Source organism: Callorhinchus milii, unplaced genomic scaffold, assembly GCF_018977255.1.
Source record: "Callorhinchus milii isolate IMCB2004 unplaced genomic scaffold, IMCB_Cmil_1.0 Scaffold21, whole genome shotgun sequence".
Classification (NCBI taxonomy): Eukaryota; Metazoa; Chordata; class Chondrichthyes; order Chimaeriformes; family Callorhinchidae; genus Callorhinchus; species Callorhinchus milii.
The window spans coordinates 3,847,645-3,964,037 of record NW_024704762.1 but is presented as its reverse complement, the minus strand read 5'-3'; the positions used below and the strand labels follow the sequence as shown (position 1 = coordinate 3,964,037).

Here is a 116,393-nt window from a genome sequence, read left to right as displayed (position 1 = left end):
TGGGAGGTGTTTAATCCAAGGACCCGGCTGCCTGGTAAACATCTCACGACACTATTCGAAGAGTAGTTTCTCCTGGTGCCTTAGTCAACACTATGGATAGAATGGCTTTGTGGCCGAACACCTTGCTTGCTGGATGCAAATGGTTGCCGTGTTTCCGTCACTGGATAATAAACTTAAAATGCAATAAAATACACAGTCGATTCGCTTTACAGTGTATTCCGTGCATCGCTTTGAGACGTCTCGAAGACGTGATATATCAAATGCAAGGATTATTATTATTATTATGATGATGATGAATTAACAAATAATCACAAAGCAGGAAGTTACAAATTGGGAGATCTGTCAATACACTGCTGTATTGTACTGTACAAAGCAGTTGCAAAAAGCGGAATTCAAGTCGAAAGAGGAAGTAATGTGTTTTTCATATCTAAGCAAAAAAATCTGAACAGGTCACATGAAGTAATGTCACTGGGTGGAGCCTGATTAAATAAGATCCGTACCATTTCCCGATAGCTTCAGACTAGGGGTTTTTTTTGGTGGCTCTTGTTCATCCAGGAGAGAAGAAGCTGAGAAAGGTAAGGAATAACATGTGAAAAAAAAACCCTCCTATTTGATTCTCAGGGCTCAGAGATGAAAGAATTTGGCGTAAGTTAAAAAGAAAGAATTAACGGTGTAAATCATTAGGTGAGGCAAACATGTCCCCATGTTCCTTCCTGCTCTCACGCCGAGGTACAGAGCAAAAAAAAGTTTTCAAAATTTTGCTAAACTTTTGCTCAAAGTTAAAGGCGAAACGGAGAATGGGAGAGACTTTTACCCCAGAGGGTTTGGAGATCGCTTGTCTCTCCCCGGCACTGACTAAATCCCACGCCTCAGCTGCACGTTGAGAAACTATCACATTGAATACTTTATATACAGTACTTCCTGATCGATACAGAAATGCTAAGGGTAGTTCATTGGGGGGAGGTCAATTACTGTAAATAAAGGTCGAATTTCAAGTGAAACAGAAACATTCTTAGGCTGGTGATTTCCAGAAGTTTCAGTGTCTTGAAGAATGTTTGGTTTCACTTCGAAATTGACACCATCTTTGCAAACTCTTTTATCTGCAGAAATACTGTAATTCGTCCTCTTCAAACACACACACACACACACAACGTCCTCACACGCTGCCTGTTGGATGTCTATCTTGCTTCTTATTTTCTTTGCAGAATTAAGATTGTTCTCCTTCAAGGGAGATTTAATCGAGTTGTTAAAAATTCTGAGGATTTTTGGTCGACTAAATAAGGAGAAACTTTCCTCCAGGTGGGCACAGATTCCAGATAATTGGCAAACAAAAGAACCAGAGGCGAGACGAGGAGATTTCTTTTTACGCAGCGACTTGTTACGATCTAGAATGCACTGCCTGAAAGGGTGGAGGAAGTAGATAATAATAGATAAATAATAAGATAAATAGATAAATAATAACTTTCTAAAGGGCATTGGATAGGTTCTTGTAAATGAAAAAAAATTGCAAGGCTTTGGGGAAGGAACGGGAGAGTGAGACTTGTTTTGAAAGGCGCGATACAAATGTGGTTGTTGTTGTTGTAGTTGGATTTAAAGAGCAGGTACGATGGGCCGAATGGCCTCATTCTGTGCTGAAGGATTCTATTATCTGTAAATGTAAATTACCTTACATTTTCTGGTCACATGATGAACTGTGTGGGCAGGTGCTTGATATAATAATAATCCTTGCATTTGATAATAGTGCCTTATCACATCATTGAGACGACTCAAAGTGCTTCACAGAATATACTGTAAAGTGAATTGACTGGATATTTTATGGGTGAAACGCAACAGTCAGTTGCGCAAGACAGCGTCCTGTGCCAGGCCTCGGAAGATAAGGAGGGGGGACTTCCTAATTAAGAAGGATAAACTGCTCAAAGGAGGTCCCAAGGCCAGTCCCGAATAACATCAATATCAACAAGACAATGGAGACTCACCTTATCAACACCGGTCAGGGCAATGATTGATTAGGATGAGTATGTGCAGGACGAGTTGTGAGAGGGAAGAAGGTATCTGGCAAGAGTCCAGAAAAGGGTATAATTAGCGAAGGGTAAGAAAGAAGTCAGTTAGTCCCAGCTGGCAGGAGGGCGAGCAAGGGAACTGGGCAGCGAAACCAGGGCAAGCACGTGACGACAGCAAAGGAATCTTCTTCCACTTTTGTTACTTACTCTTCTTTACACACTGTTAAGCTCACTGTCTTTTAATAAAATAATTATTGCACCACCTCGGATGGTCGGGTCATATTTCAAACTCTCGGGATCGGAAATCCCAACAGTCCCACAAACAGTCGTGAATTGAGTGACCACATTATTTATTTTTGGAGGGATTTTTACCCCCGGAAAGTGATCCGCCCATCAACTAACAACTGGGTTCCTATTTACTGCTGGATAAACAGAAGCATGTGGCGTATGGAACTTGAATCCACAATTAAGTTCCATAAAATCATCTGAAACAGGCGAAAGCACTATCAGCCTTAGCTTAAGCCAGGCTGATTAAGTTGTGATGCAGAAGGAAGCCTTTGGGTAATAAAGTGGTACGCAGTTGAGAATTGTTACCACAGTAGCGCTGATACAAACTAGAGGAATGGGATAATTGCACAGTACCTTTACCATACCCAGATCACTAAATAAGAGTGTTTTGGTTTTGCTAAGTCTTTGATAAGAGCAAAAAAGACCACTGTGATCCAGCCAGTCCCAAATTTTAAAGAATCTGCACAATTCTACCCCTGTGTCTAAATTTCTCGTCGCTTCCCTTTACAGTCAATCCTGTGAAGCGCTTTGAGACGTCCTCCTGACGTGAAAGGCGTTGTATCAAATTGCGAGGATCATTATTATTCAGTTCCAACTTGAAATTGCTGACCCATCAGTCTTCGTTATCGGGTTTCTTTGTCAGAAAGACGCAGCAAGAGAGTTGCTAAGTTGTTGCTGTCAGTACTGGTGTGCGGGAGATCTTAGAGTCACATCTGTCTGGTGAGAAAAGCAGATCAATTTGGTGAAAGTTCAGGTCAAAGATAGTCCAATACAAATCACTGCTTGTCACGCAGGTGAGAGGAATAATACACAGGTGAGACAGTATCACACAAGTACATGGGTGAGTGCAGTGTCACACAAATACACAGGTGAATGAGCAACACACATGTACACAGGTGAGTGAAGGGAATAGTTCTTGTTCACTGATCCCTTTAAATTTTGATTGATTGACTTTGACGGCATTGTTTTTATTCCGTTAGGTAATTTGCGATGGAGACTTCTCTGGTCAGGGGTTACGTCTTGCTGTCTTTTCTCGCTCTGGCTTTTGCACAGATGTTTGACCCATTGCTCAGCGAGCCCTGGCTGAACTGGAAATCGTATCATGGGAGAGAGTACATGCAGGTAAGTGGCTGAAACAAAGGGATCACAGTCATTTCCGACATCAGGCTGAACAAAGTCTTCTGTGTTACAGTGTGAACATTCCCATTTTACCCTCTCCAAAGGTCTCGAACTGACACAGTGCTTTCCTGTAGGAGAATATCTCAGTGTTTCACAGAGACAGAATGGTAGTCCAAACAGGATGGTTGATATGGGAGGTCGGAGGTGGCAGAAGTTGCAGTCAAAGAGCACAAGGATTTGAAAGCAGAGAAGGAGGGAGGGAGAGAGGGAGGGAGAAAGCAAGGTGGAGGGATTTAGGGAGAGAGTTCCCGAATGTCTGAAAGCTCACCCACTGTTGATGGAGCGGAGGGAACCAGGGACTTGGATCAGGCCTGAGTTGTATGGAGTGAAAAGAACAAAAGGAGGTGGTGGAGGGAATGATGATTGCACGACAACAACAACCACAAATTACATTTCACAGCGGGAGGGGATGTCCCAAGGTGGTGGACATTCAAGGATTTGGACTCAAGCTGGGGGTTGGGATCAGGATGGGTGGAGGGCAAGGAGAGTAGGGGTAGGAGGGTGACCGAAGGAGTGGTCAAAGGGGAGGAGGTAAAGGAATGGGCGAGGCGAATGGACTGTGGGATGGAGTTCCAAAGGGTTCGGGCAGAGATGATGAAGGCCCGAATGCCGATAATGGGGCTGGACAGGGGACATGGAACAAACCAGAGCCCACTGAGCAGAGGGAGCGTCCGGGTCACTGTAAGACCCTTTTTGCTTTGCTTTTCAGAAGGAAGACAGCTACAGGAGGGCTGTGTGGGAGAAAAACCTCAAAACAATCCAGCTTCACAACCTGGGTTACTCGATGGGAAAGCACTCGTTCGATCTGGCAATGAATCAGTTTGGTGACATGGTGAGCGGGTGTAACTTGCCTTTATACAACACCGTATGCGCGAGAGAAATGTCTGGCAGCGCTTCACAGAACACGACTGATTGGAAATGAAGTGAGGGTCAGAGCTCTTCACTGGTCGCTGGTAACACTTCAGAGCATCGAGAATTTGTTGCATTCTTCGGTTCAATTTTGAAGCCGATTTTCTGCAAATTCTTTTTGAGAACCGCAGAAAACGTGCTTCAAAGTTATGAGTGAATTCAACAACCTGCCCAAATCTGTGCACTCTGAAATGCCATGTTAACTGAATCAATAATAATAATAATAATATAATAATAATACTTGCATTTTGATATAGCGCCTTTTCACGTGGTCGAGACATCTCTAAAGTGAATTGACTGTGTATTTGGTGTGCGAAACATGACAGCCAATTGCGCACAGCAGGGTCCTGTAAACAGTCGTCGATTGAGGATGAAATTATTATTATTATTTTTTGTTGAAGTGCTTATTAACCCCAAGGGTATCATGGCTCTTTGGATCCTTTGTTTTCAATATATTACAACAACAACTTGCACTTACATAGCGCCCTCCACCCAGGGTAATGTCTCAGAGCGCTTAAAACAATCTATTAATTTTTCCTTGTTGGTTAAACTGTGTTAAATGTCGATCGCAAACTATTTCAGACAACTGAGGAGTTCCATCAACTGATGAACGGATTCCAACAGCCTGATACGGAACACTTAACCAGCACAAAGGATGTATCAACGAGACCCAAGTCCCTCAAACTTCCAGGGAGCGTAGACTGGCGCGATAAGGGTTACGTCACTCCAGTGAAGAACCAGGTAAAAATGACAACTGACTGATACACGTGGAAGCTTTCAATTCCTATAGTAATTCTGGCAATTTTTCTCTCTTTACTCATTTCGTGAAAAATCGGTCCTCCTTTTCCCCTCCCCCCAGTACAGTAGAACTTGCATCAATTTGATCTGTATAAATCTACGTCTGCCCAAGAGTTTATATTCTATGCACGTTCGACGAAACGCATACTTTGCATAAGTCATATTAAATGTACAAATCGAACTGATAACAACAACAACAACAAATTACATTTATACCACGGCTTTCACGTTGGGAGGACATCCCGAGGCGCTGGACAGTCATGGAGTTGGATCCGAGCTGGGGCTAGGGCTCAGGAGAGGTGGAGGGCAGGGAGGGTAGAGGTAGGAGGGTGGCAGACAGCTTTCTCGAAGAGGAGGGTCTTGAGATGGTCCTTGATGGAGGCAAGGGAGGGAACCAGGCAACAGGACAGTGGGATGGAGTTCCGAAGGGTGGGGGCAGAGCGGCTGAATGGTGGGCCGATTTATGATACTCCATACTGTTCTTGACATAAGGTACATTTGTGTTCCAGGGTGCTTGTGGCTCGTGCTGGGCGTTCAGCTCCACCGGTGCGTTAGAGGGACAGACCTTCAAGAAGACGGGAAAACTGATCCCACTGAGCGAGCAGAACCTGGTCGACTGCTCCCAGAAACAGGGCAACCATGGATGCAATGGGGGGATGATGGATCGCGCCTTCACCTACATACAGCAAAACAATGGGATTGACACAGAGGCTTCCTATCCATACACTGCAAAGGTAAGTTTCATTCAACAACAACAACAGCAGCAGCAGCAGCAGCAGCTTGGGTTTAATTGTGTCCCTCACGCGGGGCAGTGCCTCAGATCGTGTTCGAGCATTCAAGGGGGCATAGTCTTAAAATTAGAACCAGGCCATTTAAGAGCGAAATAAGGAAGCATTTTTTTACTCTAAAGGGGCGGTAGAAATCTGGAATTCTCTTCCCCCAAAAGGCCATGGATGCTGGATCCATCCACACCTTTGAGAGTGAGGTTGATAGATTTTTCGTTGGTCAGGGTATCACGGGATATGTGGAGAAAGCGGGAAATTGGAATTGAAAGGATTAGTTGAGGTACAGATCAGCCGTGATCTAATGAAATGTCGGAACGGGCTCGAAGGGCTGAATGGCCTACTCCTGTTCCTACAAAAATGGTCAACTCAGATCTTTTTGAAAGACCATTTTAGTGGATCCTTGTGTTTAAAATGAGCACAGGCATAGTGAAGTATTACAATAATTAATATTGCTTGCTTAGTATTAATAATGTCATAAGCGTCTGAAAGTGCTTCAGATAATTGTAGTGACTGTGTATTTATAGGAAAACACAGCAGCCAATTTTACATAGAATTACGTAGAATCTATAGCATCAAAACAGGTTATTTGGCCCAATTAGTCCAGGCTGGTTTATCCTCCACCCTTCCCTAGCCTCTCTCCATATATTCATAATAATAACAATAATAGTTGCATTCGATATCGTTTGTGGGATACTGCTGTATGCAATTGGTTGCTGAGTTTCGCCCACAAGATATACAGTCATTTCACTTTACACTATATTCTATGAACCGCTTTGAGATGTCTCAATGACGTGACAAGGCACTATATCAAATGCAAGGATTATTATTACATTATTAAATTCCGCAAATTATTTTGGGAGGTCCTCGCAATGTAAAAGGCGCTATATCAAATGTAAGGATTATTATGATAAGACATCTATTAGATTCAGGTTTCTTCTGGGCTGTTTTATGTCTCATCTAATGACAATTTTCCTTCCTGCCCTAGGAACACCCATGTAATTACGATCCCAGGCATAATGCAACCACTTGCCATGGTTACAGGTATAGCGAGCAGTATGACGAAATGGCATTGGCTGAAACTGTGGCCACGATTGGGCCGATATCGGTTGCCATTGATGCCAAGCACATTTCTTTCCAATTCTACAAATCCGGTAAGTAACCACTATTAGTTCAGTAGAAATTCAAGAAGGAAGCAGTTCCTGTGATGAATTAAACCCAGAATCCGAGCTGTTGAGACCTATTCTGTGCGTATGTGGAAACTCACACGACTGTTTGTGGGACACTGTTATGTGCACTTGGCTGCCGTGTTTTGCTCATAAAATATACAGTCAATCCATTTTACAAGATATTCTGTGAAGCGCTTGGAGACGTCTCAACGACGTGATAAGGTGCTGTATCAAGTGGCTGTTAGTGAGAGCGACTCTCAAACACCTGACCTGTGCTGGTCAGTGTGGAAGAGTGAAAGAGACTCATAGTTGCATTCCACTCTTTCTGTATTGACCTCTGACTCCGCCCCGAAGCTTTGGAACTCTCTTATCCAATCCCTCCGCCTTGCCCCCTCCTTCCCCTCTTTTAGATCACGACTGAAGATCTTCCTCTTTGACCGAGCTTACGATCACCTCCTCCCGCTCTCCAGCTGAGCGTCAGGCCCCATCACTGCTGAGCTCTCCGAGTCTCTGCCCCGAGTGAAGGGTGCAAGTTGTTGTTGTTGACATATCCTCTCTATCCTTTCCCTGTAAAGGCACAGTCGGTGACTGAGCATGCGTGTGCAATCACAGACACAAAGCCTTGTTCTGGTTGGTGCACGCTGACCACATCCACTATTTGCGAGCTGATTTACTTTACTACATTCCTCCTTGCAGGCATTTACCAGGAGCCACGTTGTCAAAGTTACAATATCAACCATGCCGTGTTGGTGGTGGGCTATAACAGTCAAGGTGGAAACAACTACTGGATTGTTAAAAACAGGTATGGTGCTTGTGAGGATGGTTACAAGCTGTGATTCCACAACCATTAATTTTTCCAATTGGTGGCACGACCATTCCCTAAGGGGGGGTGCAGGCCAGATCTTGTGCTGTCATTTCGACCCCAGCTGAGATCTAACAACTCAGTCCCAGATCAGAGATTGCACCTGTGACCTTCCCTAGTTTACTGGACTCAGTGCTATAACGTTTGTCAGGACAGTCTTGGACCCCATCATCAAAATCCATCTCTTTTGTTCTCCTGAACCTACCAACATCTCCCCAATAGGGAGATCCAACAGGTAGAATCATGAGTTTGTTCTGCCTGTTGGGGAAATGATCATTGCATGTGACAGTGGATTCCCCTGTGACCCCCGCTCGGAGGTTCTCTGACTAAGACCAGAAGCCGAGTGTTGGGTCTGATGTTACAACTGTATCTAAAATTTTCTGATTCCAACATAAAGCAGCTCTAATGCGCTAAGACATTAATCATTAAATGATGTCCCAATCTGTTCATCTCTGCTTCATGTACCCCGCCTGATCTACCTCGCCCATTCTGTCCCCACTGCCTGCTCTGCATCTCAACCGGTCCAACTGACTCCCACTCTCTCCACTTTTAAAGCCAACCTTAAACCTTACCTCTTATGGCCTTAAGATGACCTTTGGATCTCTTTTGTCCCCCCCCCTTTTCAGTCCCCACTCCCACCCCACTAACCCGAGCTTAGATTCCCAGCCAGCGTTGTAAAGAGCTGAGACTCCTCCTGACATATATGATATATCCATTTATATTATATATCATAGTATCCATCCTACAGTTCCTTTGCTGCGCCTCCTTGAAGGCCCGTCTCAAGATCCTTCTCTTCAACTGCAACATTGGTGATCCTCCTGTGCCTACGCTCCCTGCTCTCCGATCCCAACCTCCAGCTTGGGTGCAAATCCCTACCTTGGAACGTCCTGTACTCCCGACGTGAATTACACCTGTAATTTGTTGTTGTATGTTGTGGGAGAGAGATCCGTTTGCCCAAATGTTAATTACAATTATAAATCTTTTTCCTTCCACTCAGTTTTGGATCCAGATGGGGCAACAAAGGCTACATCTGGATGCCTAAAGACAAGAATAACCACTGCGGAATTGCCAGCTACCCCACCTACCCCTTGGTGTAAGGGCAAGGCTTCCAGGCGTGCAGACAGGAGGGGCCGAGGATAAGACCCTCCAACAAAATTCCACTTTATAATGTTATACATGTTTCCATTTACAGCGGTGTGATTGTGTGTTGATTATATAGGAGACCAATTGAACCTGTTGACTCAAGGTCTTCATTTGCCAGGAAATTTGGGGCCTGACAGCAAGAAATTGTGTTGTTGCTGTCAGGCCAGATTATCCACTGGAATATTCAGATGAATCTGTTCTGAAATTTGATGTTGAATATCACTTTGATGGCTGATATTATATGTGCATTAAAATTGTCCAAAGTATATTTAATGTAACTTTAGTAACTTTTGGGGGCAAAACCTTAGGGACAGCCCAAAAGCTTTGAGATGAATCAGCGTTGGTGTTGATGGGGTGGGCAGGGATGGACAGTGCAAGATGTTCATAGATCTTGGGTGTGACTTGACCAGCTCTGGGCTTGGGGGGGGGTTGGGGGCTGGGTGTGTGTATGTGTGGGTGTGTGTGAGGAGCAGGGATCCACAGGGAATCACAACCCAGATAAGCAGCATGAATGAAGCATTCAATGTGCCAATTAATTAATTAGAGGGAATTGAAGAGACACCTATGGAGGAGACAGATGCAAACCTGCCTCCTACAAGGATGAAGAACTTGTAATCTATGTCCTTATTATTAACCACCCCATTGCTTCATCACCTACAACTTAATCCTGGGTTTCTGTTATTTTACATGAAAGAAACAACATGAAGTATAATTATTGAAATAATTTACACTAACTGCTTAAGAGAGAGAAATTCCACCTGGTTCTCGAGTTATTCTATCTTCTTAGCATTTCACAGTATTAATATTAACAATAATTATTATTGTTACTTATTAATAATTATTTTTACCCAGAATTTGGCAAGTTCTACGGTAAATCTAGAGCCAAATCTGTCTGCCCCTTGAAAAAGAAATACAAAATTCTACTGATAATTGTTCCAAAGTGGAATTTACGCTGCAACATTTCACGAGGAAATGTACAAATCTTGGATTTGGAGCTCTGGTGTTGGTGTGGTGTTTGAAAGGTTAATGCCCCATTGTGCTTTTAAAGCCGAGATATAATATTGTGCGTGGATGTGATTTGCTTTCTAGAAACTTCCCTGCAAAAATTGCATTGCTAGACTTTTAAGTGTATTCTGAGCACCAGAGATTAAAATAAAACTTAAGTTTGTAAAAAATAAATTGTGTCTTTATTTGGTTTTTTAAAAAAAAGGAACTCAACCAAACCAATCTTCACTGTGTCACTCAAACCACGACTGTTTGTGGTTCACTGCTGTGCGCAATTGGCCGCCGAATTTCACCCGCAAAAGTACATTCAGTTCGCTTTACAGTTTATTTGATGAAGCGCTTTGAGTCGTCTTGACGACATGATCAGGAGCTGTATCAAATGCAAGGATTATTATTATTATTAGTGCTGGAAATGGGACACTTTCGGTGTCCTGGTCAGGCCAACCAGTGACGTTCCTCCTTGAGAAGCAGTTTATCAAGTCTTTCTGGATAAGAGCTCGTTCCAATGATTGGAACAATAGAGAGACATTGGTGCTGAGTCACCTCCTGGGAGAACACTTTCCCACCCCCCCCACTCCCTCTCATTTCACCTAAACAATACGTAATATACACCCAACATCTACCTGGGCACTCAGTTCCCTCCCCGGGGATGTGAGCACCCCACACAAAAAAACACAGGTAACTGTTAGCGTGTCAGCCTGGCTCAGTGGTAGCACTCTCGTCTGTGAGTCAGAAGCTTGTGGGTTCTTGAACTTGAACTCACATGGTCTAAGATGACGCTCCAATGCAGTGCTGGGGGTGTGCTGGATTGTCGGAGGTGCTGCTCTTTGGATGAGACGTTAAAGATCCCACGGCGTCCTCGCCAACAGTCCCTTAAATAAAATTGGTCACTCACTCCACGGCTGTATGTGGGACGTTGCTTATGTGCAATTTTGCTGGCGTGTTTGCTAACAAATACACAGTTACTCCACTTCACAGTTAGCTGTGAAGCACCTGTGATGACCCTTGGCACGTCCTTCTGACGTGATAAAGTGCTAAACCGAAGGTAAGAATTGTTATTATTTATTATTATTTATTAGTAATAATATTTTTTGCATTTGGTACAGCTCATTTCATGCTGGGAGGACATCGCAAAGCGCTTCACAGGATGTACTGCAAAGTGTAGTAACTGTGTGTTTTGTGTGAAATGTAACTCACGCTAACCCACTTAACTGGGGTGGGAGGGGGAGGAGTGGGTGAAGAACCCCATTTTATTTCCTTGTAGATTGTAGGATTGCATTTAAACCAGAAAAAAGTGCCCTCGATTTACAGGCCGACAATAACTGCTCTTTCCTGCATTATCCCTCCCTGCTCTAAATAGGATGATCAGTGTAGTAAAAATAATAAAAATCCCTGCTTTTGATAGAGTGCCTTATCACGTCTTCGAGACCCAGTGGTGTGTGCGCGCGTGTGTGTTTTTGTTTGTGCGCGTGTGTGTTTTTGTGTGCGTGTGTGTGTTTTTGTGCGTGTGAGTGTGAATGTGTGTGTGAGTGTGAATGTGTGTGTGTACTTTGTTTGTATTGGACTCGGGGAATTTTCCAGTCACATGAGATGACTGGAAGGAAGTTGCTTTTTACACTCAGTCAGCAGGTCTGCAATCTTACGAGCAGCAGTCTTCCTCGGAGAGGCTATTCTATCAGGTGAGACCTTCCGTCTTGGGCAAATCATGGGCAGTTAAGAGACAACCTGTACTTGGACAGGAGACTTGAGAGGCTGTGACCCTTTGCCAGCGATTCGCAAAAATCTGGACACATTTTTCTAGGGACCCAACCTACCCTAAAGGGCTTCAAGTGTTGTTAACAACTTGTGCTAATCCTCCTTAAGAATACGCCTTTCGCAATAGAAATGAACAGATTGAATCGTTCCAGAAGCAAACTTTGTTCCTAACTTTCACTCTCAACTGGTCTAACAGGGTAAAAACTTTTTTTTGAGAGAGACGAAAAGGGAAAGGAAATCAAACGTTAACTTTTTTTTGTATAGCTCAGTTAAACTGAAACCATAACCAGTGAACATCTGGTCAGCAAATAGTTTAGAAGTTATAGAGTTATATGTACTTCATCTAAAAACACAGGAAACTTACTTTTGGGTTTGTCAAACAACAAATCGCTTGCGTTCAAACAGAGAGGAAATTCAAGCCCCTGGGGTTTCTTTTTCTCTGATTGAATTCAAATGTGTTTTCACTTAAAGTCATACGCCTCCTTTGCTGATCGGACAGAGTTGAGTTTTTCTGCTAAAGTGTTTTTCTCTCTGTGAAGAGGAGAGAAGTTCTTCCCATATCCTGGCCAACAGCCCCCACTCACTCAGTTTTTTTTTGTGTGTGGCTCTTTGTGGGACTTTTCCGTGTGCAAATTGCCTGCCGCGCTCACCTACAAATGTACACAGTCACTCCACTTTACAGCTAATTCTGTGAAGTGCTTTGAGACTTCTTCCCACAATAACAACTTGTATTTATACAGCGCCTTTCAAGTGGGGTGGGGTCATCTCGGAGCGCCTGTCAAATCCCTCTGCCTCGCCTCCTCCTTCCCCATCTTCATAACGCACCTGAAGACCTTTCCTTTCGACCGTGCGTACGGACATCTTCCCCCAGCAACGCCCTCCCTCCAGCTTGGTGTCGTGCTCTACCACTGTCAAGTACTCTGGCTCGCTACCCTGCGTGAGAGATGCTATGTAAATACAAATGGTTCTTGTTCTCAACACGAAAGGCACTGTATTGAATGCAAAGCTGATGCATAAACAACAACAACTTGCACTTATATAGCGCCCTCCAGGCAGGGTAGCGACCCAGAGAGCTTTAAAGAGCTCTGTCTTCGTGAAAAAGCGAAAAGATGTTCATCACATGCATCTTTCCCCCTTTTGTGTACTGCAGTGGCAGCAACCGATGGGATATGAGGTTTAGATGTTGGAATTTTTCCATTGTTCGGGTCGGAGAATCTTAGTCCTGGTAATGAGTTTCCGCGTGTGTCAGATGCCCGGCTGAACACGCAACAAACGTAGATCAATATCAGGAAGAGCAAATTAAATCTCTTGTGTTCATCTTTTGTCAGGTCCTCCACCATGAAGATCTCTGTGTTTCTGGGCAGTTTCGTGGTCTTGGTTGTGACCACAGGCCCCGCACTCGCCTTCGATGAGGCTCTGACCCAAGCTTGGGAGCAATGGAAGGCATTTCACCAGAGAGAGTATACAGAGGTGAGGGCAGAAATGGACTGTGGGCTGAAAATATCTTGGAACGCACTGAGACACTGAGGTTGAGATAGATATTCAGTGTATTGTTTATGGCTCAAAGCCAATTTATGTTTTGGCAACGTTTGATTTGTTTCAGATTGAAGAGAGCTCTCGGAGACTGGTGTGGGAGAAAAATCTCCACTTAATTGAACGTCACAACCTGGAGTACTCAATGGGCCAACAATCCTTCCGTCTCAGGATGAACATGTTTGGGGACATGGTACGTGGGTTTAACATCAGAAAGGGTCTATGGGGATCACCAGTTTGTCTTTGCGTTTGTCAGTGGTGCCTGCTGATAGGAAAAGGTCAGGAACCTTAACATGAGAGATGGCAGACTGGGCAATAGTCAAACTGGAGCCCAGAGGTCCAAAATTCTACCTAGTCTTAGCCTTTTCTCCTGAAATTGAAAATTACACACAATGAAGCTGTTTTATAATACAAATAATAATAATAATCCTTACATATGATGTACAGTAAACCTCATATCAATTGTATTAGTTGGGATCATACATTTAATATGACTTATGCGAAGTATGAGTTATGTGAAACTTACATAAGTTACAGGAAATTCAGCGGGCAGACGTACGCGTACGACTTAGGCTATTGCATAATTTATACAGATCAAACTTATGCGAGTTTTACTGTAACAATAATAATCCTTTCATTTGATATAGGGTTATCACGACGTTAAGACGTCTCAAAACGCTTCACAGAATATACTGTTAAGTGAATTGATTGTGCATTTTGTTGCCCAAATATCACAGTCCTTGACAAATACAGTTTCCGAATTCAAGCCAAATTTCAACAACTTGGCGCCACCTTAGATTTCAAGTCAAAATATGTTTACAGGTTTGAAGACAAGGTGGGATTTGGGGGCCTTTCAAGACTCTGGACTCATTTACAAAATTAATTAATGCTGAAACGTTAGACAGCACAGCCATCCTGGCTCATCGCGGGACTTGGAAGGACAGACCAGTCACTGAGAGCAGGAAATCCTCCCGCTCAGCTCCCGTTAACCCTGTAAGCCAAAGCCCTAACGGATAGGGCGATCCTAGCTAGGTAAGCAGCGGGAAAGCTTGCCAGACATTGCTCTCTTTGGCAAGCTATGCGGTTGTAGCTGGTTAGACTTCAGTAGTTACCCCAACGCACGCTCTGGGGTCCCATGCCTTACCTCTTGCCAACCTGGGACTAACTTTCCTGAATTCGGTAAGCAGGATGTGTCCCTTCAGGGACAGAGAGTGCATTCCATTTCAACAATCTATCTCTGGGATTTTCATGTGTAGGTGGGATGGGTAGAAATCTCAGCTTGGTTCGGATACTCTTAAGTACGGTGATGGGTTTCCGCATGTGTCAGACACCCGGCTGACCAAACAAAAACACAATGTTGAGATTGAATGGGCCAAAGCATCATCGTGATATCTTGTGACTGACCTCCCCTATCTCTCTCTGTACTGATCCTCTCTATTGATACTCCCCCTCTCTATTTCAGACCGTGGAGGAGTTCAACTGGCAGATGAATGGATTTGGTCGCTCGCCAGCCCGGACCTCGTCCAAGACATTCTTAAAGGTTTTGGATCCTGTCCAACTTCCTCGGAAGATTGACTGGCGCAAGGAAGGTTATGTCACCCCAATAAAGAACCAAGTAAGGGAGGAAAATGTTCTGTTAAAGCAACTTAACGGGAGCAGATATCTCATCAAATACAGTATCAATAATAATCCTTACCTTTGATACAGGAACTGTAATGTCAGAACATGTCAAAGCACTTCATAGGGATTGCTGTCAAGTGTAGTGACTGTGTGGATCCCATTGTAAACCATAACAAATTGTATAGCACTGCCGATAGAGGTTTTGGTAATAGCATGTCAGATAGTGCGATTCATTGCTCATAGATAACTTGCTTTGTAGTCAGCTTGGCTGAATTGGTAAAACTATTGCCGCTAAATTTAATTGTGGATTCAAGCCCCATGTCAGGGACTTTGAGCTCGGAGTCCAGGCTCTCAGTTTGGTGCGATGATGGGGGAAACGCTGCATGGTCATACACAGTCACTATATTTACCTGTAAAGTACTTTGAGACAATTTGAAGTTGACAGACGTTATATCATATATTTTACAATCTCCCTCTGGCGCTCAGTTAATACATGCACCAACACTGCCTGTTGGACTCCACATTGAATCTCAAGTTAATGATGAATTAGATGATCTCTGCCAGGGCAGTCACAATTGACTTCACCCACCCGACATCTACACACGTTCCAACAGGGGCGTTCTGCTTTGTGATCAAGAGCATGAACACAGATGGACAACACAAAAGGTGGATGAACGGCACAAAAAAAATGCTAGGTGTGTATCTGGTCTGTGTGTGTTATATAATAATACTTGCATTTGATACAGCGCCTTATCACGTCTTCGAGACGTCTCAAAGTGCTTCGCAGAATAGACTGTAACATGGATTGACTGTATATTTTGTGGGCGAGACGCAGCAGCCGATTGCGCCGGGCGGTGTCCTGCATACAGTCGTGGATTGAGCGACCACATTTTTTATTACAGGGTGCTTGTGGCTCGTGCTGGGCGTTCAGCTCCACCGGTGCTTTGGAAGGACAGACCTTCAAGAAGACGGGAAAACTGGTCTCGCTGAGCGAGCAGAACCTGGTCGATTGCTCCAAAGCAGAGGGGAATAGTGGATGTGGTGGAGGGTGGATGGAGAATGCCTTTAAGTACGTGTCTGATAACAATGGAATCGATTCGGAGGATGGATATCCCTACACTGCGACAGTGAGTTTCAATTTCCGTCTGACCATTGATAATCTGTTCCAACCTTGTTTTGTTTAAAAGTTGCTCGGAGCCAATATGGTGCAATAACTGAATATGAAACAGTACCATGCTTTCGTCGAGAATCATAGCACATTTGCTGAACACAAACAGGTCATTACACCCATCAAGTCCTTGTGCTGCTCACGTCTAAGTTTCCCCAACTTAGAACTATCGATTCCAATCATCAGCTTCTTGTAAACAGCACGTTTACACAGAATGTACAGCACGGAAACACGTCAATCAGTCCATGCTGGAGTTTATCCTCCTCATGTGTCTCCACCCATTCCTTACTTCCTCTCATACCCTTCGATTCCTTTCTTGTGTGAAAGTCTAACTTCCTCTTAAACTCCCTTCTCTTTTTGAATAGTGCTGCGGTAACTTTAGTGTCCACCTGAACAAGTAGACAGGAACTCAGTTTAATGTCTCACCCAAAGGACGGCACCTGTAACAATACAGCTGAGAGTCAAGCTTGACTGCGAGCTCAAAGACTCTCCTTGGAGCTTGAATCCACAACTTTCTGACTCAGAGGCAAAAGTGCTACCAACTGAGCCAATAACGATTTGGAATTAGAAAGCACCTTTCACACAGGATAGAGTCTCGGAACGTTGGTATCAGCCAGTCATCGTCCTGGTTGGCGCTCCTTCACTTGAATTTGTTGCTTCACTCGACAGAAATTACTTGTGACCCACGTTGAGGTTGAGACATTACCGTTAGCAACCTGCAGGTTAATTCCCTTCATTGGCTCTGTATTTCCGCGATTAACTTAATTTAACATGTAATTGTCGTGGTCACTGAGCTGACCGAATGACATTTCAGCGTTCCAACAGGACGGTAGAGTATTAATTTACTAAACATGTGTTTTTTTTAAACAAAATTCAGGACGACCCCTGTAATTACAATCCCAATTACAAAGCTACCAATTGCACCAATTACATGTTCGTTTCCGAAGGCAACGAGACAGCCTTAGCCATGGCTGTGGCCACCATTGGACCTATATCTATTGCTATAGATGCCACTCATCAATCCTTCCAGTTCTACCATCACGGTAAGTCACAAATGGCAGCATAAACTATCAACAGTGAAACCCTGTTATACTGTGTTTCAATGTACTGTGTGTCCATTTATAATGTGGGTGCACTGTTAAGGTGAAGACAAGGTTATGCTTGGCTATGGTGAGTGGGTTAGCGTAGGTTTGTGGAGTCCTGTAGCGTATTGATTAGAGCACTCACAAGCGAGCGAAACGACCCGGGTTTGATTCCCGGGCAAGGCAAAACATTAGCCAAGTTTCCTTACTCCACACGCCTCTGTTTACGTAGCAGTGGAGTAAGTAGGAACCCGGTTGTAAGTCGATTGACGGATTACTTTTCTGGTGGTAATCATCCCTTCAAAATAAATAAATAAATGACGGAAAAAAATGTGGTCTCTCAATCCATGACTATTCGTGGGACACTGCAGTGCACAATTGGCTGCCGCCTTTCGCCCACAAAAATATAGAGTCAATTCACTTTACAGTACTGTATATTCTGTGAAGGGCTTTGAGATGTCGCAAAGAGGTGATTGCGCGCTGTATCAAATGCAAGGAATATTATTATTATTATATTACAGATTAGAGCTGGAACACTGGGAGGGGAGAGGGTTGGGGTTGGGGCTGAGCTCGAACACTATTGTCATGGAATAGACTGCGTGGCTGTGTTTGTGCAGGTGTTTACTATGAGCCGGACTGCACCGATTACACCATGAGCCATGCTGTCCTGATAGTTGGATATGGAAGAAAGTCCGGGAAGAATTACTGGATTGTTAAAAACAGGTACATTACACTCTGTTTACTGTCGGATATTACTGTGTGTTACGGTGCATAAAAGAAGCTTAGCAACCTCACTGAGACAGGCTGGATCAGGACCTTCAGAATGCTGTCACAGATGTGCTCATCTGAGGTCATTAGGTTATAGGAGATTGGATGAAGAAGACCTTTTGGCCCATTTGATTTCATCCTTCCTAACCGTCCACCCATTCCAGCATCAAGCTATAATTGAATCCAGTGTCCTGGCCTTGACCACCTTTTCAATATTTCATATACTTTGCATTACGGAGTCCTGTAGTGTATCGGTTAGAGTGCTCGCCTCGCAAGCGAGAGGACCCGGGTTCGATTCCGGGGTGGGGCGAAACCTTAGGCAAGTTTCCTTACTCCACGCACACGTCTCTGTTTGCCCAGCAGTAAGTAAGAACCTGGTTGTTAGTTGTTTGGCGGATTGCTTTCCAGTGGAATAATCCCTTAAAAAAAATTAATAATAATTTGATCCCTCAATCCACGACTGTTTGTGGGACACTGCTGTGCGCACTTGGCTGCTGCATTTCGCCCACAAAATGCACGTTGTTTTAAGAATTAATCCTATGTTTTTGTTAAAAATAAATATTTTTCAGCTACTCGACTAGTTGGGGTGACAAAGGCTACATTTTGATGTCCAAAGACAAGATGAACAACTGTGGAATTGCTTCTCACGCCGTCTATCCGGTGATATAAAATTTTGCTGGACAAAATCTGGGAATAAATTTTGCAATGTGTCTGATTGTTAGAATATTATTGCCATTGGGAAGATTATTTCCCATACAGTGTGAGTTCACTTTGTAAACTAAGCTTGGATATTATAAAAACCAGCAAAGAATCCTTTGTCCTTTCTGTTCCCGAAATAATTTGGGTCAATTTTGCGCCATTTCTTAGCGGATTTCTTAATTAAGAGATCGCAAGCAGTCACTCCGACCCAAGGGAATCAGGTGCTGAAAATGGATCCGAGTTGGAGTCATGGGCTTCCGGATTTCTTAAATCCATTAAGAAATGCTGCAAAATTAACCCCAACTAACAGGCACCCTCGACTAAAAGGGAAAGTTTTAAACCATGTTATTAAATTGTTGCCACATTAAAGGAAATGGAGCATCTTTGGACTCCTTCCCGTGGGGCTTGAGAAAGAGAGCCTCAGTGTAAAGGGAACCTCATCCCAGAGGAAGGATGTGAAGTGTATCTCTTCTCGGTAAATCCACACACATCTCACTGACTTGCAATAATCCATCAGTTGAGTCCCATAGAGTATTGGTTAGCGCGTTTGCCTCGCAAGCGAGAGGACCCAGGTTCGATTCCCGGGCGAGGCGAAACCTTAGGCAAGTTTCCTTACTCCTCACGCCTGTCTACTTAGCAGAAAGTAGGAATCTGGCTGTTAGTTGATTAGCAGATCGCTTTCCGGGGTAATAATCTCACACAAAAAAAAAGAAATTTGCTCACTCAGTCCACGAGTGCTGTGCGCAATTGGCTGCTGCGTTTCGCCCACAAAATATACAGTCGAACCACTTTACAACATATCCCGTGAAGCGCTTTGTGACATCTCAACGATGTGAAAAGACACTTTATCAAATGTGAGAATTATTATCAGCTCTCAGCTTAGAGTGGAGGCCGAGCAAGTCAGTGGGAGGCTCTTGGAATTCCCTGGAGGAGGCAAACTTCACTGCCTGAGATTTTTGTTTCCGCTGCAAGCTGTTAATGACACTTGTTTTCCTAATGAGACCTTGTTAATTCTCCTCTTCTCCCCTCCCCATGTGCATCACTGATGTATCTTTTACTCAATACATACAAAATGGATGATTTTTTAACCCATAATGTTGTGAGACTCTTGTGTGTTTGCTGACAAGCCGGGAGGAGATGGGATAGGGAGGCAATGGAGGGTGGGGTTGGGGTGGGTGGTTGTGGGGAGGAGTGGAGAGGAGGGGATGGGAGGGAAAGTGACCTTCGACAGCTCAGTTGGCGGAGACCTCATTTGGTGAGTTCCAGAGAACACACACAAGGCCAGAAAGGCTCCAATTCGTGCTCGGTGCTGGGTTAGACTCTCGCTGTTAGTGGGGCATTGAGTGACTCTGGACTGCAGACGGGGAAAGGAGGGAACTTCTGCCAAGGTTCCTGCTGCGGTCTAGCCTAACCCTCAGTGCCCTCCGCCCCTTCTGATCCCAATACCCTGCTTGAATCCAAATCCCTCTTTGTCCAATGCCTTGGGAAATCCTCCTGACGCTGGAGGCGCTGTGTAAATGTAATTTGTTGTTGTTGAAGTCAGGCAGTGACCCTTTTAAGGTAAAGTTTATTCCTATACACAGCGTTTTTTTTTATTCAAGTCAAAACAAGCAAAGAGAAAGAACATCACATGTTCTAATTCTAATCTGAGGAGTTCTGTTCACTGTAAATCAAGCAGTTTCATATCACTGCAGAGTTGCCTGGACATGACAGGCTGAGCTGAGGACCTCAGGGGGGGACCTTAGAAAAGTGCATAGAACTTTAAATGAGATTGAGAAAGCCAACCCAGAACAATACAGTAAACCTCAACTAAGTCTTACGGTTGGGTCTATACATTTAATATGACTCACGCAAAGTATGAGTTATGTCAAACTCGCATGCAATATAAACTCCTAAACGAGACTTGGGCAGATGTACGATTTAGGCGATGATACGATTTATACAGATCAGACTTCTACGAGTTTGACTGTACTTTAATGCATCAAAGGAGGACTCAGGTTTACAGTTGTAAAGGGCAATTTCAGGACAGACACCAGGAAGTTTTTTACTCAAGAGGATAATGAATGACTAGAATACGTTTACCAGGAAGCGGGGCTGAGGCCAGGACACTGGGACTTATTTAAAAAACACACAGCTTGATACTGTGCTGTGAGGGCAGAAGGGTGGGTGTTCTACAGGATGGGAGCAGATGGGTCAAAGGGCCTTCTTCGTCTGTTCAAGTGAATGTAAAGTAAACCGTGACATAATTGGAAATGAGAAGAGAGAGTGCCCTGGCTGGTGATCCTCAGACAATTGGTCATTAGGGTCCTGTCTGTCTGTGGGACATCAATAACAACAACAACTTGCATTTATATAGCGCTCCTGAACCAGGTTAGCGTCCCAGAGCTTAAACCAGAGCACATCACCGCGCACACACTGACTGCCATCTTTGCCTATAAATACACAGTCAATACATTTAACAGATGTTACAACAATAACAAAACTACATTTGTAAAGTGTCTTTCACGTCGGGAGGACGTTCCAAGGTGCTGGTACCAGAGTTCCAGAGGGTGGGTGCAGAATGGTGGGAGACCTGCCTGCCGATAGTGGTGAACAAGGCGGGGGACGTGAAGCAGGCCGGAGTCCGCTGACCGGAGGAAGCGAACAGGGTGGTAGGGGGTTAGGAGGTCAAAGAAGTAGCCGGGAACAAGACCATTGAGGGCTTTTAAGGTGAGGACCAGGATCTTGAACTGTATCCTCTGTGTGACGGGAAGCCAGTGGAGTCGGGCGAGGATGGGGGTGATAGGGTCGCGGAGCCTGGTGCGGAAGAAGACACGGGCTGCAGAATTCTGGATGATCTGCAACCTGAGGCGGGAGGAGTTGGGGAGGCCGACAAGCAGTGAGTTTGCACAGTCGAGCCTCGATGTAATGAATTGTTTACTCATTTACTGTTGACGTTCAGAATATCTGGGAGAAGTGGCTTATTACAATCAGTCGCACGCAAAGCATCCAGGATTGCGTGATCAAACTAATGTCAAATCTGTCAAGCTCAGATTTTTAGACTGTTTTATAACCACAACAGGAAGCTTTGACCCATTTTATCACAAGGCTCCATACAGCCAGCACATTCAGCTGAGGTTGAACTCAGACCACATGGGACTTCGGTTTAATGTCTCATCTGAATTCTATCCCACTCGCCCATTCTCTCCCCATAGCCCTGCAAACTTGTCCTCCCCAAATAATTATCTAAGGTGATGGCTGTTTGTTGGACACTGCTGTGCGTAAACTGACTGCCACATTTCGACCACAAAATATATAACAGTCAATTCATTTTACGGCATATTCTGTGAAGCGCTTTCAGACGTCTTGAAGACGTGATAAGGCACTATAACAAATACAAGGATTATTATTATTATTTATCCCACAATCTTCTGACTCAGATACGAGAGCGCGACCAACTATGCTGAAATAGCACAGAATGCTGCAAAATTGGGTGTAGCACCGCATAATGGTGCGAATGGGAACCGCAGCGAACAAAGGGAAACATTTGAGCGAAAGCAACTTCTTGCTGCATACAGATCCAAACAGTTGCCTCCCTCGATTGCAAGTCACTCTTATTTCTTACCATCTTCCCACGGAACCAGTCACTGCCCTCGACATTAACTGCCTGTGAAGTGCTCGTAGTCCCCACACTATGAAATAGCTTAACAAGTCACTCAGTTGTTAGATGTTGGTACGTGCTAACCTTATAATAATAATAATAATAATAATCCATGCATTTGATACAGCGCCCTATCATGTTGTTCAGATGTCTCAAAGAACTTCACAGAATATACTATAAAATGGATTGACTGCGTATTTTGTGGGCGAAACGTGGCAGCCAATTGCGTGTAGCAGTGTCTCACAAACAGTCGTGGATTGAGTAACGAAATTATTATTATTATTTTTTAAAGGGATTATTACCCCTGGAAAGCGATCCGTCAATTGACTAACAAACGGGTTTCTATTTACTGCTAAGTAAACAGAGGCGTATAGAGTACAGAAACTTGCCTAAGGTTTCTCCCTGCCCAGGAATCGAACCTGGGTCCTCTCGCTTGCGAGGCGAGTGCTCTAACCACTACTCTACAGGACTTCACAGCCTTGCCAGCATCGCCCACATCGTAAGAAAAGACTAGCACAGATGGACCAAGTGGATTTTCATTCTGTGACACTCACTCCTGGGAAAGGCCAAGCTCAACATCAACAATTAGACACTCGCCTGAGTGTGTCAATCTGAGACATTACTGAACTCGCACTTACCCCTGAACCTGCCACCTCTTGTCCTGCTGCCTCGGCACCCAGCTACGTCGGGACTTTAAACCCTGATAGTCTAAGATGACACAGAAATGCAGTGCTTGGAGTATCCTACATCGTCAGAGGTGCCGTCCTTTGGATGAATGGTTAAAGTGAGGTCTGCCTCTTCAGGTGGATATCAAAGTTCCTGTGGTGCTTGAAACGAGAAAGGAGTTTCTCTCTCCCGGTCTCCTGACCAATAGTTCACCAAAATAAAATTGCTCACTCATGCCATGGCTGTTTGTAAGATATTGCTGTGTTAAAAATTGGCTGCCGTGTTGGCCTACAAAATACACAGTCACCACACGTTACCCTAAATCCTGTGAAGGCTTTGAGATGTCCTCCCAATCAGAAAAAGGTGCTGTAAAAAATGTAGGGATGAGTTTATTTTTATTTTTGAAGGAAGGTGTTCCCTCCAGTCAACCAGCCACCCCTCCATCAGCACACGTGATGGTTGATGAAGTATTTTGCTTAATCTGCAAAGCACGAAACAGAGTGATCTCATCCCCCCGCAGAGTTAGCAAGCTTGCTGGCTTGTGAAATGTACCTGAGAAATGGCTTGGCTTTATCTACATTGAGGTCACCTGTCTGTCTGTCTGTCTGTCCGTCCGTCCGTTCGTCCGTCTGACCGACGGTCGGTCGGTCTGTCTGTCTGTCTGTCTGGCGTTTCGCCCACAAATACACAATCAATTTACGTTACAGTATATTTTGTGAGGCGCATTGAGACGTCTAGAAGACGTGGAAAGCGCTATATCAAATGCAAGGATTATTATTTATTATTATGAGGTGATGAGACTATCAAATGCAAGGATTATTATTATTATTATGATCGTTATTGGCCGATAGCAGAGACAGCAGTCGCGGCGTGGAGGTTTCTGTTACCTTGTTGTTGAGCTCCGTGTGCTCAAACACAATATTCTGGCATCACAGCGGGACCTCCGTGACAAAAGGCCATTCATTTGGCTTTGGATTCTGACAAAAAACTAAAGCTGCTATGATCTCAAAGCTAACAAATGGGTCACACTCAGCAACCAGCGTTACTGTGCGGAAGGGGGAAATAAATTGCTTACTGAGCAACAGGTCACCTTACAGGACGCAAGATATCTGATATTATTTGTCAACTTGATCACTCGGACCTGTCAACCATTTGCGTTTTAGCAGCGTCTTGAGGGTGGACAGGACGCTGCTGTTAACTATGGTATATATTGACCTGTGCGCTCCCCATATTAGCCAGAGGGCAGGACGGCTGGAAGGTAGGACTATTGATAAAAATGTGTCTTTTGCCCATAAAATACACAGTCAACCCACTTTACAGTATATTCTGTGAAGCGCTTTGAAACGTCTCAATGACGTGATAAGACGTTATATCAAAGCAGGGAGATGACCACTGGTGTGGTCTAAAAGATAGACCTTTTGGCTGCACAAAATCTCTCAACTCAGAGTAACTTGCTCACTGTCTGTCTGATCCCTGTGTTTTGTTCTGACAGATAACTCGTCATGAACTACCTGCTGAGGGGCTGTTTTGTGGTGTGCGTTCTAGTTAAAGCTTCAACAGTCTCGATCAATCCAGCTTTGGACAATGAGTGGCTGAGCTGGAAAACCTTTCACAAGAAGGTGTACCAGGAGGTAAGAGTTGTCAGACTGGCTCATTTGGTAACACTCTTGCCTCTGGGTCAAAAAGTTGTGGGTTCAAGCCTTCACATCAGAAGTTTGAGACTCAAAATCTAAGCTGACACTCCTGTGCAATGTTGGCAAGAGTGTTGTTTTGTCAGAAATGCAGTCGTTTGGACGAGATTGGTGAATGTGGTTAGTCAGATGATCCGAAATGCTAAGCTATCCAGGTGGAAAATATTTCTCTCGATTGATGATTTCTATGCTAAAAGGAGTTGGAGTTTGACACGGGTGTAAATCCTACTTTTCAGAAAGATGCTGCGTTTAAAAGAAATGTGTGGGAGCAGAACCTGCAGTATATTGAGAAGCACAACACGGATTACTTCATGGGGAAACACACGTTTGCTGTGGGGATGAATCAGTTTGGAGACATGGTAGGTACCTGAAGTGTGAGAGTGTGAAAGGTGAACAGCGAATCTTTGAAACACTCCCATTGAATCGGGATGAAGATTGATTGTGGAGTCCTGTAGTGAAATGGTTAGAGCACTCGCCTCGCAAGCGAGAGGACTGGGTTTGATTCCCAGCCAGGGCAAAATGTAAGGCAAGTTTTCTTACTTCACTTTATGTGCCTCTGTTTACAGTTTTTAATCGATTGGCAGATCACTTTTTGGGGGTTAATAATCCCTTTAAAAACAATAATCTCAATTTAGTCACTCAATCCATGACTGTTTGTGTGTATGGGATATTATCCCAAAAGATATCATGATCTGATGCTGTTCTCTTCCCTCCCACCCACCCTGTAGCGATATTGTAACTAACAAATCTCAAATCACTTACCTTTCCAGACCGTTGAGGAGTTCAGTAACCTGTTGAATAGGCGAAACACAAGGCAATATAACAACAAAACATGCAACATATTTACAGCTGATGATAAGACTGACCTCCCTCAGAGTGTTGACTGGCGCCCTAAAGGCTACGTTACCGGAGTGAAGGACCAGGTGAAGGAGAATCACTTTTAGCGCCTACTAAACTATTGAATGCGGGGTCAAGAGGAAGGTCTTGAGATGGGCCTTGAAGGAGGAAAGAGAGGGGACGAGGTGGAGGGGTTCTGGGATGGAGTTCCAGAAGGTGGGGTCAGAAAAGCTGAAGGCTCGACCACCAATGGTGGGGCTGGCGGGGTGGGGGAGATGGAGCAGGCCAGTGCCGGCCGAGCGGAAGGAAAAGAATGGTTAAGATATTCTGTGAAGCACTTTGAGACGTCTGGAAGACGTTATAAGGCGCTGTAGCAAATACAAGGATTATTATTATTATTATTATTAATTCAGTATTGCTCCTCATTCACCAGAAAGCCTGTGGCTCGTGCTGGGCGTTCAGTACGACCGGGGTCCTGGAAGGTCAGTGGTTTAAGAAAACGGGGAAGTTGATCTCGCTTAGTGAGCAGTACCTGATGGACTGCAGCCAGAGTGTCGGGAATCACGGATGTAACGGTGGTTCCAACTACCGTTCCCTCCTCTTCATTAAAGAGAAAGGAATCAACTCGGAGGAATCCTACCCCTACACTGCCAAGGTAACTTACCCTCCCTTTAAACACCTTCCTTTTATCAATGACTGGGGCAATGACCTCAAAGTGCCAGCGTGGCTCAGTTGGTAGTGCACTCGCCTCTGTGGCAGAGGGTTATGGGTCCAGCTCAGGATTTGGAGCCCCTATAAGTCTATGCCGTCCTTCAGGTGAGACGTTAAACCAAGGTCCCGTCTGCCTGTCCAGGTGGACATTAAGCAACCTGTGACACTATTTGAAAAGAGAAGAGACTTTCTCTCCTGGTGTCCTCACCAATAATTGCTCAAATAAAATTAGTTACTCGCTCCATGGCTGTTTGTGGGACATTGCTGTGCGATCTGGAATGCATTGCCTGACAGGATGGTGGAAGCGCATTGTATAATAACTTTCAAATTGTATATATACTTGAAAAGGTAACATTTGCAGGGCTATGGGGAAAGAGCGGATGAGTGGGACTAGTTGGATAACTCTTTCCAGAAGCCGGCACAGGCATGATGGTGCTCTGAGATTCTATGATTCTATAAATTGGCTGCTATATCACCCACATTTACACAGCCACTGTACATTGAGATTGCTTGGCAATGACGTGTTGTCAAGATGTTAAGGCGCTGTATCAAATGCAAGGATTATTATTATTACATTACATTACATTACATTACATTACATTACATTACATTACATTACATTACATTATATTATATTATATTATATTATATTATATTATATTATATTAGCTGTACCAGTTGCAGCTTCTTTTGCGACCAAAGGATTCAACATGGAATGTAAATTGACACACAGACAGACATTTCATCTTTATCTATACTCCTCTGGGAGGACTCCTGTGGGAGGACTCCTTTTGGCCCTTTAAAAATATAATTTTACTGTTGCTGCCGCGGCTTAGCTTCGACTGTGTTCTTTATTTTGTTCCCGCCGCTTGACTACGTGCGTACTCTGTGATGCAGGATGCCACAGCACAACAGTCAGCCGGGCCGGCCACCAGATGTGACTGCAGTGCGTGCATACATTTGTAGGTACTCTGTGACGCACGATGTCACAGTACCACTTTGACTCAGCGGCCACCAGGTGTAACTACAAAACTGAAAATAACTCATGAACGATAGGATATATACAAAAACAAATATGCCCATGTCACTCCCAGTTGCAAGACTATTTCCGATGAGATATAAATCATGTCTCTACGTCAATCGGTTATTGAGATCCTTCTGGAAGCGCAGAAAGACATTGTCATTTTATTAGTACATGTAAAGAAGAAGATAGAATATTATTATGGAATTATACAGCACAGAAGAGGCCATTCAGCTCATCATGTCCGTGCCAGGTCTTTGAAAGAGCTGTCCAAATTAATCCCACTCCCCAGCTCTCTCCCCATAGCCCTGCAAACTTGTCCTCCTCAAATAACTCGCTGGGTGAAAAAATTATATTGGACTTTTTTCATGTGATTCGAGGCTTCGGCGTCTCTAAGGGCTGTACTTACGTTGCAGAACGAGTTTGTACCAGTAAGGAGAACGAGAGCGTGGCCACATGTCAGGGGGTGAAGATGATCAGGAAGAACTCAGAGAAGGACTTAGCCGCTGCGGTGGCCACTGTCGGCCCAATAGCCGTCGTCTTTGACGCAGGTCGTGCGTCATTCATGTTCTACAAATCAGGTGAGAAGCCAGAGTTACGCAGAGCCTTGTGCTCTCGTTTATCAGCTAAATACCTTCCTCGATCCTGTAAGATAGTGGATTTCGATTCCCGGGCAGGGAGAAACCTTCGGCAAGTCTCCTAATTCCACACAGAAGCCTCTGTTTACCTAGAAGTAAGTTCTAGTTGATTGACGGATCACTTTCTGGGGGTAACTATACCTTAAAAACAATTTGGTTACTCAATCCACCGCTGTTTGTGGGACACTGCTGTGTGCAATTGGCTGTCTGTCACATTCGCCCAAAAATGTACACTTTACGTGATTTATTATGTGAAGTGCTTCGACGTGTCTCAACGATGTGATAAAATGTCAAATCAAAAGTAAGGATTATTATTATTATTATCTGCGCCTCTTAGCATCAGAAGACTCACATCATGTTTCCCAACAAAATCTCCCCCCCGCCCCCAAGAACCGTAGAATACCCCAAACTACACCTCAGGAACACCTTAAGATCATAAATTTGATGGAAATTCTTCAATTGGGTCTTAGAGATTGTGGAACAAAGAGCTCGCGAATTGTAATAATGTCATAAGAGGGCTGAATGGGCTCCTTCTGCTCTGCATATCTTTAATACTTCTGCTATTTACAGGCATTTATTATGATGAGGCGTGTAGCAAGACTGTAACGGACCACGAGTTACTGGTGGTTGGATATGGAACTGAAGCAGGAGAACCATATTGGATTGTTAAAAACAGGTACGTCTCACAACAACAACAACAACAACAACAACAAGTTGCATTTATATAGCGCCCCTCAAGCAGTGTAGTGTCCCAGAGCACTTTCACCAGGAGGCAACCAGGGCATTTCAAACTACAGTCCTATTTGCTTCCCAACAGCGCCAATTTTCTTTTAACCAAATGCAAAGCGTAGCAGAGGTTAGCACCAGGGACGTACAGTGTGTGTACTTTGATCTCTAAGCTCTGGGCTCTACTCTTGACCCACTTGACCCTGTGACTGGCAGGAACTCAGGTGGGTGAAGACTTGAGCTGGTACCCAAGAGCCTACAACGGTCATGTTTTGCAGACGTGTGATGTGAAAGCTTGACAGTCTTTCAAATGAATGACAGGAATTGGTTTAGATGAGGTTGAGATTGAATGGGCCAAAGGGACTTTCTTTTTTTGAACTAACTCCTGTGACCATACATTACGTGTTGATTTCTTTCCAGTTTTGCCTAAAAATTGAGACGACAACAACAACTTGCATTTATACTTGGGTACTAAGTAAGGGTGTTAACACACGTGGAGAAAAGGCAGAGAGATGAGATTAACAAATCTGCTATGATCTAATAAAATGGTGAAACAGCCCAGATGGACTGAATGGCCTCCTCCTCTCCCTAAATCCCTCCTCCCCCGCTCTCGTCCACCTCTTAATCTCAGAGCAGCGACGAGCTTTAAATTACTTTTTTGTATGACTTCATGACTTTAAGTGATGTTAACCGTAATTTCTATCTCTTTCTTCCTTCAGTTGGGGAGTCAAATGGGGCAACAATGGATACTTCCACACGGCAAAGGACAAGGGCAATAACTGCGGCATTGCCAGTTCCGCACTCTATCCTGTGGTGTAAACTTGGATGAACTGGAACTGTAGCGACTCCACCTTAAGAAATCCAAACTCTTCTAAGATTGTAGGCATCTTCAGCTGCCTTCAGTCACCATGTCCCAGTGTTGTTTAAGAAGGCTCCGCCAACAAACCTTTGAGAAAGAATTTCATATTATCGGAAATCGTTAAATGCTTTTCCCGGACTAAATCAACAACAACAACGTGCATTGATATAGCAAACTTCGCCCGGGGCAGCATCTTGGAGCGCTTAAAAATCGGTTGCTTAAAAATATTTCTTTATGCATGTGCTACTGAGGTGACTCTGGTATTCAGCATTTTATGCAAAAAGCAAATTATTTACGTTCTGTTTTGGTGTCCCTGTTGCTCATTCATATATGGACTCAGAAGTACAGAGCTGTGTAATAAAGAGAGACGGCAATCTGACCTGACCTCCTGAAGTCAGTGAAGAAGGAAGTTCTGACGGTCAATGTCAGGTATCTCCAAAGTAGAAATGGTCAGACTTGTTCACCAAATATCTCAACTTTCTTATCCTGAATGTTCTGGCTCCTTCATAGAACTGTCCACCTTTCCCTGCCTTTTGAGCTCCTCGACCTCGTTCCCTCCCTCCAGGAAACCAAATCAAACCGTCCAAAAGGATCTAATGGGGAGAAATTCCACTTGGGTCTAGATTTACTCTATGTAGTATTTTAGAGTCTCAACATTTGGCAAACTGTTGAATTGAATCTTCACTTTGAAGCCAGTTTTCTGTGGTTTTCAGAATATACTTCCACAAAAAGAACTTGAAAATCCATGCAGTTTTAAAGACTTTACCAATTCCAGGACACTGTAAATATCCAGGTGGAATTTCAATCCGAAGGTTTGGATACTACAGGAACTCAGAGATCCATATTGGACTGGAAAGCCTCACATCAGGACTCACAGTCCAGCTGTCACTCCAAATAAAATTGATCATTCACATCATGGCTGTTTGTTGGACATTGCTGTGCGCAAATTGGTTGCTGCATTTGTCTACAAAATACACAGTCACCGCAGTAAATCCTGTGAAGTGCTTGAGACAGGCTCTCAATGTGATAAGGTGCTGTATTAAAGGATGATTATGAGGTGCGATATCAAATATAAAGGTTATTACATTTCACAGATACTCCAATTGGTCTGATGTTCTTCCTGTTCACTCCTCACACTCTCCCTCTGTCTCTCTGTTCAAAGACTTTAGAAAATAATTGTAGAAGGAAATGGGCTGCATTAGTGCTGGACGGTAAAGTGTAATGAGGTCCACACTTAGTCTGAGAGCAAGGACTTCGCCCAAATGCCTATTGGCACACATGAGTCTTCACAGCCAAGCCCCGATCCTGCCCTCACCTGACACCTGACACCTACACGTGTGCACTAGCCCGAGACACGAGATTGAGCTGATGCAAAGGCTGAAACTGTGCTCAACAACAATAACTTACACTTACACTGCACCCTTTACACGGGCAGCATCTTGGGGCACTTAACAGTTGGGGAGCCTGACGCTGAACTGGGGGGAGGGAGTGGGTGACCGCAAGCACCGTCGATGGGCAGTCAGGCAAATCCCTCTCCTTCTTCTAACTTCATCATAAGATGTAGAATAGGCAGCTTGGATGAAGAAAGACATTTTGATCTCATCCTTTCAGACCCACTGTGGATCTGGTGATGATCTCCAAAGGAACAACTGCTGTACCAATATCCGCCACAAGATGGCGCCACTGGTAACACAGTTACAATACACTTTCAGATTTTAACAACAACAACTTGCACTTTTATAACGCCCTCCACGCAGGGCAGCATCTCAGAGCGCTTAACAGTGGCGGAGCCTGACTGCAAGCCAGGGGGGAGGTGCTGGGGGGTGGGGGGTGGGGTGCGGGGGTGGAGGTGGCTGTAAGCTCAGTCTAAGAGGGGCTGGGGACGGATTGAGGGAGCGTGTCCCAGAGTTTCGGGGCGTAGTGGCTGAAAGGGTGTGCAAAGAAGAGAGGAAGGTGTACAAAAATCTCAGCCACTTAAATGTAAGCTATGGAGTCCTGGAGGGTAGTGGTAATGTCCTTCCAACGTGAAAGGAGAAACATCAAATGCAAGGATTAACATTATTGTGATATTTATGTCAGCTCGAAAGAGCTTTTGTTATCGATCGCCTTCACCCTCTCTATTTTAGATCACTCACTACCTCCCACAATGCAGTCGCGGCGTGGAGGTTTCTGTTACCTCGTTGTTGAGCTCCGTGTGCTCAAACACAATATTCTGGCATCACAGCGGGACCTCCGTGACAAAAGGCCGTTCATTTGGCTTTGGATTCTGACACAAAAACTCTGCACCAAAGCTGCTCTGATCTTAAAGCTAACAAATGAGTTACACTCAGCAATCAGCGTTACTGTGCGGAAGGGGGAAATAAATTGCTTACTGAGCAACAGGTCACCTTACAGGACGCGAGATATCTGATATTATTTGTCAACTTGATCACTCGGACCTGCCAATCATTTGTGTTACAGCAGCATCTTGAGGGTGGACAGGACGCTGCTGTTGACTATGGTATATATTGATCAGTGCGCTCCCCACATTAGCCAGAGGGCAGGACGGCTGGAAGGTAGGACTATTGATAAAGATTTTGTTTTACTATATGTGTCTTTCATCCATAAAATACACAGTCAGCCCACTTTACAGTATATTTGTGAAGCGCTTTGAGATGTCTCAATGAAGCGATAAGACGTTATATCAAAGCAGGGAGATGACCACCGACGTGGTCTACGAGATAGACCTTTTGGCCGCACAAAATCTCTTGTCTCAGAGTAACTTGCTCACTGTCTGTTTGATCCCTGTGTTTTGTTCTGACAGATAACTCGTCATGAACTTCCTGCTGAGGGGCTGTTTTGTGGTGTGCGTTCTAGTTAAAGCTTCAACAGACTCGATCAATCCAGAATTGGACAATGAGTGGCTGAGCTGGAAAACCTTTCACAAGAAGCTGTACCAGGAGGTAAGAGTTGTCAGACTGGCTCATTTGGTAACACTCTTGCCTCTGGGTCAAAAAGTTAGAGCAAAGCTTTTCACCAGAGAGGGTTAGGGCAATGTCTCATGTTTCACATTGTTTCCAGACTCCAGTTATAGTTATTTACACTCATCCATCTTATTTCCTTGTGCTCTTTCTAAAAATCTAATTTTTTAAAAAAACAATATAATTTCTTTGGGAGACCCTAACTCTGCCTTAACACCGAGGCTTAGCCCAAACCTGAGAAGCTCGTCTATTTTCAGCCACTCTCTCCTCTCCTCCCTCTCCTCTATTCTCCTCTTTTCCCCTTCTCTCCTCTCTCCTCTTCTCTGCTCTCTTCTCCCATGCAAATTGTCGGACTGGCTCATTTGGTAACACTCTTGCCTCTGGGTCAGAAAGTTGTGGGTTCAAGCCTCCACATCAGAAGTTTGAGACTCAAAATCTAAGCTGACGCTCCTGTGCAATGTTGACAAGAGTGTTGTTCTGTCAGAAATGCTGTCGCTTGGATGAGATGTTAAACTGAGGTCAGATGGATGTTAAGGATCCCGTGGCTCTATTTGTAAAGAGAAGGGAGTTTCACCTGGTGTCCTGGCCAACAATCCTCCAGATAAAACCAAAGCAAAATCATCTACTTCATGGCTGTTTGTGGGACGCTGCTGTGTGCAAACTCGCTGCTGTGTTTGACTCCAAAATACACAGTGATTTCTCCACAGCAAAATCTGCAAAGATGTTTATCAGCTTATCAACACAATGATAAAGGAAGGATTATGCACGGATTACTGATACTGTTTGAATATTATTGTGGGCCTGCGATTATGGTGATAAGGCACATTTCTTGGTGAATGTGGTTTGTGAGATGATCCGAAATGCTAAGCTCTAGAGGAAAAATACTTCTCTCGATTGATGATTTCTATGCTAAAAGGAGTTGGAGTTTGACACGGGTGTAAATCCTACTTTTCAGAAAGATGCTGCGTTTAGAAGAAATGTGTGGGAGCAGAACCTGCAGTATATTGAGAAGCACAACACGGATTACTTCATGGGGAAACACACGTTTGCTGTGGGGATGAATCAGTTTGGAGACATGGTAGGTACCTGAAGTGTGAGAGTGTGAAAGGTGAACAGCGAATCTTTGAAACACTCCCATTGAATCGGGATGAAGATTGATTGTGGAGTCCTGTAGTGTAGTGGTTAGAGCACTCGCCTCGCAAGCGAGAGGACTGGGTTTGATTCCCAGCCAGGGCGAAATGTAAGGCAAGTTTTCTTACTTCACTTCACATACTTCTGGTTACCTCGCGGTAAGTAGGAACCCGGTTGTTATTTAATTGGCGGATCATTTTTTCGGTTGTAATAATTCCTTGAAAAAGAATAATCACAATTTAGTCACTTGTGGAGTCCTGTAGCTCAGTGGTTAGAGCACTCGCTTTGCAAGTGAGAGACCTGAGTTCAATTCCAGGCAGAGCGAAACCTTGGGCAAGTTTCCTTACTCCACACAGAGCCTAATAATAATCCCTCCAAAACCAAAAACAATAATAAATTGGTCATTTTCAATCTACGACTGTTTGTAGGACATTGCTGTGCGCAATTGGCTGCCGCGTTCGCCCACAAATATACAGTCAATTCACTTTACAGTGTGTTCTGTGAAGCGCTTTGGGACGTCCTCCCGACGTGAAAAGCGCTATATCAAATGCAAGGATTATTATTATTATATTATTACTCAATCCATAACGGTTTGTGCACATGGGATATTATCCCAAAAGATATCATGACCTGATGCTGTTCTCTTCCCTCCCACCCACCCTGTGGCGATATTGTAACTAACAAATCTCAACATCACTTACCTTTCCAGACCGTTGAGGAGTTCAGTAACCTGTTGAATAGGCGAAACACAAGGCAATATAACAACAAAACATATAACCTATTTACAGCTGATGATAAGACTGACCTCCCTCAGAGTGTTGACTGGCGCCCTAAAGGCTACGTTACCGGAGTGAAGGACCAGGTGAAGGAGAATCACTTTTAGCGCCTACTAAACTATTGATTGCGGGGTCAAGAGGAAGGTCTTGAGATGGGCCTTGAAGAAGGAAAGGGAGGGGACGAGGTGGAGGGGTTCCGGGATGGAGTTCCCGAAAGTGGGTGCAGAAAAGCTGAAGGCTCGACCACCAATGGTCGGGGGTGGGGGAGATAGAGCAGGCCAGTGCCGGCCGAGCAGAGGGAAAAGAATGGTTAAGATATTCTGTGAAGCGCTTTGAGACGTCCTGAAGACGGTATAAGGCGCTGTAGCAAATACAAGGATTATTATTGTTAATTCGCTGTCGCTCCTCATTCACCAGAAAGCCTGTGGCTCGTGCTGGGCGTTCAGTACGACCGGGGTCCTGGAAGGTCAGTGGTTTAAGAAAACGGGGAAGTTGATCTCGCTTAGTGAGCAGTACCTGATGGACTGCAGCCAGAGTGTCGGGAATCACGGATGTAACGGTGGCTACAACAGCCTTTCCCTCCTCTTCATTAAAGAGAAAGGAATCAACTCGGAGGAATCCTACCCCTACACTGCCAAGGTAACTTACCCTCCCTTTAAACACCTTCCTTTTGTCAATGACTGGGGCAATGACCTCAAAGTGCCAGCGTGGCTCAGTTGGTAGCGCTCTCGCCTCTGTGGCAGAAGGTTATGGGTCCAGCTCAGGATTTGCAGCCCCTATAAGTCTATGCCGTCCTACAGGTGAGACGTTAAACCAAGGTCCCATCTGCCTGTCCAGGTAGACGTTCAGCAACCTGTGACACTATTTGAAAAGAGAAGAGACTTTCTCTCCTGGTGTCCTCGCCAATAATTGCTCAAATAAAATTAGTTACTCGCTCCATGGCTGTTTGTGGGACATCGCTCTGCGCAAATTGCATTTAAAATTTTATTTAAAATCTAGCGAGTTGTTACGATCTGGAATGCATTGCCTGACAGGATGGTGGAAGCGCATTGTATAATAACTTTCAAAATGGAATTGGATATATACTTGAAAAGGTAACATTTGCAGGGCTATGGGGAAAGAGCGGAAGAGTGGGACTAGTTGGATAACTCTTTCCAGAAGCCGGCACAGGCATGATGGTGCTCTGAGATTCTATGATTCTATAAATTGGCTGCCATATCACCCACATTTACACAGCCACTGTACATTGAGACATCTTGAAAATGATGTGCTGTTGCGATGTTAAGGCGCTGTATCAAATGCAAGGATTATATTATATTATATTATATTATATTATATTATATTATATTATATTATATTATATTATATTATATTATATTATATTATATTATATTATATTATATTATATTATACTAGCTGTACCCATTGCAGCTTCCCTTGCAACCAAAGGATCCAATATGGAAGGTAGATTGACACACAGACAGACATTTCATCTTTATCTATACTCCTGTGGGAGGACTCCTTTTGGGAGGACTCAGTGGGAGGACTCGGGGCTTTAAAAATGTAACTTGATTGTTGTTGCCGCGGCTTAACTTCGTCTGTGTTCTTTATTTTGTTCCCGCCACTTTGCTACGTGCGTACTCTGTGACGCAAGATGCCACAGTAAGCCGGTCCGGCCACCAGGTGTGACTGCAGTGCTTGCGTACATATGTAGGTGCTCTGTGACGCACGATGCCACAGCACCACCTTGACATAGCGACCACCGGGTGTAACTGCAGCAGAAAATGCAAAACTGAAAATAACTCATGAACGATAGGGATATACGAAAACAAATATGCCCATGTCACTCCCAGCCACAAGACCTTTTCCAATGAGGTATAAATCTTTCAAAGAGCTTCCAAATTAATCCCACTCCCCAGCTCTCTCCCCATAGCCCTGCAAACTTGTCCTCCAAATATCTATCTACGACTCTCTTGAAAGTTGTTATCGTATCGGCTTCCACCGCCCGTTCAGGCAATGCATTCCAGATCCCAACAACTCGCTGGTGAAAAAATTATATTGGACTTTTTTCATGTGACTCGAGGCTTCGGTGTCTCTAAGGGCTGTACTTATGTTGCAGAACGGAGTTTGTACCAGTAAGGAGAACGAGAGCGTGGCCACATGTCAGGGGGTGAAGATGATCAGGAAGAACTCGGAGAGGGACTTAGCCGCTGCGGTGGCCACTGTCGGCCCAATAGCTGTCGGCTTTGACGCAGGTCGTGCGTCATTCATGTTCTACAAATCAGGTGAGAAGTCAGAGTTACGCAGAGCCTTGTGCTCTCGTTTATCAGCTAAATACCTTTCTCGATCCTGTAATGTAGTGGATCCATATTGGATTGAGCACTTGCCTTGCAAACGGGAGAACCCGGTTCGATTCCCGAGAAGGGCGAAACCTTGGCCATGTTTCTTCACTCCGCACATCTCTGTTTATCTAGAAGTAAATAGGAACCCATTTATTAGTCGATAGGTGGATCGCTTTCTGGGGGGTAAGAATACCTTAAGAAAAAATTTGGTTACTCAATCCACGGCTGTTTGTGTGCAATTGGCTATGATGTTCGCCCACAAAATATACACTTTACAGTATATTATGTGAAGTGCTTCAACATGTCTCAACGATGTGATAAGACGTTATATCAAAAGTAAGGATTATTATTAATATTATTGTTATCTGCGTCTCTTAGCATCAGAAGACTCACATCAAGTTTCCCTGAAAAATCTCCTCCAACCCTCCCCAAAGAACCGTGGAATTGTGGAACAAAGAGCTCGCGAATTGTAATAATGTCATAAGAGGGCTGAATGGGCTCCTTCTGCTCTGCAATTCTTTAATACTTCTGCTGTTTACAGGCATTTATTATGATGAGGCGTGTAGCAAGACTGTACTGGACCACGAGTTACTGGTGGTTGGATATGGGACTGAAGCAGGAGAACCATATTGGATTGTTAAAAACAGGTACGTCTCATAACAACAACAAGTTGCATTTATATAGCGCCCCTCAAGCAGTATAGTGTCCCAGAGCACTTTCAGTATGAGAAAACCACGGCATTGCAAACTACAGTCCTATTTGCTTCCCAACAGCGCCAATTTTCTTTTAACCAAATGCAAAGCATCTTAGAGGTTAGCACCAGTTGCATTTGTACAGCGCCCCTCAAGCAGTGTAGTGTTTCACCATGAGGCAACCAGGGCATTTTAAACTACAGTCCTATTTGCTTCCCAACACTGCCAAGTATTGGTAAGAGTTCAGCTATTATGCCCAATTTTCTTTTAACTAAATGCAAAGCGTAGCAGAGGTTAGCACCAGCGACGTACAGTGAGTGCACTTTGATCTCTAAGCTCTGGGCTCTACTCTTGACCCACTTGACCCTGTGACTGGTGAGATTGAGTGGGCCAAAGGGACTTTCTTTTTCCGAACTAACTCCTTTGACCGTACATTACGTGTTGATTTCTTTCCAGTTTTGCCTAAAGATGGAGACAACATCAACAACAACGACAACAATTTGAATTTATATTGTGCCCTTCACTAGTGGTAGCTTCTGCTGGTGCTTATCACTCTGAGGATATGCTTTACATTATCTCTGCATTGCAATGGTCTTAAAATTGGAGCTTAGCCGGTTAGGAATGAGATCAGAAAAGGTTTCTTCCCATGGAGGCTTGTGAAACTGTGGAACCCAGAAGGTCAGAGATGCAGAATGCATTGGTCAAAAGATCGACAGATTACTTGGGAACTAAGTAGGAGTGTTAACACGTGGAGAAAAGGCAGAGAGATGAGACTAACAAATCTGTTTTAATCCAATATAACAGTGGAACAGCACAGAGGGACTGAATGGCCTCCTCCTCCTCTCCTTAAATCCCTCCTCCCCCGCTCTCGTCCACCTCTTAATCTCAGAGCGGAAACGAGCGTTAAATTTTATTTTGTGTGACTTCATGAGTTTAAGTGATGTTAACCGTAATTTCTATCTCTTTCTTCCTTTAGTTGGGGAGTCAAATGGGGCAACAAAGGATACTTCCACACGGCAAAGGACAAGGGCAATAACTGCGGCATTGCCAGTTCCGCACTCTATCCTGTGGTGTAAACTTGGATGAACTGGAACTGTAGTGACTCCACCTTAAGAAATCCAAACTCTTCTAAGATTGTAGGCATCATCAGCTGCCTTCAGTCACCATGTCCCAGTGTTGTTTAAGAAGGCTCCGCCAACAAACCTTTGAGAAAGAATTTCATATTATCGGAAATCGTTAAATGTTTTTCCCGGACTAAATCAACAACAACAACGTGCATTGATATAGCAAAATTCACCCGGGGCAGCATCTTGGAGCGCTTAAAAATCGGTTGCTTAAAAATATTTCTTTATGCATGTGCTACTGAGGTGACTCTGGTATTCTGCATTTTATGCAAAAGTCAAAGTATTAACATTCTGTTTTGGTGTCCCTGTTGCTCATTCATATATGGACTCAGAAGTACAGAGCTGTGTAATAAAGAGAGACGGCAATCTGACCTGACCTCCTGAAGTCAGTGAAGAAGGAAGTTCTGACGGTCAATGTCAGGTATCTCCAATGCAGAAATGGTCAGACTTGTTCACCAAATATCTCAACTTTCTTATCCTGAATGTTCTGGCTCCTTAATTAAACTGTCCACCTTTCACTGCCTTTTGAGCTCCTCGACCTCGTTCCCTCCCTCTCCCCACTTTCCCAGGAAACCAAATCAAACCGTCTAAAAGGATCTAATGGGGAGAAATTCCACTTGGGTCTAGATTTACTCTATGTAGTATTTTAGAGTCTCAACATTTGGCAAACTGTTGAATCTTCACTTTGAAGCCAATTTTCTGTGGTTTTTAAGACTTTACCAATTCCAGGACACTGTAAATATCCAGGTGGAATTTCAATCCGAAGGTTTGGATACTACAGAAACTCTGAGATCCATATTGGACTGGAAAGCCTCACATCAGGACTCGCAGTCCAGCTGTCATTCCAAATAAAATTGATCATTCACATCATGGCTGTTTGTTGGACATTGCTGTGCGCAAATTGGTTGCTGCGTTTGCCTACAAAATACACAGTCACCGCAGCTCACGGTAAATCCTGTGAAGTGCTTGAGACAGGCTCTCAATGTGATAAGGTGTTGTATTAAAGGATGATTATGAGGTGCGATATCAAATATAAAGGTTATTACATTTCACAGATACTCCAATTGGTCTGATGTTCTTCATGTTCACTCCTCACACTTTCCCTCTGTCTCTCTGTTCAAAGACTTTAGAAAATAATTGTAGAAGGAAATGGGCTGCATTAGTGCTGACGGTAAAATCTAATGAGGTCCACACGTAGCCTGAGAGCAAGGACTTCGCCCAAGTGCCTATTTGCACCCATGAGTCTTCACAGCCAAGCCCCGATCCTGCCCTCACCTGACACCTGACACCTGACACCCACACGTGTGCACTAGCCCGAGACACGAGATTGAACTGATGCAAAGGCTGAAACTGTGCTCAACAACAACAACTTAACTTACACTGCACCCTTTACACGGGCAGTATCTTGGGGCACTTGACAGTTGGGGAGCCTGACGCCGAATTGGGGGGAAGGAGTGGGTGACCGCAAGCACCGTCGATGGGCAGTCAGGCAAATCCCTTTCCTTCTTCTAACTTCATCATAAGATGTAGAATAGGCAGCTTGGATGAAGAGAGACATTTTGATCTCATCCTTTCAGATCCACTGTGGATCTGGTGAGGATCTCTAAAGGAACACCTACTGTTCATTTTCAAATACATTTTCAGCTTTTAGTAACAACAACTTGCGCTTATATATCGCCCTCCACGCAGTGCAGCGTTTCAGAGCACTTAACACTGGCGGTGCCTGACTCCGAGCCAGGAGGGAGGTGTTGCTTGGGTGTGGGGGCGGGGGCGGAGGTGTATAAAAATCTCAACCACTTAATTGTGAGCTATGGAGGCCTGTAGGGTAGTGGTTAGAGCACTCGCTTCGCAAGCGACAGGAACCGGATTCAATTCCAGGGCAGGGCAAAGCCTTCGGCAAGTTTCCGTACTCCACGCTATGTAAGTACATGTTGTTGTTGTTGTCATCGTCATAGCTATTTGTGTGGGATGTCGCTGTGCACAAATTGGCTGCTGAGTTTGCCTTCAAAACACTGCCCTACATTTTACAATAAATCCTGTGAAGTGCTTTGAGATAACAACAACAACTTGAATTTATACAGCGTCCCAGAGATATCCTCCCAATGTGAAAGGAGAAACATCAAACGGAAGGATTAACATTATTGTGATACTTACTTAAGTTCAAAAGAGCTTTTGTTATCGGTCGCCTTCACCCTCTCTATTTAAGATCACTCGCTGCCTCCCACAATGCTCTTTCTGCTTCGGATCTTAGAGATTTTATTCATTTACTGGTTTCACCCACAAAGTAGTCAATCTGCTTGACAGTCTGTTCTTTGAAGCACTTCGAGGTGGTCTCAACGGAATGATAAGGCGCTATATCAAATGCAAGAATTATTAATATTATGATTATTATTATTATCATTATTGGCCGATAGCAGAGTCAACAGTCGCAGTGTGGAGGTTTCTGTTACCTCGTTGTTGAGCTCCGTGTGCTCAAACACAATATTCTGGCATCACAGCGGGACCTCGGTGACAAAAGGCCGTTCATTTGGCTTTGGATTCTAACACAAAAACTCTGCACCAAAGCTGCTCTGATCTTAAAGCTAACAAATGAGTTACACTCAGCAATCAGCGTTACTGTGCGGAAGGGGGAAATAAATTGCTTACTGAGCAACAGGTCACCTTACAGGACGCGAGATATCTGATATTATTTGTCAACTTGATCACTCGGACCTGTCAATCATTTGTGTTACAGCAGCATCTTGAGGGTGGACAGGACGCTGCTGTTAACTATGGTATATATTGACCTGCGCGCTCCGCACATTAGCCAGAGGGCAGGACGGCTGGAAGGTAGGACTATTGATAAAAATGTTGTTTTATCATATGTGTCTTTTGCCCATAAAATTCAGTCAACCCACTTCACAGTATATTCTGTGAAGCGCTTTGAGACGTCTCAATGAAGTGATAAGACGTTATATCAAAGCAGGGAGATGACCACTGCCGCACAAAATCTCTTGTCTCAGAGTAACTTGCTCACTGTCTGTCTGATCCCCGTGTTTTGTTCTGACAGATAACTCGTCATGAACTTCCTGCTGAGGGGCTGTTTTGTGGTGTTCGTTCTAGTTAAAGCTTCAACAGTCTCGATCAATCCAGAATTGGACAATGAGTGGCTGAGCTGGAAATCTTTTCACAAGAAGCTGTACCAGGAGGTAAGAGCAAAGCTTTTCACCAGAGAGGGTTAGGGCAATGTCTCATGTTTCACATTTTTTTCCAGACTCCAGTTATAGTTATTTACACTCATCCATCTTATTTCCTTGTGCTCTTTCTGAAAATGAAATTTTAAAACAAAATATTATCACGTCTTTGGGAGACTCTAACTCTGCCTTAACACCGAGGCTTAGCCCAAACCTGAGAAGCTCGTCTATTTTCAGCCACTCTCTCCTCTCCTCCCTCTCCTCTATTCTCCTCTTTTCCCCTTCTCTCCTCTCTCCTCTTCTCTGCTCTCTTCTCCCATGCAAATTGTCGGACTGGCTCATTTGGTAACACTCTTGCCTCTGGGTCAGAAAGTTGTGGGTTCAAGCCTCCACATCAGAAGTTTGAGACTCAAAATCTAAGCTGACGCTCCTGTGCAATGTTGACAAGAGTGTTGTTTTGTCAGAAATGCAGTCGTTTGGACGAGATTGGTGAATGTGGTTAGTCAGATGATCCGAAATGCTAAGCTATCCAGGTGGAAAATATTTCTCTCGATTGATGATTTCTATGCTAAAAGGAGTTGGAGTTTGACACGGGTGTAAATCCTACTTTTCAGAAAGATGCTGTGTTTAGAAGAAATGTGTGGGAGCAGAACCTGCAGTATATTGAGAAGCACAACACGGATTACTTCATGGGGAAACACACGTTTGCTGTGGGGATGAATCAGTTTGGAGACATGGTAGGTACCTGAAGTGTGAGAGTGTGAAAGGTGAACAGCGAATCTTTGAAACACTCCCATTGAATCGGGATGAAGATTGATTGTGGAGTCCTGTCGTGTAGTGGTTAGAGCACTCGCCTCGCAAGCGATCTTACTTCACTTCACATACTTCTGGTTACCTCGCGGTAAGTAGGAACCCAGTTGTTATTTGATTGGTGGATCGCTTTTGGGTGGTAATAATTCCTTGAAAAAGAATAATCACAATTTAGTCACTCGATCCACAACTGTTTGTGTGTATGGGATATTATCCCAAAAGATATCATGACCTGATGCTGTTCTCTTCCCTCACACCCACCGTGTGGCGATATTGTAACTAACAAATCTCAACATCACTTACCTTTCCAGACCGTTGAGGAGTTCAGTAACCTGTTGAATAGGCGAAACACAAGGCAATATAACAACAAAACATGCAACATATTTACAGCTGATGATAAGACTGACCTCCCTCAGAGTGTTGACTGGCGCCCTAAAGGCTACGTTACCGGAGTGAAGGACCAGGTGAAGGAGAATCACTTTTAGCGCCTACTAAACTATTGAATGCGGGGTCAAGAGGAAGGTCTTGAGATGGGCCTTGAAGGAGGAAAGAGAGGGGACGAGGTGGAGGGGTTCTGGGATGGAGTTCCAAAAGGTGGGGTCAGAAAAGCTGAAGGCTCGACCACCAATGGTGGGGCTGGCGGGGGTGGGGGAGATGGAGCAGGCCAGTGCCGGCCGAGCGGAAGGAAAAGAATGGTTAAGATATTCTGTGATAAGGCGCTGTAGCAAATGCAAGAATTGTTATTGTTATTAATTCGCTGTTGCTCCTCATTCACCAGAAAGCCTGTGGCTCATGTTGGGCATTCTGTACGACCGGGGTCCTGGAAGGTCAGTGGTTTAAGAAAACGGGGAAGTTGATCTCGCTTAGCGAGCAGTACCTGATGGACTGCAGCCAGAGTGTCGGGAATCACGGATGTAACGGTGGCTCCAGTATCCATTCCCTCCTCTTCATTAAAGAGAAAGGAATCAACTCGGAGGAATCCTACCCCTACACTGCCAAGGTAACTTACCCTCTCTTTAAACACCTTCCTTTTCTTCTCTTCAAAAGTGCCTACACCTCCCCTCTCGACTCTCTACCCCCTCCTCGCTCCCTTCCTTCCCTCCCCTCACCCTGACCATTTCCCCCCTGCTTGGGTCTCAACGCAACTGTACAACGCCTTGGGATGTCCTCCCAAAGTGAAAAGCGCTCTATAAATGCAATTTTGTTGTTGTTGTTTTGTCAATGACTGGGGCAATGACCTCAAAGTGCCAGCGTGGCTCAGTTGGTAGCGCTCTCGTCTCTGTGGCAGAAGGTTGTGGGTTCAATCCCCAGCTCAGGACTTGGAGACCCTATATGTCTATGCCGTCCTTCAGGTGAGACGTTAAACCAAGGTCCCATCTGCCTGTCCAGGTGGACGTTAAGCAACCTGTGACACTATTTGAAAAGAGAAGAGACTTTCTCTCCTGGTGTCCTCGCCAATAATCGCTCGAATAAAATTAGTCACTCGCTCCATGGCTGTTTGTGGGACATCGCTCTGCGCAAGTTGCATCTAAAATTTTATTTAAAATCTAGCGAGTTGTTACGATCTGGAATGCATTGCCTGACAGGATGGTGGAAGCGCATTGTATAATAACTTTCAAAATGGAATTGGATATATACTTGAAAAGGTAACATTTGCAGGGCTATGGGGAAAGAGTGGAAGAGTGGGACTGTTTGGATAACTCTTTCCAGAAGCCGGCACAGGCATGATGGTGCTCTGAGATTCTATGATTCTATAAATTGGCTGCTATATCACCCACATTTACACAGCCACTGAGACATCTTGAAAATGATGTGCTGTTGAGATGTTAAGGCGCTGTATTAAATGCAAGGATTATTATTATGATATTATATTATACTAGCTATACCCATTGCAGCTTTCTTTGGAACCGAAGGATCCAATACGGAATGTAGATTGACACACAGACAGACATTTCATCTTTATCTATACTCCTGTGGGAGGACTCCTTTTGGGAGGACTCAGTGGGAGGACTCGGCGCTTTAAAAATGTAATTGGATTGTTGTTGCCTCGGCTTAACGTCGTCTGTGTTCTTTATTTTGTTCCCGCCACTTGGCTATGTGCGTACTCTGTGACACAAGATGTCACAGCACCACTTTGACTCATCGGCCACCAGGTGTAACTGCAGCGGAAAATGCAAAACTGAAAATTACTCATGATCGATTGATATATACGAAAACAAATATGCCCATGTCACTCCCAGCCGCAAGACCTTTTCCAATGAGGTATAAATCTTTCAAAGAGCTTCCAAATTAATCCCACTCCCCAGCTCTCTCCCCATAGCCCTGCAAACTTGTCCTCCAAATATCTATCTACGTCTCTCTTGAAAGTTGTTATCGTATCGGCTTCCACCGCCCGTTCAGGCAATGCATTCCAGATCCCAACAACTCGCTGGGTGAAAAAATGATATTGGACTTTTTTCATGTGACTCGAGGCTTCGGTGTCTCTAAGGGCTGTACTTACGTTGCAGAACGGAGTTTGTACCAGTAAGGAGAACGAGAGCGTGGCCACATGTCAGGGGGTGAAGATGATCAGGAAGAACTCGGAGAGGGACTTAGCCGCTGCGGTGGCCACTGTCGGCCCAATAGCTGTCGGCTTTGACGCAGGTCGTGCGTCATTCATGTTCTACAAATCAGGTGAGAAGTCAGAGTTACGCAGAGCCTTGTGCTCTCGTTTATCAGCTAAATACCTTCCTCGATCCTGTAAGGTAGTGGATCCATATTGGATTGAGCACTTGCCTTGCAAGCGGGAGAACCCGGTTCGATTCCTGAGCAGGGCGAAACCTTGGCCAAGTTTCCTCACTCCGCACGTCTCTGTTCATCTAGAAGTAAATAGGAACCCATTTATTAGTCGATTGGTGGATCGCTTTCTGGGGAGTAACAATACCTTAAAAAAATTTTTGTTACTGAATCCACGGCTGTTTGTGGGACACTGCTGTGTGCAATTGGCTATGATGTTCGCCCACAAAATATACACTTTACAGTATATTATGTGAAGTGCTTCAACTTGTCTCAACGATGTGATAAGACATTATATCAAAAGTAAGGATTATTATTGTTATCTGCGTCTCTTAGCATCAGAAGACACACATCAAGTTTCCCTGCAAAATCTCCCCCAAGAACCATAGAATACCTCAAATTACACCTAAGGAACACCTTAAGATCACAAATTTGATGTAAATTCTTCAAATGCGCCTTAGAGATTGTGGAACAAAGAGCTCGCGAATTGTAATAATGTCATAAGAGGGCTGAATGGGCTCCTTCTGCTCTACAATTCTTTAATACTTCTGCTGTTTACAGGCATTTATTATGATGAGGCGTGTAGCAAGACTGTAATGGACCACGGGTTACTGGTGTTGGATATGGGACTGAAGCAGGAGAACCATATTGGATTGTTAAAAACAGGTACGTCTCACAACAACAACAACAAGTTGCATTTATATAGCGCCTCTCAAGCAGTGTAGTGTTTCACCATGAGGCAACCAGGGCATTTTAAACTACAGTCCTATTTGCTTCCCAACACCGCCAAATATTGGTAAGAGTTCAGCTATTATGCACAATTTTCTTTTAACCAAATGCAAAGCGTAGAAAAGGTTAGCACCAGTGACATACAGTGCTTTGACCTCTAAGCTCTGGGCTCCTCTCTTAACCCACTTAATAATAATAATAATAATCGTTGATATAGCGCTTTTCACGTCTTCTAGACGTCTCAAAGCGCTTCACAGAATAGACTAAAGTGAATTGACTATATATTTGTGGGCGAAATGCGGCAGCCAATTGCGCACAGCAGCGTCCCACAAACAGTCATGGTTTGAAGTGACCAATTTATAATTGTTTTATTTTCTTGAGGGATTATTATCAGGCGTGTGGAGTAAGGAAAGGTTTCACTCTGCTGGGAATCGAACCCAGGTCTCTCACTTGCAAAGGTACCCAAGAGCATACAGCGGTCATGCTTTGTTGATGTGTGATGTGAAAGCTTGACAGTCTTTCAAATGAATGACAGGAATTGGTTTAGATGAGCGTGAGATTGAATGGGCCAAAGGAACTTTCTTTTTCTGAACCAACTCATGCGAACTTACATTACGTGTTGATTTCTTTCCAGTTTTGCCTAAAGATGGAGACAACAACAACTTGAATTTATATTGTGCCCTTCACTAGGGGTAACTTCTGCCGGTGCTTATCACTCTGAGGATATGCTTCACATTATCTCTGCATTGTAATGGTCTTAAAATTGGAGCTCAGCCGGTTAGGAGTGAGATCAGAAGAGATTTCTTCCCATGGAGGCTTGTGAAACTGTGGAACCCAGGAGGTCAGAGATGCAGAATGCATTGGTCAAAAGATCGACAGATACTTGGGAACTAAGTAGGAGTGTTAACACATGTGGAGAAAAGCAGAGAGATGAGATTACCAAATCTGCTATGATCCAATAAAATGGTGAAACAGGCCAGATGGACTGAATGGCCTCCTCCTCTCCCTAAATCCCTCCTGCCCCGCTCTCGTCCACCTCTTAATCTCAGAGCAGCACACAAGCTTTTTTGGTGTGACTTTATGACCTTAAGTGATGTTAACCGTAATTTCTATCTCTTTCTTCCTTTAGTTGGGGAGTCAAATGGGGCAACAGTGGATACTTCCACACGGCAAAGGACAAGGGCAATAACTGCGGCATTGCCAGTTACGCACATTATCCTGTGGTGTAAATGTGGACCAACTGGAACTGTAGTGACTCCACTTTAAGAAATCCAAACTCTTCTAAGATTGTAGGCATCTTCAGCTGCCTTCAGTCACCATGTCCCAGTGTCGTTTAAGAAGGCTCCGCCAACAAACCTTTGAGAAAGAATTTCATATTATCGGAAATCGTTAAATGCTTTTCCCGGACTAAATCAACAACAACAACGTGCATTGATATAGCAAACTTCACCCGGGGCAGCATCTTGGAGCGCTTAAAAATCGGTTGCTTAAAAATATTTCTTTATGCATGTGCTACTGAAGTGACTCTGGTATTCTGCATTTTATGCAAAAGTCAAAGTATTAACGTTCTGTTTTGGTGTCTCTGTTGCTCATTCATATATGGACTCAGAAGTACAGAGCTGTGTAATAAAGAGAGACGGCAATCTGACCTGACCTCCTGGTTTGATTTTAACCTGCCCCAGAGGCTGTAGATGCAGAAACAATTGGGATGTTCAAAAGGAAGATTGATAGGTTCTTGGGAAGTAAGGGCGTTAAAAGTATACAATCCACAAAATACAGAGTCCATAAAATACTTTAGAGTGTATTCTGTGAAGCACTTTGAGACGTCTCAACAACATGATAAGCCGTTATATCAAATACAAGGATTATTATTAAAGTGAAGTCAGTGAAGAAGGAAGTTCTGACGGTCAATGTCAGTTATCTCCAATACAGAAATGGTCAGACTTGTTCACCAAATATCTCAACTTTCTTATCCTGAATGTTCCGGATCCTTAATAGAACTGTCCACCTTTCCCTGCCTTTTGGAGTCCTGTAGCTCAGTGGTTGAGCACTCGCTTTGCAAGCTAGAGACCTGAGTTCAATTCCAGGCAGGGCGAAACCTTGGGCAAGTTTCCTTACTCCACACGCCTAATAATAATCCCTCCAAAAACCAAAAAACAATAATAAATTGGTCATTTTCAATCCACGACTGTTTGTGGGACATTGCTGTGCGCAATTGGCTGCCGCGTTCGCCCACAAATATACAGTCAATTCACTTTACAGTGTGTTCTGTGAAGCGCTTTGGGACGTCCTCCCGACGTGAAAAGCGCTATATCAAATGCAAGGATTATTATTATTATTATTATTTTGAGCTCCTCGACCTTGTTCCCTCCTCTCCCCACCTTCCCAAGAAATCAAATCAAAGCTTCCAAAAGAATCTAATGGGGAGAAATTCCATTTGGGTCTAGATTTACTCTATGTAGTATTTTAGAGTCTCAACATTTGGCAAACTGTTGAATTGAAACTTCATGTTGATGCCAGTTTTTAAGACTTTACCAATTCCAGGACACTGTAAATATCCAGGTGGAATTTCAATCCGAAGGTTTGGAGACTACAGAAACTCAGAGATCCATATTGGACTGGAAAGCCTCACATCAGGACTCGTAGTCCAGCTGTCACTCCAAATAAAATTGATCATTCACATCATGGCTGTTTGTTGGACATTGCTGTGCGCAAATTGGTTGCTGCGTTTGCCTACAAAATACACAGTCACCGCAGCTCACGGTAAATCCTGTGAAGTGCTTGAGACAGGCTCTCAATGTGATAAGGTGCTGTATTAAAGGATGATTATGAGGTGCGATATCAAGTATAAAGGTTATTACATTTCACAGATACTCCAATTGGTCTGATGTTCTTCATGTTCACTCCTCACACTCTCCCTCTGTCTCTCTGTTCAAAGACTTTAGAAAATAATTGTAGAAGGAAATGGGCTGCATTAGTGCTGGACGGTAAAGTGTAATGAGGTCCACACTTAGCCTGAGAGCAAGGACTTCGCCCAAGTGCCTATTTGCACCCATGAGTCTTCACAGCGAAGCCCCGATCCTGCCCTCACCTGACACCTGACACCCACACGTGTGCACTAGCCCGAGACACGAGATTGAGCTGATGCAAAGGCTGAAACTGTGCTCAACAACAATAACTTACACTTACACTGCACCCTTTACACGGGCAGCATCTTGGGGCACTTGACAGTTGGGGAGCCTGACGCCGAACTGGGGGGAGGGAGTGGGTGACCGCAAGCACCGTCGATGGGCAGTCAGGCAAATCCCTCTCCTTCTTCTAACTTCATCATAAGATGTAGAATAGGCAGATTGGATGAAGGGAGACATTTTGATCTCATCCTTTCAGACCCACTGTGGATTTGGTGAGGATCTCCAAAGGAATACCTACTGTACCAATATCTGCCACCAGGGGGCGCCATTGTTTGGGGTAACAATACACTTTCCGATTTTAACAACAACAACTTGCACTTATATAACAGCTGCAGCGTCTCAGAGCGCTTAACAGTGGCGAAGCCTGACTCCAAGCCGGGGGAAGGTGTTGGGGTGGTAGGGGAGGGGGATCGTCAGGGGCGGAGGTGGCCGTAAATGCAATCGACGAAGGGCTGCGACTTGAAAAGGGGAGAGAGGGGTCAAGATGGAGGGATTGAGGGAGAGCATTCCAGAGTTTCGGGGTGTAGTGGCTGAAAGTGCAACCTCCGATGGTGGGGCGGGGGGTTCGATGGATGGAGAGGAGGCTGGTGCCAGTCGAGCGGAGGTGCCGGGTGGTGGATTGGGGAGTGAGTAGGTCGGAGAGTGAGGGAGATGCCAGGGAGTGAAGGGATTTGAACAGGAGTGTGAGGATCTAGGAGTCGATCCATTCGGTGATGGCGAGCCAGTGGAGCCTGGGCCAGAACTGGTGAGGTGTGGATACGGAGTTTGGTCCGGGTCAGTATGCAGGCGACATCTGAATGAGATGGATTAACACCCGATGGTAACATTGTAGAACTGCAGGAAATTTAAATTAACAGAGCTACACAATTTAGTCACCTCACCATGACATTTACCATGAGATACAATGGAAAATATAACATGGAAATATCTCTTTGTCTGCTTAGCCTCGTGCACAAGGCACTGATCGTGCAAAGAAAAGAGGAAGGTGTATAAAAATCTCGGCCACTTAATTGTAAACTATGGAGTCCTGTAGGGTAATAATAATAATAATAATAATAATAATCCTTGCATTTGCTATAGCATTTTTCACGTCGGGAGGACGTCCCAAAGCGCTGCACAGAACACACTGTAAAGTGAATTGACTGTATATTTGTGGGCGAACGCGGCAGCCAATTGCGCACGGAATGTCCCACAGACAGTCGTGGATTGAAAATGACCAATACTATTATTGTTTTTGGTTTTGGAGGGATTATTATTAGGCTCTGTGTGGAGTAAGGAAACTTGCCCAAGGTTTCGCCCTCTGCCTGGAATTGAACTCAGGTCTCTCGCTTGCAAAGCGAGTGAATCTAACCACTGAGCTACAGGACTCCACGGTAGTGGTTAGAGCACTCGCCTCGCAAGCGACAGGAACCGGATTCAATTCCTGGGCAGGGCAAAGCCTTCGGCAAGTTTCCTTACTCCACCCTATATAAGTGCATGTTGTTGTTGTTGTTGTTATTGTCATTCATTTCATGGTTATTTTGTGTGGGATGTCGCTGTGCACAAATTGGCTGCTGAGTTTGCCTTAAAACACTGCACTACATTTTACAATAAATCCTGTGAAGTGCTTTGAGATAACAACAACAACAACTTGAATTTATACAGCGTCCCTCACACAGGGTAGCGTCCCAGAGATATCCTCCCAATGTGAAAGGAGAAACATCAAATGCAAGGATTAACATTATTGTGATATTTACGTCAGTTCTTTTGCTGTCGGTCACCTTCGCCCTCACTATTTTAGATCATTCACTGCCTCTTTGTGCTTCGGATCTTAGAGATTTTAATCATTTACTGGTTTCTCCCACAAAATACACATCAAACTGCTCGTCAGTCTATTCCTTGGAGCGCTTTGAGGTGTCTCAATGATGTGATGAGGCGCTGTATCAAATGTGAGGATTATTATTATTATAATTTTAGCTCCACATCCACTCTAGATAAAAAGCTATTTCCTCTGAAAGAACGCTTTCGTTATCGCACGTATTAAAAAAAAATCCAATGTGTGATCAACAATCTTCTGATCTCAGAAACGAGAGAGTCACCAACTGAGCCAGGCTGAATGGGGAGACCGCATCAAAGTTTGTTAGTGATGCAGATCTGTGTCAAACTGAGACCATCACTTCAAAGTTCACCGAGCGAATCTACGTTGCACTTTTTCCACTGTTTTCAGAACCTTCCTGTTAGCCCTTACGATGTGTGTCAATCACTCACGCATTCTGGCTAGCAACATCGCTCTGCGCTTCAGTTGCTCATTGGAAAAAGAGATGAAACTTCCTGTGGGTGAGTGAGGTTCCTTCTCACGCAATTAAGCTGTGAGAATAAGGCACAGAGGCAGCAGGCACTCAAGTAATTAAACCCGCACCGCCTGAGAGGGGAGGGGGCGGTTGTTTGATGCTGAGAGGCTGTGTAAGACTTTCCAGAAAGTTTCAGAGCCGAGTGATCTGCAGTGAGCTCGTGAGGACACCACCGTAAGGTTGGTTTCTCTTGTTTCTCCGTCTGGCGCTGGGTGCTGGCACGAATCTTAACCGTGTTTTCACGTGTTGTGACTGTTGCAGTGCTGTGCAGTGTGAGGTGCCTTGACACGAAGGCTTTTCTCTCGCGACTCAAAGAGAAAATGATAAAAATAAAAAGGCGCTTCGTGGAATATATTGTACTGTAAAGTGAATCAACTGTATATTTTGTGGGTGAAACGCGGTAGACAATATTGCACAGTAGTGTCCTGCAAAACAGTCATTGCTTGTGTGACCAAATTAAGGGATTTGTCTGTGACAAACAGGAATGATTGTCTGTGTCTAATTAGCAGGGTTCATCGCTCGGGCAATACACAATGAATATCCTTCTTTTTGTGGGTGTTTTGGCGTCTCTCATTCTTGCCGTGGTCCCTATGTTCGTCGTTGACCCTGCGCTGGATGAAAACTGGAAGAGTTGGATGTCATTCCATGGAAAGCAATATCCAAAGGTACAAAACTATTCTAATTCATGAAGAGTTCCATATTTTTTGTGGATTCCCATAGCGTAGCTTAGCCTCACAAGCGAGAGGACCCAGTTACGATTCCAGGCGGGGCAAAACCTTAGGCATATTTCCTTACTCCACACATCTCTGTTTATCCATTTACGTGATTTATTTTTCCTGTTAAGGAATTTACTTCAGAGAGGGTTTTTGGAATGTCCCCTGACATGAAAGGCAGTATGTGAATGTGAATTTGCATCCTATTTTAAGAAACACTTTTTTTAGCCCCAATTTGTTCATTCACAAGGAATGTGTTACCCACGACACTAAACTAGGAGGGAGAGTAAACACCGAGGATAACATTAAAATAATGCAACGAGATATAGATAGGCAGGTGAGTGGGTAAATAGGTGGCAGATGAAGTATAATGTAGGGAAGTGTGAGGTCATCCACCTAAGTGGCAAAAACAGTAGCAGATTATTTTTTAGAAGGGGAGAGACTAGATAGTGTTAGCGTTCAGAGGGCTTCGGTGTCCTTGTACACCAATCACAAAAATTAGTTTGCGGGTACAGCAAGGAATTAGGAAGGCTAACGGTGTGTTGGCATTTGTTACAAAAGGGTTAGAATATAAGAGTAGGGAAGTCTTGCTGCAACTGTATAGGGCCCTGGTGAGACCACACCGAGAGTATTGTGTGCAGTTTTGTCTCCTTATTTAAGAAAGGATGTACTCGCCTTGGAGGGGGTACAACGTAGATACACTAGGTTGGTACCTGGGAAGAGGGAGATGAGTTATGAGGATAGGTTGAGCAATTTAGGCCTATATTCTCTAGAATATAGAAGAATGAGAGTGATCTTACAGAAACCTATACGATTATCAAAGGGCACGACAGAATAGATAGTGGGAGACTTTTTCCTCTGGTTGCAGAAACTATAACCAGGGGTCACAGTTTTAAAATTAGGGGTAAGCCCTTTTGCACTGAGTTGAAGACAAACTTCTTCACTCAGAGGGTAGTGAATTTATGGAATTCTCTACTCCAAAGGGCTATAGATGCTCAGTCCTTGAACATATTCAAGATTGAGATTGATAGATTTCTTGTGGATAAAGGGATTAAGGGAAAAGGCGGATAAGGTGGGTAGGTGGAGTTAGAATAGATCAGCCATGATCTTATTGAATGATGGGGCACAGGCTAGAGGGGCCGAATGGCCAACTCCTGCTTCTAATTCTTATGTTATGTTCTTTACATGACGCAGAGCTCCGGATGCAATTTCGGGATGCTGCAAATCTGTCGTTGTTTCTTTGTCACTGTTTCTTCCCAAAGCTTTGGGATGTCCTCCCGCCGTGAAAGGCACTGTATAAATGCAGTGCAATTTGTTGTAATTTGTTTGTTCTTTCTTTATTGTCGTTGTTGTTCTGTTGCGTAGAATGTGGAAAGCTGGAGGAGAATGGTGTGGGAGAAAAACTTCAACAAAATCGCACTTCATAACCTCGAGCACTCAATGGGCAAACACCTGTACAGCATGGAGCTAAACCAGTTTGGAGACATGGTGAGGGAACAGTCTTCATTTGAGTGAAGATAATAATAATCCTTGCACTTGATATCACACTTTCCATGTCAAAAAAATGGGATTTACTGCAAAGTACGGTGACTGTATTTTCTAGACAAAAATAGCAGCCAATTTTGCACTCAACATTGTCCCACAAACAGCCATGGAGTGACTGATTGATTTTATTTGGGGGATTTGTTGGCCGGGCTACAACACAAGGAGAGAGAAACTCTCTTCTCTTTTCAAACAGTGGCACGGGATATTTAACGTCAACCTGAACAGGCAGTCGGGGTCTTGGTTAAACACCTCATCTAAAGGACAGCACCTCCGACAAAGCAATGCATCCCCTCAGCACTGGATTGGAATGTCAGTATAGACGCCACGAAGCTCAAAGTCCTGATGTGGTCTTGAACCCACAACCTTTTGAATCTAAGGCAAGAGTGTCATCAACTGAGCCAGTGAAGCACTTTAAGACATGTTGATATGAGGGTGTTATATCAAATGCAAGGAAAATTATTATATAGACAGAAGCCCTGAATATTATTATATATTTGCCAACAAAATACAGTTGATCTACTTTACAGTAAATCTCCGTAATGCTCTTTGAGATGCTCCTTTCTGGTGTGACATGGAACAGGGGACATAAAGAGTAAAAAAAACAAGACAGATTTGAATTCTTTCTTTTAGACGAATGAGGAGTTCAACCAACTTATGAATGGATTTATCCCAACAAGCCCTGAGATGAAGCCTCACAATGAACCAATGGTTCTCGAGACCAGTCGTGTGAAAATCCCTCAGAATGTGGATTGGCGTCAACAAGGCTACATCACAGGGGTGAAGAACCAGGTAAGAAAGAAATCATTCAAATGTTTTCAATTGCTCTGACTGGGTTAAGTCGACAAGGGCATCCCTACATGTTAATTTTAACGTCAAGGACTCATTATTCTTCCTTCTGGAATTTTCCGCCTCCATCACGATCAAACACGAATCATAGGAACATGGGAACAGGAGCAGGCCATTCATCCCTTGGAGCCTGTTCCTCCATTCTATGAGTTTCCAAACCAAACTGAGAATTCCAGGCATCCCACCTCTACACATGGAAATAGAGATAGATTGTTGGAATGCAATGCGCACTCTCTCTCCCCCTCTGGAGGGATCCACTCTGCTTACTTAATTCCGGAAAATATTAGGCACAAGTTTTTGGGCGGTGGAGCCCAGAGCGTGTGTTGGGGTTAACTGCTGGAGTCTTAACTCGATTTGGAAGGCGTTCTTCAAAAAATGAGAGCTGTAAGGGGTTGAGTTGTGGCCGACCAGGTGTGCGAGTGGGAGTTCAGTCTTCGTTGTGTGTTTGTGTCTCCAGGGTCACTGTGGCTCCTGCTGGGCTTTCAGTGCGACTGGCTCGCTCGAGGGGCAGATCAAGAGACGGACAGGGCATCTGACCTCACTGAGCGAACAGAACCTCGTGGACTGTTCCAGGGGCCGAGGCAACATGGGATGTAAAGGTGGGAACATGATGGCGGCCTTCGACTATGTGAGAGACAACGGCGGTATTGACAGCGAGATCTTCTACCCCTACAAAGGAATGGTAAGAGCCCATCCTCATTCACACAAGGCACCAGCACATTGGGGATGATCAATAACCCCAATGGGCCCTGGAGCCAAGTTTCCCCATGGCTGTAGGTTAGTTGAGTTAGATTTAGACAAGGAAGGTTTGGGATTAATACCGAGCTGTTCTGTCCTTTTCTTCACCTTTGCCCACAAAATATACAGGCAACAACACCAACAATTTGTGCCCTTCAGATGGGTAGCTTCCTGGAGTGCTTCACAGTTGTGGAGTCTGACAACAGACAATTCACTTTCCAGTATATTCTGTGAAGTACTTTGAGAAGTCTCAACGATATGATCAGGCGTTATATGAAATGCTAGGATTATTATTCTAACATAGCTACATGGGAACAGGAGGAGGTCAATTGTTTATTAAATCATGGCTTATCTTTCGATCCCCACCTCGTCTCTAATTGGGGAGAAATTACACCTGGGTTTAGATTTGCTCTACTTTTCTCAGCTGTTTTAGAACGGCAAAAATATGACAAATTTCTGAAATTCAGTCTTAATTTCGAAGCTGCTTTTCTGCACCTTTTATTTTGAAAAATCAACTTCAAAGTCAAAGTTGAAGTTAACAATTTGCAAAATTCTCTACAGTTTGAAATGTTACCAAAATAGACACAGGTGGAATTTCTAGTCCCGTGTCCTTAAACACCCTTGTTTCCCAAATATCCACCTCCTTTTCAGACATCCCTTCAGCCTTCAGACTTTCTGCCCCCTACCCTTTGGAACTCCATCTCGGAGTCTCTTCACCTCAAGCCCTCCTTTGCCTCCTTGAAGGCCAGTCTCCCGATCTTCCTCTTCGACTGCCCTTCTTTGGTCACCCTCCTACCCCCTACCCTCCCTGCCCTCTAGCCCTCCTGATCCCAACCCCCAGCTCGGGTGCACCTCCTCGACCGTCCAGCACTTTGGGACGCCCTCCCGATGTGAAAGGCGCTGTGTAAATGTAATTTGTTGTTTTTATCCCAATCGATTTCTGGCTCTCAGGCTCACAGCCCTTAATGTGAAGAAATATTTATTTTCTGACTAGTTTATCCCCAGTAGCTGGGTTCAGCCTTTCCACCTGTGATGAAGGGGAACACTTCAAACAGCAGCTAGTGATTGCAAAGTGATTTCCATCACTTTGCAGTTTAGTTCCCTTTTTTTAACTGTTAGCCGAGTTTGCCGAAATGTCAGCCCCGTTAATGTTACTTTTCCTTACCTTTGCCAGGACACTGAAGTCTGCAAATACAACCTGCACTACAGAGCTGGCAACTGCACTGGGTTCAAAACCATTCCCACCGGCAATGAGGCTGCGTTAGCCGTGACCCTAGCCACGGTCGGACCTGTGTCTGTTGGAATTGACGGCAGTCACTTTTCTTTCCAGTTCTACCGCACAGGTGAGGACAACACACCGTACTTCCTTACATTTTTTCTATAAAATAAAATGATGAAATGTATTTGATATGCGTGGAGTCCTGCAGGGTATTGGTTAGAGCACTCGCCTCGCAAGCGAGGGGACCCGGGTTTGATTCCCGGTCAGGGCGAAACCTAAGGCGAGTTTTCTTCCTCCACACACACGTCTCTGTTTACCCAGCGGTAAGTAGGAACCCGGTTGTTAGTCGATTGGTGGATCGCTTTCCAGGGGTAATAGTCCCTCAAAAAAAAAAATAATAAGTTGGTCATTCAATCCACGACTGTTTGTTTGGTTCTCTGAGCAATTGGCTGCCGCATTTTTCCCACAAAGTACAGTCAATTCACTTTACAGTGAAGTGCTTTGAGATTTCTCAATGACGTGATCAGGCGCCGTATCAAACGCAAAGCTTATTATTATTACTATGACGCCTTTCACATCGGGAGGACGTTTCAAAGGGATTCAGAGAGCCCTGTGAGAGCCTGAGCAAAGGTGAAAGTGTGTTTTATTCCACCAAAAGGTTTTATCTGGTCTGGAAAAGGACTGCATCTTGTCTTCCCCCAAAAGCCATCAGATTCTCACCCGCTTTTGGTACTGTTTACTATTGCAGGGGTTTACCATGAGACCAGGTGCAGTACCTCGAAGCTGAACCACGCTGTGTTGGTGGTGGGTTACGGAAGCTCTGGGAAAGGAGAAACAGCTCAGAACTACTGGATCATTAAAAACAGGTACATTAAAGTAACTAGGCCAGATGTCTGGATGGTCTGGAAGGCAGTGCCTGAAAGGGTGGTGGAAGCAGATTCGATATTAGCTTTCAAAAGGGAATTGGATAGGTACTTTGCAAGGCTACGGGGTAGGAGCGGGGGAGTAGAACAAGTTGTTAGCTCTTCCAAAGAGCCGGCACAAGTACAATGGGCCGAATGGCCTCCTTCTGTGCTGTAATATTCTTTATTCAACCGCTGTTAAGTTAGCAGAAGCCTTTCTGTTGTCAGCCTTGTCTGGTTAATGTGCAATGATCCAAATAGATATCAATATCATCATTCAGTCATTTCATCCAGAATACACAGGCTGCCCTTTCCTTTCAGCTAAATCCATAGCAATGCATCTTGCCAGAGACCAGTCACTATCAATGAAGTGATGAGGCACCAAGACTCTATTTATAGCACACAGGATGTAATGGAAACCTGACAGCGGAAACCAGAACATTGGGGTAGAGGTTAACTGCTGTGTTGGACTACAAAATACAGTCATGACACTTAGCAGTATATCCAGCAAAATTCTTAGAGACGTCCTCCTGACGTGAAAGGCGCTGTATCAAGGGTTATAATTATCATTATTATTGTCATTATTATAAACGCTGTAAAATTAATTCAAGCTTGTTTCCTCTCCAGCTGGGGTGAGCACTGGGGGCAAGCTGGCTACATGCTCATGGCCAAGGATGTGGGTAATCTCTGTGGTATCGCCTCAGATGCTGTTTATCCACTGATGTAAAGATATTGCCGCCAAATGGCAGAAGGTCCAACTGTGGACCCATGGTTGCAAACCACTTCAGCCACCGATAATACAAGGAAGCTATTGCGGTGCAAGTCGGAAATGTGTATATTGCCCATCAAATCTGTTCAGTCAGTCTTTTCCTTGCCAGGCTTTCCCATAGGAACAGAGGAAGGCCATTCAGCCCCCCGAGCCTGATCTGCCATTCTATTAGATCATGGCTGATCTACACCTCAACTCTAATAACTTGTCTTTGCTCCCATCCCATTCTCTGGGCTTTGGATTTACAACTTGCCAGCCACAAATTTCGCAATCCGATATTCGCAAACCGGAAGTCACAATTAAACCAACAAATCCCGTTTGTGAATATCGCAAGTCAGACCCAGATGTATAACCGCCGTTAAGTTAGCAGAGGCCTTTGTGTTGTCAGCCTCGTCCGGTCAGTGTGCAACAATCCAAACAGGCAAAAATATCATCATTCAGTCATTTCGGCCAGAATACATAGGCTGCGCTTTGCCTTCAACTAAATCCGTTTCAAAGCAATGTTTCTGGCCAACACACAGCAATCAGTAAAGTTTATCTCAAAGAATCTCTATGAAAAGATACTGTAAATAATCATTATGAGTGTTGTGGACTCAGGGGGTGTCTAACACTGGTATAAAGTAGTCAGTCTGGCTAAATTCTAAGGCTGTAAATTACTCAATAATTTTTTTCCCAATAAATCATTCCTTGTGTAACTCAACAAGTTGTGAGGCATGAATATTAATATCAGTCGAGGTTTGCAAGTAGATTTGCTATGACAGTGTTTCCGAACAACACTCCCCCTTAGACAGTCCATATCAGAAATGTCTTCAGATTGAGTGACTGACAGGCTAACATTTGCAACGTGTCACATTTTAAGAAGATCCCCTGATATGAAAAGTTGAAACACATTGCTTGTCAATGCCCGAATGGACTGGGTGATCCCAGCAGGACAGACACATTCCTGCTTTCAGGTCAGGAGGATGTCCCAAGGCGCTGGCTTCAGGTCGATATTTGCTGCAACTATTGCAACAACTCTAGTACCAATTTTTTTTTCTGGCAAGCTTTTCTGGACCCCCTACCTGTTAGGGCTTTGGTTTGCGGGGTTAACAAGAGTTGAGTGGAATGATTCCCTGACCCCAGTGACTGCTCTACCTGTCCAGGTCCTGCCGATGAGCCAGGCTGGACTGGGCTGTCATCAGTAGTGTCATCAGTTCAGGAACTGGACAGCAGAGACCGTCACAGAGGGTTGGCTCGATTCCGATATTCCAATGCCAAGTATGTCACCTTGACTTCAACTTCAAGGAGACCTTCCTAACTACCCTTACTCCCCTCAGGATTAGTCTCGATCCACGACTGTTTGTGGGATACTGCTGTGTGCAATTGGCTGCCGCGTTTTGCCCACAAAAATACTGTCAATTCACCCTACAGTATATTCTGTGAAGCATTTCGAAACGTCTCGAAGATGTGATAAGGCGCTATATCAAATGCAAGGATTATTATTATTATTATTATTTGCCTTTGTCAGCGCCTTGGGACGTCCTCCCGACGTGAAAGGCGCTCTATAAATGGAATCTTGTTGTTGTTGTTTATGTTTGTCTGCACCCTGTTGCCATTCCACCCAATATAAGTTTAAGATTAATGAGCACAATAACTCACAGACAAATTGATTAAGAATGGTTTAAAGAGCTGTTCTATTCTTTGGGCGGACCATGTAGACTATATATATATATGTATATTTGTAGGGACTTTTATGAGTCAGCAACAACCTTACATAGCACTTACGGTTTAACATAGCATCTCAGCTTGTTGACCACAGAAGGTTGCTCCATATGTCCTTACTATTTGCAAAGTTGCAACACAAATGACTGATGCACTGAGCAACAGAAACACACAATCCACATTGCAAAGGTTGCTTAATAAGTGGTCCTGTTCTGTTTTAGACCCACGGTCACCACATCTGGTGCACACTATGTTTTGCATGCTTGACGTTATTCAGTTATTCAGTTATTCAGTTATTCAGTGGAACCTTAGCCTTGTTAGACACTCTTGCTTCTTACCATGGAAGCTTGTGTGTCACACATTTTCACATCCTGACTCACACGGTTTCGAAAGCCCTTGACGAATAAACAGCGTAAATGGGCCCTTGCGTTAGAAAAAGCACCTCAGCACCTTATCGCGTCCTTGAGGCGGCTCAAAGCGCCTCACGGAACATATTGTAAAGTGAATTGGCTATGTATTTTGTGGGCGAAACATTATTTACTTTATTTATTATGTATTATTATTTATTTGTTTTTATATTTTATATAAAATATATTAATTACGTAACAGTCCAGCCTGGCTCAGTTCGCAGCCCTCTTGCCCCTGAATCAGATAATTGGGGGTTCAAGACCCGTGTTGAGATTTTGAGAACGCAGTCCAAGCTGACACTGCAATGCAATGCTGGATTGCGTTGTCGGTGGTGCCATCCTTTGGATGAGATGCTAAACTGAGGACCTTTTTGCCTATTCAGGTGGACGTTAAAAATCCCATGGCGCATTTCGAAATGAGAAGGGAGTTTCTGTCTCCCAGTGTCCGGGCCAACAATCCCCCAAATACAATTGGTCACTCACTCCATGATTGTCTGTGGGTCATTGCTGTATGCAAAATTAGCTGCCAAGTTTCGCCCACGAAATACACAGTCACACCACTCTACAGTATATTTTGTGAAGCACTTTGAGATGTCTTGATAAGGCACTATATTAAATGCAAGGATTATTATTATTTATATAATTATTACTTATAATAATGTAATAATAATCCTTGCATTTGATATAGCGCCTTATCACATCATTGTGACGTCTCAAATCGCATCACAGGATATACTGTAAAGTGGATGGACTGTATATTCGGAGTTCGAAACGCAGCAGCCAATTGCGCACACAGTGTCCCACAAACAGTCGTGGATTATTTATTAGTTTTTTGAAGGGGATTATTACCCCAGGAAAGTGATCCTCCAATCGACTAACAGCTAGGTTCCTACTTACTGCTCGGTAAACAGTGGCGTGTGGAGTAAGGAATCTTCCCTACACTTTTGTCCCGCCCGGGAATCGAACCCAGGTCCTCTCGCTTGCGAGACTAGCGCTCTGTATGGAGAAACAAGACGTAAGCAGTTACAGAGGAATTCAGTATCCTACGATGCATAAAGGTTCTTTGTCATCCATACCTGTATTGTGGTAACAAAACTGCCCAACAAACTGTAAAAGACAATGATAAAGTGGCCACTGGATGGCGACAGGCTGATAGAAATCTTAGAGTTCCTGTTGACTCAAGTTATTATCGCTCACTATATCGAAGCAGTGCCTTTCAACAACAAGAACAAATTACATTTGTATAGCGCCTTTCACAGCAATAAACAAGGCAAACCTCCTACCCTTACCCTCTCTGCCCTCCATCCCTCCTGATCCCAACCCCCTGCTCTGGTCCAAATCCCTGACTGTCCAGCGCTTTCAGACGTCCTCCTGACGTGAAAGGCGCTGTGTAAATGTAACTTCTTGTTGTTGTTGCTGCTGGGCTACATTGGTAAATCAGTTGAGTTTCAATCCCCAGAGTTTCAATGCTCTGGTTGCTCAGTCCGCACTGTTCGTCTGGGTTGAACACTGTGCTGGTCAGTTCAAAGAGCCTTCCTCGGCTCTAGAGGAAGTGCCAGAGGAAAGCTATTCCACCCTTCCCTCCCTTCCTCCCTGTAAACATTTCACTGGGACAGATTTGGACACCGAACAAGCGACGGGTGAGGAGGAGAGACACACGTGTTCAAAGAGATAGAATTTCATAGGAATAATAATAATAATCGTTGCATTTGAAATAGCGACATATCACGTTGTTTTGTGGGCGAAACGTGGCAGCCAATTGCACACAGCAGTGTCTCACAAACAGCCAAGGAGTGAGTGACCAATTTTATTTGGAGGATTTTTGTGACTGGGTGTTTTGCAGTGTGAGAGCAAACCTTTCTGTGGCTAAGTTTGGTCAGTCCTCACGCCAATCGCAAGATCACAAGATTGGTTTGGATGAAGAAGCTTCTTTGGCCCATCTGATCTCAGAACATACATCCTATCATCTTCCCTATCACAGCGTCAAGCTGCTTGTTAAATGAGTCCTGTCTGCGCTTCGATAACTACTGCTCAGTAATATGTTTTTCACTGTGTAATCAGGTAATGTAAGTTCAACAGAGGCATCAATATATCTGGTTACAGATGAAAACCCCCGTCAGTTTGTTTATTAGCCAACTATTGGAACGTCAGACTCTTAACAAACGCGTAAACGTCACCTACTCCACAATCATCGTGTTTGAACTACAATAAAATAATAACAATCCTTGCATTTGAGATAGCGCCTTATCGCGTTATTGAGATGACGCAAAGCGCTTCACAGAATAGATTGTAAAAGGGATTGACTGTGCATTTTGTGGGCGAAACGTGGCAGCCAATTGCGCACAGCAGTGTCCCATAGACAGTCTTGGATTGAGCGACCACATTTTTCCTACTAAACAAAATTAAGCAAACTGAACAAGGCTGTGTGTCAAGTGAACAAGCAGCAGTTTTGCAGAGTCCTGTTTGACAAGCTAAGCAATATTCTCTTTCTAAAAGAGGGGAAGGAGGGGGGAGGCAAGGCAGACGGATTGGGGGAGAGAGTTCCAAAGCTTCGGGACGCAGTGGCTGAAAGCGCGGCTGCTTATGGTGGAGCGGAGGGGACCAGGGACAAGCAGGAGGCCAGAGCCAGGCGAGCAGAGGCGTGGGGAAATAGCGGAGTGAGGAGAAAGCAGCTCAGAAAGGCAAGGGAGCTGCCAGGATAGTGAGCCAGTGGAGCCTGGCGAGGCCTGGTGTGATGGGAGCACGGAATTTAGTGTGAGTCACAAAGTGTCATACGGAATAGAACTTTCAACCGACTCAAAATAATTCGTATTTTTTGGGATCCCTGTCACAGAATGGATCAATTTCAGGATCCACACACTTGCCTACAAACTACCTCCTGCCCTGGCACCTCCCTACCTCTCTGACCTGCTCACACCCTACTCCTCTATCCATGCCACTCACTCAGCCGGCCCAGGCCTTCACTCCACCATCGGCAGCCATGCTTTCAGCCACCTTGCCTCAAAACTCCCCGCCTTAATCCCTCCGCCTTCTCTTTGCCCATCTTCAGATCACACCTAAACACTTTCCTCTTCGGCCATGTCTACAGTTATCTCCCCATCGTCCCAAAAGACCCCATTATTAAGCTCTCTGAGATGCTGCTCCTCCTGAAGGGCACTGTACAAATGCAAATTGTTGCTCGTTTAAAAAATCATCAGCCCAGGAAATCTGTCCGTCTTTCATTAAGTGTTATTGATGGCGTTGTTGGTGCCTCTGTAGGCAAACTAACTGGTACATGTTAAAGAGGTGGATGAGCTATAGTTTTTTGTCGGAATAATTTTCTCACCAAGACAAGGGAATGGCAAATTTGCCCAACCAATGTCAACCAGCATCAGTTGTCAGCCGGGCTCAGTGGGGAGCACTCTCGCTTCTGAATCAGAGGGCTGTGGGTTCAAGCCCCACATTGGGATTTTAAGTTAGTCTCTAGGGTGACACTCGAGCCTTGGGGAGGTGTTGTTCGAGGTGTCGGCCTTCGGATGAGATGTTAAACCAAGGTCGGCTCTGCTTAATGGATTTCAGACTTGAAAGTTCCTCCCACTCTTAGCCTGTAAGGCTGTTTGTGGGACATTGTTGTGCGCAAACTGGCTGCTGGATTTCACCCACAAAACTACAGTCAATCCACTTTACGTTATATTCTGTGAAGCGCTCTGAGATGTCTGAACGACATGATAAGGCGCTGCAAGAAATGCAAGGATTATTATTATTATTAATAAGACTATTTTGCCTTCAAATTTCAGATTACATAGAATTGTGAAATATGCTTCAAGTCAGTCTTAATTTGGAGCCTGGATTCTTTTTAAAAACTGCGAACAGCTTCAAAATCCAGACTCAATTTGGGAGTTTTCACCAATCCCATACATCTTAAATTTTAATGGATAGGCTATGACTCTAGGAATTTCAGGTCTTTCAGACGTAACAAACAAGACTCGGGGATTAACAGCAGGAAGATTTTATTGTATTGCTTGTCATTCTTGTTCCATAGACACATTGTCTGTATCTGTGCTACACGTTGCATTCACTAAAAATATCATTATTATTGTGCTTCATGCATAAAATGAAGAATGGGTTTGAGTTTTATTGCAATTTATTGGAATACAGTACTCTGTAATTGGGGTCAGCCCCTTTGTGGATATAAAGGCAGTGTGGATGTCAGGATGTCACATAAAATACATGCACAGTAATACCCCAAATCTTCCATTAGGAATTATATCATCTCTTTTGCTCTGTCTGTCTCCCTCCATGCTTTTCCAATGGTCTCTCTCTCTCTCTCTCTCTATCCAAGTGTTTCCGTGTATCAGACCCCTCTACGTTCCATTGTTAGCTGGCAATTGCTTTCTTGTAAGATTGCGAATCTGACTACGCTGTAAGTCTGCTCGTAGCTAAGCATTTTCAGCATTATTTCAGCAGCATTGATTTCCGCATCAATGCAGATAAGCTGGCATGCAGTCCCCTGGTGTGTGGATAAGCGGCGTTCCTACTGTATTGTGGTGAAAAATGCGATGTTTCATCACAGATCCGATGTGCTAATTGTCAGAATCAATTATCTAATTTTTCATCTCATGCGCTTCAGTGTTGCTTTTCTCAAATGATAGGCTTGAGGGGCTAAATTGACAGGAAAAAGTATTGTAACAGTTTGCTAGCCACATTTCCTTTAAATCAAATTTAACATCGAAATGATGCTGGCGGTTGCATTGCGGAAGCATTATGTTTTCTCTGTGCAACATTTGATCCAATGCCAGGTGACTCTTTGGACTCTTTACACCACAGGATAGATTTCTCTAGTGGCTATCCCACAGTTATTACCCATGACCTTAGCTATGTAGATGTATTCTTCAGTCCCCCACATTGGTCCATAACTAAGGTAAAACAGATTACATTATAATTTCCCATCAGTTGATATCACAAAACAAATGCAGATGAGGCCAATTTAATCTCCTTCCATATCATCCACCCACATCATCTTCACATTACAATGCAGAATTGTAAAACATTCTTCAAATCAGTTTTAATTTGGAGGCTGGACTTCTGAAAAACAGCTTAAAAATTAAGACAGAATCTGACAATTCTCCCCGAACCTGTGTATCTTACATTTTAATACAAAGACTGTGACCAAGTGCAATTTCATGCCTTTCAGACTCAATGAACAAAACTCGGGGGATTAACTGCAGCTAGTTATGTAATCATTCTCGTTACATAGACACATTGCCTGTGTCTGTGCTACACACTAGGAGCTGTTTCTTATGCGCATACAGTGTATGCGGATCAACCACCTCTCCTGGTTAGCCTGTTCCAGTCAGTAACTCCCCTCCATGGAAGGAAATACTTCCTGATGTTTCTCCTGCCGTATTGCTGCATTGGGTCGCAGATAGTCAGATTCTGATACTAACCTCTTACTGTGAAACCTTTGCCTCTTTGCAGTGAACGCAGGTCAGAAAATTGTTTTACAACAGCTGAGATTTTGACCAAAACCGACTATTTGCTTAGATGGGATGGTTCAAGTGGCAGCCTATGGGCATCCAACTTTATCCAGTCTCTCCTCCACCTCCATTCCATGATAGTGTCACGGTTTCTTACCATTCTTGTAAAACTGGAAGGAATGTTGACTTCCATCTACACTGACAAATATTGGTCCAATTTTGTCCACATTTGCAGTTAAAGCAGTTTCGGAACTGTAGGGAATGCCCCTGCATCCCTTGCAAGTGCCATGCTCATGGTTTCTTTTCACCGAACATTTCCTTTTCTAAAAGAACACAAAGAATAATAATAATAATAATCCTTGCATTTGATATAGCGCTTTTCACATCAGGAGGATGTCCCAAAGCGCTTCACAGAACACACTGTAAAGTGAATTGACTATATATTTGGGGGCGAACGCGGCAGCCAATTGCGCACAGCAATGTCCCACAAACAGTCGTAGATTGAAAATGACCAATTTATTATTATTTTTGGTTTTGGAGGGATTATTATTAATCCCTCCAAAGAAGCCATTTGAGTTACATTAAATTCAAAGGCACAGCTTCAACCCAACTGGCTGAGCCATACAGATACTTGAAACATCCTACAGAACAGCGCTGTGTTTACCACTACAGCAAAAAGACAACAACCTCAGCCAGATACCCAAAACAAATTCATGGCACATGAGAGACCCGTTTGCAACACGTCCTGCAAAGGGCTTTGAGACATCCTCCTGATGTTAAAGGTGTTCAAGATCCTCACACTCATTTTCAAATCCCTTTATGCCCTGGCACTTCCGACCTGCTTACTGCCCAACTCACTACCCGCTGCCTCCGCTCGACTGGCTCCAGCCTCCTGCTTCTCCCTCGTGCCTTCTGTACCACCATCGGTGGCCGCGCTTTCAGCCGCTACGCCGCAAAACCCTGAAACACTCTTCCTCTATCCCTCCGCCTCGCCCTCTTCCTCCCCCATCCTCAGTTCGCGTCTGAAGACCTTCCTCTTCAACCATGCCTACGGTCACCTCCCCTCCGCCGCTGTCGAGAGCTCTGGGACGCTACCACCTGCGTGAGGGAGCGCTGTGTAAATGCAAGTTGTTGTTGTTACAAGAAATTCAAGGATCATTTAGAAGACATTTGAGAAAAAGTTTCCTTTCCTTTGTAGGGATACGCCTTCTCTGTGTTGAGTCCAAATTTCTGAACGTACGCAAAGGCGTTCATAACAAATCCGCCTTCACAGCCTCCGCTATTTTCGTCACAATCAATCAGGTTCTGTTCACTGAGGGGAATCAGTTTCCCTGTTTTCTTAAATAATTGCCCTTCGAGTGCTCCTGTCGCACTGAATGCCCAGAATGAGAAGCAGTTTCCCTCGGGATTACAAAACTCACATACTCATGTTACTGGAACTCTCGCCCCCAAAAGGCTGTGGATGTTCGATTCTTCACCCAGTATATTTTACAAACTTGTAAGTCACCATTTGTTACGATGCCTTTATAGCGGGCGCATGTGTCAAAATGCTTCACGAGATTTACTGTAGAGTGTAGTAACTTTTTTTTGGAGGACAACAAACACTTTGCAGAAACCTCTTGTGAATCACGGAGCTGTTTTGACACGTTGTGTTGGATGCAAAATTATTTTTACAATGGATATTTTTTAATTCATTGTTTGCAAAATCATTTTTTCTCATTCTTGCACCTAGTAATTCATTCATTGAAAGAAATATAGTTACTAAAACAAATTACGTCCAACAGCTTTTCAACAAACTTACCTGCAAATGATCCAATAGTAATCACACACAGAACAGGCATGCCTGTGGCACAACTTCTACACAAAAACACTATATAATCCTCTGACTAAACAGAGCAGTTTCGAAATTGATAAGCACATTTAAAGGTAATAGGTAGTAACTTAGACACTGAATCTACGACTGTTTGTGGGACACTGCTGTGCGCAATTGGCTGCCGTGTTTCGCCCACAAAGCATACAGTCAACTCACTTTACAATCTATCCTATGAAGCGCTTTGAGATGTCTCAAAGACGTGATAAGGCACTATATCAAATGCTAGGATCATTATCATTATAGAATTCCAATCACGCCCTTGCTAGCTCACGTAGGTTGAGCGGCAATAACCATAAAAGCCTGTGACAAGGGTTTAATCGACTGAAAGTTTTGTCAAGTCAAACATGTACAGAATTGTTCCGTTTCATGGTTACAGTACGCTTCACTTGGCTCTATGTACCAGAAGCCACAATATTGTCTTTCTGTGGGAGGAATGACTCAAGGCTTCAGTGCAAAACCAGACATCCCCTCCATGATAAGGTGTTAGCTTTCCTCAGTAGATGTCACTCTTGCCTCAAAGTCAAACAATGGGTTGAAGCACCAGGTCAGAACTTTTACCCCGTACTCTAGGATGACAATCCATTGCAATGCTGGGGGAGTTTTCCATCTTTCATAAACATCTGCCCCTCGAGAGCTCCTGTGGTTCTGATTGCCCAGCACAAGCTACAGTTGCCCCGGTATTGACAATGTTAAGTTCTCCCTCAATTGCGCACAGGAAATCTGAGTAATCAAGTTACGGTGTTTAAAATAACAATCACTTTTATTCTTGTTCTAACAGTTATTATCGTGTAGGTGGGAAACATTTCCTTTTACTCTTTACACATTTGGTTTCTCGAATTCGTCCCCTATTGGCATTACAGCAACAATATGCTGGTCTAAAGCCAAGCTCCCTCCCCAAACAGATTTTTATACACAACAGTACTTTATGATTAAATTGTCTCTCCAAATTCCATTAGCAATATTACAGTAGTAAAGCACAGAATTTTGACACTTAGATAAACTACTACAGCAGGACAGCAAGGCACAGAATGGCAACACTTCTCTTTCGTTTTCACCGGGTCTTGTACTGGAGTAACTAAGCCTTCAATTCATCATTGAACAGTCTCATTAAGTGCAGTCAGGTTCTGTACTCCAATCATTTCGTAATCATCAGGTATCAGTCCATGGTTTGCAGTCAGAAGCTGATTGTATTCCTCAGTGGTCTGGGGAGTCAAGGAACAGTTGTATCAACAGACTGTCACACTCACAGCAAACCCACAGCCTATAACCAAACATATATTCAGAAGGAACAACAACTTGCACCTATACAGAGTCTTTCATACAGTTAAAAACCTGAAAGTGCGTCACCGAGATGAAGTGGGGGCGTAAATAGAATGGAGGATTGGGGAGGGAGAGGGTGGGAGGGAGATCAATGAAGAAGCAGTCAAAGGGGTATGTTTTATGAGAGTTTATGATAGTGGAGAGTGAGGGTTCAGGGCATAGAGATTTAAGAAAAGAGCTCCAGAGAGAGTCTGAAAGTTTGCCCCCAAAGCTGAGGCAGAGAATGTGGAGCTGAAGGGAGGGTTTCTAATTACTGCAGGTAAACAGAGATGTGTGGAGTAAGGAAACTTGCCAAATGTTTCACCTGCCCGGGAATCAAACCCGAGTCCTCTCGCTTGCGAGACAGTGTACTACAGGACTCCACTCCACATCCTCAGGGAGGGGCACTGGTTTAATTCTAAGATGAATAGAAGCATCTGCAGTATTTTGCGTTTTGACTCGTCTCTGTTAAACTGATATAATCGAGTATCAATAACAAACATCAAGTGCAAGAACATCACACCTCATTTATTGACTCGCAACACTCGCAGCAGTTTGACATTCTCAAGAATCTGGTACCTACCAAGTCTCCAAACTGGTTGATGTCCACTGTAAATGTGTGTTTGCCCATTGAGTGCTCCTGATTGTGCTTCTGAATGAATCTCATGTTATCTTCCCATATCATCCTCTTGTAGATTTCCTCTTCCTGAAAAATGTGTTGCACACAGCGATCAAACTCAAACTCTATCACTGTAGATGTACAATGGACAGGACCATCTCCCTTCAAAATCCAGGTTTAGGATGTTAAGTATTGTACAATAATTCTTGCGTTTCCCAAGACTATTCCCAAGGACCTAGTTCCCAGAAATAGGGTGCTTTTTAGAGGTATAAAGTGCCTTGGGACATCCTCCCGACGTGAAAGGCACTATACAAATGTAATCTTGTTGTTGTTGTAGTATAATGTAGAGGTATTCAGAATTATAAATGTCACAAATTAGACCCTATTGCTCAAGTGTAACTTACACTACATAAACCTCACATAAGTTGTATCAGTTGGGAAGAGAGAGACTTAGGAAGATGTACTAGGAGTGAGACTTGGGCAGATGTACGGCTTAGGCAATTATATGATTTATGCCAGATTGGAATTATGCGAGTTTTACTGTAATCAAATGCTATGACTGTACGTTTAAAACAATTGTCTCTTTTTCTAATTCTTTTTCACTTTCATAAGGCGTCTTATCTCTAGGAAAATGTGACAGATCAATGAGCTGAAGGTTTATATTCAAGTTTTGCCTCTTACCTCCATGTAATGCTTCCCATGAAAGGATTTCCAGGACAGCCATTCATCGTCTAACGCTGGATCAAGCGGCAAGGCCATGGTTACGACCAGCAACACATAGCTCACAATCAGAGAGAGCTTCATCTGGATTATCTGATAGAAGAAGACAATATACACCCAACATAATCAGCAAACGGCCACAGAGGTTACTCCAGAAACAGTTTTCTTACCTTCTGTGTATTAAGATCGAGATTCATAGCTTATACTCGCTTAAATAAGGGAGAGGCTGCAAAAAGGATGAGACAAGGGACGCAGAAAGGAGGAACACAGAACTTTATATCGCTTGAAACCGATCGAAACATCTGAAAGCACCTTTTAGTCATTCCTGCTAAATGTAATGACTGTTCTTGCAGTTAAATGCAACCAGTAAGATCCTACAGTAACCCATGAGGCGATTGATCAATGAAGCCAGAGGGCAGGAGAAGGAGCCCCCCTCCCATCTCTGTTTTTTGACTTGTGTCATTGTATCTTTTAACATTTACCTGAAGAACAGGCAGGTGGGAAGTCAGATTAATGTACCATCCAAACGGCAGTACATCAGACAATGTAGTGCTTCCCCAGCAATGCACTAGAGTGTCAGCCTAGACTAGAACCTCAAGAGTTCAATGTCTTTAAGATTTTTAAGGAGGTAAACAACATAGATCATGACAGACTGTTTCAACTTGTCCAGGATAGTAGAACCAGAGGACACGGCCTGCGATCGAAGTGGGTAAATTCAGAAGGAATCTACGTAAACACTATTTCAGTGAGCGAATAGTGAACCTGTGGAACAGGCTCCCGAGTGAAATGGTTGAAGCAGGAAGTGTTGATTCTTTCAAACACAGATTAGATAGTTTTCTTTTCGGAAATAACATTATGGGATACAGGACATGGGGAGTTTGGGACGTATGCGCAAACGACCGCCAAGAGGGTGGAAGGCGAACTAGATGGACTTTGGTCTTTTATCGTCTAGCATTTCTTATGTTCTTATGTTAATGTCCCAGAGGCCAGAGTGCAACCAACTGAGCCAAGCCGACAGCTGTACTGCCAGAAATGGGAGCATTTCTATTAAAATAATATAAAAGAAATCTTACTTTCCAGTGTTCCTCTCCTCAGAACACAGCACTGCGTCAGAGTGAGTCCGACTGCAATATCTGTGATCAATTTATACTACGTTTGCCGCTGCGCAGGAACACGTTGGTGATATGATTGGCAGGCTGGTTTGCAAGTAAATGCAATCATCCTGCAAGTGAGTCATCATGACTCTGAGTTAGTTAAACATTGTTTGAAGAGTATCGATCATAACCATTTGCTTTCTGGAAGGTATGAAAGAACCGTACTGTGGTTAGAAGTCGAGCAGCGAGCCCAGCAGAGTGAGGAGGGAACTGAGTGAGATTTTCATTAAGGAATTTGGGGAGAATGGGAAGGAGGTGCAGGTGAGAACTTTTTTTCCTCATGTACATTCTTGGGGAAGTAGGTGTAAAGCGGGTGTTAAGTATTAACGAGTGTGAGCAAGGATTGAAAGGTGCTAAATAAATTGTTTACATATTTACACTGGTTGGAATGGACACAGAGGTGCCTAAACTAATGTTAACATTGCTGGGGAAGTAGGTGTTAGGTATTAAGGAAAACGCAAAATACTGCAAATCCTGGAAATTTGAAACAAAAACAGAAGTCGATGGGAACACTCAGCGGGTCAGGCAGTATCTACCGAGAAAGGAAAGTGAGTCAACCTTTCGGGTCCATGCATTTGCTGCCTGACCTGTTGAGTGTTCCCAGCGGCTTCTGTTTTTGTTAATTATTAAGAAGTGTGAGCAAGGGACAAAAGGTGCTAAATTACTTGCTTACCTATTTACCCTGAGATTGTTATGGGCAAAATAGAATAAGGGAAAAATAAACTAAAAAAGAAATCAAAGGTGAAGGATAAAACCTCGCAAAGCTAAAATATATATATATAATTTCTCTGCTCTTGAGCAGAGAGCACATCAGAGCGAGGAAGTACCTAAGTGTGGACTGAACAGAGTGGGAATTCTGTGCAGGAATTTGGTGAGAGTGGGAATTCGGTGCAGAGGAGGAAAGAGGTGCATAATTACAAAATATCTAATTTTTATATTAAAATGATAAAATGATATAAAACATGTCTGGGAATATGGCAGGGCAGCTGAGACATGTTGCATGCACAATGTGTGCCATGTGGGATCTCCAGGATGCTTTGTGTGTTATTGACAAACACTTTTGTAGCAAGTGCCTCCAACTGCTCGAGCGTAAGCTCAGGGTTTCTGAGCTCGAGAAGAAGCTGGTGTCACTACATAGCACACAGGAGGCTGAAGAGTTCATGGATTAAATGTTTCAGGGGGTGGTCACCCCACAGCCACAGTGGGTTCAGGAGGAGAGTGAGTGGGTGACCACCCACACGGTTGGAAGAGGGGACGGGCAGTGCAGAAATCCCATGAGACTGTGGCATTCACAAACCAGTTCTCTGTACTGAACCCCGGTCAGGGTGATGACACCTCTCGGGAGAGGAGTCAAAAGCAAATGGATGCACAGGGTGGATACAGGGAAAAGAGTCAATGCAATTATCATTGGGGACACAATGGTGAAAGGAGTAGACAGGTGTTTTTGCAAAGATGTGACTCTTGCACGGTATGTTGCTTCCCTAGTGTCAGGATTAAGGCATCATGGAACAGATACAAAACATTCTACAGGGGGAAGGGGAACATCCAGAAGTTGTGGTCTATATTGAGATCCATGATGTAAGGAAAAAAAGGGCTGAGATCCTACAGGGAGAGTATCAGAAACTAGGGAAAAAGCTAAAGTGTAGGACCTCAAAGGTGGTGATTTCTGGATTACTCCCAGTGCCTCGTGCAAGTGAGCATCAAAATAATGGGATCAAACACATGAATGGCTGGAGAAATGGTAGTGATAATGGGGGACTTTGATTATTCTCACATAGACTGGCAAAATAATAGTGTAAAGGGCAAGGAGGGGGAAGGATTCCTGAAATGTGTGCAGGATGACTTTCTGGATCAATATGTTTCCAGCCCAATGAGGAAGGAAGCAGTGCTGGATCTAGTTCTGGGGAATGAAGTGGGGCAAGTGGAGCAGGTTTCAGTAGGAGAGCATCTGGATAACAATGATCACAACATCATTAGGTTTAGAGTACTTACGGAAAGGGACAAGGAGCAATCAAAGGTGAAGATACTCAAGTGAAGAGGACTAATTTCAGTGAATAAAAAGGGACCTAGCCAACGATAGATTGGAAGAAAGACTGGCAGGAAAAACAGCTAACCAGCAATGGGAAGCCTTTAAGGAGGAGATAGTTCAGGGACTAAACAAATACATTCCCACAAAGGGGAAAGGTAGGGCATCCAAACCTCACTGGATGACTAAAGAAATTGGGATTAAAATAAAATAGAAAAAGGAGATTTATAATAAATGTCAGGTCCAAAATACTGAGGATAATCAAATAGAATATAGAAAATACAGAGGAGAACTGAAAAAGGAATAAGAGGGGCAAAGAGACTGTATGAGAAAAGATTAGCGAGTACCATGAAAGGGAACCCTAAGGTATTTTATAAGCATACAATGAATAAAAGGTGAGTCAAAGGTAGGGTGGGTCCAATTAGGGACCAAAGAGGAAATCTTCTTGTGGAGTCAGAGTACATGGCTGACGAACTGAATGAGTACTTTGCATTTGTCTTCACAAAAGAAGAGAATGCACCCAATGCCACAGCATTGGAGGAGAGGAAAGGAAAATTGGATAAGATAAGAATGAACTGAGAGAAGGTACTGAAAAGGTTGATGGTGAAACGTAGAAAAAGGGCATTCACCTTTACAACCCTTTTGCTTATCATCACAATCAATCAGGTTCTGTTCACTCAGAGAAACACATTTTCCTTTTATCTTAAACATTTGCCCTTCAAGGGCTCCTGTGGCACTGAACGCCCAGCATGACTGACAGGTACCCTAGTGTTGAAAAACATCAAGACAATGTTAAGTTCTCTTTCTGCTGTTTCAGTGAAGTCTGCACAAAGCTCAGTGCAGTACCTCTGTCCTTATATTCTAGTCTGGAGAGCTTCCAGTGATGATTTGAGACATGACAAGTGTAGTATGGCTTGGAAGACCAAGGCAACTTGGGATCCTATGTTTTAAGGTAGATACAGTTCTCTCTCATTTTCACCTGGTCCTTCACTGGAGTAACTAAGCCTTCAATTCGCCAATCAACAGTCTGAGGAAGCACAGTCGGGTTCTGTGGTCTAAATTCTTTGCAATCATCAGGTATCTGTCCATGGAATGCAGTCAGAAGCTGATTGTATTCCTCAGTGGTCTGGGGAGTCAAGGAACAGTTGTATCAACAGACTATCACGCTCACAGCAAACCCACAGCCGATAACCAAACACGTAATCAGAAGGAACAACAACTTGCACCTACATCGAGTCAGTCTTTCATACAGTTAAACACCTGAAAGTACGTCACCGAGATGAAGTGAATAGAGTGGAAAATTGGGGAGGGAGAGGATGGGAGGGAGATCAATGAAGAGGCAATCAAAGGGGTATGTTTTATGAGAGTTTACGATAGTGGAGAGTGAGAGTGCAGGGCATAGAGATTTAAGGAAAGGGCTCTGGAGAGGGTCTGAAAGTTTGCCTGTGGAGCAGAATGGAGTGTTTTCAATTACTGCAGGTAAACAGAGGATGTGGATTAAGCAAACTTGCGTAACATTTCGTCCCATCCGGGAATCAAAACCCGAGTGCTTTGGCTTACAGTATACGGGTTCCATATAGTGGCTTGAATCCATCATTAGGGCTATCCCTAGAATTTGCAATTTTACAGGTTTTGTCACATCAAAAGGGCTTCATATGTAAGAAGTGTCAAATGGAGTGAATATATTTGCTGGTAAACGTGGAGAATATTTTGGTGCTGACAATGTCATGGGGTAACAGACAAAAGAATTTGAAAGATTGTTGGCCAAAATATTGTTGGGAAACTCCTTTCTCTTATCAGATGGCACCCAGGTTTAATGTCTCATACAACCATAGGAACTTGCCTCACTTACCAAATCATTTCTATACTGAAAAATATTAGTTTTAAGCTGAAATAACACAATTCATCACATGGGAAATAAGGTGCTCTACAGAGAGTATTGGATGTGGTACAGGGAAACATGCAGGATACGAAATGGAACCTAAAATGGATAAATATGTTCTAAATATAATGTTTTGAAAAAAGATAGTTGTCTCTTTTGAACTGGATTTTTGGGCAGAAAAAAGAAGTGTTTTTTCTTAGGGTTTTCGCTCTCACTCAACCATGAACTATGGGAGAAATTGTCTGGCGATATGTTCAAACAATCATTTCAAATATACCAGGACAGGGACATGGTAAATATACAAATAGGAATTGGGAAGTATTTTCATGAAACGTAATCACCAGCTGGAAATGTTAGCAAAAAAAAAGCTAGGAATCTATAGAGGCTACGAATCTATGCAAACACTATTTCAGTGAGCGAATAGTGAACCCGTGGAAAAGGCTCCCAAGGGAAACGGTGGAAGCAGAGAACGTTGATTCTTTCAAACACAGATTAGATAGTTTTCTTTTAGGAAATAATATTATGGGATACAGGACATGGGGAGTTTGGGACATATGCGGAGGCTGGAAGGCGAATTAGATGGACTTTTTTGTCTTTTTTTGTCTATCATTTCTTATGTTAAGGTGAGAATAATAATCCCTCAAGAAAAAAACAATAATAATTTGGTCACTTCAATCCATGGCTGTTTAAACACTGCTGTGTGCAATTGTCTGCTGTTTTTTGCCCACAAATATACAGTCAATTCACTGAACAGTATATTCTGTGAATATATCTATATCAAATGCAAGGATTATTATTATTATTGTTAATGTCCCAGAGGCCAGACTGCAACCAACTGAGCCAAGCCGACAGCTGTACTGCCAGAAATGGGAGCATTTCTATTAAAATAATGTAAAAGAAATCTTACTTTCCAGTGTTCCTCTCCTCAGGACACAGCACTGCATCAGAGTGAGTCCGACTGCAATATCTGTGGTCAATTTATACCACTTTTGCCGTTGCGCAGGAACACGTTGGTGATATGATTGGCAGGCTGGTTTGCAAGTAAATGCAATCATCCTGCAAGTGAGTCATCATGACTCTGAGTTAGTTAAACATTGTTTGAAGAGCATCGATCATAACTATTTGCTTTCTGGAAGGTATCAAAGAACCGTACTGTGGTTAGACCACGTACAGCATATGAACATCAACTTCACAGGTTTGATACAGGTTTGTTTCACATAAAAACAAAAAAAAAACACAAAATCTAAATGTTCAACATTAGCAAATGAGGTGTCTTTTGAAAGATTGTCACTCGCACTTTTAGGATTTCTCCTTAAAGTAACTGTAATATAGACAGAAACTGTTGAAACTTCTTATGTTTGCACAAATTGCAACAGCAAAATTAGTTGTTTTATCATCCAAAAGTGAAATAGATCAATAGAGGTTACCTCTGGTACCTGAATAGTGTTTTAGGAGAAACCCACACACCTGTTACAGCTACTGGAAGGTGACTGGGTGCTCGCTCCGACCCTTTACACTGGGATGACAACCGACTGTACAACAACATCAAAACTACAGTTGTAAAGCGCCTTTCGCGTCGGGAGGACGTCCCAAGGCACTGGACAGAAAGAGTTACGGCCCCGAGCTGGGGGTCGGGGTGAGGGCAGGTGGAGGACAGGGGGCAAGTAGGGAAAACATGGTTGAAGTGGAGGGTCTTGAGATGGATCTTGAAGATGACAAGGGAGGGGCGAGGTGGAAGTACTGCGGGATGGAGTTCCAGAGGGTGGGAGCAGATTGGCGGAAGGTCCCCCCACCAATAGTTGGGGCGAGCAAGGCGGGGGACGTGAAGAAAGCTGGAGCCTGCTGAGAGGAGGGAGCGAATAGGGTGGTAGTGGGTTAGGAGGTCAGAGAGGTAGTGGGGAGCAAAACCATGGAGTGCTTTGAAGGTGAGGACCAGGATCTTGAACTGTTTGCTTCCTCTGTTCGATGGAAGCCAGTGGAGTTGGGAAAGGATGGGGATGATAGGGTCGCGGAGGCTGGTGCGGGAGAGGACACAGGCTGCAGAGTTCTGAATGATCTGCAGCCTGTGGAGGGAGGAGTTGGGGAGGCCGACAAGCAGTGAGTTTGTATAGTCAAACCTCGGTGTAATGGAAGCGTGTATGAGGGTTTGGCGGCCTGCAGTGCGAGACAGTGGCAGAGCTGGGCGATGCGGAGGTGGGGGAAGGCAGAGCAGGTCATCGTGCAGTTGTGGGGTAGAAAGGATAGTTGAGAGTCAAAGGACAGCCTCGGGCATGTTGACGTTCAACCGAAGAATGTTACCTGTCGTCTAGGACTTGATGTCTGACAGTTATTCTGTCAGGACAGCGGTGGTCATGGAGTCAAGGGTGGAGACAGAGAGGTAGAGTTGGGTGTCATCTGCATACATATGGAAGTTGAAGCCATGTCTGCGGATGATGTCACCAAGAGGGCGCAGGCTGAGAAATATGACTAACATTTGTCCAAAGGCTTTCAAGTCAGGAGGACGTCTCAAAGTGCTCGACAATGTTGGATGTGGACCCGAGCTGGGGGTAGGCACCAAACCCCTGGGTTAAGGGAAAGATGACCGAAAATGTGGTCAGAGAGATGTGTTTTGAGACTACGAATTGATCTTTAAAATATACTGCGTACTGATCGTTATCTGTTAACAGCATCGTCTTAGATCTTGATGGGATCTTAAAGCTGTGAGCTCCTTAATGAGAGCCACTGAACAGAATAAAGCATGTGGCTTACCACCAATTGGAAATTCACGCACGTAGATATGAAATGCAAACACAAAGCAAGAGCAGACTAGCCTCAAGTCAAGACTGTGCAATTGGTCGAATGTGAAACCACCCTCACCCTTGCATATTATATCCATTTGCATTATCATGCGATCAGAAAGTTTACATTTGCTCTCCTTCCCCCCCCCCCCCCCGGAGTGATCCATTCTAATTCTCATCGCCAATATTTCTCTTCAAGTAGCTACCCAATTCCCTTTTAAATGCCGTCACGAAGGAGCTTTAAGAGCCACACGCCACCAGCAATCCTAATTCTTGTGCGTATGTTTAAAAAAAAACTAAGGAGTTCCATCACTAAAATTGTCAAGCCTCCCATTTTTTCATGTATTGAAAGAAATAGCAGTGTCGAAGTAAGCGTTACAATTATTTTAATGAGTTACAATGCCATACACTCATTATAAAAGAATAAGAATCCATAAAAATATTTTCTTTTAATAATACGCACTTAGAATACTCAGCAGAGTTGTAGTTGGCTCCTGCCCTGAAATACTCTCCTTTAATGGGTGGTGCAGATTCCAGAGGGTAAAACGGCTTTCCTTTTTGCGAAGAGATTTAAGGAGAAATCAAAAGGACAAGATTTGTTAACCACGGGCTCCGACCAGGGCAACCAAAGCGGCTTTGTTTGCAGAGTATGATGTTAAAATAACAACAGCACGTCGACATGTCCTTTCACAAGCACTTTCTGCAGAGCAGCCCCATTGCAGATACGCAAGCATGCAGTCATCCGATGCATGGATAAGAACTGTTCTACTGTATTGTGGTGGAAAATGTGATGCTTCATAACAGATTTGATGTGCTGATTGTCACAGTCTGTGATGATATATCGCATTTTGCATCTATGCGCTTAGACATTTTTCTCAATGATAGAGTAACAGTTTGCTGACCACATTTCCTTTAAATCAAATTTAACATTATATTGATGCGCAGAGCTGACGGCTACATAGCGGAAGCATTATGTTTTCTCCGCGCAACATTTGATCCAATTCCAGGTGACTCTTCGGACTCTTTACACCACAGGATAGGTTGCATTATTGGCTATTGCACAGTTATTACGCTTGTCTTTAGCCATGTAGATGTAGCCTTCATCACCCCAAGTTGTTCCATAACTAAAATAAAAAATAAGACATTATAGTTTGTTAGTGCACCTCACAAAGAGGTATAGATGAAGAAGGTCCTGTGGCCCTTTTGATCTCCTCCTTCAAGAGTATCCAACCCATTGTCTGTCCTTTACTCAACCAAACCTTCATAAACATGTCTGGTGTCCTGGCCTCTACTAACTTCCCTGGTAATAATATAATAATATAATAAATAATAATAATCCTTGCAATTGATATAGTGTCTTATCATTCCTTCAAGACATCTCAAAGCACTTCACAGAATATACTATACAGTGAATTGACTGTATATTTGTGGGCAAAATGCGGCAGCCGATTGCGCACAGCAGCGTCCCACAAACAGCCGTGGATTGAAGTGACCAATTTTATTATTGTTTTTTTTGAAGAATTGATTGGGAGTGAAGAAAAAACAAAAAGTTGGAAAGAAACCTCCAGCAGATTTCCGAGGTTCTGATGACCAGCTTGTTTTTTGCTAACATTTCCAGCTGGTGGTTAAATTTCATGAAAATACTTCCCAATTTCTATTTGTATATTTACCATGTCCCTGTCCCCGGTATATTTGAAATGATTGTTTGAACATATCGCCAGACAATTTCTCCCATAGTTCAGGTTGAATGAGAACGAAACCCCTAAGAAAAAACACTTCATTTTTCTGCCCAAAAATCCAGTTCAAAAGAGACAACTATCTTTTTTCAAAACATTATATTTAGAACATATTTATCCATTTTAGGTTCCATTTCGTATTCTGCATGTTTCCCTGTACCACATCCAATACTCTCTGTGGAGCACCTTATTTCCCATGTGATGGACTGTGTTATTTTGGCTTAAAACTCATATGCTTCAGTATAGAAATGATTTGGTAAGTGAGGCAAGTTCCTATGGGTCTATGAGACATTAAACTTGGGTGCCATCTGATAAGAGAAGGGAGTTTCCCACCAATATTTTGGCCAACAATCTTCCAATTTTTTTTGTCTGTCATCCCATGGCTGTGTTTGGGAGATTGTCAGCACCACAATATCTTCCATGTTTACCAACAAATATATTCACTCCATTTGACACTTCTTACATATGAAGTCCTTTTGATGTGACAAAACCTGTAAAATTGAAAATTCTAGGGATAGCCTTAATGATGGATTCAAACCACTATATGGAACCCGTATACTGTAGTCGGTTCTGACACTCCAATGCAGTGCTGCATTGTCATAGTGGATAGAGCTGCAATTTACAGATTAGGAGCTTCTCGCAAACCTTCTGTGTGAAAATATATTTCAATCTCCTCCTGAACTCTTCAACAAACCCCCTTCCTCCCTCTTCTAATTCATCGTAAGGCTTTCACAACGCACCACACATTTGCAACGTAAAGGTATGTGCGCTCACAGTTCCCATATTCATTGTTCACCCAAAGCTCCTGCCTTGCACTCCCTTGATACTGACCTCCTGCTCTGAAAACCATTGCCCAGTGAACGCAGGCCAAAAACAACTGATTATTAACAAATTAGGATTTCGACCAAAAATAAACACTGAATCAATCACTCGTTTCGTGTGGTTTTAGTGTCTCTTAGTCAGATTTACCTGTTTTTAACAATCCAATAGTTTTTATTAGCTCTGCTCGCATACCCAACCACCAGCATCGCATGGTTGATTGGCTTTAAACAGTTTTTTTCATAATAGATACCTGTAGGAAACAGAAATATTATGCATGTTATTGAGTCATTTTGATGTGTTCTTAATTATCAGAGATGTCAGAAGATTGTGGAGTGGAATATTTGATTAACTAATCGAACATGGTGCAGCTAATTAAGACCATGCTCTATGGATTTAGAATGATTAGTTAGAATTAAATTGTTAACATTTCTAGCATTATTTTCTTTTCATTTAGAAATTAGATCCACTTTACAGTATATCTTGTGAAGCGCTTTGAGACGTCTCAACGACGTGATAAGGTGCCGTATCAAATGCAAGGATTATAGATTTGCAGAGAGCTTGGAAATGAATGTTTCTGGTTATAAATGTTCTATTATGTATAATAATAATAATCAAAGCTTGCGTTTCATATAGCACCTTATCACGCCTTCGAGACATCTCAAAGCACTCCACAGAATATGCTGTTAAGCGAATTGACTGTATATTTTGTGGGCGAAACACGGCAGCCAAATGCACACAGCAGTGGTGAGTGACCAATTTTTTTGGAAGTGTATGTAATTGACAGCTTCACTTTCTTACCTTTCTTGTAAAACTGGAAAGATTTGTGAGATCCATCAACACAAATAGATATAGGTCCAATGCTCGCCACTGCTGCAGCTAAATGTCGTTCAGATTTCTGAATAAATCCGCAATCCTTGCAAGTGGCAACTTTCTTCTCTATACCTTTACAATCCTGATCCTAACACGATAGAAATCATTCAATTCACAATAAATTCATGGATTGGGGGGGTGGTGTGGGGGGGGGGGGGGGGAACACCTTAACCACTCTTCCATCTCACAACTTGATAAGTCTTTACATAAAAATGACATCATATAAAATTATTAAAAATGTGATACATTTTTATTATTATATTATTGTCATTATTATTATTATTATTATTATCTACAATCTTATGCTAGATGGATGTAGCAATATCTTTAGTCTTACCCATTGACTTGGTGACTCATTCCCCCTTCAATGAGGCTGCCTGATCTGGGTACACATTGCACTACACTGCCTGTATCTTTCCCAAACTACCACAGTACAACAACAACAACTGGCATTTACATAGCGCCCTTCACGTCGGCCGAAGTCTCGGAAAGCTGGACAGTGGCGAAGCCCGATGCCAAGCCAGGGGGAGGGGGGAAAGTGACTGTAGTCATGGTCGAAAAGGAAGGTCTTCAACAATGCGGCATAGCCCCAGCACAGCAATGGAGTGTCATCTTAGATTATGTGATTATGTGGACTATTCAAAGTCCCAATGTGGGGTATGAACCTATAATTTCTGACCCTGCATCGAGAGTGTTACAAACTGAGCTAACCAAACTCCAAACTTCCTCTTGAGCACCTGGTTACTTCGGGAGAGAACTGTCCCAAGATTAAAATCGCAGAAAGACACTCAGAATACTCCCTTAAGAGTGAAAGACATTTCAAAGAAATATTACCTTTGCCATGTAGCGATAATTTTTCTCTGAGTTGAGACCATGTTTCTTAACATACTGAAACGCACGAAAAGGGTATCCACCTCGACAACCCTTTTGGGTTTTATCACAATCAATCAGATTCTGTTCACTCAGAGAAACAAGTTTTCCTTTTTTCTTAAACATCTGCCCTTCGAGGGCTCCTGTGGCACTGAACGCCCAGCATGATCTACAGGTACCCTAGTGTTGAAAAACATCAAGATAATGTTAAGTTCTCTTTCTGCTGTTTCAGTGAAGTCTGCACAAAGCTCAGTGCAGTACCTCTGTCCTTATATTCTAGTCTGGAGAGCTTCCAGTGATGATTTGAGACATGACAAGTGTAGTATGGCTTGGAAGACCAAGGCAACTTGGGATCTTATGTTTTAAGGTAGATACAGTTCTCTCTCATTTTCACCTGGTTCTTCACTGGAGTAACTAAGCCTTCAATTCGCCAATCAACAGTCTGAGGAAGCACAGTCGGGTTCTGTGGTCTAAATTCTTTGCAATCATCAGGTATCTGTCCATGGAATGCAGTCAGAAGCTGATTGTATTCCTCAGTGGTCTGGGGAGTCAAGGAACAGTTGTATCAACAGACTGTCACACTCACAGCAAACCCACAGCCTATAACCAAACATATATTCAGAAGGAACAACAACTTGCACCTATACAGAGTCTTTCATACAGTTAAAAACCTGAAAGTGCGTCACCGAGATGAAGTGGGGGCGTAAATAGAGTGGAGGATTGGGGAGGGAGAGGGTGGGAGGGAGATCAATGAAGAAGCAGTCAAAGGGGTATGTTTTATGAGAGTTTATGATAGTGGAGAGTGAGGGTGCAGGGCATAGAGATTTAAAAAAAGAGCTGCAGAGAGGGTCTGAAAGTTTGCCCCCAAAGCTGAGGCAGAGAATGTGGAGCTGAAGGGAGGGTTTCTAATTACTGCAGGTAAACAGAGATGTGTGGAGTAAGGAAACTTGCCAAATGTTTCACCTGCCCGGGAATCAAACCCGAGTCCTCTCGCTTGCGAGACAGTGTACTACAGGACTCCACTCCACATCCTCAGGGAGGGGCACTGGTTTAATTCTAAGATGAATAGAAGCATCTGCAGTATTTTGCGTTTTGACTCGTCTCTGTTAAACTGATATAATCGAGTATCAATAACAAACATCAAGTGCAAGAACATCACACCTCATTTATTGACTCGCAACACTCGCAGCAGTTTGACATTCTCAAGAATCTGGTACCTACCAAGTCTCCAAACTGGTTGATCTCCACTGTAAATGTGTGTTTGCCCATTGAGTGCTCCTGATTGTGCTTCTGAATGAATCTCATGTTCTCTTCCCATATCATCCTCTTGTAGATTTCCTCTTCCTGAAAAATGTGTTGCACACAGCGATCAAACCCAAACTCTATCACTGTAGATGTACAATGGACAGGACCATCTCCCTTCAAAATCCAGGTTTAGGATGTTAAGTATTGCACAATAATTCTTTCAGTTGATATAATATATATTATAATATGTATATTACCTCCATGTACTGCTTCCCGTGAAAGGATTTCCAGCTCAGCCATTCATTGTTTAACACTGGATCAAGTGTGGAGACCGAGGTTACAATCAGCAACACACAACTCACAACCAGAGAGAGCTTCATACTGGATTATCTGATAGAAGAAGACAATATAACCAGCAAATGGCCACAGAAACAGTTGTTACTCCAGAAACAGTTGTCTTACCTTCTGCGTATTAAGACCGAGATTCATAACTTAAATAAGGGAGGCTGCAAAGAGGATGAGACACGGGGCAGTGAAAGAACACAAAATTTTATATTACTTGAAACCGATTGAACCATCTGAAAGCACCCTTAAGTCATTCCTGCTAAGTGTAGTGATTATTCTTGCAGTTAAACGCAACCAGTAAGATCCTACAGTAACCTCACAGAACCTCAAGACCCAATGTGGAGTTTGAAATCGGAGTTCAATGTCTCAGAGCCAGAGTGCAACCAACTGAGCCAAGCCGACACCAGCACTGCCAGAAATGGGAGAATTTTTATTAAAATAATACAAAAGAAATCTTACTTTCCAGTGTTCCTCTCCTCAGGACACAGCACAGCGTCAGAGTGAGTCCGACTGCAATACCTCTGATGAATTTATACTACTTTTGCCGCTGCGCAGGAACACGTTGGTGATATGATTGGCAGGCTGGTTTGCAAGTAAATGCAATCATCCTGCAAGTGAGTCATCATGACTCTGAGTTAGTTAAACTTTGTTTGAAGAGCATCGATCATAACCATTTCCTTTCTGCCAGATATGAAAGAACCGTACTGTGGTTAGACCTCGTACAGCATATGAACATCAACTTCACAGGTTTGATACAGGTTTGTTCCACAGAAAAGCAAAAAAAAACACAAAATCTTAATGTTCAACATTAGCAAATGAGGTGTCTTTTGAAAGATTGTCACTCGCACTTTTAGGATTTCTCCTTAAAGTAACTGTAATATAGACAGAAACTGTTGAAACTTCTTATGTTTGCACAAATTGCAACAGCAAAATTAGTTGTTTTATCATCCAAAAGTGAAATAGATCAATAGAGGTTACCTCTGGTACCTGAATAGTGTTTTAGGAGAAACCCACACACCTGTTACAGCTACTGGAAGGTGACTGGGTGCTCGCTCCGACCCTTTACACTGGGATGACAACCGACTGTACAACAACATCAAAACTACAGTTGTAAAGCGCCTTTCGCGTCGGGAGGACGTCCCAAGGCACTGGACAGAAAGAGTTACGGCCCCGAGCTGGGGGTCGGGGTGAGGGCAGGTGGAGGACAGGGGGCAAGTAGGGAAAACATGGTTGAAGTGGAGGGTCTTGAGATGGATCTTGAAGATGACAAGGGAGGGGCGAGGTGGAGGTACTGCGGGATGGAGTTCCAGAGGGTGGGAGCAGATTGGCGGAAGGTCCCCCCACCAATAGTTGGGGCGAGCAAGGCGGGGGACGTGAAGAAAGCTGGAGCCCGCTGAGAGGAGGGAGCGAATAGGGTGGTAGTGGGTTAGGAGGTCAGAGAGGTAGTGGGGAGCAAAACCGTGGAGTGCTTTGAAGGTGAGGACCAGGATCTTGAACTGTTTGCTTCCTCTGTTCGATGGAAGCCAGTGGAGTTGGGAAAGGATGGGGATGATAGGGTCGTGGAGGCTGGTGCGGGAGAGGACACAGGCTGCAGAGTTCTGAATGATCTGCAGCCTGTGGAGGGAGGAGTTGGGGAGGCCGACAATCAGTGAGTTTGTATAGTCAAGCCTCGGTGTAATGGAAGCGTGTATGAGGGTTTGGCGGCCTGCAGTGCGAGACAGTGGCAGAGCTGGGCGATGCGGAGGTGGGGGAAGGCAGAGCAGGTCATCGTGCAGTTGTGGGGTAGAAAGGATAGTTGAGAGTCAAAGGACAGCCTCGGGCATGTTGACGTTCAACCGAAGAATGTTACCTGTCGTCTAGGACTTGATGTCTGACAGTCATTCTGTCAGGACAGCGGTGGTCATGGAGTCAAGGGTGGAGACAGAGAGGTAGAGTTGGGTGTCATCTGCATACATATGGAAGTTGAAGCCATGTCTGCGGAAGATGTCACCAAGAGGGCGCAGGCTGAGAAATATGACTAACATTTGTCCAAAGGCTTTCAAGTCAGGAGGACGTCTCAAAGTGCTCGACAATGTTGGATGTGGACCCGAGCTGGGGTTAGGCACCAAACCCCTGGGTTAAGGGAAAGATGACCGAAAATGTGGTCAAAGAGATGTGTTTTGAGACTAAATTGGTCTTTAAAATATACTGCGTACTGATCGTTATCTGTTAACAGCATCGTCTTAGATCTTGATGGGATCTTAAAGCTGTGAGCTCCTTAATGAGAGCATGGAACAGAATAAAGCATGTGGCTTACCACCAATTGGAAATTCACGCACGTAGATATGAAATGCAAACACAAGGCAAGAGCAGAGTAGCCACAAGACAAGACTGTGCAATTGGTCGAATGTGAAACCACCCTCACCCTTGCACATTATATCCATTTTCATTATCATGCGATCAGAAAGTTTACATTCGGCCTGTTGTGGCTGTGCTCTCTTTTCCCCCCTGGAGTGATCCATTCTAATCCTCATCGTCTCCGCCATTATTTCTCTTCAAGTAGCTATCCAATTCCCTTTTAAATGCCGTCACGAAGGAGCTTTAAGAGCCACACGCCACCAGCAATCCTAATTCTTGTGCGTGTGTTTGAAACAAAACTGAGGAGTTCCATCACTAAAATTGTCAAGCCTCCCATTTTTTCATATATTGAAAGAAATAGCAGTGTCGAAGTAAGCGTTACAATTATTTTAATGAGTTACAATGCCATACACTCATTATAAAAGAATAAGAATCCATAAAAATATTTTCTTTTAATAATACGCACTTAGAATACTCAGCAGAGTTGTAGTTGGCTCCTGCCCTGAAATACTCTCCTTTAATGGGTGGTGCAGATTCCAGAGGGTAAAACGGCTTTCCTTTTTGTGAAGAGATTTAAGGAGAAATCAAAAGGACAAGATTTGTTAACCACGGGCTCCGACCAGGGCAACCAAAGCGGCTTTGTTTGCAGAGTATGACGTTAAAATCACAGCAGCACGTCGACATGTCCTTTGAAGCCCATGAAAGTAATCACTTGGTCTTAATTGTCTGTCCGTCTCTCTCTCTCGCGCTCCCCCTTTCTCTTGTCTCACAGTTTTCAAGGCATGTACAAAAGCTGAAATCAATGCCAATGTAGTTTGGATGAAATAACACTGATTCCACACTGTACCATTAACACATGTAAAATTAAACTGTCGTAAGGTTGGGTTAGAATTCCAAGTCTCTCAAATCCCGGTTTTAAACCAAATTGACTGGGGCCAGTGTCAGTTTCCTCCGTACGCGGTAATGTTTCAAACATGAAGACGCTAAATGGAATGGGTGGGGGAGGTGGATGTGGTCGAGGCAAAAGGGTATATGGGGTGATTGACAGAGACCAAGTCACTGGGGGGAGGGCAGGTGGTGGTGGGTTGAAAGTTCATCGGTCTAAAAAAAAGGGCTTTCTCTCCATTCGTTTTCTCTCCTTATTGTTGCTCATCTTTCTTAGAGGTATTCCTGTAGGAAGTGTAGCAGCATTATCTCATAGTGCTCCCCAGACTCCGGGCAACGAATACTGTGTCTTTCGTTCGGATAAATCTGTAACGTCACACAGAGAGCACACTCGGTTACTTGCAAGGCACGAAGTTCGCACAAAACAGCTCACAGTCAGTGCAGCACTTACATCACAGTAGCTAATCGTTCATCCCATCAGTGCTGACTCCACCACCTCAATTACACGCTTCAATCCCATTTTCTTGGCTCTTTCCTTTTACTGTTTTACATGGTTTCACCCACAAAATCTACAGTCAAATCCACTTTACAATCTATTCTGTCAAGCGCTTTGAAATGTCTCAATGACGCGATAAGGCGTGTGATGTTACATATAGATATAACCTGGACATATGTAACACAGAGACAAAGGGCTTGGCTGCACATTGCTAGTTTTTTGTGTCCTGGCTTACCTGAAGCTGATATGGCTTTCCAGCTCTGATCAGTTGTGATACTAAGAAATTTGTGTGAAAAAAGTGCACGTTCTCATCTAAAAATCCATGCAGTATCAGCAAACGATTAGGCCTGGAATGGAAGAGAAGGTACAAAGAGTCAGAACCATAGCAAAATACAAGAGGAAAGTCTGCACATTATTTGACAGTGTGCGGATCACAACACCTTAACTATCCAAGATAAATCTTGTGGTTAACTGGCCCGGGGGTACGGCATACGCAGTCTGAGACCTACACTTTCCAGATGAGGGGAGTGTGGGGTGACCATGCAGGAGGAGAGAGAGTGTGCGCCCATACATGAATTTGTCAAACTCTCAGTAGTTTGGGTTGGATACTGTCAAGCAGGGTGATGGGTTCCCGTGTTTTTATGAAAAAAAATTGAATGCTGCCGACTTCCTACATTGGAACATCACTGGTACACAATAAGTAAATGACCGGGAGTGTGATACTCTATAGACCTCAGACTTAGCAGTAAGTTTAATTGCTGCTGACTTTCAGTATTGAAGACCTCAGTACGTTGAGAAACAGCTTTACTCACTCATTAGGTAGCTTGTCCACATGCAATGCCACCGAGCCGGCCTCGTAACCCTGATGGTTACTCTCTGGGACGTCCATGTAGCGCTCGGTGTAACCAGTATCGTACGCCATCCAGACAGTGACTGGTGCACCGGCTACCGCAACCTGCAGCACAACCAGGATCGTACATTAGACACAGGGAGCAGCAATCAGGCAACCAAAGACCCAGCTTCAGTGTACAACGGCGGAATCAATCCACCTTTAGCAAGGTCCACACAACTGTTGCCACCTTGCCAGCCCTACCATTGGTGGGCAGGCCTTCAGCCTCCCTGGCCCCATCCTCTGGAACTCCACTCCACAGTCTCGCCACCTCGCCCTCTCTCTTGCCTACTTCAAGACCCTCCTCTTCAACCGTGCCTTCGGTCACCCTCTTACCCCTACCCTCCACGACCGGGCATCCCTCCTGATCCCAACCACCAGCTTGTGTGCAGATCCCTGACGTGAAAGGCACTGTACAAATGTCATTTGTTGTTGTTGCTGATGTCACTTAATGCCAGCAAAGTGTGTTGCACATAGCACACAGAAAGTCATGTCAGAAGTGACCTGAATAGCCAAGGTCAGCCATTTGTTCGCGATTCGCTTACAACACATCCCTGTGATACACAGCCAACAGGACTGCCCTGTATTGTCCTGCTCCTTCTTGTTACCTTGAACACTTTGGGTTTATGGATCAAGCCCATGAGGGACAGGAAGCCTCCATAAGACCAGCCATGGATGGCAACGCGATTCAGGTCAATGAAGCCATATTTCTCTGCGACCCACTGCAGCCCCTCCACCTGATCTTCGATCTCTACCTGGCCCTGTTTGCAAAGGAGAGAAAAAGGCAAGTCAGAGGGATTTTTAAAAAACTAAAGGGGGTTAAGGGATATGGGGATAGGGAGGGGAAATGGAATTAGATTAGAAGTTCAGCCATGATCTTATTAAATGGTAGGGCAGGCTCGAGGGAACGAATGGCCCACTCCTGTTCCTATTTCTTACGCTCTTATGTTCTTATGAATTGCTCAATACCGCAAACAACATCCTAGCGCAGTTTCCAGTCACCGTACTGAAATCTTTGAGAAGATAAATGATTAGTAACAAAGGGGACATGAGTTCAGGATCATCAATGGACGATGTGATTATGGAGACGGAAGAGGGTTATTACTGAAATATTTTGCTACAAATGGCTACTGAAGCCTAGACCATGTTTAAAAGGGAATTGGACAAGTATAACAATAAATCCTGTTATTCCAGGATAGGGGTCACTCTGTAGAGTAAAAGAATAGATTTCTGCCTGCGATTTCCCAGGCTTGCTTTCAGTGCTGGTGTATAATTTACGCTCGGATGTTTTAGGGATTTTTAAAAAAATAATCCTTGCAATTGATAAAGAGCCTTTCATGTTGGGATGAAGTCTCAAAACATTTCACAAAATTAACTGTAATGTCTCGTAACTGCATATTTCATAAGCAAACGCCGAATCAGTTTGGTTACTGGAGTGACCCATAAACAGCCACAAAGTGAATGACTAATTTTATGTGGGAGATTGTTGGCCAAGACACCAGGAGAAACTCGTTTCTCTTTTCGAGTAGTGCCATGGGAGCTTTATCGATCACCTGAGCAGGCAGACAGGACCTCGGTTTAGCATATTGCCTGAAGGACGGCACCTCCAACAACAGCCTCCTAGACAACGCGAGTTCAAAGAACCAATGTGGGGCTTGAACCCACAACATTCTGACTCACGAGGCAAAAGAGCTACCAACTGAGCCAGGCTGGCATACATGTTTTATGTGTTAACATAATGCGTACGAGCTTCAGAAATTGACCTCAAAAATTATTTCAAAGAAACAGGAGGTATTCCAGCCTCAGCCTCCAAAAAATGCAGCTCATTTTGCTTCCGGTCTCGCTGCTGTTTGAGGGGTGTTTGCTGACCCAGATTAGCTGTCGCGCTTGCTTCCGTAACATTCGCTCCATTTCTAATAATTCCCATTTTGTGAAGCGCTTTGAGGCGCTGTAAAACGTAGAATTTGCGGTCTCTGTGCTAAGTAAGAAAATACCATTTTGTTTTTAAGGGCCCCTTCGAACAGAAGGCCCCTCTGACAGGACCCCCTGCCGTCGATCACCACCACAGCGTAGCCGAGAGATGCCAGCGTGTTTAGCCTCAGGTACTTTATTCCCTTAAAGGAGTTGTTTACCAACTGGACCTGTTGGAGCAAACAAAAAAAATCAGTCAGTGCCTGTTCCAGGAGCAAAAACACAGGAGATTTTTACTGAGGAACCTTGAAGGATTGGGATTTCAAAGTCCAGTTTTCAATGGAGCCGGCAATGTACACATGCGGCAACGGGTCAAGACTATGATTCCCACAATTCAATTAATCTTGCCCCATCACCCCATGTGCCCTTACTGGCAAGCACTGGAAGCGAGTTGAATCACGAGAGATTAAGTTCTTCTGCGTATGTGTCGGGGGAATCAAGACGACATTTCCGGTGATTCAATGTAGCCGGTGAGTGGGGGAGTCATGGAGGATAGGGGAGCGGTGTTATGTGTTAGGTGATTAATACGACTAGTGCAAAGCAATCTAAGTGGTTTTGATAGGAAGCGGAATGGGACTCAGGTGGATGGACGATTTTGGCGATTATAAGGGTCATAAAGACTTAAGCAAGTTTTAACGTACGTGTATGTTCAGAGGCAAGGCCCGCCCCTCTGCAGAAATGAGTGAGCGCACAGATCAGTGATTACCTGGGGGCCTCCGTACACAAAGAGCACGGTGGGGTGCCTGCGTCCCGGCTGCATGTTGTGTGGTTTGTATAACATGCCGTACAGCTTGAAGCCACATCTGCTGGGGAAGTCGAAGATTTCGGGCGGCACGTAATCGGGTGGACAACCTGCACGGAAGGAAAGAGTTCAACTGGAGCAACGTTGAGTGATTCCACCCACAATATACACAGTCACTACACTTCACGGTATATCCCGTGAAGCACATGAGACGTCTCGATGACGTGATAAGGCACTATATGAAATGCAAGGATTATTATTATTAAATTATTAGCTAACAATATAACATTATTATTATATCCCTGAGATACTATCTTGCACTTCATTCTCAGCAAAATACTGATTAACCTGCTCTACATTCACCACGTTTCTGATTTTGACCAAGATCATAAATAAGCTCTTTGGTTATCAAGTGAATTGGCACACAATACATTATCCTAAAATAGATACTGGCATGAGTTCTGTGATATGAGTGTCATGATAGATCCACGCACACAAGTCTCTCCCTCTAAACCTAGCTCCACAGAGAGAAAGTCACGCAGAGAGGTCTAGTTAGTGTTAATATGTCCTACAGTGATAGTTCCCTCTTACTGGATAATAGATGACAACTGAGAAAATATGTACCATAAGACTCGCATAATTCATCCACCCGAGTCCCATTCAATTTCCTCTCAAAACTACTTAAAATATTCTTTGCATTGGTCGTATTTATTATCTCCTAACTCATAACACCGCTCACCTATCCTCTATTACTGCCACACTTACCGGTCGGTGCAGTGTAGATTGATTAAATCTGATTTTATACGACTTTACAGTTTTTCTTGTAAGTCGGACTTTGTGTAAATCGTATTAAATGTTATGGTCCAGACTGACATAACCTCTGTGGGTTTTTACTGTGCATGGATTTGGCAAGGTAACCACAGCACTGATGTTCTGCCACAAGAGGCACGAGGAACACTCTCAGTGCACAGCAAATCAAAAAATCTGCATTTTTCCTACTATATCAGCACTTTGAAACATCTCAAAGCTCTTCAGAGTAATTTACTCTCAAGAGTAGCGTCCGATTTTGCAACAGCTATTTTACACACCCAGGTCCCAGAAATAGCATTGAGCTGAACGGCCAATTTTATCTGAAGGCTTGTTGACCAGTCCCCTAGGAGAAATTTTTAATTCTTTTGCTTTGATGTCCTTCTGAGGACAGGAAGACGGGGATCTGGTTTTAATGTCTCGTCTGAAAGATGGCACTCTTGACAATGCAGAGTTCCTCAAGTACTGCATTGCTGTGACAGTCTGGACTGTGAGCTCAAAGTCCCAACACAATCTCCTAACACAGCGGTGTGATTGCTACCAACTGAGTCAGACAGACAGACAAAATAAGACACAATTTTAAATGCAATTGGCTGCTGCATTTCGCCCGCAAAATATACACTCAATTTACTTTAAAGTGAATTATATTCTGTGAAGCGCTGAGTCGTCTCAAACATAAGGCTCCATATCAAATGCAAAGGCTATTATTATAAAGAGACAAAATGAGCCTTCGAGGAGATGTCAAGTTGAATACTCACCCCCAGCCTCCATCATACTGGCCCAGAATTCTGGCTCTTTGCGTAAAGGGTCTTCATCTGACCCGACCAACTTGTACACATGGACACAGGGAGGGATGCTGACGTTGCTGTAATGGCTAATAAACATGTCGAAATTCTGCAGGCAGAGATAAGAAGGATAGGTTTCCAGGTGGAACAACAACATTATAATGTTTCTAACTAAAACGTTACTTTTATTTTCATTTCGCCCATAAAATATTCAGTCAATTCACTTTACAGTATATTCTGTGGAGCGCTTTGAGACGTCTCGAAGACGTGATGAGGCGCTATATCAAATGCAAGGATTATTATTATTATTTTGTATAAAACAAATTAGGTATAAAGGAAGAACTTGCATTTCCCCCACCCTACCTGGCCCACTGTTGGCGGGCGGGTGAGTTTTCTCCTTTTCTGTCCCCACTCTGATTTTTCCTCCTTCCCTCTCTTGGTGGAAACCACTACACCTGCCCTGGCTAAGATCAGCTATCTCAGTGCCCCCTAGGATGCCAGTGTGCTAGGTCCTGGTCTGAGACTCAGAGCTTCACTGGGCAGTGCCTTTAACCACTCAGCTACTGGAGTTGCCAACCTGACATTGTTGATTTATTTCACGAGGTCACATTTCCCAGCAGGACAACTTGCATTTACATAGCGCACTTCACGTGGGGCAGTGTCTCGGAGCAATTAATACGATCAATACTTGCCTGGCTGACGGAGCAGCTGTGGGAGTACCCCGGCTTGGTCAGTCTAACTATCTCCCCTGGCACCTCATAATCCACCACGTAAAGGTGATGCTCCAACGGAGTGTCTTTCGTCGCTTGGAAGTAGACCAGCTTTGTTGCTTCATTGACCCAAATCTGGAATCATCATCAGGAGCAAATACTTTGATGAAATCCTAAAGCATCTCCTCAGCATCAGCACAAAATCATAACACAACCAGCTGAAAGCTTAACTTAATATGAATGCAGCTATGATCCCGCAGCCGTTACCCATTTTTATCTGGCAAGCTTTCCCGCTGCTTGTGCAGGTCGGACCACCCTACGCATTAGCGCTTTGGCTTGCAGTGTTAACAGGAACTGACTGGGATGATTCCCTACCCCCAGTGACTGGTCTGCCCTTCCAAGTCCTGCCGATGAGCCAGGCTGGGCTGTGCCCTGGAGTATTCCAGTACCCTGGAATACTGCAAACCCGCCTGGCTCAGGACCCGGACTACTATTACATTCCGTTGCGAGGCAGGTCACCCTGGAGCCAGTTAACTCTCCCACTACACCAAGGAGTCACTTCTCCAGGATAAAAATCTGTTTTAGCAAGTGTAATGCTACCAGCTCCTTTTGGTCTAACACTTTGTACCTGCGACTGCCGACTGAATGATGGAGGGAAGAATGCAGTGTGCGAGAGAAAAACTGGACGTACTGTAGCTTTATAGGTAGCATATTTGGCTGTTATTGTTGCACACCAATTAGGTTCTATTATGGAGTTTGATGGGGGGGGGGAACACCTTGATCTCAGGAGGCGAGTTATAGAGGAAGATTAGACACAAATCAGCTTTGCAAATTTACCCTTGAGCCATGCCTCGCCAGCACCTCCCACTCACCACAGGTGAGCGCAATCTCCTCTTTAATCGGGCATTTAAAGTCATCTAGGAACAGAGAGGTGACAGTCAGTCCAGCACAGCTGTAGGAGTGCAGTAAAGGCAGAGATATGACAATATCAAATGATTCAGCGCTTCTTGAGATAGAATGGGCAGAGAGGGAGCAACAATTTCTATAAGGCTGACTTATAGTTTGAAACAGTTATGCTGTTGTTTTCTTACGGTTTTGAAGTAACATTGGAATTAAAATAAGCAATGTTATTTTTATATAACGTTTTAAAAATGATTTTTTAAAATAGAATTGGTCACTTCAACCCACGACTGTTTGTGGGATCCACAGCACTGTGCGCAATTGGCTGCCGCGTTTCACCCACAAAATATACAGACAATTCACTTTGCAGTATATTCTGCGAAGGGCTTTGAGGTGTCTGGAAGACGTGAAAATCGCTATATCGAATGCAAGGATTATTATTATTGTTATAGATTTACAAGCGCAAAATGGAACAACTTGGTTGTAGCATGTTATAGTCTATTCACAGCCAGGTAAGTGCTGGCCAGGCCTTCTGGAAAAAGAAATTACAATATAAGATGTTGTCAATCAGACGATTGAGCCAATCTGATATATAGGGTATTCACAAAAGTCCCGTTACCCCCATGTTACAAAACAACGAGATCACGGAGGAGCTGAAAGAAGATGTCAGAGATGCATTTCGCCTCCTCAATTCTTCCATGTTACCCAAGCTGTGGCACCGAATTTGGTGACGGATCGTTCATCTGCCCTGAAAATGACGGCGCTCAAACACACACCGATCCTCTGGATGTCTAAATACAGTTAAACACTTGTACTGAACACAATGAAGTACTTCTAAATACAATTAGCAGCATTCTTCCATGTGTTTCAGTTGTGAGTCAGTGCGCTACGGGAAGGTGGGGGTGGGGGTTAGAAGTAACAGGACTTTGCGGGCACATTGTAGAGGCAGTGCAGCTAATATTCTGATGGTCTAGTTAAGGCCTATGATTTGATTAGACAGCATTGGACAGCATTGCTTGATCCTGAAAGCAAAGGATGAAAAAGGTGTTTCATTTCCAGCCCCACATCTTGAGAAGCGCAACATTTTACAAGCAAGTGACCCAGAGAGAAACTGCGATCCTGTTGTCTTCTTTCTAGTCCACCCTGTCCACCCCACCCAGCACTTTGTCCGTGGTGTTTGGGTAAATCAGACTTGTAACCTGACTGATATGAAAAGGGCAGCTCACCTGCACTTATACTGTACTGCTGTCCCCATCGATAGCAGCCTTGATTTAAAACTGACGTAATTCTATACAAATGGCAAAACCCTGTCTGTGATTCGTTTGCCCAAATAAAAGAGATTTCCTCGTCTTTAGTTTGTACAAAGGGATAGAATATGTCGTGAACCTGTGAGAGAATAGGAATAAAAGAGACGAGGTAAGAGGTGGCAGTTTACAAACAAGACAGCAGGGACAATGTGAACACGTACAGTGTGAGCTGTCTAATAAGAAGCATTGAATACGAAAAGACCCATTTCGGCCCCATCAACAACGGTCCTTCCACACCCTATAGGTACAATCCATTTGCATGCAAAAAACACAGTCACTACACTTTCTAGTAAATCCTGTGAAGCGCTTTGAGACGACCTCCCAATGTGAAAGGCACTGTATGAAATACAAGGATTATTATTTACCATATATATTCTACTCCACCCCATTTAATTTCCAAAGAGAAAGGTTACAGATAAATACAGTACTGCAATCAAGCAGAACTTTGCCTGATCCCCATTTCTCTCCCATCCTATGGGAATTCCATTATACTTTGAAAATCTGAGGTGCAGACAATTCAGTGATGAAAAATCTACCATATCCCTTTCATTGAGATTGCCACCTGCAATATTCTGGCTGAGAGATAGCCAAGGGTTCAACCCCTGTAATGCCAGGTCACGTCTAACACTGTAAAAGTTTGTAACCAGCTGTTGCTTACAAGTCTGCACTTTAGCACTGACTGTACATTAGGCTGACCGTACTTACATTTATCCATATATCTGTTACTTCTTCATAAATAATGTGCGGGTGGACATTTTCAGGCACAGCTTCTACAAACTTAAGCCGTTCATTTTCATCCTTGGTGACGGGAATAAATAGTGCAGGCGGGAGCAGGACTAAATGGAGCCTCTGCTGGGGTCGGTCCAGCAACACTGCCCAGGCACTGGGTGACAGGAAACAGGAGAACACGTTAGTCACATTGAAAGGCGAGCTGGTATTCAGCATCTCCTTGGTACATGCAGCTACTGTTGGGTCGGAAACCAATTTCCCCCAGAGAGAGTATAATTGTATCGTTCGGCTCAGAAATAACACTAGCATTAATGCTGGACTTTACATATGGTGTTGAAGTGAGGAGGATACACAGGAGAATTTATTTTGATTACGTTTATTGAACTAATGCCATAATAGCCCCTCTGGGCACTGAAGGGGCTGCTCAGAATGCTGTAGTGGTGACCTGGAACCCCTCAGTAGTCACCATGAGGCATTGACATCCCTTAAAATCTTGAATGTCTTGGTCCAATTCTACAACTACAACCTCCCCACTAATGTTTAGTACGATTGTATATTATAATGTACTATATTATGATTTTATATTCTATGTTTAGTGTGATGCTCAGCCTCAACGATGTGATAAGGTGCTATAACAAGTGCAAGGATTATTATTATTATTATTACTACGACGCCGTGCTTTGAATCGAGCTTCATGTTACAGAGCTCAGCACGCGCACAAAAACACCAACATCGAGGGGTTTGTTTCTAGTCAAATTGTACAGCCGGCTGCACCACCGACACTTTAGTAACGTTGCAAAACATAATCCCTTTAAATAGTCTGTGATTACTCTTGTGTGAAGGGGTGACTGCTCCCCCACATGAGAGCCAGGAGGTGGCACTCTTGCCTCTAGCTTAAAAGCTTTCGGGTTCAAGTGCTGTATTGGGACATGCGCTCCAACTGCAATGTTGAGGTGTCCAGTCACAACTGAAATTTCTCTAAAAGGAAACGCACTATTTTCCGTCCTTTGTCCATCCAGCCCGGGCTATATATTCGACCCCAGGGAAGACAACCTCAAATGGTCGCACCAGCTCTTTGTCCTCGGTCTTCAGTATCTGATAAAAGAAGAAGAAACATTTAAGATATTGTGCGGTGCGCTCACTGAATGCGTCCACCTGAAGGGTGGACAAACCAGACCTTAGTTTAAAGTGCTCCAAACATTACTCTATGTGAAAGATGTTATATAACCGCTCCCCCACCCCCCACACATCCTCACTCGCCTATATATACCCAAGTGAATAAAATTCAAGACCCTTTTCCTCACTTTCAAATTCCTCCTTGGTCTCACACCACACTCACTACGTCGGCATCCACCTGTGACCCTAATGCTCTAGCCACTCCCTCACTCAATAAACTCCAGCCTGCTTTGTGTTCTCTAACCCACCATTGGTGGACGAGCGTCCAGCTGCTATTCCCAGGTTGTAAAGGGACACTCACCTTTCCTTGGTTGTCCACTCTGAATTCAGATAATTTAAGTGTGATCTTGGGGTTCTTACTTCCTGTAGAGCAGAAATAGGGAGGAATGATGTTAGCACATGATTTTGATGCTTCAATATTGAAATAATACTGTCACGTCAATTATTAGTATGAGTGCTGATCATAGAATTACCAGACTGTACAGTCCAGGAAGGGGCCATTCAGTCCAACTAGTCCTTGCAGATGCTTATTCTCTGACCCCTCCATTCCCTTCTTATTTATGGTCATGTTGGATAGGAATTTATTTTAGTCATGGTTATATGGGTGTTTGACATGCGAAAACCCATCACCACGCTTAACAGTATCCAAACCAAAGTTCAATGCATCTCACCTACACATGAAAATTCCAGGAATGTTTATTCGAAAGGAATGCCCACTCTCTCCCTGGAGAGATGCATCCTGGTTACCTAATTCCAAGAATAATAAATGCAGGTTGGTAAGAGCCAAGGCTGGGGACCCCAGAGCGTTGTTGGGGTAACTACTGGAGTCTAACCAGCTAAAACTGCATAGCTTGCCAATGATATCGCCATCTGGCAAGCTTTCCTGCTGCTTGTTCAGCTAGAACCACCCTATCCGTTAGGACTTTGGTTTGCCTAGTTAATAGGAGCTGAGTGGGATGATTTTCTGCCCCCAGTGACTTATTACTCCCCAATGACCACACTGATTGAGCAATGTTATGGTCTCAGCTTCCCACCTGTTCTCGGGTATCTGTAGGCATCTGCTTTCCTCTCTTCCAGCGCTGGCGAGGTCACGTGAATGATCTCCACATCCGACTCATCCACCTCTTCATATAAGAGATAATAAATCTTCACGCCTTCTGGGCCTGCAGCCAAAGCACAGTTTTTTAAAAAATAATATTTAATAATAATTCTTACATTTGCTGTAAGTGGCCATTAACATTCGTGTTTCAAAAGTTCTTCACAGTGAATGATAATTCAGACTGAATTCCCAGGCTGGTTTTTCACAGTTCTCGAAAAGAAATCAGCTTTCAAATTAAGATGACATTTTCCATAATTAGCTCAATCTTACGAGTTCAAGACAAAACAGTATTGCAGGAAAACATGTTGGAATTTGGGGGTCACATAATTTGCGTGCAGTTGGGGCAGAGTGAGGGGGTGGGAGAGCAGGCCTGTACTAAAATATCAACAACACATGATCTAAACTAAACATCGGCTCAACAAACATGAAGCCAAGAAGTCATTTTACACAATAATCCAGGCTGTAATATTCATCAGTCACGTGTGAAGTGAGAGGTTTTTGCCTCTGAGATCTTACCTTCAGTTCCTGTGGGACACCACCAATAACCAGTAAACCTATCAAATTCTTCCTGTATTACAAAGGTTGCTACTCCCGCAGACTTGGGATCCTCTATTACATTGGCCAAACCTGAAAAACAAAGGAGGTCTTAGATCAGCAGTCCATTTTCCTAAAACTTTCATTAAAATCTACAAGCTTCCTCATCGGTGGGAAAGGGAGTAAAGGCTTGCTCAGTGTTGCTCCATGGTTATTGCGATCAGGTCATGGGTGACATAATAATAGTTGCATTTGATATGTTGCCTTGTCATGTCGTCAAGATGTCTCAAAGCACTTTACGGGATATACTGCAAAGTGGATTGATTGTGTATTTTGTGGGCGAAATACGGTGGCTAATTGTGCACAGCAGTGTCTCACAAACAGCCTTGGAGTGGGTGAGCAATTTTATTTGGGGGATTGTTGGTCCAGGACACCGGGGGAGAAAAACTCCCTTCTCTTTTCAAAATAGTGCCATGGGATCTTTAACGTCCACCTGAACAGGCAGACGGGACATCGGTTTAACGTCTCATCCACAGGACGAATCTCTCTATACCAAAATAGCTGATCTCAGTTGGGTCACTGTGGAGTTATTGCATTTCACGTGGGCTTTGTGAGACCATTAGTTATGCCCTGACGTCAAAGGCAGTGATCAAGATCGAAATATTTCTTGTGGAACCCTTTAAGAGCTTTGAGAGGTCCTCCTGACGTATAAACGTATGTCGTATTGTATTACAATGAAGAGCCGCACCTTTATGGCAAAACGTTAGTCGCTTTCCTCTCCCGTTTCAATATTTCCTATCCACAAGTCATTGTTATTTATAAATGAGATGAAGGAAGGTTCTCCAGGACAGATCTTTGGATCCATTCGAGGACCTGAACACTGGGTCTTAATCTCTACTGGTTTCATTGGCGATATCTGCAAAAACAGGAGTTTGTAAGAGAAAAGAAACTACTGCAGTGAATGCAACAGAATAAAGAACAAGACATGTCTACAGGGCCAACTCACATTAAATCCGTTTTTGCCTCCATCCCTACAATGGAAGAGACTGTTGCTAGCTTGGAAGAGGAAAAGGCCACTTTCCCTGTGATAGTCGTATGAAGTAATCCCGAACGTCCCAAGTCGTTTCCTCTCGCGTAGAAGCTCCTCTTCCCTCGAGTACATTCCGTGGTGCGGAGTGGCCTGGGAGAGAGGAAACAACAAATATTCAACTGCTGCAATTCTGTGGGTATAGAATGTCTGTGACTTCTGAACCTATAGTGTTTAGTGTGTAGTGTTTGGAGCACTCGCCTCGTAAGCGAGAGGACCTGGGTTTGATTACCAGGCAGGGCGAAACCTCAGGCAAGTTTCCTTACACCACATGCCTCTGTTTATCTAGTAGTAAATAGGAATCCAAATGTTAGTAGATTGGAGGATCGGTTTCTCATTCAGTAATAATAATCCTGGTAATAATCCCTCAAAACATAATTGGTGACTCAATCCACAGGGTTTTTGGGACACTGCTGCATGCAATTGGCTGGTGGTTTCATCCACAAAATACACAGTAAATCCACATTAGAACCTTTCAGGTATAAAGCTATAACCAGACTGAGGGTGTGGACAGAATGTGGGAACATGTGTGACCTGCAGTGTACACAAGTGTGGTTTATTTGCTTCCAGCACTGATTAGTTGGCTTTGGACACGCAACGCAGAGCTGCCTGGAGGCTCAATACCACAACTACAACCCAGGAACCACTGAAAAATGCTCAAGAGGCCAATCACTGCTGACTGATTGGTTTTCTGAGGCAACCCAATGACCCTGATAGTGCTGCACTTACTTCTTGGCCTCTAATTATGATGGGGGGAGAGTGGGGGAGGTCACATTGTATCGACCACAGCACTGTTAAACTATTTACATCCGAAAGTTTCTTGTAAACGATTTACATTTCAGAGCTAATCCCGAGAATCAAACGCTTCCGTATACCTAGCGATCAAACCTTTCTGCGCAGTAATCTGATGATGCAAATTTGTTGAGAAATCTGAATCAAAAGTTTACAAGCAATTTTTTCAACAAAGCCCTAGAAACTGAATCACATAATAACAAACAACCACCAAGAGTTAGTTGTACGTTATCCAAAACCACATCCTGTTCAGTCGTTTTACCTCGGTTGAAAAGAAGCACAACTAGAGTAAGGTTAATAATTTGGGCTTTTTTTTTTAAACTCGCACTCAATGCAGGATGTGATTTTACTGCAGTTACAGGAACGACAACAGTTTCTTATCAGTATCCAGGACTGCAGAATCTGCATTTTTTTTGGTATTTAATCATTGTCAAAACTCCCAACTTTACAATAACAATTAAAGGTTTATTTACATTAAACCTTCACATCAGGAGGAAGTCTCAAAGCACTTAACATAAATGACTCGGAGACCAAGATGAGTCAAAAGTAGGGTCAAAATAATTGGCATTAATTCATCATGATAATTATCCTTGCATTTGAAACAGCGCCTTATCACATCATTGAGATTTTAGTGGATTTAGGAAGCAGGTTGGGAGGGGTGAAGCAGAGAGGACTGGAGGATGGAGTTCGAGAGAGCGGGGGCACATAGATCAGTGAGCTGCAAACCAAGGGCATCAAACAGCCCACTTGGAAACGGATCCCTCAATGATATTCTCCTCCCCAATTAACGAACCCCCATCAGAAGGTTGCGCTGTATAAAGTCCTTCTCACCTGGAAGTGATCGAGCATTTGTTTCCAGGACAGCAGCAGAAGCGCCTCTTTCCGGATCTTTTTCGGGATCTCAGAGTACAGGAGGGAATTCTCCCGACTCCCATAAGACATCCCTGTTGAACAAAATGGCTCCCAGTGTTACTTAGCAGGACTCAATAATAACAACTTGCATTTGTACAGTGCCCTTCACGTAGAATAATTCCTGATGCTTTATAATGGCAGAGTTGGTGCCGAGCAAGGGCTAAGAGAGAGGGGTGACCAGAAATACGATCATAGAAGTTGGCGGGATTTACGACAGATAGAGGCACAAATGGAGGGGTACAGCTAAAACTGCATAGCTTGCTATTGAGGGCGCTGTTTGGCAATCTTCCCGCTGCTTCTCCAGCTAGGGCCATCCTACATATTAGGGCTTTGGCTTGCAGGATTAATAGGAGCTGAGTGGGATGACTTCCTGCCCCCAGTGACTGGTCTGCCCCACCAAACCCTGCCGACGAGCCAGGCTGGTCTGTGCTGTGACTTGGAATAGCGTGGACCTGCCTGGCTCAGGAACTGGATGCCGAGACCGCCACAGAGGGCCAACTTGATGCTGACATTCTGTTGCCAAACCAGTTCTGCTCCAAAGACAGTACACACAATTGGGAGAGTAGAATATCCATCTTTTTAATTTAATAGTGTTCTGCTGCCGACTTAATTCAGATACGAATGTCCTCCAGATACACTCTGCATTGATCATAGAACACTGCAAACCATTAGCTCAGAAAAATGACTGAAGGGGATATCTCATCTCATCACATGAAGGATTCAGTGCTCTGCATTACAGTGGCAACAACAACAACAACAACAAGATTCCATTTATAAAGCGCCTTTCACGTCAGGAGGACGTCCCAAGGCGCTGCACAGTTGGGTCATGACCCGAGCAGGGGGGAAATGGTCAGGGTGAGGGAAGGGAGGGAGCGAGGAGGGGGGAAATGGTCAGGGTGAGGGGAAGGAAGGGAGGGAGCGAGGAGGAGGAAGAGAGTCGATAGGATAGGGGGTGGGGGTAGGCGGGGGGAAAGAGAGAGAGATAGAGAAAGGGAAGTTGTCAAGCTACTCTTGTGCTTTGCAGCTGGCTCGGGAATGGCACAATTGTTGCTACAGTCAAGCTCGTGTAAGTTTGATCTGTATCAATCATGTAATCGCCTAAGTCATATATCTGCCCAAGCCCCGTTCAAGCTTATAATTTATATTTTACGCAAGTTTGGCATAACTCATCCTTTGCACAAGTCATATTAAATGTATGATCCCAACTGATAAGACTTTGGTGAGGTTTACTATACTTAACAGGATTGAGAGGTGAGGTGACCCTTAAGGTAAGGGGTGAGACAGGGTGGACTCCAACACTCAACATGGTCCCGAGCAATACAGCAAGGGCTTAATAATCTCAAACTAACAATGGGATAGCAATGTGACGGTGTGTGAGACAGGGAGAGACAGCATTTAAAAAAACAGATGAACAGCAATGATCTTTTCCAATCCTGCTCGCTCCCACGGCACAAGGAGAGAGAAATGATTTTCAGTTTTAAGGGTACGATGTGACACAACTCACCCAAGTAATAGACGCGGTGGGAGTGTGGGCCCGAGTCGTCGTGTTTTGGAATGAACTGGAAATCGTGAGGTGCTTTGTTGATGATGATGCCGGGGTACTTCCTGCTGCTGTGGATAATCTCTCGCACCCCATCCCATGAGTGCTTCTCCACGTAGAACGGTGTCGGAGTGTCATCCATTTCCACCACCTCCGCACTCTCGGGCAGGGATTCCACCCCAGCCATCTCCTCGGCTCTCGCTACACAGCTGTGACCGGAGCGAAGAAAGAGCAAAGGTCTTTCAGATGGACAGACAGAGATACAGAGAAACAGGCGGCCACGAGACTGAGACACTGTTTGCACGCAGGCAACAAAAGCACATTTACCACAGGCCAATCTAAATATATATTTAATGCTCTGCTCAGTCAGCGAAGCCACTGCTCACTGTAACATTCAGGGAACGCAGATATCCCTGGTTTGAATTCCCTCGCTGTGCTGAGTTATCTGATCTCAGCCAAGATGGTAAAATTGGCAACATCCTCCCTTCTCTCCACTCCCCCACCCCAGAGAGGTGAAAATCAGACTGCTATTCAATGACTCCTGCTCCCAATTGAAGGCAAAGCTGGGATAACCAGCGATGTCCCCAACAACTGAACATCCTGCTTACAACAACAACTTGCATTCATATAGCATCCTTCACACAGGATAGGGTCGGACACTGAGCAAAGGAGAAGGGGGAGGGGGCTGTGACCATAGGTGCAGTCAAAGAGGCAGGTCTTCAGATGGGATCTGAAGATAGATAGGGAGAGGGCGAGATGGAGGGCAAGGAGATCCAGAGATTACACTCACAATCCAGGCTCAAACACGATGAAGAGTAACTATGTCAGAAGGTGGCTGTGTTGGAGAGTGACTAGCCCTAGCAAGAGTCAGCGTCTGCAGAGGAGACAACCTTTTTTTAAAAAAAAACTCTAAGGAGACACGCCCCACAAAGTCAGGGATCCCAGCACAGATATGCTTAATTTCTTCAATAATTTAACTCTTTTTTAAAAAAAAAGAAAAACAGCATCACATCCACACACCCACTCCACTTCATTCTGTGAACGAGCCCAGCTTAGTGACCCGTTCCCAAAATAGTCGATGGTGGTGGCAGAGAACCACCATTGATTTTATCCCCTCTCTAATTCAGGAGTGCGGAGGTCAATTGCTATCTCCTAATTCGGCCATCAGATAAGCCAACACAGACCAGGTTAGGAGAGTTTGCAATGTTCCCGTCTGTAATGTTTAACGCATTTACCACCAGGCCTCCCCAGGGGCCCTGATCATCAACATTTAAAACAGCAATGCGCTAGTTTTACAGTTTAACACTCTGGCACTTAGCAACAGGTTCCTGCACACCTCATCCTCCTGCACTTCTGCCTGCACCTCCTCAACACGCGAGAGAAAGGCTAACATCTGATGTTGCTCCTGACGTCGCTGCCTATCTCTTTCGAGCTCATAATTGGGCCAGTTCGGAGCCCCTGAACTTTGCCTTCTCCTATCAAGGACATGTCAGCTTGCAGCCACACGCGCACATTCAACAGGCCTGCGGTGCACGCACAATTCCGGTCTGGGAAAGAACACACAAGAGCCTTGTCCTTAAATGACTACACTCTGCTTCATCTGCTTGTCTTCCTAAAAACAAACACAAAGTTGCCTTCATATCTTTCCATCATAACACCTCCACTTAAAACTTTCTGTCCCGAATCATTAAAAAGAGAGACAAATGTGTTGTAATATACACTGGCTGTTATTTCTCTATCATTATATGTGGTTCATCATTCACACTGCACAGTGATGGTTGCAATAAAGATGAAATACACTGAGGTAGCATCCTCTAAAGAAAAAGAATAATTTACATGTTTGTATCATGTTGAAACATCTCAGTAGCAATAATCCTTGCATTTGATATCACGTCAAAGTAAGTGCTCCGCTTCACGGAGTAAATTATTAAGTAAATTGTCTGTGTATTTTGTGGGCGAAACACGGCAGCCAGTCACGCATGGCAGCCATGCATTGAGTGACCAAATTATTATTTTTTTAGACGATTTTTACCCCAGGAAACCGATCCGCCAATCGACTAACAACCGGGTTTCTACTTACTACGAGGTCATTTAGAGTAAGGAAATTTGCGTACGGTTTTGCCCCACCCTGGAGTCGAACCGGGATCCTCTTGCCTGAGAGGCAAGTATGCTAGCCATTATATCTCAGGACCCACAAGGTCCCAGTGTAGCACACACATCTCAAAGCACTTACTGTCAAATGCAGTGAATGCTTTTAGAGCCATTTTGCGCACAGTAAATCCCACATGCAGCCAGGAGCGATCAATTCGCTGGCAGAAAATCCACTTTCCAATAATGTCATGGGATCTATCACCTTCACCCGAGGAACAGGCTGACATCTCTACTGAAGGCGGTAAATGAACTGCATTTCTGTAATCAGTATTTGTGTTTCTACATTAATCACTGTGCAAAGTACTTCTGCGAAAAACTTGTAAAGTTTAAGATGTTTCAATGTGATCCAGAGCTATATCAAATGAAGATATCATTGTTGGGCTTTGCTGTGCTAACAGCAAGTGGGGCAGTTAAAGAGATAAAAGTTCGTAGTTAGGGAGTGAGACAGAGAGGCAAAAAGAATAATGGAAAACACAGAGTTAGAGAGGCATAGAGAGAGAGAGACTGCGCACGCACACACACAAACCTGATGCCTGCACTGTTTTCATATGCACAAAGGCACAGTGCTGATATCAGACCCTCTCCAATGCTTCCAAATGCAAAACAAAAACAATGCAGGTTTGAATAGCGCTGGAGCTGGAATTAAATTGAAAAAAATTCTACCATTATCTAATTTTATGGAATGTTATTTATATCATTTCCGGGGATTTTGCAGTGTTTATTGGTCACACGCTCCTATAAACGCAGAAGAACCCGTTACTGTTGCTCTACCTAAATAACGTGGCAAAATTCTATAACCTTCAACAGTCAAGAGCTCGAAAGCCAGCTACACAGAGGGATAAGGAGGCAGGATTGGATAGCCTTTGTATCTTACCTTTTCCAACTTTCTGTAGTATCGTCTTCAAGTTTAACTTTCTTTACTCTATGCATTAACAGGCTAACAAGCCTCAACCAGGTTCAGCAGCCTAAACAGAAAGGAAAAAAAAACAGCAGTTTCAATACAGCACCTTTGTTTCTCTGAAAAGTTGGAAATATCCAACTTAATATATGTAGGTGGGTGCTGAGTAATTAGGACCACATGTGCGATATCTTGGGCATGACAGGTGAGACGTGATGGTGCTTTACTTTCCTGTCTAACTCAAGGCTACACTGGACACTGGCTTCACCCACTGGGCCATCAGAGAAGCTCTTTCAGTATTATTTTTAGTAAATGTTAATTTTATTAAAATAAGGCTGGGGGAAAGAGAAATGCAGGGAAGCCAGTATTCTTTAATACTCTTCTGACAACATCTTGAATTGCTCCATCATAACCTGCAGACAATTGTATTCTTCCCATCCCCACGTATATATAACCTGGCTCAGTTAGAAACGCTCTCGCCTCTGAATAAAAAGGTTGCCAGTTCAAGTCTCAGGTCAGAACTTTGAACTCAGTGTACGCTGACATTCAAATACAGTGCTATGGGAGTGCCGTCCCTCAGATGAGACATTAAACTGAGGCCCTGTAGATGGATTGGTGCTATTTGAAAAGAGAAGAGTTTCTCTTGATGTCCTGGCCAGCAAATGCCCCAGGTAAAATTGATCATTCGCTTCATGGCTTGAAGTGGTTTGTGGACCATTGCTGTGCACAAACTGGCCACTGCGTTCACCTACAAAATGCACAGTCACTATATTTTACAATAATATGCTGTGAATGGCTTTGAGACGACCTCCTGACATGAAAGGTGCTATATAAATATCAAATGCAAGGACTATTTTATTATTATACAGCTCAGAAGTACGGTCTATATACAGCTACTGTCTGTAAGGTCAACTGCTCTGCTCAGTGTTCCTCTGTGGACAGGAGTCCTGTAGCTCAGTGGTTAGAGCACTCGCCTCACAAGCAAGAGACCTGGGTTTGATTCCCGGCAGGCGAAACCTTGGGAAATAATAAAAAAAATAATAAATTGGTGACTTCAATCCACGACTGTTTGTGGGACACTGCTGTGTGCAATTGGCTGTTGCGTTTTGCCCACAAATATACTTTACAGTATATTCTGTGAAGCGTTTCGAGACGTCTAGAAGACGTGAAAAGCGCTATATCATATGCAAGTATTATTATTATGATGATGATCAGGACAATATCACTACACCATAGCAAACTCCCAGTGCGGATACTCAGCTCAAGGTTCCATTGGTCGCAAAGCATTTCCCATGAAGGACATTTACCAGTGTAACGCTCAGCCCTAAACTCAGCGCCAAGGAAAGGAAGCAGGGAGGGGCCATAGTTTGCCTGCCGGGGTATGCAGAGTCTACCCACAAACAGAACAACAAAAAATTACATCTGAATAGCGCCTTTCACGTCGGGAGGATCTCCCAAGGCGTCGTTTTTTTTTTTGTTGGGTCGAGCGTTGCCGGTTACATTTGCTCCCTCTCGCTCGCTCTCGCTCTCTGAAACTGTTATTTCAAATAAAACTAGAGAAAATGGGTCAAAGTATGTTTACGAGAGAAAATGGACATCTCCCGGTACAGTGCGAAAAAAAGCAAGAGGAGAGAAGCAATATTCTTTGCCTCGCACACTACCAGCACTTTCAGAGAGCCAGCACGGGCACGAATGGTCAAAAGGCTGCAAGACTATCTTACTGCTGAGCAAAACTGCAGGTTTGCTGTGGTTTTCATATACGGGGGGGGGGGGGGGGGGGGGGGGGGGGGGTTGCACAACTTTTAACGCACATTAAAAGGAACCGAATTAAAATCGCCGCAAGACCTGATTGAAACGGTCCGAGGCCGGACAGGGTACCCTCAAGCAGTTCGCCAGTGTGTTCTCTGACTGCTTCGTGGCCACTCTTGTACGAACGCTCCGAGCAGGACTCCGCTCCCCATCCCCCTATCCCCCCCCCAGCCGTTGCCATAGAAACCGCCACTGCCCACACGACCAAATAAAAAAAAAACATGCGCCAAGCGAGAGCAGACCCCAATTGAATCTGAATTGTGCCTTCGTAGCTACCCTGCTGCATGCTAAGTGCGGTTTGCCTATTGCACATCTGAGTGCACGTGATCCCCGGGGAAGTGAGGGGGCGGGCGAATCAGATTACCAATATGTTGGAGACGCCACTGAAAGCTACAGCACAATCCCTCGTTGTTCTACAGGGCTCTACCTTCTCTCCGGCCTCCACCAGTCCTCGGGACGCAAGACCCACACGCAGAGACTTGCTCCCCGGCGAGCTCTCCGTTCCGCCGGATACAGCCAGAAGCAGGCGCGCGTGCTCAAAGGGCAGACATTTCTGGTTGAGACACATCACTGTGTGCATGCCAGGCATATCTGGAATACCTCCAAAGTGATGTGACTTTCAAATTATGGCGTCAATCACTCGCACCAGTTAGCAATACTCCAGCATTTTATATCTGTATCTGGACCTTACAAACAGTCCCCCGATTTAATCTGATTATCACATGTACTCACGGTGTTGAGCCTCATAGGTCTCTCACCTCCGGATTGGAAGGCTGTGGGTGCAAAGCTTATGACGGCACTTTAGCTCAAATAATGCTAAGCGCTCGTGCATTGTCAGGGTTCAGGCAAAGAGCTAAACCAAGCTCTGCCCGCTCTGCTGGTTCAGGCAGATGTTAAAGATTCCAGTGCTATTTAGAAGAAAAACAGGAAGATATCTCAGGATCCTGACCAATATTTCTCCGCCCCGATCCAAAATCCACCCCCCAAAAACCCCACACATTAAATCCAGTCGGTCTTTCAGTTCACTGCTGCTTGTGCGACGTTGCACGTTTAGCTGCTAAGTTTTCATACACTGCAGCAGTCACTACACTTCAAAATAACTTGTGGTGCTGTTCTGCAGGAACGTGCTGTATCAAATACCACTGTTATAAAACGGTTTGAAGTAAAAGCTGTGTAATTAGTCTTGTTTTATTTTCCTTCCTGTTAATAATTGAATCTTAATAACAGGCTTTCAGAAGAGGACTGATTAAGGATTAATTAGCTAACATACCAGCTGATATTGCTTCTGATGAAAGACCGTGGTTTGCTTTGTCCTAATAAATTGCAGCAAATGATTTCCTGGATGTTGGAAGACAGTGTCTAGGTTCCTGGTACATTTGTGTTTCAATACGATACTGGGATACATGGTTGGGGTTATGTTTCCTCCTTAGTGCGTCAATTCTCTGTCTTTACAAAGGCTGTGTGATTTTCAGAATAAGTCTAAATGGGCCCATGTAGATCAAAGTTCAAATGTGGTTAACTCCATATCAGATTGATGGCAAGGAAGTCTCACCTAACAGCTGAATGGGCGCCGAGCCCAATTTTCAGCTAACTAAGCACAGACCAGCGATCGATCCAGGCACTTTCTGAGCTCTACATTTGGCGCAACAAGAGGTCTCTGACGTGAATGAGCACTCGCGTTACTGGATTAGGCATTTCCTTCATTTCAAATTATTTTCCTTGGGATATCCTCCCGACGCGAAGGATGCTTTACAAATGCAATTTAGTTTGTTGTTGTTGTTGTTGTTTTCAGTTTGGGTGTAGCCTCCCCTTTTTAAAGTGCTTTTACTTTCGATTCATTCCCGACCCAGAACCTCAGTCCAAAAAAAAAAAACGAGCGAAGTGCTGAGATGAAATGTTTCCTCCAGTTCGAAATCTTGCTCTGCATTTTAGGAGCCCAGACATTAAAAAAAAAATCGTGCTTGCTGGACCGAATCTAAAAATAGAGAATCTCTTAGCACAACTCTTTGGAATTTGACCTCTGCCAGGAATAACATTTCCGTATGTACAAATCTCCAGCCCTCCCCCACCCCCAATGATCTGGACTAACACCCCAAGGTGCGCACTTACTCACTTTCACCACTTACCCTGAAGCGAAAAATGTTGAAATCTCAGGCGCAACTCAACTCGGATACAATCAGTATTAAAATAATCCTTGCGTTTGATACGATCAGGGTAAATCGTCAGCTTTTAAATAATGTTAAAAATAGCATAACAGACCAAAATAGTTTAGTGAGCACTCTGTGATATCAGGGATGATGGTTGGGGAGGAAGAAAACATTCAGTTTTGAACATTCCCCAGTTAGTGACCTTCTAGATTCCTGTCCTACACACAGCATATTAGAGGAGCCCTCCTCATAATATTCACAGCACGTCAAACACACTAGTGCAATAAGATCCCTCACAGGTACTGCGTACTGTGGAAAATTTCAGTTCGGCTCCATTAACACAGGGCCCTTATGTCCTGTTTAAAGCAGTGTGCACAACAACAACAATAATAATAATAATCCTTGCATTTGATATAGGGCCTTTATCATGTCGTCGAGACAATTCAACCTAATTGATGTCTAAATACTGTAATGTGAATTGCCTATGTCACATCACCTCTACCCCAGGACCCCAGGATGGGCAACCTGAACAGGGATGGAGTCCAGCTCTTGGAAGACTTAACACCACAGCCCATGTTTGCATGTTAGCCACGTTCCTCTCACAGAGCAGCAGGAACCTGGGCACATCTGCACAAAATGGATCACAGTTAGATCTTAAAAGAGCAAAAATGGGCTTAGTGGACAAATGCATTGTTTGGTATTGACGCGTACAGATCAGGAATGTTCTATTTTCAATCCAGCAAATGGACTTTAGCAATGGAGACCAAAAAACAGCCCTCAGTGTCCCTGATAAAAGGAAGTAAGAGAAAGAAATCAGCCAGGGTTCAAGATTATTCGAAATGTAGACATGGTCAGACTCAATGGGATTGCTTCCAGTCAAATAGCCAAATCGACACATGCTGTGTAAGTTCTCATAAAAAATGGACACTTGGGAGAGGTAACACAGAGAATCCAGCGCTAGGAAACTGTAGCCCAACACAAGGAGAGTGCAAGAACGAGTACTTATACAGGAACCTTGTTATATCGCTTACAAATGTGAGGGTACCGGCAGGAGAAAAGGTCTGGAAGAGCTGGCAAAGTTTGGGGAGGGACAAGCTCATGAAGGGATCAGAACAGTAGATAAGAAGTGAAGAAACAAAGGGTTTAATCTGTTAAATCCCTTGGTTAATAAGAGGCTTCATCCTATTTCTTCAACTGCTCCAGTAGAAGCCAGAAGGCGAGAGGTTCAATTCTAAAGGAAACGGAAAGTTTACTGACTTCAGGCACAAGAATTCTCCTGGGACGCTGTCTGATGTCAGCCCACGGGCATTTGTACAGATCAATCAGAAGCAAGGACTCTTTGTACTAAAAACAGAAGCAATCGCAGTCAACTTTGGCCACGTTCACTGCAAATTCTGCAGCAAAGAAAGCTTTAGTCTTTACATCTGCATCGAGGGCTTGAACACATTGCCTTCCGATGTAATTTCCTCCCCTTTCTGGCTGCTGGCCACTGCATATCCTCCTTCCTTCAGGGAAGCAGGATGTGTGGCCCCCATGAACCACCCCCCACACAACCGAGGCTAATCTCAAGCAGAAAGCATTGACCTGACTGATTTGAAGCAAAATGTTCTTCCTCCCCACCCCACCACCCACCCTGTCCCAAAACAGAAAATCCACTTCCATCATTGGTGGGGATTACCTACCAAGAGGTGCCACTAAACAAGGGACATCTGGAGCAATCTTTGTTCTGTAGGACCTCAAAGAATGCGTCATCTGGGAGCAATACCCCAGTCACCAGTCTCCAGGGTAATGACAGCAAGAACTCCTACTGATCCTACGACTGTTGATGCAGTGACTGGGAGGACTGTGTGAAAGTAACTCAGAGTGACACTCTGCCAGCTTACTTCCTACCCTTTGGGACAACAGCTGCCTGTAACAGCACAACCAAAGTATTAATGTGTTGCGCAACCTCAGTGTGAATTGATGACTAATCATTTTAGGCATCGGCAACTGCCTCTGAGGATTCCAGTTACTCTCCCTTCCCTGCCCCCAAAGGAACATGGATAGATTATTCGGGTTATAAAATGCCAAATGTACAAATCTTACACTCACAGATTTAAACAAATATCAGAGTGGAGGATCCACTGGCACGGAAGCTGAAACACTGAATTCACAATATAGTAATTGTACAATTGACTGGAAAGAGTAATTGTAATAATAATAATCCTTGCATTTGATATAGCACTTTTCATGTCTTCTCGACGTCTCAGAGCGCTTCACAGAATAGACTGTAAAGTGAATTGATTGTGTATTTGTGGGCAAAATGCAGCAGCCAATTTCGCACAGCAGTGTCCACAAACAGTTGTGGATTGAAATGTCCAATTTATTATTGTTTTTTTTCTTGAGGATTATCATCAGGCGTGTGGAGTAAGGAAACTTGCCCAAGGTTTCGCCCTCTGCTGGGAATCGAACCCAGGTCTCTCGCTTGCAAAGCGAGTGCTCTAACCACTGAGCTACAGGACTGCACAAAATAGACAAATACAGCGGACAATTTACACCCAGCAAACACCTATAAACAACCAGGACATGAAAGATCAATTTACCGGTAGGGATAATGGTCAGAAGATACACATGAATTGTTTTGTTCCCTTTTAGTCTCTTTGAAACCTGGGTGTAATGTGCGGTGATTTCTATAAGATTCTTAATAAGGAACCCCTCGTGTATGTCATGCTGTCTTGTGGGAACAACATTAAAGAGCGCAATGTCTTTCAGAGCAGAGTTCCTGTGCGTCATCATGATATATTGCTGGGTAGCAGGAGGAATCCTGACACAGTTTCCATATTAATAATCATAAATCTAGTTGTAAATCACTACACATTAGACCTCAATGCCTTTCAGATAGTTTTCTGGAGAGCCAGTTGGGTACTCAACATTAACACGTTACGCATGTTGCACTGTAATTCAAAACAGGCACGGTATCAAGTGCAAAGCAAATAATTACTGCTCGCTTGCCTAACAGAGCATGTCATTCACAAGCAATCTTCTGGCTAAGCCAGTTGGATTCAATTGGCTCCAACCAGATATTTTTCAATACCAAATGCGAGAAGGTGCACGTGTGGATGGTGGGTAACGATGAATGGAGTCCTGTAGCGTACTGGAGTCCTCTGGTTAGTGTGCTTGCCTTGCAAGCGAGAGAGCCCAGATTTGATTCCCAGGTGGGGAGAAACACTGGGCGAGTTTCGTTACTCCACACGCCTCTGTTTACTTGCAGTAAGTAAGAACCTGGCTGTTAGTTGTTAGTTGATTGGTAGTTCGCTCACTGGGGGTAAAACTAATCCTTTCAAAAAAAATATTTGGTCACTCAATCCACGACGGTTTGTGGGTCACTGCTGTGCGCAATTGGCTGCTGCGTTTCGCCCACGAATATACACAGTCAATCCACTTTACAATATATTCTGTGAAGCACTTTCAGATGCGATAAGGCACTATATGAAATGCAACGATTATTATAGAACAGCATTCGGCTCAACTATGATTCCTGACTGTTCACACTCACTGTCGGATTTCACACATGAATAATGGCCATTTGCATTGCACAGTGACTGCGAAGTCTCACCCACCAGAAAGAAAAAGGAGTCAAATGCCTTCAGGTAAGGAGGAAGGTGAAAATTGGGGGAAAAACCCGAATTAATTCTAATATTCAAATTACAAGCCACATTTATAACCATTCTTGACTTGCTCAATAAATAAGGAAAAGATACTTGTGAGGTACAATACAATATTACATTTGTACCGGGCCTTTCACGCCAAGGCACAGGTATCCCCTGTACTGCATGTTACTGCCCGGCTCCGACACAGTCTCGTGGCCACAGGATCTACTAGACAACATTTGTATAATAATAATAATAATAATAATAATAATAATCCTTGCATTTGATATAGCGCTTTTCACGTCAGGAGGACGTCCCAAAGCGCTTCACAGAATATACTGTAAAGTGAATTGACTGTATATTTGTGGGCGAACGCGGCAGCCAATTGCGCACAGCAATGTCCCACAAACAGTCGTAGATTGAAAATGACCAATTTATTATTTTTTGTTTTGGAGGGATTATTATTAGGTGTGTGGAGTAAGGAAACTTGCCCAAGGCAAGTATAGTGCCTTTCAGGTCGGAAGGACATCCCAAGGCGCTGGACAGACAGAATTACAGACCCGAGCTGGGGGAGGATGGAGGGCGGGATGGGGGGAAATCAGGGAGATCGAAAACACGGTTAAAGGAGGGTCTTGAAGTGGGTCTTGAAGGTGGCGAGGGAGGGGGCGAGACGGAGGGACTGCGGGATGGAGTTCCAGAGGGTGGGTGCAGAGTGGCGGAAGGCAGGGGAGCAAGGAGGGGGACGTGAAGCAGACATTTATGCAAGAGGTTTTTAACACTGAATACAATAGTAGCAAAGAAATCTCGTTCAAGTTGAGAGCTATTTGTAGCTTCTCCCAATGGCTATTGGGAAGAGGCACGGAGGCCATTCAGACCAGAATAACCGATTCAAATCCTGACCGGGACTGATGTAGCCGATGCTCAGTCTGGCTGGCACCCGCGGAAGGCACTGTTGACTTTGCATCCCTGAAATAGTGAGGGAGCAACTCAAGGAAGATTCCTGCACCAGATTGCCAGTGAAAGACCACTATGTGAAAGTTCATTTGTGGAATATTACAGCACAGAAGGAGGCCATTCGGCCCATCGTGCCTGTGCCGGGTCTTTGGAAGAGCTACGCAATCAGTCCCACTCCCCCACTCTTTCCCCATATCCTTGCAAATGTTTCCTCTTTAAGTGCCTATCTAATTCCCTTTTGAAAGTTGTTACTGAATCTGTTTCCACCGACCCTTTCAGGCAGTGCATTCCATACCGTGTAGGTCAGTTGAGGACAAGATCGGGATTGATACTCCACCCAAATTGGCATTCTTCACATGTCAACCTAAGACAGTGAGATTCAGAGCACTATTTGGCAACGATGGGCATTGCAGCTGAGCCACATTCTGTCCCCGCACACATGCACGTTCCAACAGGGAGCACTGAGTAGCTGTCCGGACTGGTAATCCTACCTGATTTTTCTCCTCCCCGGCTCTACAAATATCAATCTCTTCCACACCCCTCCTCTGCCTCTGTGTCTCACACATACACACACGTTTTCTTAAAATGACTCAAATTAGCAAATCCATTACACGAAAGTGAAACTGAGCTCTACTGACAGACAAAGGTCTCGGGTTGTGAGGTGCCTGTACTAACGCCCAACTGTACTCCGTACTCAGCGCGTCAGCAATTTTTTTTTGGGGGGGCATTGCTGTGAGGGAACTGGGTGTTGTGCGTTTTGCCCACAAAATACACAGTCAATCCTCTTTACAGTGCGTCCTGTGAAGCGCTTCGAGACGTCTCGACGGTGCGATCAGGCGCTGCATCAAATGCAAGGAATTATTACTGCTATTATTATTATTATTATTATTATTATTATTATTATTGCCGTCGTCGCTATTATAACAATATAAAAAAAACACTGCGGGTCTCTGACGGGTTTACACATCACAAAAACAGCAAAAATACAACA

The 116,393-nt window shown here is 44.0% G+C and overlaps 8 protein-coding genes and 1 pseudogene across 9 annotated transcripts; 6 read left to right on the top strand and 3 right to left on the bottom strand.

Moving 5' to 3' along the window:
- The first annotated feature begins 412 nt into the window (after positions 1-412).
- Positions 413-9,395, top strand: LOC103183536 (cathepsin L1-like). Its single transcript, NM_001292740.1, is given in 8 exon segments — positions 413-575; positions 3,269-3,410; positions 4,177-4,299; positions 4,959-5,117; positions 5,684-5,908; positions 6,945-7,110; positions 7,822-7,927; positions 8,985-9,395. Coding segments are annotated over 7 exon segments (1,011 nt in total). The 5' UTR covers positions 413-575; positions 3,269-3,278; the 3' UTR covers positions 9,085-9,395.
- Positions 9,396-11,710: 2,315 nt separating this feature from the next.
- LOC103183537 (procathepsin L) lies at positions 11,711-19,852 on the top strand. The gene is made up of 8 exons (XM_007901089.2): positions 11,711-11,814; positions 13,219-13,360; positions 13,494-13,616; positions 14,886-15,038; positions 15,946-16,170; positions 17,089-17,254; positions 17,911-18,016; positions 18,631-19,852. Exons 1-8 carry the CDS (start codon positions 11,726-11,728, stop codon positions 18,728-18,730), a joined length of 1,104 nt encoding a protein of 367 aa, XP_007899280.1. The 5' UTR covers positions 11,711-11,725; the 3' UTR covers positions 18,731-19,852.
- A 4,716-nt stretch (positions 19,853-24,568) lies between these two features.
- LOC103183577 (procathepsin L-like) lies at positions 24,569-29,526 on the top strand. The gene is made up of 8 exons (XM_042342844.1): positions 24,569-24,697; positions 24,994-25,116; positions 25,528-25,680; positions 26,028-26,249; positions 27,203-27,251; positions 27,743-27,907; positions 28,535-28,640; positions 29,410-29,526. Exons 1-8 carry the CDS (start codon positions 24,569-24,571, stop codon positions 29,507-29,509), a joined length of 1,047 nt encoding a protein of 348 aa, XP_042198778.1. The 3' UTR covers positions 29,510-29,526.
- Positions 29,527-32,362: 2,836 nt separating this feature from the next.
- On the top strand, positions 32,363-38,526 carry LOC103183578 (procathepsin L-like). Its single transcript, XM_007901147.2, has 7 exons — positions 32,363-32,491; positions 33,465-33,587; positions 34,350-34,502; positions 34,834-35,055; positions 36,536-36,701; positions 37,300-37,405; positions 38,427-38,526. Exons 1-7 carry the CDS (start codon positions 32,363-32,365, stop codon positions 38,524-38,526), a joined length of 999 nt encoding a protein of 332 aa, XP_007899338.2.
- A 4,417-nt stretch (positions 38,527-42,943) lies between these two features.
- LOC103183579 lies at positions 42,944-47,290 on the top strand (annotated as a pseudogene).
- A 4,280-nt stretch (positions 47,291-51,570) lies between these two features.
- Positions 51,571-59,014, top strand: LOC103183538 (procathepsin L). 2 transcript variants are annotated; one of them, XM_007901091.2, is made up of 8 exons: positions 51,571-51,761; positions 52,092-52,247; positions 53,661-53,783; positions 54,471-54,629; positions 55,144-55,368; positions 56,599-56,767; positions 57,392-57,509; positions 58,173-59,014. In XM_007901091.2, exons 2-8 carry the CDS (start codon positions 52,116-52,118, stop codon positions 58,270-58,272), a joined length of 1,026 nt encoding a protein of 341 aa, XP_007899282.2. In that variant the 5' UTR covers positions 51,571-51,761; positions 52,092-52,115; the 3' UTR covers positions 58,273-59,014. The 2 variants fall into 2 exon arrangements, with proteins under 2 accessions (XP_007899282.2, XP_007899281.2); XM_007901090.2 differs by having other exon boundaries at positions 52,089-52,247.
- Positions 59,015-68,492: 9,478 nt separating this feature from the next.
- LOC103183580 (procathepsin L-like) lies at positions 68,493-71,565 on the bottom strand. Its single transcript, XM_042342758.1, has 4 exons — positions 71,463-71,565; positions 70,351-70,482; positions 69,634-69,756; positions 68,493-68,953 (listed from the first exon to the last, which is right to left on the bottom strand). Exons 2-4 carry the CDS (start codon positions 70,471-70,473, stop codon positions 68,843-68,845), a joined length of 357 nt encoding a protein of 118 aa, XP_042198692.1. The 5' UTR covers positions 70,474-70,482; positions 71,463-71,565; the 3' UTR covers positions 68,493-68,842.
- Positions 71,566-78,597: 7,032 nt separating this feature from the next.
- LOC103183540 (procathepsin L) lies at positions 78,598-84,633 on the bottom strand. The gene is made up of 8 exons (XM_007901093.2): positions 84,576-84,633; positions 84,029-84,161; positions 83,748-83,870; positions 82,921-83,067; positions 82,491-82,706; positions 81,585-81,744; positions 80,934-81,036; positions 78,598-79,352 (listed from the first exon to the last, which is right to left on the bottom strand). Exons 2-8 carry the CDS (start codon positions 84,149-84,151, stop codon positions 79,253-79,255), a joined length of 972 nt encoding a protein of 323 aa, XP_007899284.2. The 5' UTR covers positions 84,152-84,161; positions 84,576-84,633; the 3' UTR covers positions 78,598-79,252.
- A 2,192-nt stretch (positions 84,634-86,825) lies between these two features.
- Positions 86,826-116,116, bottom strand: LOC103183541 (dipeptidyl-peptidase 9). Its single transcript, XM_007901096.2, is given in 22 exon segments — positions 86,826-87,704; positions 88,070-88,181; positions 88,647-88,789; positions 89,332-89,484; positions 90,718-90,864; positions 91,401-91,546; positions 93,002-93,137; positions 93,721-93,873; positions 94,576-94,655; positions 95,865-96,024; positions 96,651-96,828; positions 97,669-97,769; positions 98,152-98,213; positions 98,885-99,013; positions 99,466-99,576; positions 100,232-100,255; positions 100,258-100,399; positions 100,490-100,663; positions 102,194-102,306; positions 103,779-104,023; positions 106,840-106,930; positions 115,894-116,116. Coding segments are annotated over 21 exon segments (2,658 nt in total). The 5' UTR covers positions 106,896-106,930; positions 115,894-116,116; the 3' UTR covers positions 86,826-87,611.
- Positions 116,117-116,393: the final 277 nt, after the last annotated feature.

Coding starts and splice junctions, on each gene's coding strand:
- LOC103183537 (XM_007901089.2), top strand. CDS start 11,726: ATGACTGGAAGGAAGTTGCTTTTTACACTCAGTCAGCAGGTCTGCAAT. Junction 11,815..13,218: donor CGGAGAGGCTATTCTATCAG/GTGAGACCTTCC, acceptor ATCTTTTGTCAG/GTCCTCCACCATGAAGATCT. Junction 15,039..15,945: donor TCACCCCAATAAAGAACCAA/GTAAGGGAGGAA, acceptor TTTTTATTACAG/GGTGCTTGTGGCTCGTGCTG.
- LOC103183577 (XM_042342844.1), top strand. CDS start 24,569: ATGAACTACCTGCTGAGGGGCTGTTTTGTGGTGTGCGTTCTAGTTAAA. Junction 25,681..26,027: donor TTACCGGAGTGAAGGACCAG/GTGAAGGAGAAT, acceptor CTCATTCACCAG/AAAGCCTGTGGCTCGTGCTG. Junction 28,641..29,409: donor TATTGGATTGTTAAAAACAG/GTACGTCTCACA, acceptor TTCTTCCTTCAG/TTGGGGAGTCAAATGGGGCA.
- LOC103183578 (XM_007901147.2), top strand. CDS start 32,363: ATGAACTTCCTGCTGAGGGGCTGTTTTGTGGTGTGCGTTCTAGTTAAA. Junction 35,056..36,535: donor CCTACCCCTACACTGCCAAG/GTAACTTACCCT, acceptor CTTATGTTGCAG/AACGGAGTTTGTACCAGTAA. Junction 36,702..37,299: donor ATTCATGTTCTACAAATCAG/GTGAGAAGTCAG, acceptor TGCTGTTTACAG/GCATTTATTATGATGAGGCG.
- LOC103183538 (XM_007901091.2), top strand. CDS start 52,116: ATGAATATCCTTCTTTTTGTGGGTGTTTTGGCGTCTCTCATTCTTGCC. Junction 55,369..56,598: donor TCTACCCCTACAAAGGAATG/GTAAGAGCCCAT, acceptor TACCTTTGCCAG/GACACTGAAGTCTGCAAATA. Junction 57,510..58,172: donor TACTGGATCATTAAAAACAG/GTACATTAAAGT, acceptor TTTCCTCTCCAG/CTGGGGTGAGCACTGGGGGC.
- LOC103183580 (XM_042342758.1), bottom strand. CDS start 70,473: ATGAAGCTCTCTCTGATTGTGAGCTATGTGTTGCTGGTCGTAACCATG. Junction 69,757..70,350: donor ATGGGAAGCATTACATGGAG/GTAAGAGGCAAA, acceptor CACATTTTTCAG/GAAGAGGAAATCTACAAGAG. Junction 68,954..69,633: donor TCAACCAGTTTGGAGACTTG/GTAGGTACCAGA, acceptor TTGACTCCCCAG/ACCACTGAGGAATACAATCA.
- LOC103183540 (XM_007901093.2), bottom strand. CDS start 84,151: ATGAAGCTCTCTCTGGTTGTGAGTTGTGTGTTGCTGATTGTAACCTCG. Junction 81,745..82,490: donor ATTATCGCTACATGGCAAAG/GTAATATTTCTT, acceptor CTATCGTGTTAG/GATCAGGATTGTAAAGGTAT. Junction 79,353..80,933: donor TATTGGATTGTTAAAAACAG/GTAAATCTGACT, acceptor TTTTTATTTTAG/TTATGGAACAACTTGGGGTG.